Source organism: Periplaneta americana, chromosome 5 (assembly GCF_040183065.1).
Source record: "Periplaneta americana isolate PAMFEO1 chromosome 5, P.americana_PAMFEO1_priV1, whole genome shotgun sequence".
In the NCBI taxonomy this organism is placed as follows: Eukaryota; Metazoa; Arthropoda; class Insecta; order Blattodea; family Blattidae; genus Periplaneta; species Periplaneta americana.
In genome coordinates this window covers 154,454,263-154,598,441 of record NC_091121.1, presented here as the reverse complement: position 1 = coordinate 154,598,441, position 144,179 = coordinate 154,454,263, and the positions used below count along the sequence as shown (strand labels likewise).

Here is a 144,179-nt window from a genome sequence, read left to right as displayed (position 1 = left end):
ACACGAAATTGCTCTTACTGCTGGGAATGTAGGCCTACTGTCAATTGAAGTCTGATGCTCTCCTTGTTCATTTTGCTCGTTATTCCCGTTACTTTAGTGCAGTAGATGTATTCGTTGCATGCGATATCATAATACAGACCTGCCGCGGTATTCCTTGTGCTGTTTCATTTGTCGGAGTGCTTACTCATGGGTGGGAGTGGGAATGGTAGACTTTGTAAAGTGAGAGTCTTGAAAACGTAATGTGAATGGTCGGAAGTGCGATACCGGCCATAATGTAGGTCACTTGATTAAATTCTGTATTCTCTTACATGTTATATGTTACGTTCAAATGATTTAACCGCTTTGTCTCCGTCCAAGATTCAAGCTGTGAACAAAGATTCGCTCCGAATTCAATATCAGTGAAACTTTCGGAATTTTGAGATCTTAGGGATAGGCTTGTTCCTTTGTAGAGAACAGCAAGTGATACACAACCACAACTATACAAGATAAATAGTAGGTCTAAAGTAGTTGACCAAGTTTAGATGGAGTTTTCGCGAGGAAATTTAAAGTAAAAAGTGATAGGAGATCCACAGAATCCCGTTGATTGCGTGAATACGTATTTTATTTGTTATGTTTTATTCTTATTTTATCATTAGGGACAGGGTTCTTTAGTATTTCATATTTTATTGTATTTGATTTCTAATAATTAAATGTGTAATTGAGGTTTCCTTTCGTCGCTTATTTACCTGCAACTTGCGATATTGGGACAAGTCTATTTGTCAAGTTGTTAAAGGTGATGACGTGATGAGTACGGCCAGGAAATTCATACATTTGCATTTTTTTTCCGTTGGCTATAATTAATTACTGATTAATTATCTTCACAGATCATCAACATTTTAGCTTATCAAACAAAATTTCATGTTTCTTATATTTGCATATGTTGGCCTTCTTTTATAAATGCGTAATATTTCATGATATCTATATTATTGTGGTATATTTTCGCGTTTAACCTCATGAAAACTGATTTTATGTTGCATAAAATCCATAGTTTGGATTTAAATATGAAAACATAAACATCATATCCTACTTTTGAAAACTGGTATTAATACTTACTTAAGCCTACTTATGGCTTTAAGGAATCCGGAGTTTCATTGCCGCCATTACATAAGCCCGCCATCGGTCCCTATCCTGAGCAAGATTAATCCACTTCCTACAATCATATCCCACCTCCCTCAAATCCATTTTAATATTATCCTCCCATCTACGTCTCGGCCTCCCCAAAGATCTTATTCCCTCCGGCCTCCCAACTAACGCTCTATATGCATTTCTGGATTCACCCATACGTGCTACATGCCCTGCCCATCTCAAACGTCTGGATTTAATGTTCCTAATTATGTCAGGTGAAGAATACAATGCGTCCAGTTCTGTGTTGTGTAACTCTCCATTCTCCAGTAACTTCGTCTCTCTTAGCCCCAAATATTTTCCTAAGAACCTTATTCTCAAACACCCTTAACCTATGTTCCTCTCTCGAAGTGAGAGTCCAAGTTTCACAACCATACAGAACAACCGGTAATTTAACTGTTTTTATAAATTCTAACTTTCAGAATTTTTGTCAGCAGACTAGATGACAAAACTTCTCAACCGAATAATAACAGGCATTTCCCATATTTATTCTGAGTTTAATTTCCTCCCGAGTGTCACTTATATTTGTTACTGTTTCTCCAAGATATTGGAATTTTTCCACCTCTTCGAAGGATAAATCTCCAATTTTTATAATTCCATTTCGTACAATATTCTGACCACGAGAAATAATTATGTACTTTTTCTTTTCGGAATATACTTCCAAATCTAACTGATAATAATAATAATAATAATAATAATAATAATAATAATAATAATAATAATAATAATAATAATCTATTGCCAGAACGAAGATAATATTACTTTTTATATAAAAACACTCTAGCATCCCCAGAAAGAGTAAGTTACATAATCATGCTTAGGGGACAATCCACATAATGTGAAGAAATTTTATTAAATAACAGAGTAAAAAAAAAAAGGAAAAAGAAGAAAGAAAAACAGATCTATCAATAACTGAGCTTTAAAATTTTCTCTCTAAACAGCAATTTTATAATTCATTTTTTTAAATTAAGGAATATTGCGGTACTGAGTGAAATTATTACACAGTAATTATTTTTACCAGAAAAGTATTGAAAGTTTCGCGGCACACCTAGCGAATTGTGCGTGTCTGAAGGGTTGTTAAGTCCAAACTTATCGATTTTCTGTTTTAGATGTCATGTAATAGCTCGGTAGTGTATATCTGTGTAGTTTAACTGTACAAAATAACAACCATATTAGTCCAAAGAAATTTGAATAATGATAATTCAAAGACCGAACACATTTAAACCTATACTTACAGAGTTCTGAACTTCATTCGCTGGTATGAGCGATCGCCTGATCTAGAGTATCCGAAAGAATTTAGAAAGAATGAATTAATCAACCTTTATTATATTTGTATTCTATAATTTTGAAATTATATATATATATATATATATATATATATATATATATATATATAGTCCTACTTTTCACGTGCGATATTATTCTTCTCTAGTGTTAATATTATATTATTCCATTGCCGCTGTAATTTAAATTTTAGTTCCTATTTTATTTTACTTATTTATTATTATTATTATTATTATTATTATTATTATTATTATTATTATTATTTTATTTTTTATATTTCTTTTATATTAATATTATATTATATAATTTCTGTAACTGTAATTTTAATTTTATTTCCTATTTTATTTTATTTTATTTTATATTCTCTTATAGGCCTATTAATATTATATCTGAACTGCGCCCGAACAGGAGCGCTGCTCATTCGGTCTCAAATTTTGTTAATACTACTGTATCTCCTTTTTTTATATTGATTGTATTATTTTATTTCTAATTATCTTGTTTGTTTGTAATTATATTCTTTATTTTGTATATTTAAATAAATAAATAAATAAATAAATAAATAAATAAATAAATAAATAAATAAAATGTTCGACGGAATTCCACGTATCTAAGTAGTAAAACACTGCTAATATTACAGTTGATCATGCTGCCAGATATGACTGTCTACAGTATTTTACAGACCAATCTTGTTTTCAAGCTGGTTAGTTTCACCATATGCGTCATTTATAAAACGGTCTAAATGCGAAATTGTATTATTAGGCCATTACGAGTATACATGCGTTGTTGATAAAACATAAAGTAATGGCTGATGACAATAAATAGCCATGTGTGGGTATTGATTTGTGAAATATGTTAATTTAACATCTATTTTGGTTTTCAAATGACATTGTGTTGTGGTTGCCCTTTTGTATTGTAATTGAGGACACAAACCTGCACAGCTGACGTTTCATGAATCAGATGCTAGCATTCAGGATCACCACACCAAACGAATCGATTTCATATTATTAAATATTTTAAATTCGCTTCTTATGAAAGAGAAGATACTGTCATCTTCAATTCATGGAAACTTGAAAATCATGAAATCCTACAATTGAGGACCGTTTTTGCAAAAATTGCTAACTGAAAAAACTAAATTTTACAGGAGAGACAAAACACTATAGTAACAAGTTTTGCTGTATCTCTCACTTATAGCTGAAAGCAAGTTTTGAAAAAACGATCACACTTTGACACACTACAATGAAGAGAAATAATCCAATTTTACTAAGACGCTTTGAAAATCATGTAGAGGCCTGACTTATGTTAACGAATTCATCAAAATCTCAATTTTCCAAATTTTGCATTTAGCAAGTTTTGCAAAAACGGTCCTCAATTAGTGTGTGAAAAGTCTGGAATAATACTCATAACGAGAGAACGGATTTCTAGATTCGTATCTATTTTGTTTGCCACATTCTAGACGTACTATTCAGATATTTCTACGCTTCATGTATACAGGATCATCTTATTAAAATTCTATAGGATCTAAAACACTCAAATGAGTCATCAACTGTAAATACCTAAAAACTATGTTTCTGTCTGGAAATTGCTTTTTAGTATTTTTGCATTCTTTATTTAAAATGTACCGGTACTAAAAATGTAAAAATGTGAAATTATAAAAGTAAGTAAATAAGTAAGTAAATAAATAAATAAAAAATATAAGTAAATAAAAAATAAAAAAAAAAACATTAATAAAAACTAATAAAATCTATACTAATAATAAATCTGTAGCCGAAATTTTTCTGGTAATTTTCGATTTTCCAAAAATAATTGGTCCTAACATATATAATTAACCACCCTGAAACCGAAAATCGCTTTTTTGAAATTTTTGTTTGTATGTCTGTCTGTCTGTCTGTATGTTTGTTACCTTTTCACACGATAATGGCTGAACGGATTTCGATGAAAATTGGAATATAAATTACGTTCGTTGTAACGTAGATTATAGGCTATATGGCATTCAAAATACATTATTTAAAAGGGGGGTTATAAGGGGGCCTGAATTAAATAAATCGAAATATCTCGCTTATTATTGATTTTTATGAAAAATGTTACATAACAAAACTTTCTTTAACAATCATTTCCGATAAGTTTTATTCTTTGAAAAAGTTTGATAGGACTGATATTTAATGAGATAAATGAGTTTTAAAATTAAAATAACTGCCACCTAAGGCCGTGTAATGAAATAAACAAATGACTTCGTCTATAAGGGGCCTTGGTCAACAACAATCGAAAGCTATGAATCATAGCCTACAGAAAATGTTTCTGTGTTCGTATGAAGCAATATCGGAAGCTAAATTAACCGATTTGTATAATTAATTATTATTTCACCATTGGAAAGTGTAGTTTCTCTGTATGGACATAATGCTATAATGTTATTACAGTAACTTCTGAGTGAATTGAGGACAGGTAAGATTAAAATAGCTTCTTATGCACAGAAAACTTGATAGGTTATTCTGTATATTCATTTCCTGTATTTCTTATAATAATGTTTATGAACATACTGTATTCATTTTTATCTCTGAGAATTAACGAACAACGAGAGTGTATTGATTTAGTATGCAGTAATAGTACGTTAGCTTAGCAATCCATTATTTTATAATTCAAATTTTAACTATGCTCAATTGAATCGTGTTAAAATACATATGCAATAAATGCAATGCAAAAAAATTGGGTAATGAGCCAAGCAGATTATGTTGCGCTGTTGTAAAAGCTGTTCCTCCTGAGATTCAAGAGCTCCCACAACAAATTAAAAACTTTCTAATTCGAGTACATCCGTTATCAACACACTTTTTCATAATATAATATAATATAAACATAATAATAAATCTGTAGCCAAAATTTTTCTGTTAATTTTCGCTTTTCCAAAAATAATTGGTAATAACAATTAGGAAACATGTTAAAGGAATTGTCATTGCACCAAATGAGTGGTCTCTGGATTAAAATGATCGCATTTTAATATTTTAAGTACAATTTAAATTAAGTAACATATTAAACGATTTATCCTTCTATCAAACACGAATGTTCCCTGGATCAAATGTCCTATTTTAATTATGTAATTAATTTATATTTATTTCTAACGGGTGCAGCGGAGCGCACGGGTACGGCTAGTAGATAAATAAATAAATACATAAATAGATAGGTAGGTAGGTAAATAGGTAAATAGATAAGTAGGTAGGTGGACGGATGGATGGATGGATGGATGGATAGATAGATAAGTTAATAAATAAATAAGTAAATAAATAAATAAAATGCTACAGACACTGGTCTTGCAATTTCGTCTCATATTGGTTTTAGAACATACCTGCACAAACAGCGCTCAACGAGCGCGCGCTCTCCTTCGGAGCGGGAGAGCTGTGTTTACCGCTCGCCGAATCGGAGAGGAAGATACGCCAGAATGACATAGACTTGCTGTAGGTAGAGGAGAGGGAAACGACCATTCATCTATCTAGTGGAGTGCTGTACGTATTCTCAGTAACTGTTTCACGTTGCTTACCTACTGCTACAGTACGGTATGGAGGAATCTAAAAGACGGAAAAGAAGTGATCAGGCAAATTCTTTCAATGTTGCATGAGAAAATGCTTATTTTTTCATAGCTGCTGGATTAAATATTCAGTGATTTATCTGCCACAACATTTTGAAAGGTAGAAAGAAACGTAACATAATGCGTCATTACGAGTCCAGACATAAAGATACTGAAGATATTAATCTTCAACAATTTAAATATCTCTCTTCAGGGAAAAGGCCAGCTCAGTGTTGATATGTTGAGTAAATTACGGGATTTCAGTTGTAAACTTCACTTTTCGTAAGTCAGTTTCGGGAAGGTAATATGACTTACTTTCGAACGATAGAAACTGCTCGTGATGAAGCCACGTTAAACGATGTGCAAATATTAATTGAAATTCAAAATGAATTTAATTCTAGGTTCCAAGATCTTGTCTTAAGGTCCACACCTGTGGAGTAACGGTTAGCGCGTCTAGCCACGAAACCAGGTGGCCCGGGTTCGATTCCCGGTCGGGTCAAGTTACCTGGTTGAGGTTTCTCCGGAGTTTTCCCTCAACTCAGTATGAGCAAACGCTGAGTAACTTTCGGTGTTGGACCCCGGACTCATTTCACCGGCATTATCACCTTCTTCTCATTCAGACGCTAAATAAAATAAGCTGTTGATAAAGCGTCGTAAAATAACCTACTAAAAATCTTGTCTTAATTGGAAAGAAGTTTAAAGTTATCATAATAAATTCTTCAACACCATTTGAAACAATGTCATATAAGTTACAGGTGGGCCTGGTTTGCGCAGTTGGTATAGCGCTGGCCGTCTATGCCTGAGGTTGTGGCTTCGATTCCGGGCCAGGTCGATTGCATTTAAGTGTGCTCATATAATCTCATAAATATAACATAACATTTAACGATTTACAGCGCCGACTTATTGATCTTCAATGTGGCCTAAGGGCTAAAGATCGTTTGAATAATAGGCCTACTACTAGCCTGGTTGAGTTTTACATCGAACATCTGTAACTGATGTTTCATTACGATCAGTAGGCTACTGTTCCTTTCAGCTGCCAACAGCATAAAACTTCTTTTTCATGTACTGATAAATAAAAATATAACAAAATGATATTGTACATTTAAGTAGGTATAAAATTTCTATTATTTCTGTAAAATAAATATTTCTGTATCAATTAATAAGTCCAAGATAGTTCTGCAAACACTGAACGGGAATTCATTTCATAAACAGTCGTACTAGTACTTCCTTTTGTGTATATTTTGTACGAGATCACCCCTTCTTCCAGTCCACCCTATACTGAGCGCAGCTAATATCTACATTCCGCTCATGAGCTGTGAGCCGGCTCGGAGAGCGCAAACCTTGTGCAGGCCTGTTTTAGAAGGAGAGGAAAGAAGATTTTACCTAATTTCCTGGAGCCGAAGTTCGTTTGGAAAAGTTAATCTTAGCATAAAATGAATGGTAGGTTCTTCAGGTGAGGCGATTGTTTACAAATTAGTTTTCGCGTCAGTGCATCCCCGTTAAGGGAAATGAAACTAACCAATCAGCAATCAGGCTCTTTCACTGATAGAATTTGAGTCTTTAGTTCAGTAGCACTCATTGTTAGTTCTTTGTGCATAAATTCCATCTAAAATGAAATATTTACTGAAATTGTTAAAATTATTAATTGTTAATTTTATATAAACTCGTAAAAGCCCTAAATTGGGGTGTCATGTTACCGAAAACTGTCCTTATATTCTGATCTACGTTTGTATGGCTCCGTATTAAATATAAATATGTAGATGTACATAAACACGGATCAAGTATTTTTGTGAACTGAAAAATGAGATCTATATTCATACATGGATAAGAAAAAAGTTATTTGTATAATAAAAATTGCATTTACCTCTTTATTATAAACCGGCACCAAACCACTTTCCCATCTGTCGTAAAACACTGAAAATCTGAATCCATTGTCTTATTAATACACTTTTGGAAGTTTTTAATTTCGGCATTTTGTAGCACAAGCACAGAAGCACATTACCAAAATTATTAAGCACTTCTCTAGACTGTCTACCTACAATACTGTTTCGGAAGTGTGTGGAGAAAGAAGTCTTAAACTTTTCACAATGGATTTTGCGCGGATAAGTATTGTTGAAAGGTCTTTTGATCTGGCTGCCGCTACCGCCTTTAATAAACGGACCGACAGTTTTCTGCCTACAAAGACTGCCACGCCCGTTTACCCGACTACTGCAATATAATTTATTGTTAGGCTGTGGCAGTGTTGGTTACTCACCAATTCCTGCCTTCGAGGATTAATATTTTTAATATTTTGAATTCTTACTGGTTGTTTTGAGAGGGGGTATAAGATTTAAATATGATTTAAAGCGAAAAAGGACTGTTATAGGTGCAGAAAAGCGAAAATAGGTTCGTACAGGTACTATAAAAGTGCATTATTATAATAGCAGGCATATAATATTATACACTATCTACCAAAAAGTAATTGGGTACTGTTTTTGCCCCTTTAGAACTTCGTGGTACCATCTCTTGTTGCTATAACAGCAGCCACCCTGTCAGGCATGCTCTCCACTAGTTCGTGTAGGATATCCACTAGAATGCGTCGCCATTTCTCTTGCAACATGGCACTCAGTTGGACAATGGAAGTTGGTCGCATCTCGCGAAACCACAATGGCCAGTCCAATTCGGCCCAAAGGTGTTCAATGGGATTGAGATCAGGACTCTGTGCAGGCCACTCCAACCGGTGAACATTATTGTCTGGATACCACTGCATAGTAGCCGCCGAAACATGGGGCCAAATTCCATTGTCCAACTGAGTGCCATGTTGCAAGAGGAATGGCGACCCATTCCAGTGGATATCCTACACAAACTATAGTCGCGACGCTGTTATTCCCGGTGTGACTCCTCCTCCTTGCTTGCTTCTTAGGAAGTCAAGGCTCTATAAAGTCTAGGTAGGTAGTATCGTTCGCCATTTTTGTTCTTTCGTTGCCAAGTTACCAGACGAGGGATCTATTTGCCACACCGTTAAATATTATCATGTCGTAGTTCCTGTGATAATAAATCAAACGCACTGCAATCAGCAAATAATTGAGCAGCAATTAACGTCCTCGTGTGCTTTCTGCGAACGCCAACGAAAGAACGAAAATGGCGGGCGATTATATTAAGTATTTATCCAGCCTTAGGAAATGCATGACGTCTTCATCAGCGAATCACAAGACGCACACGTTTAAATGTAGCCGACCTGCAACGTGATTGGCTGCCGGAAATTAGAGTGACGGGACTATAGTGGAGAACATGCTGATAGGGTGGCTGTTATAGCAAGAAGAGGTGGTACCACGAGGTTCTAAAGGGGCAAAAACAGTGCCCAATTACTTTTTGGTAGATAGTGTAATAGTTACTGATAGGCTTGATAGGATAATAAGGAAAACAATAGGTAAAAACTTGAAGATCCGATGTACTTATCAGTAAAGTAGCAAGGTTTTTTTCTTCAGTCATGCATTTAAAGCAGTAGGATTAAGAAGTGTAACACTAATATACAGGGACATCACTTTATTTTTACCAACATTTTTAACATTAACCTGGCTATACTCGGAAATACTGTTGCCCCCTTCCATTACAGGAGTTTGATGTTACTAGTGCAATATGTAAACAAATCATTTTACTAGGTATAGGAGGAGAGAAAATTAGTGTATCCATTTATGTTGTAGGGAAATACGATATTACGATTTTCAGTTTGATGATCACTTTTACGGAATTTATCAAAATACAGTAGAGTAGTAACATTTTTTTTTTTCAAAAACTCAACTTTTCAGGCGGCTATGTTCGTTATATAATGTCTACTTTATTTAGCATATTAATTATCGGTGTTAACATACAATATAGAAAGTGCATGTAAATTGAGGGGGTCATAAGTAAAGGGCTGTAAGTGCACTTAAGTTACTTTTGAGAAAATGGGGTTTAAATATTTAAGCTTTCGTAAAATCGGTGAAATTTTTATTTAAATTTTAATGTGTGATGCGATTAAAATATCCCTTTGCCACTAAAATTTTAGATACTTTTGCTTACACTGGATGCACTTAACTCATGTTATTACAAATGTCACTAGCATTCCTTTGCTTCTAGCCACCTCAATTCAAAATAAGCTAATCTGAATTTTTAAACAAGTTGCTGAAAATGGTTGCCGTTCATTACAATGCAGGCTTCAATCCTTTACGCATATTATTAAAAACATTTTGAAGCATATTCTCTGAAATTGAATTTATCGTTTCTTGAACATAATTTTTTAGTACGATATTATTAATATAGGTTCTTTCTTCTATAGAAAACGCAACCATATTTCTGAAACACACTATACACTGCAGTGTTTACTTCACTGCTTGAAGACTTCGAATGCAACAGCGGCCGTAAGTTTGTGTGTCTGCCGGGAGCAAGGACATTAGTGAAGGGGTGAGAGTGAAGTACATTCAGAAATGCAGGTACAATAAAAATGAAAGTAAAAATAAAATGATGTCCCTGTAGAACTTAACACAATATCGTACTAAAATGCTCAAATGTAATTCTTAATACGAACACAAAACGAACATCCGTATGCTAACAAGAGCTTCAACTGCCGGCCTGAGTGGCACGGACTGTCTCTACCGCTTGCTCCGAAGGGCTGTGGGTTCGAGTCCCGCCTCGGGCATGGGTGTTGTGTTTGTATTAGTTTAAGTAAAAGGAAACAAATGAAAGAAAAACAAAGACAACTTCGGTAAACGGCCTCTGGCCGGTCAAAATTAAAAAAAAAAAAAAAAAAAACTGTATGAAGCATATAGGCTGTAACTCATATGACCTCAAAATTTGTTATTGCCCATCGTGCAGCTTCATCTTCTGTGCTGCGGTTGACTTTATAGCTGCACTAAATTATCGATAGAAAGGAAGCGCTAGAGGTACGTGCGAGGACAGAAGAAGCAAGCGTGCTTAATTGTTAGAATGAGAAAGAAGGGGAACAAGGGGAAGAAATAATCATACTTGTGAAACAATTTACAGCGTTCATGAAATTGTTTGCAGTATTTTGTCTATAGCTTTCTGCTTTAACATATTCCATTTTTTTTAACAATTTATTGATCGATCAGCGCATTTAGCGCTATACAGATCATTTCTAAAAATTATAAATACAATATATGACACTGAATTGAGGGCAGCCTAGATTGGGCTCCTCAATGAACAAAAATAATTGTTAATAAGTAATTGTTTACATAGGTTGGTGTGATGATAAATTTTGATTATAATATGAGGTCCATTGGAAGTTGGCTCTTGATTCTGGTGGGAAATGTGGACTTCTTTCCGAGAGAGTAATGGACGGCGCCTGGAACATTTTCTAGGTTGTCATAGAACTTCTTAGCTTGTGAATGAATAAACTGTTTGATTGTGTCAATACCAGTTTCTCTGTGTAGTTGGTTGTTACGGACAAATCAAGGAGAATTGAGTGAAATTCGTAGGACTTTATTTTGAAATGACTGGTTGTGTTTAATTTCACTTATTGCAGCTCCTCCCCAGACAGGACAGGCATAAAGCAGTAGAGGTCGTAATAGAGATGTGTAAAGTAGCATGCAATTTTGTAGCTTCAGAGATGATTTCTTGTTGAGGAGCGGATATAATTTAGCGAGTCTTGAGTAGGCCTATTTAAGTTTGTTGTTGATGTGATGTTTCCACGACAGACGGCGATCTAAGTGCACTCCAAGATATTTTAAAGCTTCATCCTTTGGTTTCCACGGTATCACGTTGGTTGAAAGATTTATGCGTATAGGATTAGCAGGACGACACAAAGTAAATATCATTGCTTCGCATTTATTGTAGTTCAGTGCGATGCGCCAATTTTCAATCCAAGGGCATATGATGTTTAAGGCTTCCTGAAGGTGATTTGAGGCTATGTTAATGTTGCGATGGGTTGCATAAATAGCTGTATCGTCTGCATACATAGCAATTTGTGCAGTTGGTGTTGCAGGAATGTCCGAGGTATATACATTGAATAATATCGGACCTAAGATAGAGCCTTGTGGAACGCCAGCACTAATGGGTCTAACAGAGGAGTGAGTACAACCCACTCTGACTGAGAATGTGCGATTTGACAAGAAACTAGTCATTATGTTGCATAGGTAGTCTGGAACGCCGGACTTGTGTAATTTGTACCGAAGACCTTTATGCCAAACTCGATCAAATGCTTGAGTGAAGTCAAGAAATGCGACTGCAGTCTGTTCTTTGTTTTCAAACATATTCCATTTATTAATACATATTATAAGTATCTCAAATCTCATTAGTGTAATGTGTAGCTAGTTGATGTATGCAATGGAGGGGAAAAGCAACTAACCATCTTACCCCATTACCTCCTGCCGCATAAGTGATGCCTTGTTGGTATCATTTATTAGGTTCAGACCTGTATTCAGACAGTTGACTAAAGAACAAACCATACATACTATTTAATTATACCTGCTATGGTTTATCTTGTTTCAGTAGCAATAAAACCAAGTCCCTTCAAATGAGGGTGGAGATTATAGAAGGGTTGTAAATTTTCAAGATTCCTTTCAAAATCTTGTTATTGTGCAGGCTACCGGAACTCAGTTTCTTGAAAGACAAGCTCAGTGACGGAACTACACAGTACGAAGAGAGATATTTTGTTATTTTATTTTGTGCTACAGAATGTATCAACTAGTCCCTTCCGCCACTGGATGGATGGACGGCATCGCTCCATCCCCCCCCCCATCGCTATAACATCACAGACAAAGTAAGACATATCTCCTTTCTCTCTTTTTTCACAGTGAGATAAGATTCATCATACAGGCTTTTTAACACTTCATTATTTATTTTATAAAAATAATATTCTCGTGCACAAAAAGTAAAAACTGATCTTTAAAACTTCAGGGGTGGGGGAATATTATATATTTTCATTAACTCCCATAGTGTAAATTAAATTAGGTAATAATGACACGCTCCAATCATTTTTAGAGTATTTTCACTGTTTAACCTCGAATATTCTGCAGTCTTGTAACGATTTATACTCACTTTGATGTCATACTTTTCTCTGCTTTTTCTTTAGAAGCTCTGTAAGACATTGAAAAATCAATAACTTTTATCAGATACAAGTTTATTCAGCACCTGAATGCAATAATTTGTTATAAATAAATGCTTTAAAATTACTTTCTCCACCTACATCACATATTTCAAGGATTTGATGTTACATCCTTTTTTCCGGAGAAGTCTTCAATTGTGTAGTAGAGGAATTCGCTTTCATTAAAGGCAGATTTTTCAACTTGTCACAACTTCCAGAAAGGCTTCAGTTTTAAATGAGTACCGTATTTTTTTCGGATCTGAAATGCAGTCAGAGCTTGGTGCTCATATCATCATTCATCATCATCTTATCGCTTTCAAGCAAGCATGGGAGTTCTATCGTCAATGCTCGACGGCGAGTAGGCGAACAGAATTACCTTTTGGTGTAATAATATAGTAAATCACCTCTCCTCAGTCATTGCATGCAATTTCCTATCTGTTTTTTGCACAAACTTTGGAATTGTTGGTGGAATCATAACGGAAACAGAGTTTTAATTGAATTACGAATTACTGCGTAATGAATTTTAATGACACATTTTCATGTTCAAATACGATCCGTGGTTAGTCTACTGTTTTCGCTCGCTTCACGGTCGCATTTTCGTCGGTTGTTACTGACACCTCCACAACCGATATGCTCAACAGTTTAGAAAACAAACTGGCATCAGACATCGATATGTGGGCATTTTCATGAAATGCTGTAGTAATCATGATGCGTAAGCGAGAGAGACAGATATATGAATTAAAATATCCCTCAACGTAGGAAGTTCTCTCTGCGACTGACACAATGGTATTGAACGCGCCCTACGAAGGAAAGCGAGTGAGCGAGCGAATGTGTACGTGTTTGTGAAAGTAATCGGCTTATATCAGCATTTTCGTTCACCGAGTGATTGACAGTCTGGTTTGGAAAACCATATCGGAATCCAATCAGTAGCTTATCCTAGATCGAAGTGCGAAACATGTTAGTAATATAAAATTTTTATGAATAAATTTACTTTTGATGACTAACTTCTGACAATTTAATTTTTAATTTGCCCATGTGATAATGTAATATAGGCCTATAGGCTTACTAAGTCGAAGGACTTTAAATCGTAACTCAGTAACGTACAATACATAAACAGTAATGCAGTTGTAATTTTAGAACAATTTTATTAGCAGTAATCTGTGATATTAAAATTTGCAGTATATTATTAACACAATACAGTTAAATAAAAATAAATTATGAATAAAAGTTTTCATGTTCGAGGAAAAGTTTGAAAAAGCGAAACGTAGTTGAGCTTTTTTAATTTCCGAGAAAAGAAAGAAAACATACCGCTCGTGTATCGTGCATTATTTTGTGCGAAGATCGTTTATTACATACCTGAAAGAGGAATTTCTAATTAGTTGCAATGAAATCTCCATCTTGGTTTCTGTTCAATGACGGCAAATTTGCAAAACAAAAATATCTATCTTCAACATTGTTGCTTTAAAATGTTTTCTGTGTTACTACACTCCAGCAGGCCGTGATATACGTCTGTCTTTTTTTCCCCCAGTCTATAAATGCGAACTTAAAACAAACGGTAAGGTTATGTAATAATTTTTTTTCATTCTAATATTTTAACAATATTATTTATATAACATATTGCAGTAATAACATCGGCATCTGGAATCTTGTTGATTTTTTCACGGCTTCCTTAATGTTACTTGCTTCACGAATGCAGTAACTTTAGTGGAGTTGTAGAGTTTACTTAATTTTTGCAAATATTTAAAAACAATAATTAACAGTGCAATTTAGGTGAAATTGCAGTGGTAAGTTTCCAATTTATAATTATTACTATATTGAACGTCTCTAAAAATAATATGTTAAAAGCTTACAGCAGTAAAATCAATATGTCACTTAAGCGGTAAGAAGAGGGAAATTGTTATGTGTGTTAGGTTGGGAATACTGAATGTGGAATTTTACACTTTCCGCGGATTGGTTTTGTGCGGAAACCAAGCAAATACGCACGATCTCCCACAAACGTCCATTTTTGGAATTATCAATTATTTTAAGGTTAGGTTGACTTCCTTCAGATTTAGTTTTACAACAGCAATACGACAATGTTACCAGAAAATATATACGCAACACACCTCTTAGGTATATGTATTTACTTTAAATTAAATAAGTAACAATTAACAAACACTCAGTTCTTCAATAACTTAACGCAGGCTTGCAGAACTGGGCGACAGTTGTGGCGTTACGTCACTTATCGGAATACGTCACTCACCTCTTCCTTCCACCTTCGCGTCATTGACTTGGTAAGGGAGGGGATTTGTATTCAGTGTCTGTCTTATGTGATTGCATACGGACCACAGATACGTCATTCAACGCCGGTGAACTGTGGACTGGGAACCAACGCTTTCCCCATGTTTTGCACCCCTCTCCCGCCAGTTCTGTATCCATGACTTAACGTATCTATGTATCTACTGATAATCGCGCTGGGAATAATTTAGTATTGATTGTCAAATTTTAAATAATGAAAATTTCTGTTGTCTGCAGACAATGCATTCTGAATGCCCAGTTAACAAAAGCTAACTACTAAGGAACTTTCGAGAAACCTGCATTTTAAAACTTTATGTTGCTTTAACAGATAAAAGGATCATTGAAATTACTCCAGATCCTGTTAAGGGTGTTTTATGTATACTATAAGTTTCAAGTTAGAGTGTGTTGATTGGATTTGTCACAGCAATATGAAGCTTTGAAATTCAGGTTTCTCAAAACTTTGAGTTTTGAGTTGTTTCCCTTTTCAACTAGACCGTCGATTTTATCTTACACAATAAATCTAAAGATTGACCCTAATGTTTAAATTCATTTCATAATGAATGATTTAAATTGCAAGTAGACTAAGCATTTTATTTGTGAATCGGAAAAATGATGTCTAAACACTACCGATATATGTTTTCCTTCGATATCATAAATAATTTAGTTCAAGAATTTAACATACTGATCTTGATGTACTTCATCATCATCGGTCACTTAAAATTTCTTCATATACGTCCATTTTAATTATCTGCGTTCATAGTGTTTATGAATTACTCTTTCAGAATCTCAATTGTTTAACGAGAAGTTAACCGATATAATTATGTCGGTAGAGTTGATCTTCACTTCAACCTCACGTCAACTTTTATAATCCGCAGAAATGTCGAAAACTAGAAGTTATAGTCGTGACGCTGTTATTCCCGGCGTGACTCCTCCTCTTTGCTTACGTCTTAGGAAGTCAAGGCTCTATAAAGTCTAGGTAGGTAGTATCGTTCGCCATTTTTGTTCTTTCGTTGCCGAGCTACCATATGAGGAATCTATTTGCCATACCGTTAAACATTATCATGTCGTAACTCCTATGATAATAAATCAAACGCATTGTAATTCAGCAAATAGGTTGAACGGCAAATAACGTCCTCGTGTGCTTTCTGCGAACGCCAACGAAAGAGCCAAAATGGCGGGCGATTATATGAAGTATTTACCCAGCCTTAGGAAATGCATAATTTCTTTATAAGCGAATCACAAGACGTACACGTTTAAATGTAGCCAACCTGCAACGTGATTGGCTGCCGGAAATTAGAGCGATGGGACTATAACTATTAGTGGCGTAGCATCAATGTAAGCTAAAAAGCTCAGCTTCCCCAGTTCATGATAATTTCATAATAAACCTGCAGTTTATGGACAAAATTATTTATTAATTTTAATAGAAGTTATATTTACGCGTTAAATATTGTGATGCGGCAGCTCAGGATGATTTGTGATGCAGTAGTAAACAAGAAGCCTGCACACACCAGCTTCCAAGCAGACTGGTTTCTTACACTCATTCTTCTGTGTAATCCACCCCGCAGATTTTCCATCCCTTTCTAACTAAACTACACTGGTCGCAAGGCTCGCAAGAAGCTAACTTTGACATTGAAAATAAGTAGTTTCCGAGTTATCCCTTTTCGTCAGTTGTGTTCAGTTGAAGTGTTAGTGTGCTTTGTGGCTGATATAATAAATAATGAGTGAAATAACAGTTCCTGACACCAATTTACTTGAATTTTTTAGGACAATTCTGTTATCAAGGCTGACTTACGAACAAAAGTGTGATCTAAAAAACAAATGACCGACTCCCTTGCTGTCAATGAAGGACATACTCAAAATACAGACGCATACTTACGTAATGATACTAATACTGTATCTATTGACCGTTAATATGGTGATTTATCTGAGTATGACAGGGAGTGAGCGAATGTTATACGTATTTGTTAGAGATATGTGTAAACCGTGAAATCATATTTTACTATGTACCATTTGAGGTCATGCTTTATTGGTGTTACGAGGTTCCAACCAATCTTCGACTGCTGACTTGACATTGACTACTATTTATTTTAAGATTATATTTTTGTAATACGTTTTCTCATATTGCATGAAAGACAACTTGAGTTAGCTTCCCCTGCTCAAAATTTCATGCTACGCCACGGATAGCTATTAGGGCCTGCTCGAGGTTTAAACTGCTTTATGGAAAAGAAACGATTAGCAAGGGGGGAATTGTAAATAGGGTGTTGTCTTATGCGCATTTTTCTTAAACATAAAAATATTTGCACATATACGCCTTACACCTGTATGTGACAAATTCTAATGCGCCTACGCATCGTATGCAAAAGAGAAGCATCTTCGTCAGTCAGTGAATCGACTAACCGAGGAGCCGACATACAGAACAATCAATTAGATAATCCGCTTTATAATTAATGAATTACCGGTATTTCGCCTTTTACCTTTTGTCTCTAAATACAATTGTTCATCACGTCACCTACTCGCCAACACACTAATCCAGTCGCCCGCACATCCGCTTATCCGCCCACCCAGCACTCGCCCGCCAACTCGCTCACTCGCCTGCCCACTCGCTCAGTCAATCGCCCACTCCCTCCATCCGCCTTCTTGGTCTTTGAATGTGACAATTCCATTATTTGTGAGATCATTATTTTACTTTTCATTATTCGGAGTATAAAGGATTGTGACGGTGCAATATCGATTTCGAAATTCCCACGGAAATACAAATCTTCAGCTTTTCTCGTAATGAATTGGTCAATTCGTGTACAACTATTTATCGTAAACTGTTGCATGGATTTTGTTCACATTCAGTATCTACGAGTGAATATTACACATAAGATATAGTTATACAAAACATTACGAAGTTTTATTAGTAAAATGACACTCGCGTAAATTGGGGAGGGGAGAGGGGACGGGAGGGGTGGAGGGAGGATTTATGTGTCCTGTAACAAGGGATACCGTTTGGTTACAGCCATGTAATTAGTTTCGTTGTATAGCCTATATACAAACAAAACTATATTTTTACATAGTTGAGTTTTTATTTTTTTTCTTTACTTTTTAGCAGTCATCTCTTTAACTGCATTATACAGGGATATCATTTTATTTTTACTAAAATTTCTAATATTAACCTGACTATACTTTTGGATTAACGGTTGAGAACCGGAAACACCGTTTGCTACCCCCCTTCCACGCCTGGAGTTCGATGATATTGACGGAAAATACAAAAAAAATCACTTTACTAGGTATAGGAGGGAAGAAAAGTAGTTCATCCATTTACATAAAATAGAAAATATCACGCTTTTGAGTTTGACAATTTTCATTAGGTTCTTGTTTAATGAAAATACAGTACTGTATTAACAATAAGGGTTTTTACTCACGAACTGAGCTATTCATTCGGACGTACCGTATTCATTATGGAGTGTATATTATACTGTCTACAGCACATTAGCGTACAATATAGAGAATGAAGTTAAATTGAAAAATAATCATAATATGGATATTTAAACACATTTTTGAAAATGGTGGCCGTTCATTTCGATACAGCCTTCAGTTCTTTTGTGCATATTATCGCACTATAGACTACTGTACCTAATTCCAATTGCCGGTTTCGTTCTTCGTACTAGTAACTCATGTTGGAATAATTCTGTACCTACTCTATAAAATAGTACCTTACATACTGTAAATTCAATCTTCACTTCTACCCGATCCGAAAAGATAAAATTACTCACATGCTATCTACTGTCCGTTCAAGTGGTTTTGTCGCAGGGTCGTAGAAAGGGGGGAAATCACGTGGTAGGTAATTAACGAGGCCCTTTTATTTAAGTTATTTTAAACAGTTATATAATATTAGGTAGACGTCCAATTCCTAACAGAAATTAATGTTTTCAGAAAATATCTAAGACAGCCCAGCCACTAGCTTTTACAGAGGGGCGAGCAGAAGTGGGAGGGGGAAACTGGGAAGCGACGTAGGCAAACGGACAACAGTACATGTGCGAAAATATGATTCAATATTGAAAGCTCTTTCGTCACTGGAAAACGCGAACATTATTTCTGGAACGTACTATACTCTCTAACTCAGTAATATTTACTATGACTTTAAAGCAACTTTGACTGGTTCTGTGTGGTGGACGATTGGAAGTTTACTAGTAGAGGGGGTGGGAGTGAAGTACATTCAAAAACTCAGGTACAATAAAAATTGAAGTAAAAATAAAATGATGTCCCTGTATATTTATTCATTTATAAAATTGTATAAATGGTGATTTACAATTCACAAAGAGAAATTTGAAATTTGTATAGATAGATCCTGGAAAATTGATATATTGATATGAAATAAAAACCACGTGCTCCAAACAATAACCCAGTGATCTCTTAGCGATTTTCAGGTATGCTGTATTTTTCTTCCAGATATTTGGAACAATATTCATAGTGCCTCTTCTTTTCACGATCTACTTCTTTGCTTTGTGCATCACTTTTTACAAAAGGTACTGTTGGGTCAATAACAAAGCCAATGTTCGTCCTCCTGTTGATTGCAATGATGTCTGCGCGTCTGTTGAAACCTTCACCTGAGCTACACGGTGCTTCTTCATAGATTTCAAAATTGTCAAATTTTCTAAGGCATTTAGCAATGTTACTTCTTACCATTTGGAGTCTGTTGTTTCTTAATACCTATAGTTCCCCTTTGGGACAGAAACCTAGAACTTGATGGAGAACATAAGTAGCAGAACAATTTTGGAAGTCAATACAATGTTTAAAAAGCTATTATATGTAAAAAACACTGTATATAAATTCAACTAGATTGGTATCTCTTTTATAGGCGTATGATATGAGCCTATCGTTTGAGTACAATACAAAAAGTAAAAGTTTGTTTATTTAATTTATGCATGTTCTTTCATTGAATGTATGGCCTACAAGAAAGACTGCAAGCAGGAATGTTATTGGTAACATGATAAAGTAATGAACTGTTGTGAAATATTAAACATATGTAACTAGGAAATGTGTGTCTTTTCTATGACGCCGAATTTCTTGAACTTACACTTTGGAAAGTTTTATCTAGGCTTTCCGTTTGAACATCCAAGATAGGGGACCTTAAGTTTGTTCTTGGAGTAAATCCTCTCTTAGTTCGTCCTCATCATGCTGCATGTCGCTCACTACTCAGGTTTCCTGTCAAGATTTACGCAGGCGGAACTTCCAAATTAGACGCCACAAATTTTATTCGTCGTCTTCAGCTGCTGACAATATTGATCAGGAGCCACTATGAGGACGTGAAGGTCGGATGACTCGACAGTTTCCTGCGGACAAGGATATTGAAGTATGCATTACAGACCCTGAGACCCTTCATCAGTCTTGACACAAACACTTCGTTATCATTAACGGTTGCAGAACAAATTGCAGGATGCTTAGATATGAAAACGACCATCTGAAAACTTTGCACATAGATAATAACCTGCAAACCCAAGCAACTCTGACTAATAAGTGCTTTCCTGCCGGCCAGGCAGTGATTTCTGACGTGGATACGTCTTTAAAATCAGACCGACACATGGGGACCCAGGACGATGTAACGTTTGCAGTGTGATCCATTCCAACACTACAACTTCGTGACTAACAGTACGATTGAAATAAATGTCTCATTCGTTCGGGTATATGACTACAATGTGAGCATAACCTTGAATTGCCGCCACGCATGCGCTAGACGCGGGTGGGAGCCTGCGGCGACTGGCGGCCATTTTGAGCATAGACAAAAAAATTCCGGGAAATATATCTCAAGACTCCAAAGTAATATCGTGCTGATTTTGGTGCCAAACGAAAAATCTTGTCTAGATCTATCTATTTAAGCCACACGTATTCACGTAAAACTCACGACCGTGTCCCAACACAGTCACATCTCGATTTTTTACTTGATACGTAGATTCCAGTAACAGTGTTGTCTGCTGTCAGTACTTGTAATCTGTGAGTCCTTTCCCCCCCCCCCCCCCTAGATATGTTGTTCAGTTGTCTGGTAACCTCCATATTATTTTATAACGGTCTTACTAATGAAAACTCTATATACAGACGTTTAACTGTCTTATACTTATACAATGAGTAGCTCGTTTATAAGTCGTGTGTAAATTCCTTACTAATAATCACTACATACGTCGTGTATAACAGTATAACTGTTACATAACTACGTCATAGTTTCGTCATTACTTCATTACGGAAGGTGATAGAATATCTGAGGTTAACTACTGCATCCGGTAGAGCGCTCTAGTGTGCCGTGTTAAGTATCGATAGTACAACTGGTTCTGATCGATTACCACACTATATTTTGGTCAAGGAGTACAAGCTACAGCTATATTATTCTAATTATTCTGTGCTCTTTGGTTTTTTCTGTGGTTACAAGGCTACCATCATCATAAAATGACAGTCGATACGAACAGCTGTTAGAGGGGCGGCCATTTTTTCTCTATATACAACACTTAAACAAGGGGTTTCGTGTATACTACTGCAAAGCAATTCCCATTGTATAGTTACAGACTGTTTATAAATCCATCTCTTACGCATGGTTTATTAGTAAAGATTTCTGTCTCAGCTCTGCATAAGTCTCATATAAAAACTATACACGGTTTATTAGTAAGACCGTAAGTTGATAAATTATTTTGCTATGCGAAGGATACCTCAAATTCAGGTGGCTTGATAATGTGTTTCGGACTGACGAAGCACATTCCTAACTCTGTGATGGTGCAAACATAATTGAAGCGTTGGGCCGAATAACGGTCTGTTACAATTTTTTTCAAAATCGAGTTCTTAATGGAATAATGCTCTGTATAGTCTTACACAGCTGTAACAAAAATTGTTTTTCTACACTTCCACACGAGTTACAAACATGAATTTCTTGGTTGCAACAACGGTCTATGTCACTAGTCACTTCTAGCGTATCCAGTTGTTTACATCGTATCGGGAGTTATTGCACGGGAGTTTGTTCTCTTTACGAATACTGGGTACTTGAACTGTGTATCAGGTTTCGGTTGATCTATTACGTAAAGTGGACGATTGCTAGACAGTGACGATTTCTACGGTAGATATTGATTGGCTAAATAAATCTAAAAAAAAAGATCCAGACAAATTAATATTAATAAGTGAAAGATGTATCACGAAAGTCGCTGAGAGATAGCGGTCTTGAGTATACAACAAGGAAGACGAAGTCGCAGGTTAGTGCGAAAGATCTCCCAAGTAATGCAAGTTCATGTCTGTTATTTTTGCAGTATTTTATTAGTAGTATTTAATTTACACTTTACCTAGTGTTAGTTGGTCTATGTTGTGTCTTGCCACTATAGTTTATCTTATAATTTTATCAAGGTATTTCGTTTCAGGGACAGACTTGTGGAAATTCTTGTAAGGATATGTCACAGCTTACTCTTGATGTCAGAAAGGAACTGTTTAAAGTGTATTACTGTCTTACAGTCAACATTTAAAAACTGTGATTGTTATTGTCTTCATTATTAATAAAATTTATACTTAACAAAGAAACCAACTGTTGGGATGAATACTGAATATTCGGGACAGGGGTTCAAATTTCATCCCTCAACAATTTCTCAACTGTAATATTTAATTTTCTTTATTCATTTGTTATTGTTACAACTGTCATTAATTTAATGGTGTCCCTACATCTCGATACCGCAGTTATTTTCTAATAACAGTGTTATTATTTGATAAATATTGTATGTTTATTCATAATATTGTGACAGCGACGTGAGATTCGAACTCACGACCAGCGTCCCACAAGAAAGCAGATCGCGCGGGCTTCACGGAGCACTGAGGGATGGCGCGCGGCGAGAGGGAAAAGGGCCTACCCGACGAGAGAGAGTGCGCGCGCGCAACTGCTGCGTACGGAAAAGGGGGGTCGGACCCTCCCGACTCTTCGAGAAGTGCGTCGAAGTGGAGATATCCAGATAATTCTCTGCACACCTGTAGAAATTTCTCGCAACTATGATTTCGCTATAAAAGAAGAAAAGCCAGCGAACTCGAGCAGTTTTTCAGTTGATTAGTCAGCCAGTCAGTGAGAAAGCCAGAGCAAGCAAGCCAGTCTTGTGTACCGGAGTTCGACTCGAGTGTGCGTCCGCAACTGTATCAGCATCCGAAGGCCTGAGTTCGAGTGCAGTGGACCGCAGTTGGAGGGACCTGAGTTCGAGTGCAGTGGACCGCAGTTGGAGGGACCTGAGTTCGAGTACAGTGAACTGTCTCTGAAGGTCTGTGGTTCGAGATACTGTGAACTCGAGTGACTGAGCTAGAAGAACTGTGAACGGAGAACTGATAGTTCTGATTTGTAAATAGTGCTTTGTAAATATTAGTTAAGATTAACAGTTCATTGTTGTTCGTACTAGTCCAAGTAAATTGTCATTGTCGTCGGTGGAGTGCTATAACGAATACTGTGTTGAGTGAAAATCCAATTGTTGACGAGAGCGTTTAAGGCGAATTGTAGAAAAGAATTATTGTTGTGACGAATAAATTACATTGTTGTTACTAATAAAACGTTACATTGGTGTCAGAATCGGGACATTATCGACAATGGAGAACCTACAGCAGATCCTGCAAGCCATCGCAGATATGAAAGCAGAAATGAACATGCACATTAGTGAAGTAAAAGATAACATGAACGACATGAACAGGCACATCAGTGAGGTTAAGAACGACATAAGTGATGTGAAAACGGAGATGAAAAGTGACATAAGTGAAGTGAAAACGGAGATGAAAAGTGACATAAGCGGAGTGAAAGATGACGTCACTACGCAAATTGAAAGCGTTTCGGCCCACGTAGATGGAATTGTCGCCATTGTGAAAGACGAACTTAAGGCTGATTTGGATAAACTAAACCAGAATTTTACAACTATAAACGAGACAGTAGCCTGGGATGGACCATACCGCGTGGTGACCCGGATCAACGACGTGGTGTACCGCATCCAGCGACAACCTCGAGGGAAGATGATGGTGGTGCATCTGGACCGATTAGCAGCCTACCAAGGGACTGCCCGAGACGAGCAGTCCTAAGGAGGGAGCAATGTGACAGCGACGTGACATTCGAACTCACGACCAGCGTCCCACAAGAAAGCAGATCGCGCGGGCTTCACGGAGCACTGAGGGACGGCGCGCGGCGAGAGGGGAAAGGGCCTACCCGACGAGGGAGAGTGCGCGCGCGCAACTGCTGCGACTCTTCGAGAAGTGCGTCGAAGTGGAGATATCCAGATAATTCTCTGCACACCTGTAGACATTTCTCGCAACTATGATTTCGCTATAAAAGAAGAAAAGCCAGCGAACTCGAGCAGTTTTTTAGTTGATTAGTCAGCCAGTCAGTGAGAAAGCCAGAGCAAGCAAGCCAGTCTTGTGTACCGGAGTTCGACTCGAGTGTGCGTCCGCAACTGTATCAGCATCCGAAGGCCTGAGTTCGAGTGCAGTGGACCGCAGTTGGAGGGACCTGAGTTCGAGTACAGTGAACTGTCTCTGAAGGTCTATGGTTCGAGATACTGTGAACTCGAGTGACTGAGCTAGAAGAACTGTGAACGGAGAACTGATAGTTCTGATTTGTAAATAGTGCTTTGTAAATATTAGTTAAGATTAACAGTTCATTGTTGTTCGTACTAGTCCAAGTAAATTGTCATTGTCGTCGGTGGAGTGCTATAACGAATACTGTGTTGAGTGAAAATCCAATTGTTGACGAGAGCGTTTAAGGCGAATTGTAGAAAAGAATTATTGTTGTGACGAATAAATTACATTGTTGTTACTAATAAAACGTTACAATATGATATTGAGTGTAGCTTTAATAAATTACATGGCGTCAATTCATATTAATAATAATGATTTATTTTAGCTGGCAGAGTTAAGGCCGTAAGGCCTTCTCTTCCACTCAACCAGCAAAAAGTATACATACATATGTATGAACTTACAAATAATTCAACAATTTGATTTAGATAAGAGCTAAATGTATGCAAGAGTTATTTCCGAATTAAACAACAGAATACTGTGAACTATTAATTAAACACTGAAATACAAACTATGTAGCATAATTAAGCTAAAATACATAGAATGTTAATATATTTCAAATAATGTTAGCTAATATAAAGAGATTATTATGAGACAATTTTGAAGATACAGCACTATCAGAATGCATGTCTAAAGGAAGAAGTAACAATGTAGACAATGATAGTTTAAGTCAGTATGATTGGAGTGAAATGCTAAGAAGGTTATCTTTTAAGCTATTTTAAAAGTGTTTATTGTCTTGCAGCCCCTAATACTTTGTGACAGGAAATTCCATTGTCGCGAGGTGGATACTGTAAAAGATGATAATATGTAGCATTTAAAAATAAATGTCAGAATCATTTTTTCATAATTTAACCTTTTTATTGATTTTCTGTATTTCATAATATTCTGATTGTATAAAACTGTTTATTGTCTGTATTCTCCAGTAGCATTTCTGTGGAGTTAAAATGTTACAAACATCTATTATGTGTAATATGACTTTCAATAACATACAATCGTATACTTCGCTTAGTGTACAAAACATATTGATGGAATAACGGTCTATGTTGCCCGTTCGATAGTAAATTTCTGCGCGGAATTACGATGTATAAAATTTTTGTTCCTCCTGCACAATTAGCAGATTGTAACATAGACCGTTATTCGGCCCAGTGCTTCAATTGTAGGATTTGGTGTCTGAATAATCCACATTCAATTATCCAACAAGGATTTTACGATTTAAATTTGGTATGGCTTCACAAGTGGTTTCGTAATAGAAGCATACATTTTTGAAGAGATTGAAGATAGAATAAAAAGATGACAGTGGTATTTGGAAATGCTTCGTGATTATGGTATACCGGCTTTACGTGATCAAAACATTGAAAATATATTCATGAACGATTGTGTGCCTCCCCATATCTTTAACTCGGAAAAAGAATTTTTACATACCCGGTAACATTTTTTTTTTATGATTCTGTTATCAGTAGGCAATTTACCGTTCGTACGTCAAGTTGTAGGTTTGAATTCGCCTAGTGCAAAGTTCTTTGTAAGTGCGATGTTCTGTATTTTGTTAGGTGACAGGCATCATGTCCAACCCACGTCAAAGTGTCTAAGGTTCAGAAAAAAACGCAGATGTAAGCTTAGGCCATAGCCCCTGAAGAGCTGTAAGCGCCTTGGAAAAATATCAGATTGCGATAGAAATGGATGTAATCTGCTATTTCAGCGTGCGTCTGGATATTGTAGAAGATGGAGACAGACTAGAGACTGCCGTGTCTCTTAGAATTCGGTTTGGAGGGCATCGCGGATCAATATCTGAAATATAGACGAACCGACCGTCTTCTACTTGTCTGCCAGTTTTATTGACTTGTGATAACCTACAACCAAATTCACACATACTGTATACTTAAAACGCAGCTGCAGTGAAATATTCAAAATATTTCACTGTTTATTCGATTAAAATAATTTTTCTAATATATTTTATGCACAAAATGTAAGGTCATGTTAGGAACGACTGTATGAAACAAGGAGGTAAAACACATGTTAATTCTTCTTTCCGATATTTTCTGCCTTGTTCTGTTCTATGTATGTATGTATGTATGTATGTATGTATGTATGTATGTATGTATGTATGTATGTATGTATGTATGTATGTATGTATGTATTTATTAACACTACAATTGGGTATACACCCGGTGGCAGTGATTATAATATACAATAATACCATTATAATTATACAATAATTACAGCAATAAAATAAAAATAAAATAAAATAAACCTAAATTTATTTCTACCTATAAATAAATAGATGCAATAAACCTAGGACTATAAATAAAATCCATTCTATAATAATAATAATAATAATAATAATAATAATAATAATAATAATAATTTATTTATTTATTTAATCTGGCAGAGCTAAGGCCAGTAGGCCTTCTCTTCCGCCCAGCCAGACTCTAATTCTAATCAAATACATTTACTTATGTAGTTATTACATTAATATCTAGATCATAAAACAACATGAAAGTAAATAATGAAAATTGGATAACTAATGGCAATGTGACAATAATAAACATTGGTAAGAAATAGTTATAATAATAATAATAATAATAATAATAATAATAGTAACAATAATAATAATAATGAGATAATTTGGGTATTTATCTGTGATATATATATAACCATTAAACACTGAGAAACCTAAAAGAACGCCTACAATAAGCAAAAGTAAACCTAACTTATAAGTACTTCTAATTCACCCAACTATTACCAATTTAAGTAATTATATATCACCTTAATTATCACCTACTTCACATGACTATTTACTTACTTATAGCTTTTAGAGAACCCCAAGGTTCATTGCCGTCTTCACATAAGCTCACCATCGGTCTCTATCCTGAGCAAGATTAATCCAGTCTCTACCATCATATCCCACCTCCCTCAAATCCATTTTAATATTATCCTCCCACCTGCGTCTCGGCCTCCCCAAAGGATTTTTTACCTCCGGCCTCCCAACTAACACTCTATATACATTTCTGGATTCGCTCATACGTGCTACAAGCCCTGCCCATCTCAAACGTCTGGGTTTAATGTTCCTAATTATGTCAGGTGAAGAATACAATGCGTGCAGTTCTGCGTTGTGTAACTTTCTCCATTCTGCTGTAACTCCATCCCCCTTTCATATGACTACGGCTTACAGGAAAGAAAGAATTAAGGATAGCTAACGTAATTTAAATTTTGAAATAGTAGCCTATACTTTCTTCCTTAGCACAGCATCTAGAATGTTTCCAACAGAGAACTTTATTGGAATATCAAGTTATCATTGCCTGGTTGATGGAAGGAAAATGCGTAAATCTTCTCTCCCAAATTCTCTAGCGAATGTACGACATGGCGCTTAGCTACAAGGACAAAGTTCTCTGAACTTAATTAACTGTAGTACTTGTACAGTATGAAGAGAGCGAGAGGTAAGTCACTAAAATCCCGTTTAGAACATTTACAAGGCCTACAATGAGTTCGTCGTGAGCTATCGATACTAGTGCCCCACGACTCTATTCGTTTAATTCATTTGATTCAATGCTTATGCAGAAAGTTAATATCCCACAGTGCGACCCCAATAATTCTTTCAAGTCAGTGTGACTACGGAGAGTTAGTGTCAAACATTGCCGTCCAGTCTAATTATACAGCTCTTTACTGTAATTTGGATTTGATTAAACGTGAGCTTTAAATTCTGTAGTAGGTGTTTATCGAGATCACAATAGTCTAATTATATTACCAGCCGTAAGTCATAAAATAGTATATATTAACAAACGTTAATTTGGATTATTTTATTATAAACAATGTAAGAATTTCTCTGTACAAGAATATCTATATGTGAAGTTTCTACAGGGACATCATTTTATCTTTACTTCAATTTTTATTGTACCTGAGTTTTTGAATGTACTTCACGCCCACCCCTTCTACTAATGAAGTTCCAATTGTCCTCCACACAGAACCAAGGCCTCATATAGTAAACAGTACTGAGTTAGTGAGTATAGTACGTTCCAGAAATATGTTCGCGTTTTCCAGTGACGAAATAGCTTTCAATATTGAATCATATTTTCGCACAGGTACTGTCGTCCGTTTCCCCCACCTGCTTCTGCTCGCCCCTCTGTAAAGGCTAGTGGCTGGGCTGTCCTAGATCTTTTCTGAAAACATTAATTTCTGTTAGGAATTGGACGTCTACGTAATATTATACAACTGTTTAAATTAACTTAAAAGGGCCTCGTTAAGTAATTAACTGTCACGTGATTTCACCCCTTTCTACGATTCTACGACATAACCACTTGGACAAACAGTAGATAGCATGTCTGAGTAATTTTATCTGTGCGGGTTGAGCAGAAGTCAAGATTGAATTTACAGTACGTAGGCCTAAGGTACTCTTTTATAGAGTAGGTACAGAATTATTTCAACATGAGTTACTAGTACGAAGGACGAAATTGGTAATTGAAATTAGATGCAATAGTGTATAGTGCGATAATATGTACAAAAGAACTGAAGCCTGTATCGAAATGAACGGCCACTATTTTAAAAAATGTGTTTAAATATCCATATTATGATTATTTTTCAATTTAACTTCATTCTCTATTTTGTACGCTAATGTACTATAGACAGTATAACATGCACCGCATAATGAATACGTTCGAATGGATAACTCAGTTCGTGAGTAAAAACACTTATTGTTAATACTGTACCATATTTTGATTAACAAAAGCCTAATGAAAATTATCAAATTTAAAATTGTGATATTTCCTACTTTACGTAAATGGATGAACTACTTTTCTTCCCTCCTATACCTAGTAAAGTGATTTGTTTGCATTTTACGCCAGTAGTCTATCATCGAACTCCAGTCGTGGAAGGGGGGTAGAAAACGGTGTTTCCGGTTCTCAACCGTTAATCCAAAGGTATAGCCACGTTAATATTAAAAATGTTAGTAAAAATAAAATTATGTCCCTGTATAAACATGGTTTCGATATAGAACAATTTTCGATATAGTGTTTTCGTGAAATATTAGTTTTAATTACTTAAGGAACTTTCGGCAATTCAACCCCTGTAATTTTGGCGAAAAATATTTTCATTATAATCTTTTGACATTAAAAGTAGTTGGCAACACATTTCCACATCTAGAATTACAGGGACATCATTTTATTTTTACTAACATTTTTAATATTAACTTGCTTATACCTCTGTATCAACGCCGTTTGCTACCCTCTTCCACGACTGGAGTTCGATGACACTGGCGTAATATACAAACAAATCACTTTACTAGATATAGGATGGAAGAAAAGTAGTTCATTCATTTACGTAAACTAGGAAACATATTGCGCTTTTGAGTTTGATAATTTTCATTATGTTTTTGTTTAATCAAAATACAGTATAGGCCTAGTATTAACAATGAGTGTTTTTACTCACGAACTGAGCTATCCATTCAGACGTATTCATTATGCCGTGTATATTTTGCTGTCTACAGCACATTAGCGTACAATATAGAGAATAAAGTTAAATTGAAAAATAATCATAATATGGATATTTAAACACATTTTTCAAATTGGTGGCCGTTCATTTCGATACAGGCTTCAGTTCTTTTGTGCATATTATCGCACTATAGAGTATTGTACCTAATTCCAATTACCAGTTTCGTCCTTCGTACTAGTAACTCATGTTGAAATAATTCTGCACCTATCCTATAAAAGAGTACCTTACGTACTGTAAATTCAATCTTCACTTCTGCTCGATCAGAAAATATAAAATTACTCAGACATACTAACTATTGTCCGTCCAAGTGGTTACGTCGCAGCGTCGTAGAAAGGGAGGAAATCACGTGACAGTTAATTACTTAACGAGGCCCTTTTATTTAAGTTATTGTAAACAGTTGTATAATATTACGTAGACGTCCGGTTTCTAACAGAAATTAATATTCTCAGAAAAGAGCTAAGACAGCCCAGCCACTAGCTGGCGAATAAAAGCTGGTGGGGGAAACCGGGATACGACGTAGGCAAATGGACGACAGTACCTGTGCGAAAATGATTCAATATTAAAAGCTCTTTCGTCACTGGAAAACGCGAACATATTTGTGGACTGTACTGTTTACTATGACCGTAAGGCTACTATGACTGTATATGAGGTCTTGGATCTGTGTGGAGGACGGTTGAACTTCATTAGTAGAAGGGGTGGGTGTGAAGTACATTAAAAAACTAAGGTACAATAAAAATTGAAGTAAAAATAAAATAATGTCCCTGTATATGTGGCTATACTTGGGTAAACAATCTCTCGGTTTCATTGTAGTTACTTTAAATTTTCTCATTTTATATACAAGTGAATTAAACCATTTTAAAATGATTTCTAGAATTGTTACGTGAAAAAAAAAAAAACAAAGTTTACTTCGTAACTGAATATAAACCGGTGAAATGTCGTCATTGCTATCTTCAACTAATGAACAATTAATTGTGGTATTTCAAGTGCAAAATTGGTATGAGCTATATTCTCCTACCTTAACTGTATTAATGACTAATTTCCAATAACTGTCGGCTGCTGTAAACATTGAAGCTTCAAAGCGAACGCTTATAATGTAAATAAACCGATAATTGGGAGAATGTTCGTCATTATGTAGCTACTGCAATGTTGAAATAATCTCTCGCCAGAGGCGGATCTGCTTAAAATAACAGTCCTTCTTATTCTTGGAGTTACTTCGAGATATTTAAAGAAAGTTAGTTATTATAATATTATCACTACTACAGCATGAAGTACCTTAATCGTGGGGGTTCTAAAGACTACACATATTGATTGTCTAGTTTAATAGAGAGCTTTACACTCGAAAATATTGCATTATACGCTGTGTTATTTTTGATTCCAAGTACTATAGTCCCGACGCTGTTATTTCCGGCGTGACTCCGCCTCTTTGCTTATGTCTTAGAAAGTGAAGGCTCTATAAAGTCTAGGTAGGAAATATCGTTCGCCATTTTTGTTCTTACGTTGCCGAGCTACCATACCAGGAATCTATTTGCCACGCCGTTAAACATTATCATGTCGTAGCTTCTATGATAATAATCAAAGGCAATGTAATTCAGCAAGTAATTGAGCGGCAAATAACGTCTTCGTGTGCTTTCTGCGAACGCCAACGAAAGAGCTAAAATGGCGGGCGATTATATTATTTATCGAGCCTTAAGAAATGAATCAGCGAATCACAAGACGCACACGTTTAAATGTAGCCGATCTGCAACGCGATTGGCTGCCGGAAATTAGAGCGACGGGACTATAGTACTTGATCTGTTATAGAAGATTTAATTAGTATTTTGCATTGGCGTTTTCTTTCGTTCGTATGATTTGTAGATTGGATGAATAACAGTAGTGGCAAAAAAAAAAAAACCGGACCAACCCTTGTAGCTGATTTCAGAGCCTTGTTCACTCCAGAGCACAATAGACTGGTAACTAAGACTTTCGGGGTTCGAATCCTGCCTGGGAAGGAAACTTTTTTTTTGTTCCTTATTCTAATTTATTCAAAATACTTTTCGATTGCAGCGATAATTTACTACTTAATTAACTTATTACTCCCAGTGCATGAATTTTACTAGCTATCGAAAAGTACTGGGAATAAATTTGAATAAGGAACAAAAAAAAGTTTCCTTCCCAGGCAGGATTCGAACCAAGAAAGTTTTAGTTACCAGTCCATCGTGCTCTGGAGTGATGAAGGCTCTGAAATCAGCTACAACGGTCGGTCCGGTTTCTTTTGCCACTACTGTATAATTTTTAAGGACGCGGATTTTCTCTGGCGGAAGCAAGATTTCTTTTTCTACCATACCTATCACTTGCAGAATGCTTTTTTAGGTCACGCATTCTCCTGGAAAGTGATTATCGGTGTCCTTTGTGTGGAGTGAAGCGAGTGGAGCGTGTGCAGGCCACCCATTTCTTCTATTAGAGGTTATTAAGGTATTGGAGACAAGACTACTTGTCTTTGGTGAGTTTTATCGACGAACATGCACCTTTTGCACGTGTGCCTGTGTTCGATTGCAGCGATATTTTACTACTTAATTAACTTATTATTCCCAGAACATGAATTTTACCAGCAATCGAAAAGTACTGGGAATAAATTTGAATACGGAACAAAAAAGTTTCCTTCTCAGGCAGGATTCGAACCACGAAAGTCTTAGTTACCAGTCTGTCGTGCTCTGGAGTGAACAAGGCTCTGAAATCAGCTGCAAGGGTCGGTCCGGTTTTTTTGCCACTACTGTATAATTTTTAAGGACGCGGATTTTCTCTGGCGGAAGCAAGATTTCTTTTTCTACCATACCTATCACTTACAGAATGCTTCTTTAGGTCACGCATTCTCCTGGAAAGTGATTATCGGTGTCCTTTGTGTGGAGTGAAGCGAGTGGAGCGTGTGCAGGCCACCCATTTATTCTATTAGAGGTTATTAAGGCATTGGAGACAAGACTACTTGTCTTTGGTGAGTTTTATCGACGAACATGCAACTTTTGCACGTGTGCCTGTGTTCGATTGCAGCGATATTTTACTACTTAATTAACTTATTATTCCCAGAACATGAATTTTACCAGCAATCGAAAAGTACTGGGAATACATTTGAATAAGGAACAAAAAAAAGTTTCCTTCCCAGGCAGGATTCGAACCACGAAAGTCTTATTACCAGTCTATCGTGCTCTGGAGTGAACAAGACTCTGAAATCAGCTAAACGGGTCGGTCCGGTTTTTTGCCACTACTGTACAAGAAAAAACATAAGCTAGTCTAGAGATTCTACGTTAAGAAAAAAGCATTGGTTTTATGGGCCTCTCATAGTACATTGTAGAATCTTTGTGGTCTGGAATAGCCTCATATGCTCGATGCTTTTTTCTTAACGTGGAATACGCAGAAAGACCTGCAGAGAAAATATTAAAATTGAAATTCTTTCATGGTTAAGAATAAGATTACAAACTACTAGGTACAGTGGAATGTCGAAACTTTACAAGAGAACAATACCGGTACCGTAATTATTATTTAGTAAAACATTGTTAGCCGCGAAACTTCGTTATGGTTAATAATAATAATAATAATAATAATAATAATAATAATCATAGATTATCGTCGTCATCAGTTATTCACTGACGTTAGAATTTATAAAATTTGGGTCTCCAAACTTGTCTCGGTTTTAGGCCCTGTCGTTAAATTATTATTATTATTATTATTATTATTATTATTATTATTATTATTATTATTATTATTAGTCTTCCATACTTCTGCCGCTTTAGTGCCTCACATTTATGCTCCTTTAGGCTATTGCCTAGGATATCATGATAGTAATTCCTCCCTTGTTCACGCATTCAGATCAAATTTCGACAAAATAAATTAATGTCGTGATAGTCTGCTTTCCATTCTCGGCCGTAAATCCAGAATTTATGAAATTGAAATGTAGGCCTACGTCTTTAAAAACTCGTATCTATCAGATCACGCTTGTAGTTAATTTTGTTGATAATAGATGTGATTTCTAGTTCAATTTATTTTGTGATTTGCAAAAGGTTATTAATTGCTGCATTGAGGAATTTGACCTCTGCTGTGTTCAGTCTTAATGAACATTCAATATTTTCCTCATTTTGCGGAAATGGATATGGCTCCATCTACTATCCACATATAAACCGATTGTTCAATCAAATACTACTACTGCTACTACTAATACTACTACTACTACTGCTTTCTGCTACTACTGCTACTACTACTACTGCTGCTGCTACTGCTGCTGCTACTACTACTACTACTGCTGCTGCTACTGCTGCTACTACTACTACTGCTGCTACTACTACTACTACTACTATTGCTGCTGCTACTGCTGCTACTACTACTACTACTACTGCTGCTACTACTACTACTACTATTGCTGCTGCTACTACTACTGCTGCTACTACTACTGCTGCTACTACTACTACTGCTACTACTGCTGCTGCTACTGCTGCTACTACTACTACTACTACTGCTGCTACTACTACTACTACTACTATTGCTGCTGCTACTGCTGCTACTACTACTACTACTACTGCTGCTACTACTACTACTACTACTATTGCTGCTGCTACTACTACTGCTGCTACTACTACTGCTGCTACTACTACTACTGCTACTACTGCCGCTGCTGTTACTACTACTGCTGCTGCTACTACTACTACTGCTGCTGCTACAACTACTGCTGCTGCTGCTACTACTGCTGCTGCTACTACTATTGCTGCTACTACTACTACTGTTGCTGCTGCTACTACTACTGCTGCTGCTGCTTCTACTACTGCTGCTGCTGCTACTACTGCTGTTGCTGCTACTACTACTGCTGCTGCTACTACTACTGCTACTACTGCCGCTGCTGTTACTACTACTGCTGCTGCTACAACTACTGCTGCTGCTACTACTGCTGCTGCTACTACTATTGCTGCTACTACTACTACTACTGTTGCTGCTGCTGCTACTACTACTGCTGCTGCTGCTTCTACTACTGCTGCTGCTGCTACTACTGCTGTTGCTGCTACTACTGCTGCTGCTGCTACTACTATTGCTGCTACTACTACTACTGTTGCTGCTGCTACTACTACTGTTGCTGCTGCTACTACTACTGCTGCTGCTGCTTCTACTACTGCTGCTGCTGCTACTACTGCTGTTGCTGCTACTACTACTGCTGCTGCTACTACTACTGCTACTACTGCCGCTGCTGTTACTACTACTGCTGCTGCTACAACTACTGCTGCTGCTACTACTGCTGCTGCTACTACTATTGCTGCTACTACTACTACTACTGTTGCTGCTGCTGCTACTACTACTGCTGCTGCTTCTACTACTGCTGCTGCTACTGCTGTTGCTGCTACTACTACTGCTGCTGCTACTACTACTACTGCTGCTGTTACTACTACTACTGCTGCTGCTACTGCTACTACTGTTGCTACTACTACTGCTACTGCTACTACTGCTGCTGCTACTACTACTACTACTGCTGCTGCTGCTGCTACTACTACTACTACTACTACTGCTGCTGCTGCTGCTGCTGCTACTACTACTACTACTGCTACTGCTACTACTACTGTTGCTGCTGCTACTACTACTACTACTACCTGCTACTACTACTACTATTACTACTACCACCACCTGCTGCTGCTACTGCTACTTCTTATCAATGGCCTATATTTAGTTCACACTTGCCATATTACAAAGAACTTTTAGAGCAGTGAAAGTAAAGTAGCTTCACATTATTATTATTATTATTATTATTATTATTATTATTATTATTATTATTATTATTAATTTTATAAGCTTATGGAAACTTTCTGATGACTGCTTAATGTTAGATTAATAATTTAAAAAGTGATTTTTCCGGTTACGCATTTTATGAACTTAGAGATCTTTTTCCAAATTGTAGCTGAACGAACTAATGTTGTTCAAGAAATAGTTGTTAAAAATACGATTTGTTCGTGTTGTAATATTATTCTTCTTAAACACACAATAATTTGAAACAGGTGGTTAACACTCACTGATTGTTTAAATTACATTTAACGTATGTTACTAAATAATCGAAAACCAGGATTTTGGTATTCGACATTCACAAAAACGTAGCTACAGGTACAGCACTCACATCGATAAAACTTTTTCATAACATCGCATCATGTAGTCCTTTGAAACAATTCGGTTGAGTTAGGAATCGCTCCATAGAAGAGCTACGACACAGCTGGTAGCATTAGAAGCCCTGGCGAAAGGTGTCATCCACTTAGAGCGAATTGGGATACACACGCGTTTGAAATTCGCTCATTTGTAGCTTTGCTCTCTCTACCTTGTGCTATTATGACGTAACTCTGGGAGAGGAGAGGGTGAAAGGTCAGGATCAATATTCCAATGTAGAGAGGAGAACGAGGAACGAGGTTATTCCTCGCTCTCCCACCCACACTACTCTCTCAGCTGAGAGCTCGGTCTTGCGAAGGATCGATTATCCCCCTCGCACAGTTGTGTTTCGGGAACTGGGTCAAGCTTTAGGCTGCGCACGACTGTACTCCCGCCACCGCATGTGCAAGCCAGGTGTGCCAACTCATTCACCTTCACACTCGTACATGAATGTTTGACGTCCCGTTACATCTGTGCGGCCTACACATGCAATACAGTCTAAGCGGCGATCTCGAAACAGACAGTCATTCATTTAGTTCATTTAGTGTTCTGCCCAAGAGCAGGTCTTTCACTGCAAATCCAGCTTTCTCCAGTCTTCCCTATTTTCTGCCTTCCTCATATGATCCATATATCTCAATGTCGTCTATCATCTGATATCTTCTTCTACCCCGAACTCTTCTCCCGTTCACCATTCAATTACATTTAATTCAATTTATTTGGCCATTAGACATACAGTTTTAGGCTTCGTCAGAATACATTGAAAAAACATATCAATACATTTTAAAAAACACTAATAAAATAAACAGTAAAATTTAAGTAATACAATGAAAACATGAAATAATTGAAACTTTTAAATTGAAGAAAAAATAACTAAATTGCAATTAAACTTATTTATTAAAATACAATTTCATACAAATTTGTGTTGAAAAACTCAGCAACAGAATAAAAAGGATTATTTAATAACCAATTGTAAAATCTAGTTTTGAAACTATTGATTGGTAATTTATAATATTGACTTGGGAGCTTATTATATAATTTCATCCCCATAATTAAAAAGTTTGTGTTGCTCTATTGTAATCTACTATATGGAATATTAATTTGTTCACTATTTCTAATTTCATGATCATGTATATTGGCCACTAATGAGTAATTGTCGATATTTTGTCGAGTGTAAAGTACTAGATCATATATATATATATATATATATATATATATATATATATATATATATATATATATATACACACTTATGATTGTTAAAATCCGTGATTGTCTGAAAAGTGCCGATAATGTTCCAGATAGTTTGATTTACATAAAATTCTAATGGCTTTCTTTTGTAAAATCAAGACGCTTCCAATTTTGGTTCCATTTCCCCAGAAAATTAGGGCATATCGAATTATCGATTGAAAGAAAGAAAAGTAGGCAGATCTTAAAATAATTTTGAGAAACGCAAGTAGTTAATTTCTTTAGCAAATATAAAACTCTTGATAGCTTTGTGCATATGTATTCGATGTGCTTATCCCATGTTCAACTGGAGTCTATAAAAGTCCCAGAAATGTTGTGTAATTGAGTCTGTTGTCCTTCCAGTGCATCCTTCTCGGCCAGTGATCCAACCAATTCCTTTTCTTCTTCCTGATCAGTTTCAGCATCATTCTTTCTTCACCCACTCTTTCCAACACAGCTTCATTTCTTATTCTGTCTGTCCACTTCACATGCTCCATTCTTCTCCACACTCACATTTCAAATACTCCTATTCGCTTCTCTTCACTTCGCCATAATGTCCATGTTTCTGCCTCATGCAATGTCACACTCCATACAAAGCACTTTACTGGTCTCTTTCTTAGTTCCTTTTTCTATTAAAATCTCCCTTTGCCATTGCTATCCTCCTTTTGACTTCCTGGCTGCAGCTTATATTACACCCCAAGTATTTCAAGCTGTCCACTTGCTCTACTGCCTCATTTAAAATTCGCAAGTTTATCTCCTGTATTTTTCTTCCTATGACCATGGTCTTAATATTATTTGCATTTATCTTCGTCCCATACTGCTCACAGTTGTCATTTAGCTTCAGTAGCATATCCTTCAGTATCATCTCCTCTTCTAACAACGCCATATCATCTGCAAATCTTATGTATTTTATTCTTCTTCCTCCTACTATCACTCCTCCCATATTCTGAAAACAGTTCTTTACTAAATCCTCCAAGTAGATGTTGAACAGAGTAGGTGATAAAGGACATCCTTGACGTACTCCTTTCCCAATTTCACTTCCTTCTGACATTTCTTCTCCTATCCTGACTTTCACTCGTTGTTTCATATAAAGATTACTGTATAGTCTTCTTTCTTTCCAATCCACATCAATTTTTTTTTTTTTTTTAAGGATCCTCATCAGTTTACTCCAATCCACTCTGTCAAAAGCCTTTTCTAGGTCCACAAATACTACATACACTTCTTTATTTTTTTATAGGTATCTTTCGCCGATTGTCCGTAGCAGACCAATTGTATCTCTCGTATCTTTTCCTTCCTGAAGCCAAACTGCTCTTCTTCCAACTGTTCTTCCTTCTTAGAATATAAACGTCGATGCAGTATTCGCAAGAGAATATTCTCCGAGTGCGATATTAGATTAATAGTCCTGAACTCATTACATTTCTTGGCATTATTTTCCTTCGGTATTGGAATCAACACTGTCTCGGTAAAATCTTCAGGCTATTCGCCTTTCTCGTATATTTCGTTGCATAATGATATAATTTCCTTCTTGTCTGAACACTACAATATAAGATCGGAAGACTGTAATTTTACGTGTCAGTGAGATCAGTGAATTCTGCTTTATCGAAAAATAAACACAATACTTTCATTGTATTCTTATATTTATGTCAGAAGTGAAGGTAAATGTGTTCTTAGGTAATCTATAGCCAATCCTTTAGATAAAATGATTGTGACTATCTAAATTTATCATAACTGTCGTCATAAATGGCAATCAGTTTTATCGAAAAGTAAACATAATATTTTCATTGTATTCTCATATTGTGTTTGTATATAATAATGTTAGTGTATGAGTTTGTATACGGTATGCGTCTGTTGTATGCGTATGTGTACTGTATGCGTTCATGTGTATGCATCTGAGTTTAATATTTGTGTCTGTGTATGCTCTTGTGTACGGTGTATGTCTGTGTATGTATTTGTGTTTAGTATGTGCCTGTGCATATATTTGTTTTTGGTATGTGCCTGTTTATCATTTAATTTAGTGCAAGTCTGCGTTTGCTATTGTGTTAGATATGTGCCTGCGTATGCTTTAGTTTTTGGTATGTGTCATTGTATGCATCTGTGTTTGATGTATGCCTGTGTATGCATTTGTTTGGTATGTGCATGTGTATGCATGTTTTTCGTATGTGTCCGTTTATGAGTTTATGTTCGGTATGTACCTGTGTATCCATTTGTGTTTGGTGTCTGTATGCACTTATGTTTGGTATATGCCTGTTATATATTTGTGTTTGGTATGTGCCAGTGTGTGCGTTTGTGTTTGATATGTGTCTGTGTATGCCTTTGTTTGATGTGTGTCATTGTATGCATTTGTTCGGTATGTGCCTGTGTATGCATTTGTGTTTGGTGTCTGTATTCACTTATGTTTGGTATATGCCTGTTATACATTTGTGTTTGGTATGTGCCAGTGTATGCATTTGTGTTTGGTGTCTGTATTCACTTATGTTTGGTATATGCCTGTTATACATTTGTGTTTGGTATGTGCCTGTGTATGCTTTTGTGTTTGGTGTCTCTATTCACTTATGTTTGGTATATGCCTATTATACATTTGTGTTTGATATGTGCCAGTGTATGCCTTTGTTTGATATGTGTCATTGTATGCATTTGTTCGGTATGTGCCTGTGTATGCATTTGTGTTTGGTGTTTGTATTCACTTATGTTTGGTATATGCCTGTTATACATTTGTGTTTGGTATGTGCCAGTGTATGCATTTGTGTTTGGTGTCTGTATTCACTTATGTTTGGTAATATGCCTGTTATACATTTGTGTTTGGTATGTGCCAGTGTATGCATTTGTGTTTGATATGTGTCAGTGTATGCCTTTGTTTGATATGTGTCATTGTATGCATTTGTTCGGTATGTGCCTGTGTATGCATTTGTGTTTGGTGTCTGTATTCACTTATGTTTGGTATATGCCTGTTATACATTTGTATTTGGTATGTGCCAGTGTATGAATTTGTGTTTGATATGTGCCAGTGTATGCCTTTGTTTGATATGTGTCATTGTATGCATTTGTTCGGTATGTGCCTGTGTATGCATTTGTGTTTGGTGTCTGTATTCACTTATGTTTGGTATATGCCTGTTATATATTTGTGTTTGGTATGTGCCAGTGTGTGCGTTTGTGTTTGATATGTGTCGGTGTATGCCTTTGTTTGATATGTGTCATTGTATGCATTTGTTTGGTATGTGCCTGTGTATGCATTTGTGTTTGGTGTCTGTATTCACTTATGTGTGGTATATGCCTGTTATACATTTGTGTTTGGTATGTGCCAGTGTATGCATTTGTGTTTGGTGTCTGTATTCACTTATGTTTGGTATATGCCTGTTATACATTTGTGTTTGGTATGTGCCTGTGTATGCATTTGTGTTTGGTGTCTGTATTCACTTATGTTTGGTATATGCCTGTTATACATTTGTGTTTGGTATGTGCCTGTGTATGCATTTGTGTTTGGTGTCTGTATTCACTTATGTTTGGTATATGCCTGTTATACATTTGTGTATGGTATGTGCCAGTGTATGCCTTTGTTTGATATGTGTCATTGTATGCATTTGTTCGGTATGTGCCTGTGTATGCATTTGTGTTTGGTGTCTGTATTCACTTATGTTTGGTATATGCCTGTTATACATTTGTGTTTGATATGTGCCAGTGTATGCCTTTGTTTGATATGTGTCATTGTATGTATTTGTTCGGTATGTGCCTGTGTATGCATTTGTGTTTGGTGTCTGTATTCACTTATGTTTGGTATATGCCTGTTATACATTTGTGTTTGATATGTGCCAGTGTATGCCTTTGTTTGATATGTGTCATTGTATGTATTTGTTCGGTATGTGCCTGTGTATGCATTTGTGTTTGGTGTCTGTATTCACTTATGTTTGGTATATGCCTGTTATACATTTGTGTTTGATATGTGCCAGTGTATGCCTTTGTTTGATATGTGTCATTGTATGTATTTGTTCGGTATGTGCCTGTGTATGCATTTGTGTTTGGTGTCTTTATTCACTTATGTTTGGTATATGCCTGTTATACATTTGTGTTTGGTATGTGCCAGTGTATGCATTTGTGTTTGATATGTGCCAGTGTATGCCTTTGTTTGATATGTGTCATTGTATGCATTTGTTCGGTATGTGCCTGTGTATGCATTTGTGTTTGGTGTTTGTATTCACTTATGTTTGATATGTGCCTGTATACTGTATACATTAGTATTTGTGTATAGTGCGTCTGTAAATGCATTTTATTTTGTATGTGCTTATGTATGTATTGTGTATACTGTATAGTGTGTCAGTGTATGCTTTTGTAATGTTTATGTTTGCATTTTTCATGCGTGCATTCATTAAACTCTAATTATCATTAGAGAGTTCGTTGAACGCTACTGAATTACCGATAGGTTACGTAAATACTGTAGTTTGATTACTGCGGGCCAGGCAAATCAGTTGTTGAAGTTCTGAAATTATTATTTGTGTGGACTGAGTTAGTGATGCATTATCTTTATTAAATCTCTCAGAAACTGACAACACAACGACATTACCTGCTCTTACGTCGTTTATGACCGAAGTGTGCAGGTCGATTTATGTAATTGGAAGGCGACAATATGATTAATCCTTCGTCCAGATCCTGCCACTTCAATCCATTTGCAAAGACGGTACTGTCGTATATTTTGTTCGCGAAATACGAGTAATAATTTCCTGCTTTTCCCCACCTCCTGGAGTTTACGGTAATGAAGTAAGTCCAATCAGTGCCATGTCGGTTTTTCTGACATGAAAAGATATTTCAGATCCATAATATCTCGCCTACGTACGAAATGCATTAAAACCTGTCTCTCACACAGTCAGTTTTAATGAAGTGTCTAGAGCTAAAGTTGTCACAGTGTTGGCAGCACTGTTCGAGTGTCCTCAAGCGGCTGTCAGTACAACTAAGTTGTACAGTAGACCTGGTTGCAACCAGTATCAGCTGGAAGGCAGTCCACTACGTCAATAGAGAAGCTGTGTGAACGGTGAAGAGGAGGGAATCTTGTGATTGCGGGAAGTACAAAGTGAGCTTCAGATCTGATCTCAAATTCAAATTATTGTAGTGATTTATAAAAAATGTCAGTTGTGAATTATGTTATGTCAGTGTTGTGGTGTCTCTTATGTTTATTTCGTATGTGGAATCACACAGGTAGAAGAAACAGCTGAGCTAGGGTTACGATATACGCAAAGCGCATCATTTTGGTTATTGACAAAAAGTTGCGGTAATGTCTTGCTTGACGCTGCAGTGCAGGACCTGACTGTCATGGCTCAAATATGTGATACTTTGCTTCTTATTCTTGCTATCGATCACGTTGTCACGACTGATAAATTATTGCGGTGGCCGAGTTTGATTAATTCACAGCGCTATTTTTGTATACAGAATATAAGGCGTTTTTGCATCTTTAAATGGTTTTTCGGTTAGCTACATAATTTTCCGTAGAATTATTTAAAATACTCCAAATAATCGGTGGGATTCTGAAGGAATTAATAGTGTGCATAACTTGATTTTTTATGTTAACGTAGGCCTAACTTAAATTTAACATAATCGGGTTTAGCGAAAGCGGTTTTCTGGACAACAAACCAAAATAGATTTGGCTTTCTATTTTATCTTTTGTGACCATGTTAAAATTTATATGTAGCGATGGGTTACGATTGATTATATTCACCAATAAAGTGAGCTAGTGGCCTCACATGTAGTATCTACATTATATATAAGAAAATATGTAGATTTTTTTTTTGTCTTTTTTAGCAGTTAAGTTCATGTGTTTGTCAAAGTGTTTATGTACGTAAAAATAATCCTCCTACGTTACAAGAAGTGACAGATGAAATTTAAATTATGGAATTTGAGACATAGGCCTAGTGAGGAAATTCTATAGATTATCTTCAACATTATCGCCACAAATTAGTATTTTTACGGAATTCCGAAGTTCATAACTAGGATATCCACTAATGACTTCGTCCAGTTTGCCTTTACCTGACGTATCCATATCCACACTGACAGATTCTAGATTTTTTAACGTTTTCAATAATTTCAAAGGAATCGACAAGTGGTAGGCCCAGAATCTCTAACTTAGTTATTGCTATAGACAATTTTTTACGTTTGTCCGCTGTGCCACAAGATCTATAATAATAATAATAATAATAATAATAATAATAATAATAATAATAATAATAATAATACTAATAATAATGATAATAATAATGATAATGATAATAATGATAATGATAATGATAATAATAATAATAATAATAATACTTTATTGCCAGAAAAAAGATACATATTGTTTTTTTTTATATAAGAACTCTCTAGCATCCCCAGAAAGAGTAAGTTACATACTCGTGCTCAGGGGGCATTCCACATAAGTTAATGTTAAGACATTTTATTGAATAACAGAGTAAAAAGTAAAAAAGAGGAAGAAAAAACATATCACAATAATTGAACTTTAAATTTTCTCTGTTAACAGCAATTTTTTAATATATTTTTTTGAAATAAGGAGCATTAGCAAATTGTATGTTTGGGAATTTATCTCTTATCATGTTATAAAGCCTTGGACCGAAGTTGCTACTGTGATTATATGCTACAGTTGTAGTACATTTAGGAACTGTCAAGCATATGTTGTCTGATCTTTTGGTTTTATATTTATGTGAATATAAATTAAATATGTTTCGGCTTTTATGTACGAAATTCAGTAATACATTGTTATAAATTTAATGGAAGTCAAAGACTTTAAATTCTGAATACAGAGCTCTGAAGGATAATCAAGAGGTTTATCAAGGCATATTTTTATTATTCTTTTCTGTAGCAGTGTTATTGGCATGAGGGAGGTACTATAAGCACTACCCCATCCTATAATGCCGTATTGCAATATACAGTAGCTTGCAGGCCTACTAATGCGAGATAAATCAGTCGTAAAGTATGGACAGTCAAGTAATTTCATAGGATGACAAAATAGTGAATAATTTTTCTTAATCCATTGCACAGAAAAAGAACGTGTTTATCCCAACGTAAATGTTGTTCGATTATTATTCCGAGATATTTAACTTGAGATTCATTTAGAATAGGACAGTTAAACTATTAGAAGAACAAATGGTCACCAATTATTTATTCCTTTTTGGTTTACCTTACATATTACACTATGTGTGGTTTCTCTATTTTTTAAACAGTGTTAATGTTTTGACGTCAGAGTAGGCTTACATCATAAAAGTAAAGCTATTGGATGATCGTTTAATTTACGAAGTTGATTTACTTGTTACAAATAATGAGATGTTTTTATTTCTTGCCATTGACACTGACTACAATTCGAAACTGAAATTGACACCACCATTCACAGGAATGATCCGTAAGGTCATTTCCATTCTCATTGGAATTTGAAGTTTAAAAAATCGGTCGGGCTCGTTCTGCCAGTATTTCCCCTTCCGGCTCTCTGTATTTGGTTATTATTTCCAGAACACTGGCTTCAGTCATTATTTAAACGTGTTATTTCAATTTTTTCTACAGTGTTAGTTTTTACACCAAAAACAGTTAAATTTACATATCGTACATTTTTTATCGAATATCTGTAAATTAATTATTCTGATCATTGTTTTAGAACTGTTTGACGTACGCATTGTATACTTTATTTGGTCCTTTATATTGTATTGTATTTATTAACATTCCATGGTATTCATACATGCTTACAGCTAGAATATGGAACAAGTCAAAAAACTTAATACTATTATAAAAAATTAATTTATAGTCACAGTCTAGATGAAATATACACAGTACAGACGAGATTTACAATATAGTCTACTAGTACAACACATAGTTTTAGTATCAATTTCATGAAGTGTTATTGAATGTCATGAATTCACCTACAGAATAGAAGGCGTGAGAAATTAGGTACTTCTTTAATTTGGCCTTAAATAATTTTATGTTTTGAGTTTCATTTTTTATATCGATAGGGAGGCTATTAAAAATTTTTACTGCCATATAACGCACTCCTTTTTGATAGCACGATAGACTTGCCGATGGAGTATGATAGTCATTTTTTGACGTGTATTTATGCTATGAACTGTTGAATTAGTTAGAAAGTTTTCATGATTACATACGAGGAAGATTATTAATGAAAAGATATACTGACAAGCCATGGGCATTATTTGTAGTTTTTTGAAAATAGTCCTACACGATTCCCTAGATTTGGCACCTACTATTATTCTAATTACTCTTTTTTGTAATAGAAATATATTGTTATTATCTGTGGAATTTCTCCAGAATATTATTCCAAAACTCATTACCGAGTGGAAGTATGCAAAGTGTATTGTTTTTAAGGTATTAATATTTACTATCTTTTGCATAGATCTAATAGGAAAACAAGCTGAATTTAGTTTGGGGGTAATTTATTTAATATGATTTTTCCAATTTAACACATTATCGATTTTTAAGCCAAGAAATTTGGTTGTTGTTGTTTCTAATAGGGATCTATTATTAATTATTGCGCTAGAAATTTGCGACGTTGGATTTCGAAGCGATGGATGTTTGACGTGTATTACGTTCAAACTGTACCGCTTTCTGTGTGCTTATTACCGCTGTTCGTTCACGATTTTATTAATGTCGAATATGTTCACTTCCCAAGTGAGCTCGACCCTTTCACAAAGTAACTAATCTTCGAAATAATCAAAATATTTGCAGGCACCTCACTGTTAGCGGCGAGTGGTCTAGATGTGAGATAAGCCCGCATGCTTGTAGCGGGTCTCGCAGTTGAATCGATTCCATAGACACTGCAAGGGCATCCCTGACCTGCTGACTCATGGTTAAGGAAGCAGTAAGGACATCCCTGACCTCCGGACTCGAATGAACCACGCGATTAGCTAAAAGTCGATTCGTGCTGTTCTCTTTGAACAGTGAAGCTATTAACGGAGGTGATGAAGCGTGTACACCCGTGAGCTTCAGTTCATTTTGCACGGTGACCGCACTCTGCTCGTGTGGCTTTCGCAGGAGAACTCATAAAAAACCAGTCGTTACTCCTGGGTATCTTAGCGAAGTAAGCGGTGGACTCCGATGACAGCAGCAGGTGGAAATTCAATACCTCAATGCAAAAACCGATCAAGTCCAGAAATGAAAATTTTACAGAAGATAAAAAAAAAAAAAAACATTCCACAAAAATTGAAAGTGCATTAATTTCAAAACCATTTTTTAGACGATAATTTAAGAAATTAGTAATTTCTTTTTATTCTTGTTAGTTATCTTTCGTTCATAGATTTTTAAAATGGACTTGATTGTTTTTGTCCCGAAAAGAGAACAGATTTCTTTGTCATGTTAGAACTTCATTTATTTCTTGTTTGAAAACAAATCTACGAAACTTCAGTCTCAGATGAGTTTCCGTTGAGGGGTTAATCAATGTATATATACAGGGCTTTCATTTCAAAACTTCCCAATCTAAATAACTAATTATTTAAATTGAATTCAATTTAAACAAAAAACACGTCAATTTAGATATTCAGGGGGAAGTCTGAAACCAGACTTAATTGCATTTTAGATTTCACCCCCACCCCCAACCACCCCCACTTTGAAATTTCAAATAGCATCCCTATATACTTAAATATGAAACAGCATTAAATTGTTTTAGTATCTTTTGTTTTCTATCGTCGCCTGGCAACCTGTATTTTTGTTATTATCGGTTGATTGTAGGATGAAAACAGCTTATTTTGTGTGATTTCCTAAATTTAATCAATGAGGATGATTTGTGTTCTCTCTTGAAGATTATACACCATTTCAATTTAATTTAATACACAAACACAACTATGTATGTATGTATGTATGTATGTATGTATGTATGTATGTATGTATGTATGTATGTATGTATGTATGTATGTGTGTGTGTGTGTGTGTGTGTGTATGTATTCACACTGCAATGGGTATTTATCCGGTGGCAGTGGTAACTAATTACACTCAATAATGACAATAATAAACTTATTAATTAAAAATACAGTTAATAATACCAATAATTAATACTAACAATAATAATAATAATAATAATAATAATAATAATAATAATAATAATCCTAAATTAAATGAAGCACGATCACTTAAAATAATATATAAAATAAATCTAATTTGTATCTTAAATCTAAGTTCGAACTAAAACCCACGAGTATGATATGTTCATATCTGCACAAGTACCTTTCCACATTACAGTCATTTCGCTGTCAACTCAATCACTGCACTGGAACTACGACACATTTCACTGATTCTATCCTGATTTCACTAACACTTCAAAAACATTTCACTGCCACTATAAACTATAAAGCTTCCCTGACAGGAACACGTTTCACTGACACAACACACTTCACTGACACAACATAATTCTTCACTGATACAACACTTCAATAACAAAATATCATTTACATCCTTTACATACTGTGTATAATTACCGTCTATTAGTAAAGTCCTTAAGCCTATTTTTAAATACTTTTTGGTTGTTGGTAAAGCCTTTAGTAAGTCTGCAGGTAAAGCATTCCAGTCCCTGATAGTACGATTGAGAAAAGAAAACTTTCCAGTGTCCGTCCTCTGTCTTCTTTCCCTCAATTTATATGAGTGGTCGTTCCTTGAAGAGTAATTTGGCGGTTGCAACGTATTTTTTATTACATTAAATGCTCAGTAAGTTTTGTAGCTTTATTCTCTTCAGCTCTAATCAACAATAACAACAATCCAGGTTGCCGGGCGACAATAGAAAACCAAAGATGGGAAAACGAATGAGGTTTATAAACAGTTGAATGCTCTTTCATACAGTATTTAGGTATAAAAATATAAGAGTGCCATTAGAAATTTCAAAGTGGAGGTGGCTTGGGGTGGGAGGAGGGGTGAAATCTAAAATGCAATTAAGCCTGGTTTCAGACTTCCCCCTCTATCTAAATTGACATGTTTTTGTTTAAATTGAATTCACTTTAAATAATTAGTCATTTATACTGAGAAGTTTTGAAATGAAATTCCTGTATATTACGCATATTATATTATATTTTCTAACATTTATTGTTGTACTATGTTTTAAAGCTTAAAGTGTTCAGCGCAGCCAATAAGAGTAGAAATATTGTAAAAGTTTTTTTTTTTAACTTGGTTGACGCCGTATGTCCTACTGGATTATTTAGCGTCGATGAAATTGGTGATAGCGAGATGGTATTTGGCGAGATGAGGCCGAGGATTCATTACAGATTATCTGACATTTAACTTACGGTTGCGGAAAACCTCGGAAAACACCAAGCGGATCACCAGTTAAACACGCTACTAGTATCTGTCTTGGGGGACCAAAGCTGTAGTTAAAATTGGTATTGAAATGTAGGACTGTAGGGAAATAATATTGGCCTACCTTCTATTTAGCGCGAAGATTGTCTGTTTTTTGACGCAAATCAGTGAAACAGTCAAGTTATTTTCAACTGTAGAGACGTTACTAAAAGTCAGACTTGACAGATTTTTGTACAAAAGTGTGCAGCATATATTTATCTATGCAGTGGATATTAAATGTCGATTTTTTAAAAAATTGGACTTTACCGGTTTTTGCACTGAGGTCTTAAATTCCGCATTTGGAACTTCCAGAGTTTGAGAAGTTAACTGGACTTGCGATATGACAGTTATAATGAAATATAGTTTAACCTTCCGACTCCCTGTAAAAATATAGAAGCCTTTCTCAAAATGATGGGACTTCACTTCTTCCCAAATCCTAGTACGTTATCATTTTGTTTCCCATTTAAAAATGTGTAACATAATGGTAAACAATTGTTCAGTTAGCTGAGAACCTAGTGTGTCTGTTTTTGACTCTGGAGACCCGATACCTATTTGTCTTTTATTTAGCGACACTGTATCAACTACTAGGTTATTTAGCATCGATGGGATTGATGATAGGGAGATGGTTATCTGGCGAGATGAGGACGAGAATTAGCCATACATACGCCTTACGGTTTGGAAAAACATCGTAAAAAACCCAACCAAGTAACCAGCCCAAGCGGGAATCGATCCCACGCACCAGCACAACTTCAGATCAACAGGTAAACGCCTCAGTCGAGCTACGCCGGTGGTCGATCCGATATCGAAACTTGACAAGATCAAGTGAAAATTACGGTAGGCCTACGTAAAGATAATGTTGGTCCTCGGTCTCCTTATTGTTAGTCTATTATTTACAGTAATTCGTCATTGTGTCATAATAATCATCAGATATAGCGCTAGTGCTGTAGGAGTTCGAGTTTCGCTGGAAATAGGAATTCGTACCTGCAAAATATCCGAATTGCACTCATAATTAAATTATAAGTGAGCCCGAGTTGCTTTTCTAATACAGTGAAATCTCTCATTTACGGACAACGAAGGGACGGGAGGTATCCTTTATTGGGAGGGAGGCTCCCCAATTTAGCAGTAAATTTATAATATGCATTACGTATCCTTTCACGCTTTAAATGAAATGTACTACTGTAGTTTAATTCTAAATACAGTCTACTGTACTACAGTAAATTCTTTGCAACTTTGAACTATACAGTAATAAGACCGAAAAAGGAAAATACAGTTCTGTGCCTTGTAATTTTATTCTAGGTCTACAATTATGCAGTACTGTAATTTACAGTTTTCAAATTAACCTTTACGTTCAAGTGCCATGTCTCTCGAAACAGTACAACTGAGTCAAGTGAAGAGAATAATCCCATTAACCCTATCATGTGTCGAATACAATTTCACGATCACGGAAACTTTGGACCCATCAGACAGGTTAGATTTTATGATTTTCTTTATTCACCCGCTTCCAGCTAACAAGGGGTAGCCGGGTGGGCTAGTGGTAGTCTACAAGACCTTTATTGTCTTCTTTCATGTTTAAAGAATGTCCGTACAGTTCTCAAAACTAAATTTTCCATTTTTGTAACACATTAGTTCTTGAAATCCAAGTTCTGTCCGCAGTCAGGAGATAAAGCAAGCTTTAGGACTGTGAAACAGCTGTCCGTGACCGTGCCTGAGTGTGTCCGTAAACGAGAGTTAAATTTATCATTATTATATATTATTTCAGTTGGGACATAAAATCTGTCCGTATGTGAAGAGTGTCCGTATCTTGGGGGTGTCCGAAGGAGAGACTTCACTGTACTTCAGAAGTGGGAGGAGGTGGATAGAGGAGAAGGCTGGTTTTACACACAAAGTTTTCCTTCCCCACTTTTACAGACTTACGATTGTCTAAGACATAGCATCAAAGGTGTGGTTAAAACTTTGTGTCATATAGGTGTAGTTAAAATTTTGTAAATCAGTTATCCTTCATCGATGCATGTCACTTCTAATGTTTTTTTATATAATAATAAGCCATACTTTTAACATGTTCTAATCTGGAAATCTCATTTCTTGTGCAGTTATTTAGAATGGATTTCCTGCCTTGTCACATATTTGCCGCTTCTTGATAATGCTGACAAATCATTCAGAAACACCGTAGTATCCAGCTGCACATTTTTCAATGTAGTCTTAAAAAACGAATATACAGAATGACCCATATTTATGTCCAGTTTTTTTATTACACTGTAGTAGCGAAACCAAGTGACACTTTCCACCGCTAAAGTGTACCGTGTTCCATACCATTAAAAGCACAAAAAAAGCTCTCATTTTATTTTACTTTGTGCTCTCAGTACGGTTCGAAACATAAATGTAGTGTAAATCTTAAAACATTAACCATGGCCACAAGATTGTGTACGATGGAACACGAATTGCTGCACGAATGGAGGTGTGGCAGTCCCCAGTTATGGTGTAGAGATGGTGGAGAATGGTGAAAGGAAGAAATGCGACGCTGGACTACAAGACCATCAAGAGACTTCACGCCAACTTGATTCTCTCTGGCTCAGTTACGCAACAGAAGGGTGCTGGCCGACCAAAAACAGTGATCAAAGAAGAGGCCAAAGCGGCCACTACTGAGGTCTTCCAGAGAAGTCCTAAGAAATCCATTCGGCAGTACCAACGGGAATCTGGTGTATCTTATGGGTCTGTGCAGCGGTTGCTAAAGGAAATGAATTGGTGGCCATGGAAGCCACACTTTGTGCAAGCTCTGTCATGTGAGGACTGTGATATCAGAATGGAATTTGCGGAGTCTCTACTAGCATGGATTCAAGAGGAACCCAACCTTTTGCGACACATTCTATGGTCATACGAGAGGAGTGTGGCCGGGTGCCAAATGAAATGCTTGTGAGAGCAGTACAGAACGTTCAGCCACGTCTGGAAAAATGTGCAGCAAATGCTGGTGTTGACATCGAATTTTAATATTGGTGGAATTTTAAGCAATCCTAATGACTGGACTATTAGTTCATGCTACTTTGATTTTGTCATGTTAGTTCATTTACTTGTGATAAACAAATAAAACGTTGGACATAAATATCGGTCGCCTTGTGTTGGAGCTAGATGAATTAAATTTCCTGACTAATTCTACGTAAAAGGCTTTTCATGCGTTGATTGTTCTGTCTGAAGTGAGTGAAATTGCGGCCCAAATTTTGTGATGGCAATTTTGATTCTTCATGAATAATTTTCGGCCAGGTAATCAGAGTACTGTCGAACTATATACAGTAACAGTGGAATTAAGTAAAAAACAAAGCAATCGCATACTTCGTTAGTGGCTTGTTTCTAGAAATTACGAAGCGGAAATATGCGTCATATGCTCCTCTAACTTTTCAGCGGTAAATTTAAATTTGCGCCTGCGTAGATATCATTCTTTCCTAGCCATCCAATCTGGAGCAGGAGGACATTCTTAAGCGCAATTTGGATGATTACAAACCCAAACTTTTTTCACGGTTAATTAAAGAAGCGCTAACTCGATGCAGAAAGCAATAAAATATTAAGTCATATTAATATGTATTAGCAACGGAAACACTTAAGGAGGAATGCATTGTTCAGGACATAAAGCCATTCTAACTTCGGGTCATCACCTAACTTAGGTACAATACTTGACAGGATAGAACTGTCAAACGTGTTGCCTATTTAATATTGAAACCAAATGACAGAGTTTCATAGTTTTTTTCTTTATGAAAGTGATAGGGATTTGAGAACTCCTTGTAAGTGCGTACAGTATCTATACGGAAATTAGAGCAATGGATTTAGGATAAGTTAATATAATTTGCTGTAAGATGTAGGCCTAAGCGTGGCTAATGAACGGAATGAAACAATGATTATTAGAGGAGAAAAATTCGTTCCGGCGCCGGGGATCGAACCTGGGTCCTTAGTTCTACGTACCAACAACTGAGCTACGCCGAAGTTCAATCCACAGCACCGGATCGAATCCCTCTCCTCTAGTGTTTTTCCCTTTGTGGCCTGACTCCAAGTTCGACATATAATCATTGTTACCATAACAAATATATTCTGTAGGACCAAAAATTAATCTTTACGTAGATTCTCCGCCCATGTGGAATCCCGGCCACCATGTCACTCAATTGAGTGCGCTCCTTGTATAATGGCAGTTGACTTAATATATGTAAACATATATGTTGAACTTGGAGTCAGGCCACAGAGGGAAAAACACTAGAGGAGAGGGATTCGATCCTGAACTGTGTATTGAACTGTGTATTGCTCTGTGGTTAGAGCACTTGGTACGTAGAACAAAGGACCCGGGTTCGATCCCCGGTGCCGGAACGAATTTTTCTCTGCTAATGATCATTGTTACCATACCAGATATATTATGTAGGACCAAAAATTAATCTTTACGTGGAATGAAATAAGCTATGAATAAAAGTCAATCCTCCCATAACGATGATGGTGATGGTGGTGGTGGTGGTAATATGGTGATGGTGATGAATTGTTGGAATGTCATAGAGGAATCTTTACGTGGAATGAAATAAGCTATGAGTAAAAGTCAGTCCTTTCATGATGATGATGATGATGATGATGATGATAGTGGTGGTAATATGGTGATGGTGATGAATTGTTGGGATGTCATAGAGAAATCTTTACGTGGAATGAAATAAGCTATGAATAAAAGCCAGTCCTCCGATGATGATGATGATGATGATGATGATGATGGTGATGGTGATGAATTGTTGGGATGTCATAGAGAAATCTTTACGTGGAATGAAATAAGCTATGAATAAAAGTCAGTCCTCCTCCTCCGATGATGATGATGATGATGATGATGATGATGATGACGACATGGTGATGGTGATATTGTTGGGATGTCATAGATAAATCTGACTATCCAGAGAAAACCTTCTGTTGCCTGGACCATAGGCTTACCCAACACGTCATAAATTCAGGATGGATCGATCGGATTTTGAACCCGAGTCCCTAGCTTATAACTCCAGCGCGCTAGTCACCATGAGGGTTAGAACGAATATAAATGATATTCGCTACATTTCATCAGATATTAAGTCAATATCAAAGTGAACATCATGTGACTATATTTCACAGAGTTGTCAGAACTTCATACTGGTATATAACTGTTAGTTTTCGTGTTTGTTTTGAAATTAAGGATTGAACTTTACGTGCACATGTCACATTGTTCTGTTTCTGATTTTACAAAGTGTTATTGTTTGGGAAGATAATATTAAAATGGATTTGAGGGAGGTGGGATATGATGATAGAGAATGGGTTAATCTTGCTCAGGATAGGGACCAATGGCGGGCTTATGTGAGGGCGGCAATGAACCTCCGGGTTCCTTAAAAGCCAGTAAGTAAGTAAGTAAGTTATTGTTTGAATATTGACGATAAAAAATGTTTGTTTTATATATCTATTTATTATTAAGCAAACCTTTTTTTTCCGCATTAGACTACTTCAGTGCGACGGTTTTGAATTGTTTATAGTATAATAACTGTTCATAGTAATGCACATTGCATGATTGTGATGTAGATTGTCTTCATCACTTCATAATCCGTAGTGCCTATGGGTGCTATTCATAGACATTTCGCTAGCCCGCGCTACGAGCGTGCTAAACTAGCCCCGGCTATCAACTGGTTACTTGTACAAGATTCATATCATATCATATCGCTAACACTGGTTTATGAATACAAAAAACGTTAGTTCGCTGATCATCCACCGGAAACCCGCGCTAAGAATGTCTATGAATATGGCCCTTAGTCTTTAACGTCGGATAAATTCTGCTCAATTTTTAAAAGATCTTCGTCACAACGGTTCTAATAGCCTGTTCTATTCGATCATTGAAGATTATCGCAGATCTCACAGGATCAGACGTCTCGTCTTCAGTCGAAGTAGAAAACTGGAGTAAGAAAATGACTGGCAATTTTGTTTTAAGGTGCGTCGTTTAAATCTGGACAAGGAATTATACATTTTATTCCTTCTTGAAGAAAGTCACACTGAGGATTTCTATCGCTGTTATCAGTGTTCGAACCCACGAATGTTGGTTCAAGTGGCAAGAACAGTAACCATTAGACCACGGCGCACAGAATTGTCGTCCACAGCTTTAAAAATTAAACGTAATTTTTTGTAGGATATTAAACAAAATCTTAAGTTAAATTTTAAATTGCATGAGTTGTTGATTCTGAAAATCTTTGGGGCTTTCTATAGCACGCGACGCTGAAACTTCCAACTTGAATTTTTCTAAGTTCTTCTGTGCGAGAATCTGTCACAGGTTAAATTAGGTTATGTTGGGTTAGTTTAGACGTTTCGTATGTCTTGTATAAAAGAATCTATGACAGGCTAGGTTAGGGTTTTGGTATGTCTTGCATATACGAATTTGGGACAGGTTAGATTAGGTTAGTTTAGGATTTTTGTATGCCTTACATGTACTAAGTGAAGTGAACTGTGCGTTTCGCGTTATATTTTGAAGTGTTCTACCTCTTTATTTCACGTGTTAAATAATCACTTTAATCACACCGATCAATTCTTTCCAATTTTTACCTATTTTCTAATATGTTTTTAAGTCAAATGACGTCCTATACGAATTATTCACATTCCAAATCACCTTCCTTCTGAAAATTACACAATTTTTCCACTTTTTTTTTCTTAAAAAAACCTTCAGTGTCGTGTGCTATAGAAAACTCATCTTTGGTATCGGCATAAATTCTGTTTTCTTAACACTCATTAAGAATGAATTACTTATCACCTAATGAGCATGTTATGTTTGTAACGCTGTCAAAGTTTCGCCATCATTCTATTTCATTACTTTACTTAGAGCTGGAACTAGAGCGCGCGAATATATACACTATCTACCAAAAAGTAATTGGGCACTGTTTTTGCGTCTTTAGAACCTCGTGGTACCACCTCTTGTTGCTATAACAGCAGCCACCCTGTCAGGCATGCTATCCACTAGTTTTTGTTGGATATCCACTGGAATGCGTCGCCATTCCTCTTATAACATGGCACTCAGTTGAACAGTGGAAGTTGGCCGCATCTCCCGAGACCTCAATCGCCGGTCCAATTCGTCCCAAAGGTGCTCAATGGGATTGAGATCAGGACTCTGTGCAGGCCAGTCCAACCGGTGAACATTATTGTCTGCATACCACTGCATAGTAGCCGCCGAAACATGGGGCCAGCTTCCATTGTCCAACTGAGTGCCATGTTGCAAGAGGAATGGCGACGCATTCCAGTGGATATCCTACACAAACTAGTGGAGAGCATGCCTGACAGGGTGGCTGCTGTTATAGCAACAAGAGATGGTACCATGAGGTTCTAAGGAGGCAAAAACAATGCCCAATTACTTTTTGGTAGATGGTGTATAATGTAGCAATTTTGAGAGTAAATACACAGAACATACATATTTATATCCTGCACTTTTGAAAGGAAAAATTACCACGTGAGAAGGGCATCAGACACTAATCTTCACTGTAAGATTCTCGGAGGGACTTTAGTGGATTTTCAAAAGGATAGTATTGGAGTTTATTGTTTGTGTTGCTCTGCCGCCGTTGTGATAGCGGATCTTGACAAAGCCCTCTATTATTTCCTGCTTGCGGGTCTAATCAATCACATCTCGTGTTAGCAGAGAAATACGTAGGCCTACATAGATTCCTAGACAAGTTGTTCGCTGAACTGTTAACGAAATCGAACAGTAGTTGAATCTATCGATCATTGCTGTGTATTTATAGCCATCTAAACGTAAAAAAACGCTACGTATTATTCATTGGTTTATACATTATGGAATGCAACTTTATGACGGTTATAAAGATCAATAAAATCGTATGATTCTAAAAGTAATTTTCTGCATGAATGCAAGATGATAAATTTTACAAGTAATTTTCTGCATGAATGTAGGATGATCGCCTGCAGTTCGCTACGTATTATTCTTTGGTTTATACGGAATATAACTTTATGGCGGTTGTATAAAGATAAATAGAATCATATGATAAATTTTACAAGTAATTTTATACATGAATGCAGGATGATCGCCTGCAATTCCTCTATTTGAAATAAACTGGATCTCGGCCTCATATATCCAAATACTATCTTACTATCAACAATTATATCGGTACTAAATAACCTAGCAATTGATACAGCGTCGTTAAGTTATCAAATAAAAAAATCAATGTATAAGTTAATCACAAAACTTCGTGACTTTTTTTAAGTGTTGACAATCGAAACATTTTCAAATAACCTAAGACCTGTTATTTTATTATGGGCAATGAATGATTCACGAAGAAATGTCATAACATAACTTTAGAATATGATATTCGAGATCTCTTTGAGTTTAACACTTGATATGAACATAGGTCCAATTCCGAATAGTTACGCAACTATGCCTGCTTGAGTCTTAGAAAAAATAGCTACGCGTCCATTGCGCTAAATTTAGAGACTGATGGTCAGAAACTTCACATTTTATGTTTACAACGTTCTATCTAGTGTTTCTGAAGTCGAAGCCGTTGGTTACTGTCGTTTTTTCAAATTATCACTGTTTGTTTCAATACACTTTTGCGCTCACGTGTGAATCGCGCTTGTTGTGATTCTTCGTGACTGTTTCATGCGTGCAGCGGCGTCCGAATTGCTTCTCATATTTCCATTCGTGTGTGGTAGACCGGGATCATGGTCATGGTCTTGACACAGGAAATTATATGGTGACGCTCGATCCATAGAGATGCGTTTATCTATACCAAATGGCTCCTTTCGGAATTGGACCTATAGTACAGTATATGGTTATGAACTTCATTAGGCTATGTACACTATACAGTATAACGATTTTAAAAGTCATATTCAAAATTTGTGATCTTTCATAGTGAATAACTCTGTTCTTTATCCTCGAATACAGCATTTAATGTTTATATAAAATACCTTTACGTTTAATGACAACAGCTTGTCAATTTTATTAATGAATGGGGAGGAAGAACAAAAACATTTTTATTAGATTATTGTATATGAGTGTCATGTCAGTTGATGCCCATAGGTGCAAGTGCGCGTTTTAGAGCTCAGGAGAGCCTGAGCGCTTTACAGCGGAAAGGAAAGAGACAATCGAAAGAGGTATTATATACCGCTTGGTCGAGCTAGGCCTATATACAGGGATGGGCAGCACTGAATCAATAGATAAAGGGAAGAGAACTTATTAAAACTGTACCCATGTTAATTTTTAGATTTGTCTGGGAAGTATAAGTCCATTATAGCAATGTAAGTTTTAATTTTAATGCTCATTTTTCACAAGTTTGTTTTTTATTCAAAAGGAATATTTTCTCAACTTCTTTTTTATAGAAAAGTGACATTTTCAGATATGTTTATTTAGTAGCCTTACAGGTACTGAAGCGATGTTTTCGTAAATGTAATATAAGTATCGTAAATACGTATTACTGAAGATAGTGTATTGAAAATTTTGAAAATATTCGCATGGAAAATGTTTGCAAGAAAATGAATAAAACAAAGCAACTACTGTTACATCATAAACAAAAGATATGTGCCCATGTGTTATAAAAACGTCAGCTCTATAGCGTCAGAAGATTTCGAGAAAATAATTTAATATTCTGATGATAGGAAGTTGCGCACCAATATCATCTTAAAAGCATACTGCGATAAGAGTTTTGTTATGTAATATTAGTTACAGTTAAAACATATACCTAGTTAACTTTGCTTTGTATTATAGCATCGTTTTGATTAGTTTATTGATTACTTTTATAAAGCTAAATATATCATCAATATAAATTCCAGCTTATCATGTCATACTCAATCTCATTTTTTTGGGATATAGGCTAACTTTCTTTATAAATGATGTTTCATTCACTTAGTACAGTATAGTTTTACTATTACGGAATGTATGCGAATATTCCTTCTTAACTCTTTATTATGTTATTAACGTTTAAAACACAACTGCAGTAGGCCTATTAAGAAATTGGTGTTAGTATTTTTTTTCAGACAATATACGTAGCCTAATATCAAACAGAAAGAAGCTGTATAAAAATGACATAAAATTTCACGTTCCGTTTGAAGTTTGTGCACCACTGTTTTTTAAATCCAACTGGCTGCTTATTCATATACATAATCGTTCCTCATTCCATACCTAGCGCTTGATGCCTGCGCACGACGTCAAGGTCAGAAAAATGCGCTTGCTTTGACATCACTGCATTACTGCATCTTACTTGAAATCGTTACAACGGGTTTTTACTAATAACAATCAGTTACTTCTAGATATAACGTTATTATATTAGTCAAAACTATAATTTCCTAAAGAACTATAGTTATTTCTAGATGTAACTGAATTACGTAAGTGAAAACTAGAATTTCCTAAAGAGCTTTGTCTTGAAATCGAATCCGGATCTTGAGAGTGAAAGCAAACATTTGCCTTAAACTAAGGTCATATTTGACGTTTGACCTTTCAGTAAAAGTGTCAACTGCTAAATATTATGCGATCTGCGTTTCCGCATAAATATCGCTGACGGCGCATGAATTGCTTGTAACTAACATAGCGTCTTTCCAAGGACGAGATGAGGCACATGTGTCCCACAACATGTTGGCCTACTTCTGAACGAAATTTGTGTTCCATGCAATGTTTAAATCTGTTTAACGGTTTTCGTCAATTTTGTTTTTTCTTGAATTAGGCCTAAGTATAAAAAATAACATGGTACGTCAGTGTTTTCCAAAAGACACCTTTGCGAAGTAGTCTTCAGTAAGCAAATTTCGGAAGACGGCAACGGTAATCCTTTTCCTACAGAGTTCGTGAAAGATTTCAGTTCATCTTTATTATCATCCCTCCCCCCTCCCCAGTTTAAACCCTAGTGCGGCTCACCCTGAGTTCATATTTGGGCTTTCATCGACCTGACACTACAGTGGAATTAAAACAACAACCGACTTGTGACATTTGAATACGCCCAAAGGTTTCCATGGCAACATCCTTACCTCTCTTTTTGTGACCAATAAGACGCTAACGCTCCTCTTTCCTTCACCATTGTAGGACAGTCTATAGAAGACGAAGGTGAAGGGATGAGGGAGCGGTAGCATCTTATTGGTCACAAAGAAAGGAGAAGAGATGTCGCCGTGGAAATAATTCTTGACGCTTTCAAATATCACAAGTCGGTGTTGTAATTATTCCACTGTAGACAAGTACAAAGACAGGATTCTATGAGAGTTCCCACTCAATGTAATAATAATAATAATAATAATAATAATAATAATAATAATGGTTTATTTTAACTGGCAGAGTTAAGGCCATTCGGTCTTCTCTTCCACTCAACCAGTATGACAGAAAATTAGTACAATGCTGTGAATATAACATAATTAATACAATACAATACAATTCAAAGCAATACAATACTACAATACAAGTCAATATAATACATAATTAATATAATACAATGACAATTCTTTTCACCTTCACAACACCAATAAAATAATTATGTAATAATAATAATAATAATAATAATAATAGTAATAATAGTCATACCTAAATTAAATTAAATTATTAAACTCGATCACAATTATAACTTCAATTTGACTACGCCCGTAAGAAATCGTTTAGCCTTTTCTTGAAAGTGGTTATTGTCTGGCAGCCTCTAACCTCCTGAGGTAGAGAATTCCATTCACGGAGGACTGAGACAGTAAAAGAGGATGAATAGTGGGATGTTCTATGGGAAGGAATTGCTAGGATTTGGGTCTCCTGTGACCTGGTGTTTAGATTGTGATTGGAAGATAAGTAGTTAAACCGGGAACGAAGATAATTTGGAGTAGAATACAAGTAATCACACTGATAACGTAAAAATCGGTATCTATAGTAAGGGTCACATAAGAACAGTTCCTAAACAGCAAATATTGCCATCTTGTCAGTGTTGCCAACTGTTAGCAGATATCACACGATCCTTGTACTAAATGACTTTTTACTTACCGTACTTTATGTTGGAAGGTTATTCTAAATAATTCAATCATTTGTAACATATTTTTGTAGGCAAACTGTACGAGAAAGGGATACATAGCTGACTGTTGGGAAGATTGTTCATTCCTGACATATGTAGTATTTTAACATCACCGATCTATGATCGGCCACCTCTGACAGTGTAGCAGCTCGCCGATTATGTAAAGGGGAAAGATAATGAATAAAATCCATTCACTTTGTTTCATTAAGAACAGTGAAAACTTTAGACAGTACCTTACACTGCTCGCAAATGGATAACAGGACTATTTCTTACAGGTGCACTCTTTAAATTGTATGTTACTATTGTATTAAGGCTGATTGAATGGAAGAGAAGGTCTTATGGCCTTAACTCTGCCAGCGAAAATAAAACATTCTATTCTATTTCTATTCTATTCTATTATTTTTAAACATTCGAAGTAAGATCTAATTAATTGTGCATGAAAATAAATCACGGTAACTTCTGGAATAAATGCTAAACTTATTGCGAAATACCTTCTTCATAAATACATACGTGTTCTGCTCATGGGCAGGTCTTTCACTGCAAATCCAGCATTCTCCAATCTTTCCTATTTTCTGCCTTCCTCTTAGTTTCCGCGTATGATTCACATATCTTGATGCCGTCCATCATCTGATATCTTTTTCTGCCCCGAACTCTTCTCTCGTTCACCATTTCTTCCAGTGCATCTTTCAGTAGGCAGTTTATTCTCAGCCATTGATCCATCCAATTCCTTTTCCTCTTCCTGATCAGTTTCAGCATCATTCTTTCTTCACCCACTCTTTCCAACACAATTTCATTTTTTATTGTCTGCCCACTTCATACGCTCCGTTCTTCTCCATATCCACATTTCAAATGCTTCTATTCATTTCTCTTCATTTTGTCGTAATGTCCATGCTTCTGTCCCATATAATGCTACACTCCACATTAAGCACTTCACTAGTCTCTTCCTTCTTTTTGCAGAGGTCCGCAGAAAATACTCTTTTTTCTATTAAAATATTCCTTTGCTATTGCTGTCCTCCTTTTGACTTCCTGGCTTCAGCTCATGTTAACAGTTTATAGTACATTCAAAGTATTTGAAACTGTTAACTTGCTCTACTGCCTCATTTAGAATTCGCAAGTTTACCTTCTTTATTTTTCTTCCTATGACCCTGGTCTTCGTCTTGTTTGCATTTACCTTCATTCCATACTGCTCACAGCTGTCATTTAGCTCCAGTAGCATATCCCTTAGTATCGTCTCCTCTCCTGCTAACAACGCCATATCATCAGCATATCTTATTCAAAGGTAGATAATCATCTTTAATGTTACGTCTACACGGAGTTTTTATGTGATAAATAAATGTTCCTTTGTAAATATAGATCATGAATTTTCTGGCACTCTCCGGTTTACGATATCTTTTACATGCTTCATAGGTTGCTGTTTAGATTACAAATCTCTTCAATATCGTTGTACTGCAGATAAGTAATTTTTGCGCTCTCATCAGCATAGTATGATTCGCAGCATTTGCGGAACATGAATGGTTCAGATTTGAATGCTTTCTTGGTTCAAGTAAATATTTAGGCGGCGCCAGCCCGATTCTATTCCCTCGTTAACGATATAAAGAAAAGCACTTTAAATAAATGAAACAAATTTTAGTGAGACAAAGATCAGTCTTTTTCTTAACAGTATTATTTCGCAGTGATATCCAGCAGGTTGTTGGCAAAAGACTAGAAATAGAAACTTCAGTGGCTTCAAAACTCCGAGCAAAGTTTCTGGGTGAGTTTGCCCTCTCCGTCCACAGACTGTACTCGAAACATTGCTCTTGCACTCCTCCCAGCTGCCTTCTCTGGAAATGAGAGTTTTATTGTTTTATGCAAACTGGGAAGCCAGTGAAGTTTGCTGAACGATGGAGTGAAGTCATTTAAATTAAGTCAATAGGAAGACCGGTTACAATGAAGGAAACGATTAATAGAATTGCGAGAGATGAGCACCAACACAGACGATTAAAACAAGCCGACTGGTAGGTTTGATTGAGCTCTTGTAGCTCTGCTTATCGCGAATGTTCAGCTGTCAGAGGTGGGAGTACGCACGGGATAGATATTTTTTCCGCTTTCAATGCCAGATGATGATAATACATCTTGCTATCTTCCACAGATTTCAAGTAGGTATACTAGTAATCCTACGTTATAGCTTAGATTGTAACTCATCTGACTGTAAACGCAGCAGACTTGGGTTTGATTCCCGGCAGGAAAGTAGAGATTTATCTCCATAGACAGGTTGTCCCATTTATCTTGTGCACCTATTATAACGTTTTTGTTTGGATAGATATTGGAATTTTTGTTTTTGAGCGTTATATTAGAACGAGGGGCTAACAGGAATGTGGAGATTTGGTGCATGTAACAATATTATTGTACAAGATTTTTCAAATAGCACTACATAGTTTAATCATGTTACATTGATTACACACATTAAGACGAGTTCAAAAATGTATCACAATGTCGTCCACACCTGTGGAGTAACGGTCAGCGCGTCTGGCCGCGAAACCAGGTAGCATCACAATTACTACTTTGTCATCGCCGAGATTTGAACTCGGTACCACGGTCGTCGTAAGCCAGCGTTCTGCTACGTAAGCTACCAAAGCGGCTGTTTATGAACTTAGGGAAGATAATGATGATAGTAATTTTATTCCTAATTGTATACTTTTTGAAAGTACTGGTGGAGTAACGTTCGTTGTCACTAGACAGCGGATAAAAAAAGTCATTCGGATGTGAAGGTAACTACAACGCGACCAATTTGTCTCGTCAGAGGGTTGTTGTTTACGTAAGCACAATAGGTACACTAGAGGCCGGTGGAAATGTAAATTGACACACGGAATAATCACTGAATATTGGTTGTACGTTGATATAACTATTGTAATGGCATATTTTGTGTACTTTTCTATAAACCCTTTAAAGTGAGGATTGTTCAACGTTTTGAATGGAATATTACAACTTAACATTCGACACAAATCCTGGCAAAAGTCATATTTCATATTTGAGGCGGAATTTGAACTTGAACCCTTATTTTCTTCTAACATACGAGCAACATTTTTCAAGTGTTTGTGTATATTTATCTTTTTTTTTAATGCACACATACATAACCGACACTTAATTGTTTCACCAGTATCACTACTAAAAATTTGGACACCATATTGTTGTATTAAAGAATACACCCTATGTTTTTTAACACCTGTCTTCGGCATTATGATCACTTCACTGAACACAAATGAAGAATATGTTTACGTATCTCATTGTTCTCTGTTCACGTACAGACGAGGACTGACTGAGAACGCAGAGTGGCAGTTGTTTTTAGTGTTCGCGTGGTGCTCTCTGCGGACGGTACCGTGTTGTACCTACTGTCCATTACTCAGGAGAAGATGAGCGGAAAGAATGTGACCTTCTTGACTATCGCTGTAGATTATTATAAACATCGCTCAGATAAGCATCCCAGTAGCCAGGTTATTACTCGTGCAGGAAACATGAGTAACAATGCGTATGGAAATTAAAGCTAAGTTGAACAGAAGGAGACCTAATGTTTCCGTTTACTGCAGTACAAATATTGCACTTGTTGTCGTACGTTATCTGTTCACATCCCTTCCTCCTCAGTCCGCTCTCGTCTTCTCCTGAGTCACCGACAGTACTTGGGATGCGTGCACACCTCATGCCATAGTCTATGCGTACAATACTTGTAAACCGTAAACATGACTTTTATTTGACTTTTTCCCGCTGTCTAGTTATCACCATTTTTTCATAAGACCACACATGTATCATATCATCGCAAAGCAATAGGACTAAGAAAGTATTCAAGTTTCCATTCTTTCTCACAAATCGTGGCCATCTCCGTTTGAAATAATTATATTGTATACATAATATAGCAGTTATACTGATATAATTAATACGTTGTTTAAGTATGTATTGATGCAACGACTTTACGTCATGATATCCAAAGTCTAAGACTAGGCAGTTCCATTAATTGGTTGGTTCAGAATATCAGGAAAGAAGGAGAAGGAATTAAATATGCAGATATGATAATACTATTCGTCTACTGCTGTTTTCGTCGTCGTCGTCCATCAGTCTACTGGGATGCCATTAACTGATTTGAGAAGGTTATATTTTAGTCTTTTTAAGCAAAATACCAACGCACGCTTTCAAGACCGGTTCCTTCACCGACCGAGAGTGAAAGGAGCTTTTCGTATCTGTGTAATTTCCTGTAACACAATTGCGTGGGCTTATAAAATAATAGAAATGTGACAAAGATCCAATCTGCAGTTCGTTATATACTTCATACAACACAGAAGGTTTTTTCTGTGTGTATAATGATATTGATATGACAATTTTAAACTATACAAAAAACTTTGATTTCTGTCAAAAATTGATAAGAAAATATCTGATTGGTTGCAAATTTTTACCGGTGTCACACAAGGATGTCCTCTCTCACCTCTCTTATTCAATATTTATATGAACGCAATAGTACGGGAATTTAGAAACTCAAGACATGGTCATATAACTAGCCTATAAATCGAAATTTGTGTCTGGACATATTGACTTTTGCAGATGATTTGGTTTTGCTAGCCACTTCAAAAGATTATTTACAACGATTAGTCTATAGTTTAAAATTAATAGCTGATAAATATCGCTTGAAAATATCCACGGGGGAAAAAAAACAAAAATAATGGCATTCTGCGACGAAGAACCTGTACGAAGAAAAATTTATATAAATGGTAACATTTTAGAAAGGGTTAATGAATTCAATTATCTTGGTTTCAAGCTTTCCTTTATATGTCATCTAGATATCTCACAAAAAAATTTAAATTCAATAAATCTGCAGACATCAACAGTATGATGAAACCTTCTTTAGTCCAGAAACATACCCGCACTCGTCTGTACAAGACCTTAGCAAGATAGAAAATAGTATATTCATCAATATCAAGACAACTGGCTTCACCATGTCATGCGTGTGCCTAGAACAAGGATTCCTCGTGAGATATTGAACTACAGACCAACAGGGAAAAGAGTCCACACCTGTGGAGTAACGGTCAGCGCGTCTGACCGCGAAACCAGGTGGCCCGGGTTCGATTCCCGGTCGGGGCAAATTACCTGGTTGAGGTTTTCTCCGGGGTTTTCCCTCAACCCAATATGAGCAAATGCTGGCTAACTTTCGGTGCTGGACCCCGGACTCATTTCACCGGCGTTATCACCTTCATCACATTCATCTTACATGTTGACAAAGCGTCGTAAAATAAACTACTAAAAAAAACAGGGAAAAGATCATTGAGTCGCCCTGTGAAGAGATGGCGGGAAAACTTTTGTTGACCGGAACAGACCTAGGATGGGACTATTACCTGTTGGGAAGATTATGATGATGATATAAGCTATTTACAGATGTCATTATCATAATGACGGACACCGACGTAGAGCAGGAGGTAGCGCGTTTGCCTGCTGACTCGGGGCTGCGCTTGGGCGTGGGTTCTATCCCCGCTTGGATTCATTACCTGGTAGGGATTTTTCCGAGGTTTTCCCAACTATAAGGCGAGTGTCGGGTAATTCATGGCGAATCCTCGGCCTCATCTCGCTAAATACCATCTCGCTATCATCAATTTCATTATGCTAAGCAACGTATTAGTTGATACAGCGTCGTTAAATAACCGAATAATAATCGTCATGCCTTAAAACTTTCTTACTTTACAATCACACTGAAGCTTCTTTAGTTCACATTAGTTCAAAAGCTAGGGAAAAAATGTCTAGATATTTCAAGAGGAAGTCTATATCGGAAATCGGATTCACTAAAGTTTTAGCCACATACTACGCTTCAGTTTGAACCACAGAGAATGGCCATAATAAGAGCCAAGGATCTTGAGTGACCGACTTATTAGTTATTGAAAGTTATTGCTGACATTAAATTTGACACACAGAGATAAGTACAAGATAAAGTTCTTAAGTTTTTTCTGCCTTGCTGAACCAGATAAACTTGTACATATCCAGCTATCTCATCCGCCTGCGTATTACCAGTTTAAGCATGATTCACACGGGGATAGTTTACAGGAGTCAAGTGCTTGAAGCCTCTAAACTTGACGCTATATTTGTTATCACACGAAGACACTAAACTTCAAACCATGTTCCACACTTAAAAAACGCGCGCTGAATGTTGTATGCTTAAAGGTACACTGTTTTAAGTTTTTTTTTTTACCTTTTTGCGCACCACTTCTACATTAATGTTTTGGACACCTTGTTCCTTAAGTTTCGTAGCAAGTTTCTGAAATAATAGGCTCTTGTTTAATTTTAATTTTTATTATTATTGAAGTTTTCTCGTGCCGTATCTTCCACGGAAGTTCGTACATCTCATGTACTTCTAAAAATAGGGTCTACATATTTATTATGACTTATGGGAAAGTAGGTACACAGACTAGATGCCCATCAAAGCACCTTCTTCACATGAATTTAATTTATAATTATTGATAATGGTTAACATGTACAGAAATTATAAAATAGGTACTAATATATGCAACTCATTAGCAATAGAAATAAAAGAAATGAAAACATGAAAGGGATGTTGCTTATTATGATTAAAAAATCATAAATTTAATAAATCGATAATAAATTGCAAGCCCAAAACAAGGGAAAAGTTTTGATACCGGTACCTATTTGTCTCGATCTAGAGATATTAAATACCAAATTGTTTCTATATGTATTTTGAGGGATGTAAAATGAAATTAGTTTGAGTATTTCAAAGGAATCGTATTATTTTTGTCCATATTTTTCTGAGAAATATCATCGAGTCGTTCTTGTGTCATTGATCATATGGAAACTAAAAATTCATCTCAATAATCAAGTTGGAAACTGCAATGGACAAGGTATTTTGAATATCTTATAATCAGGCTTCAGCCTAGGGACACAGAGTAACCAGTATGAGGTTTAGAGTACACGGAATATGAATGACGTCATGACCCGTGTGCAGTCACCCACTGCAACAGCACAGGTGGTCCGTAATGTGCATTACCGTTGTGTGTATTGCTGCTTGGCTGCGGTACGTGTAACAGGCTTCGGCGTAGGGACACCTGATTGAAGGTTACAACTCACGTTAATACTTTAATGGTAGACATTTATTGTCTACACTAGGAATGTACTGTATATACTGCGTCTGTACAGGGTGAAATATATTTTGTGACGTACTGTGACGGACTGTTTACACGTTGAGACACGAAGTAACTGCGCGCTGCATCTCCCACTCCACTCGACCAACACAACACTAAACGTCTGTGCGTTCTGAACTTCATGCGTTTCTGTGCCCAGGACCGAAGCCTGCTTATAATATAGGAATCTAAGAAATTTATTCTGTATCAACTCGATAGAATGAACGTTGTTTTTGCAACGAGGATTTCAAATAATTATATTAGGATATTCCACTTGCATTTAACCTAAAAACAAGTAGTTACTTAAGTAATTTCGAATTAAAAATCCAAGTGATTTGTAAGCAGAATTAGTAATTTATTAAAATGTGAGGTGTAAAAGTTAAAATTCGATACCTAAATTAATTAGCTATTAATTTAAACAAACCATACACGCACACTATCCACAATATCTGCTTGCAAGTTGCTACAAGTTAGCATTCACACGAGGAAAGTGGTGGAGTCAAGTTGATCACGTGACGCGAAAGTGGACACAAAAGTTGACGAGTCGTCAACTCAAATTCTGCTTGACCGCCAACTGCAGTGTTGCCAACAATTGATCGTATAATCCCGCTAGATGACTTTCGAAAACCCGCGATTTTCTAGCAAATATTTGTAAGATTTTAATGTAAACTTATTATTCAATAATAATAATAATAATAATAATGGTCAAGATAGAGCATCCACCCACCAATGTAACGACATCCGCCCTCCAATGTAACGAATATTGCACACTTTTTTCATTGCCAATGTGGCGCTATAAAGCAATTTTGAACACTTTTATCACAGACACAACATATTTAAATTCTTATTGCACTATATATGTTACCCTTAAAACCCAAAATCCAACAAAACTAGTTTCAACCAGCAAAAAGTAATTTTAAAATATAGATAGATAGATAGAAAGCGAATTTTCGTAAGATCTAGAATCAATGACAAGTTAGGTTTGGTTTGTATAGGTTTTTTTAGGCTTTTACCAAACAAAAACCTAAACAAACCAAACCTAACCTGACATTGATTTTAGGTTATACGAAAACTCACGTTCTATCTTCATTTGCTTAAACTAGTTTTTACTAGGTGAAACTGGTTTTGACGGATTTCGGGTTTTAACGGTAACATATATAATATGGAATTATCACAACATTAACACATCCATAATTTCACAGAACACACACTGAACGAATTAAACGTAATTATGAAAGCCGCTTGTATTGCTAATATGAATTGAGGGGCTGGGTGCAAGAAGGGCATTTTAGAGGATGTGCCCTTTTTGAGTAAAACGCTTTATTCTGTTATCTTATCTGCTATGCATATGATCACCAAGTTGTAGTTCAATACTGTGATTATAGAGGTCAGGAGTAACCAAAATGTAAAGGCGTCCATAGGTAACATCATTACGGTTTGAATTTTCAACATCAATTTTCTCAAAACTTGCATTTGAGAGAAGTGCCTTTCTTGCACCCAACCCCTCAATTTCATTTCAGAAAATTTAAAGATTAAAAACCGCTAATATTTCCGCTAAGCGGGATAATATAATTTTACCCGCGAGATGGTTATCCAAAAAAGCTAGATTTAGCGGGAAAACAGCTGAATTGGCAACACTGCCGCCAAGTCACAACTTGACTGTCTCGACCATATCACACGGGGAAAGTCGGGGGAAAGTCGAGTTGCTTCAAGCACTTGACTTCTGTAAACTATCCCCGTGTGAATTGGCCTTTACGTAGCGAGAGCTGACATTATTTTTATTCAGTAGTCCCGGTTATTTGCAGCAATTGATGAGCTAATAGATTATGCTGCACAGGGCCGCTCCTTTACAATTGTTTCCAATTTATATTCATTTCAGCTTACTTCGCAATAGTGTGGGACGAAGCACAGTGGAACAGATGATTCTAATTCGGTTCACATTGTTTTTACGGTACTCGGCTCTTCTGCTGCATGGCGATGTGCAGAACTCGTAGTTTGTTCTATATTTGGACTCTTTATGGGCGGATACAAAATTAAGACACTTTTCGATCATCAATATTCTTGACGTGACGTAACTTATTGCCTGCTGGCTGCAGGGAGTGTAAAGGTGAAGGATGCAAACACCACTCATGTCTATTTTATTTGCTTTCGATGGTGACGTCTATAAGAGACAAAGAAGAATATCCAGGGGCGCAGGTTCGTAGTTCAAAGCACAGGAACCTCCGCTGTCATAGCGAAGTTCTTGGAGAGTGCTCTGGAAACAGCAATAAAAAAATAATAAAGCGATTGCCTTGTCGGAAGGTTATGTTTGTCCAGCTATAACCAGAAGAATTGTTCTACTAGTCGTTCACAACTTTAAGTGGTTCATTCATTGCCTTCATAATGTAAATGAAAGTATGTACATTTGAATTGCGTAATAACCCTTGATAGACCTATAAGCTGCATAAAATTTCGAAATGTCGTAAAAATTTAAATGTGAAATGTTAATTAATGAGAATATTCAAACGATACTTTCTCTTTTGCTTCAGAGAATTGCGAAGGAGATAGAAATTCCCATAATTAAACCTCAAGTTACTGTGTCCAAGTATTCGTTCTTACTATTTGGGTCAAAAATATTATTTGTAATTTACACCAACATAATTGGATATCCTACTTTGGCTTCATTGTAACTTTTATAGGCCTAGTCTTCTCCTTGAGAGATAGGTTTGGAAGTAAATCTCGAAAAGACAAAGTATATGATTATGTCTCGTGACGAGAATATTGCACGAAATGGAAATATAAAAATTGGAAATTTATCCTTTGAAGAGGTGGAAAAATTCAAATACCTGGGAGCAACAGTAACAAATATAAATGACACTCGGGAGGAAGTTAAACACAGAATAAATATGAGAAATGCCTGTTATTATTCGGTTGAGAAGCTTTTATCATCTAGTCTGCTGTCAAAAAATCTGAAAGTTAGAATTAATAAAATAGTTATATTACCGGTTGTTCTGTATGGTTGTGAAACTTGGACTCTCACTTTGAGAGGAACATAGGTTAAAGGTGTTTGAGAATAAGGTGCTTAGGAAAATATTTGGGGCTAAGAGGGATAAAGTTACAGGAGAATGGAGAAAGTTACAGAACACAGAAATGCACGCATTGTATTCTTCACCTGACATAATTAGGAACATTAAATCCAGACGTTTGAGATGGGCAGGGCATGTAACACGTATGGGCGAATCTAGAAATGCATATAGAGTATTAGTTGGGTGGCCGGAGGGAAAAAGACCTTTGGAGAGGCCGAGACGTAGATGGGAAGATAATATTAAAATTGATTTGAGGGAGGTGGGATATGATGATAGAGACTGGATTGATCTTGCTCAGGGACCTATGGCGGGCTTATGTGAGGGCGGCAATGAACCTTCGGGTTCCTTAAAAGACAGTAAGTAAGTAAGTAATTAAGTAAGTAAGTATTCTCCTTGAAGCTCGTTCTAATTTTTATTAATAATCCTTTAAAATATTCTTCTCATTGTTATGTGTGTTAATGGACGTCACTATTTCTCTCTTTGTGTGCTATCTTAAGCTTTCATGAATTTCCAACGTTGTGTACTTTTAGCTCCACCTATGCTAGCATTTAAATAGCTACATTTTCTTTTCAAGGTTTGTTTTTTCCGCGCTATTGCCTTACAGAATTTTGCTTGTGCTTCCTTTTAAATAAATGATCTTACCTGAATTATGCTAAGTGGTTAGATACTTGCTACATTTTTTCCCTTTTGTATGCGATTTCTTTTTCTATTTCTAGATTCCACCAATATAGTTTGCTGTTCTTTTTTACTCCGTGTTTCACAAAGCTCAAAGACTGTTGTATCCTGTATCCCTTTGGGTATATACTTAAAGTACTTCTGTGTTATAAATATTTGCTGATTATCAAGTCCTTTATCTAATCTTTCTAGGTAGAGTATTCGTACGTTTTCTTGTTCTACACTGTCGAGATTATATGTGTGTATGACACGAGCATTTCCTTCTCAGTGTTTTTCTCATCTTCTTTTTCTAGTTTCATTATGGGAAATAATATAATCCTTAATAGATAATGGTAACTATCACACAATCATTCTCTGCATGCTTTCACATCTTGCATTTTCTTTCTCGTCTTTTTTTAATCATTATATAATCAGTCTATTGATTTCTAATTGCGTTTAGCAGCCCTGGGCACTAACAGCTCAATTGAGGCACTACGGATTTCTCCTTAACTCTCCACTTCACCTTCTCTGGCTGAGATGTATACACAAGAAGATAAGCATTACTCAGTGACGGATTGTATAAGGCTTTTACGAATTTTCGGCTGTCGCTGATCTTCTGAAATCCATCATTGATGCACAGTGCTTACTGTGTGTTTGTTTATAAGGCAGTGTAAGCGAAAAGCTCATTGGGGGGGGGGTTCAGAGTTCCTTTCCACTTCCCCGTTGTGCCCAGGGCTGGCGTATAGGTTGTGTTCATGCGTATTTGTGTATACTTCGATTTGAAAAAGTCTATTCATAATAATTATTAAACTTCTCTGTTCAGAGTGAATAACCTACATCAGGCTTGCAGAACTGGGCGACAATTGTGGCGTTGCGTCACTCATCGGATACGTCACTCGCCCCTTCCTTCCATCCACGCGTCATTGACTTGGTAGGGGAGGGGATTTGTATTCAGTGTCTGCCTCATGTGATTGCGTACGGGCCAGAGATGTCATTCAACGCCGGTGGACTGTGGACGGGGAAACAACGCTTTCCCCATGCTTTTCACCCCTCTCTCGCCAGTTCTGTATTCCTGACCTACATCCATTGCCATTGACTTTGTCTTTATCCTTAACGAACTAATCACAATTTACAACATACTCGCCTAATATTCTTGTTTTGAAGCAATGGATATATACGTATATTCACTTTTATCGGCCTTTTACTAATCGCTTTCCAAAATATTTTGTATTTTTTAAGATTCCTTTTTTTTTCTAGTTGTTTATTTAACGACGCTGTATTGGTTATTTAGCTTCGATTGGATTGGTGACAGCGAGATTATATTTGGCGAGATGAGGCCGAGGATTCTTCATTGATTACCTGATATTCGTCTTACGGTTGGAAAAAATCTTTGAAGAAATCCAACCAGATATTCAGCCCAAGCGGGAATCGAATGCACGGTCGAGTGCAACTTTCTAAGATTCCTCCTGACGAATAATGATATTCCTTGTTGACACTAGTATCTTTTGGGGCGCCACTAAAATAATTATGTTATAATTGTACTCAACCCTTGCCCTTCCTTTTTGGTCTCTGTCAATATAACTATGTATAGTTTCATGTTCTTTCTAGTTCTGAAGTTGTTTGATTTATTTCATGGGAGAGATCTTTACGTACTCATACATTCTAAGTTTCTAGAGCTATAAACCTTTTCCGTAGCGTGAGTCATTTTAATCGATCCAATTTATTCCGAGGCTGACTGCGTTTTTTTTTTTTTTTTTTTTTTTTTTTTTTTTTCGAGTACGGGAATTTGGCCTGATTCTTCAACTTCCGACAAGGAGAACTAGAGTTTTGGGTTCCTTCTCCAGGCTGTGGTGCTTTCTCCACAGCTTAGGAGTCTTATTCACCCTACCTGTTGGTCTGCGGTTGATATTTTATTTCTCACCTACCCTCCGGTTTCGCAGATAGAGTATTTTCCTATTCGTTGCTTGGGGACTCGCCCTCTATAGATTATATATTCCATTGTTTCATTTTGATGATTATTTCATGTCATAGACTAGGACGAGATTTGGTGGTTAGGAGTTATTAATAATAATAATAATAATAATAATAATCATAATCATAATAATAATACTTCTTGAAAGCTGTCGTATTATGAGATTTTCAGGCTGCAATACCCGATTACACCAACTTCTCGAGTACACCTAATTGTAAGACTAGGCTTGTAATGTTGGGGAGCGATATGGTGCGCTACGGTAGTTTCAAGTTGACTAACCGTTAACCAGTCAGTACTCTAGCATGCGTAAACAGTGTACCTGCTGAATACTCCGTTCGCCAGTGACTACTGTAGCATCCGTAAACAGTGTGCCTAGTGAATAATAATGCCGAAGGTTAAAGGTTCTCAGGCGCATATTTTTGCAGCCGAATTTGGTGAGCGTTTTGAAGTGAATGACGGGAACATTATGTAAATTACGTAATACAAACGTACGAGGTGACGAACGTTATTATATTATACAGACACATTGTAGCACAAGAAAAGAAAGGAGGAAACTCAAACTGACGAATAATTCCATGACCATTCTTCTGCACATAACGAAAGCACGTAAAAATATATCTTCGTAATGCTATGTAGTTTCATATTTACTTTGAGAGCTGTTCAGATTTGCTTATGTGCATCTTGTTATTTCCGTAATCGATCCCAGAACCAAGTCAATGTCCTCGTGCTAGCTCACGTCCTCGGCCTATGTACCATACTGCAATCAACATTTGTAATCGGTCCCCAACATTACAAGCCTAGTAATGACATAACAGACTGCAGGAAATTGGTTAAAAACCTCATTCCGCTGAACAAGACAACAGTCCTTCAATTGATTCAATCTCAGTGCGGCATTGCCGGCAATGAGACTGCTGATATTCTTGCAAAAAAGGGAACTCAGATCCCAACCTATCACAATGAAATTTCATACGTTCGAGAGGCAGCTCTCATACATCAGAAAACAGAAAAGTCCCATCAAAAACCATAGAAGATAGAAGAAGTAACTGTCAATGGAAAGATCAAATAAATACAATCCTTACCAAATTGGCCAACACGAGAAGCAGTTGCAAATTTCGGCTAGCTGCAGAACACGACTGCTTGGCTAAACACTTACACCGCATTGGTATTCTACAAAGCCCCAACTGTATACTCTGCAACCAAGATTCAATTATGGACTCCACAACCTTAACAGTTGCCCCTCTCTTGTCTAGTACCACGCTCTCGGATAAATATTGGGAGGCAAGAGGGGAGATGATTCTACTTCCACAGTGAAATTTAATTATTTGTTTTGTATTTGTATTGTATTGTTGTCATAGTCATGGTTAGTGATAAGCTCAAACGTCCTGTATTAAAGTTAATGATGATGATGATGATGAGGATAATGATATTATATATTATTATTATTATTATTATTATTATTATTATGATAAGTTGGGAGGCCGTAGGGAAAAAGATCTTTGGGGAGGCCGAGACGTAGATGGAAGAATAATATTAAAATGGATTTGAAGAAGGTGGGATATGATGATAGAGACTGGATTAATCTTGCAGAGGATAGGGACCGATGGCGGGCTTATGTGAGAACGGCAATGAACTCTGGGTTCCTTAAAAGCCATTTGTAATTTTCATTATTATTATTATTATTATTATTATTATTATTATTATTATTATTATTAATGTAAGTTGGGTACGGTTGTGAAACTTGGACTCTCACTCTGAGAGAGGAACATAGGTTCAGGGTGTTTGAGAATAAGGTGCTTAGGAAAATATTTGGGGCTAAGCGGGATGAAGTTACAGGAGAATGGAGAAAGTTACACAACACAGAACTGCACGCATTGTATTCTTCACCTGACATAATTAGGAACATTAAATCCAGACGTTTGAGATGGGCAGGGCATGTAGCACGTATGGGCGAATCCAGAAATGCATATAGAGTGTTAGTTGGAAGACCGGAGGGAAAAAGACCTTTGAGGAGGCCGAGACGTAGATGGGAGGATAATATTAAAATGGATTTGAGGGAGGTGGGATATGATGATAGAGACTGGATTAATCTTGCACAGGATAGGGACCGCTGGCGGGCTTATGTGAGGGCGGCAATGAACCTTCGGGTTCCTTAAAAGCCATTTGTAAGTAAGTAAGTAATGTAAGTTGGGAGGCCGGAGGGAAAACGATCTTTGGGGAGGCCGAGACGTAGATGGGGGAATAATATTAAAATGGACTTGAGGAAGGTGGGATATGATGATAGAGACTGGATTAATCTTGCACAGGATAGGGACCGATGGCGGGCTTATGTGAGAACGGCAATGAACCTCTGGGTTCCTTAAAAGCCATTTGTAAGTGAGTTTTATTATTATTATTATTATTATTATTATTATTATTATTATTCATTAATGATATCAAGAAGTATAGAATTGTATCATTCCATCTTTATTGGCATATTTTAAGGTTCTTGAAGACATACTTGTATGCATATTTAATAGGTTCCTGGGCCTAGTTATGACTACAGATAGGACATAGTGGTGCATAAAACCTCGTGACTGCTGTACGCAAAATTACGTATACATTATGTATCTAAGTTCTTATTTTTTAGTGTACTGATAAGTGGTGTAATTTTATTTAGAAAGGCACATTTACGAACCAGATCATGTTAGAATGCCATGGTGCTGTCTGTGTGGCTGTTTATGATGATGACAGGGACAGTAACGGATATACTTCTGCCTCATGTCTTTGAGAAAGGGTGCTGGCGTTTTGTTTCCAACTTCAGGTTACAGTTCCGTGCAGGGATTTCACAATATAAATGGATGAGATACCACGTATCCAAACGCAACAAGTAGAACAAAGCGTTTGATTGATGTAGCAATTTCTCTGAACCGAAGACACAGCACGGAAATGTGCTGATACGGCTTACTTTGACATGTAGCAGGAAATGATACTTGTGTCAAGTATTATCTCCTTCAGTATTGAAATGTTATGGCAGCTACAAAGCAGCTATATGTATTTGCATCACACCTGCGTCCTGGCAGATGTTTCACAGTTGTGGATTTAGAGCTTATTTGAATGCATAGTTCTGAGAATCTTGGAGACTTCAGGTTGAGTTTAATACTCGATATTTTGGTCTGAAATTTGTACTTCATGTGGACTTACAATAATTCAGAATTTAATATGTGTGTATCTAATGCCTACCCACTTCACTTGCATGATTCGGGTTCCACATACTGCTGATAGATGGCAGGTCTGATCCATTTTCAAGTTGGACACCACTTCGGCGGGCCACTTTGTGCATGATGTGTATCTGTGAAGAGTTATGTTGTGTACAGGATGAGTGTATGTGTAAGTGTTCGTGTAAGTGTAAGTGTAGTGTAGGGAATGAGCAGACCGGGTATTTATGGAGATTGCGAAAATCATGACAAAATAGATATACAATAGATTTTTACTAATCCTTACGAATTAAGTGATTCTGATTAATAATATGTGAATAAAACAATCGCGACAAATCGCGAAATAGAGTTATAATAGTGAAATATGAACACATTCGCGAATTATTACTAGAACCTAAAACAACTCCTACTTTGTAGGTGTCACTCTCCTCACCTATGATTACCGTATTTGCTCGCGTAATTTGCGCCCCCGCGTATTTTGCGCACCCTACTTTTTAAGGGATTACTTTGAACTTTATTTTTGCTCCGTGTATTTTGCGCACACATTTTACGTACATATTTTTTTCAGTGTAGTAGGGATTTTCCTTCCCAACAGTCCATCGTAGGTCATTCACCAGCAACTGAAGTACCTGCTTCAGAAAGAAACCCCAAAGTCCCGCTACTTTAACAATGCTTTTCCTTGGTAGAGACAAGTTACTGGTATAGAAAAATAGCCCTACCGTAAGTACTTACCTATACATATACTAATTGAGATAAACTCATGACAGGACCTCTTATTTGAAAAATCCGCATATTTTACGCACCCCAATTTTTCAGTGGCCAAAGTTAATTAAAAAGTGCTCAAATTACGCGAGCAAATACGGTATATCCAACCACTCTCTAAAAGAACATACATAGTAAAATGAAAATGACACAACAAAACACATTATATAATATATCCTAACCTAAAACAGACATAAAAGTGTATAATTGGGTAGCTACCATTATCCCTTCGTCAGTTCGTATCACAAACTTCCACAGCTGCACTTCTAATCTTTCTCGCCTTCAAGAGAAACAATCCGTCTTTTGTTCGTATTCTCTATTCCCCATGAGGTCAAGACATGCAAGCGAACTCCTATTCTGACTTAGCATCGAGGGTGGTAGATATTTTCTCCGTACTTGTTCCAATTCGACACACTGTAATAAAATATATCTGTAGGAGTCCTTTTCTCTGCAAAGGGGACAAAGACGCTCTCCTTCTTCGGTGACAATTTTATTACCCTTCCATGCCACAATCTTAGCTACGCTAAACCTGCTCTACTGTCTTTGTTACAAGAATTTATGTAGTCACACCTCACATCTGATTGTAAATGTAATGAGGACTTTTCCGAACATTGGAACTCTATCTCTTGCCTCTTGATATCAATTAATCGCATCTTCACATTACGCCATATATTTCTCCTGTTAAGTAGGCTACATTACATGGTATTCCAGATGTTCTGATTACATTAGTGAACTCAAAAGACGGAGAATTCAACATTTCACTAATAATTTGAAAATTTTAATTTGAGGGCTGCAAATTTTTTTCTTTTTTTCGTTTTTAATCCAACAAATATTATCTATTGGCCATACCGCACCTTTACCAGAATCCAACGAACTTTTAATGTTAATTATTTGGAAAGTAATATTCATACTGAGTTAATACTTTAATACCAAAATAATTGTATTTTCCAAAATTTTCATTAATCTCCGCCAGGAGTACAAATCAATTTCCAACAATCTCCGCTGACACCAATTTTAAAAAACACACATGATAAAATTAATCTCTATAAATACCTGCCTCTGGGAATGTGTGAGGATGAAGAATGGAGAAGAGGAAACCCGATGCCGGCACGTAGCTTACTCCTGTCGAACAGCACCAAGGGCGTCGCCAGGCTTAACGTCCCTGTCCGACTGACGATTCACTATCAACAGTGACATATGCCTTCTATTCATATGCACTGCGGAGAGATTTAAGATTTAACTCAGACATATTAGTACACAATTTAGTGATGGGAAGTTGTGCACCGCCGTCTGTCTTAGTCCCGAGGTAGAAATTTTACATGAACATTTCTGACCCCGCCGGGAATTGAGGCAGACGGGCTACCACAGAGCTAACTCGGCTTTGAGAAAAAAATTCTGAACTTGATAGTATCCATTTCTTAGCACGGACTCTTATAACCAGTGTTTTCTCAGCCGGAATGTGGTTTCGGAATTTTCTGTCTAAAATATAGAAATCTCGTTCTAGTTATACAAATGTACTGAAGAATGCCGAGGAGAAATAGAGAAAGATGCGTTTGATAAGATGCTTCATTAGAAATAATATATTTACAAGTAGCGGGCTTTCATTTCTAAGTTATATGTTATTCATGTCATATCGCAAGAGAACGCTTTAAGGCATGCATACAGAGGAAAGACGAATCTCTGCTTACCTTGTAGAGAATCTAAGTCAAAAGTATATGGTGTTGGCAGGTAAGCTTAAATCGCGTCACAGCAGAGAATCCGAACGTACGAGTAATAAGCTTATATATATATATATATATATATATATATATATATATATATATATATATATATATATATATATATATATATATTCTTATTTGTTTCTCAATCTCATCTGGGCCGCTGATTTCCCTGGGATTTGGCATTGTTCCGAGTATTATACTGTAGCTCGACAGTGTGACGAAAACTCCTGCATGACAGTCATATACGTAATACGACCAGGATGAAAGTTAGGTGGTGTGTCATTACAATTTTGTAACAAAGTACCATTATATGATGGATGGGTGGAACGGAGAAAAATTCTCTCCGGCACCGGGACTCGAACCCGGGTTTTCAGGTCTACGCGCTGACGCTTTATCCACTAAGCCACACCGGATTCCAGTTCCGATGCCGGATTGAATCCTCTCATTTTATGTTCCACCTCTTAGTTTCCCTTCAGTGGACAACCCTCGTGCACTGTGTCACAGATGTGTGACAATGGCACAATGTCCAACACACTATGTGCAGAGGTGCACTCATTACGAGTGGCCGGGATCCAATGGAATAAGCGCCGTCTTAAATCACTAAGCACAAAGTACGTATCCTATAGGATACAACAGGTTAGGCTATATGCTATAATTTTAATAGTACAATAGAAAAAAATTGGTAGGAAAATTAAAATTTCACAATACTATAATATTGTACGACATAATATAAAATATGGACATTGCGAAAGTTGTTTTCTTTACAGTCCGACACGGTTTAATAAACTGGTGTGAGAATTGAAGTTTTTCTAATTTAAGGGTTAAAATTATGTTAATATTACCTATTGTATTCTAACCTATCTGATGATTTTTTCCCCCTTTCTTAACTGTAAATGAGCACAAACGCTACTTAGGTGTAAATTTTTCTGACATTTTGTATATTCGATTCCCTCATCGTTTCAAATGCATATCATTTTACCTTTTAAGGTCTGTTTCCAAATTATATGTAATACGCTTTGTCAAATCTAGCAACCTTTTCATAAGGGAAGCTAACTTTCTTTTTTCTTCTTCTGTGATAAAACTTAATAATAATGCTTTTAATTTAATTTATTGATCTGACCCAATATTTTGGATTTGCCCTGCGACACAGAATAGCTCACAATAAAATTTAAAATGAAAAATTATATAAACAGGTTTTAAACAAAAGAGATTAAGACATAAGAAAAAAAAATAGAACCAAGTATAATTTAAATTGAATGTACGCCATAAAGATGCTAACGAAGTATCGCTACAGAAAATGTTATAATGGTGGTGACGATGACATCTTGAAGATCTCTCGTCAGCTTGTATTTCTCCCTCCACTTTACAATGGTGCCTCTCGCTCCGAAGAAGAGACCGGTAACTGTGATTTTTTCAATGTTGTATTTCGCTGATAGGTACTGAATCGTGGGCTCGTAGATTTTTTTGAACAAAATAATCTGCCCTCAAAGAGGGTGACCATAAAGATCCAGAATGAAGCACTACAGAATAATTTAGAAAGACAGGAATTGTTTGATAAAAAATTCAGAGAAATGTAAACCCAATAAAATCATCAATGGCCAAAATACAAATGATAATGTAATATTTGGATTGAATCCTTAAAAATATTCAACAAAATTTTTTGAATTTAAAAAAATCGGAGACAGAGTGCTTTTAAAATATTTACATTTGAATTTAGGAAGTGTGCCATGTGCACCAAACAAAAGACCAGAAACACTCCATTGACTAGTGGGAAAGTTATTTCTCACTTAAAGCGTTCTCTCACATTACATTTCTTACATATGAAAGTCAAGGGAACTATAATTATCAAAATACATAAAAAGACCGCACAAAATGTGAATTTAATATTACTTTGTATGCAGAGATAGTTATGATCGTTGGCAAAGAGTATATTGTGTCGATGCTGCTGCCACCTACAGGAAAATTACTTGAAAAAGGCGTCAACTCAGATAATTTCAAAATATCAGATATAAAAGTTACGAAAAGGAGGACATTTTTATATTTTTTTAAAAATCCGCCCGGACTCCAGACAAAGGCCTAAAAAGGAGGACATGTCCGGACAAAAAAGTTAACCAGGTACGGTGAAATTTAACACGAGAAAGACATATAATACATATTCCGAAGTGATATATGTGTTGAAAGTTGTGTAAACAAAGTGTAAAAACATTTTTATTTTCACTTTTCCTTTAAAAATCAGAATTCTGGTTTACATACAAATGTAAATGAAAACATCATAGATTAGGGCACTGTTTTATTACATGCACATGCTCATGCTTTTCTATAGGTAAGTGTAGATCAGGAAATGGTCATTTTGGAGTTATCATGTTCTGACCAAACATCACATATTATATAGGCTAAATGTTCTTCTTGCCTTGCTTTTCACTGCTTTGGCTTCCCTGATAATGAATTCGATTCACAGCTCCTTAAGGTTTGAACTTTCTACGTCTGAATACGGTGCAGAACCCCACGTCGTAATATTATTCAGGCGATATAAGCTAGTAAGCTCAAAATCCTATAAGTTACGAATACTTATGCTGGGTTGCAAGAAAACAGACCTATAAATAATATATTCCTCCATTAGTTAGTGGACCTTTAAAGTTAGTGGATTGTCGGGTTGCAGAAGAGGAATTTAACGGGCCACTAGTTATTGATCGTTAATCAAGCATCTTTGGATTTCACGTGACTCTGATTCGTGCCGAAGCCTGTCTTTCTCGTTAGCTACGGGATTTCACAAGTGACGCAATAGTACGTGAATGAATAAAAAGTGAACATCGGCTGCTTGACTGATGTGAGAAATTACTTTTATTGTTGTCAAAATTTGCAGTAAATTTAGACTAATACTGACCAGAAAGAAATCAGGAATAGAAGTTTCAGTGATAAAGATAAATATGCCTAGTTGTTATTAGAAATAGCGCACGAGTGCATTAATTTTATAGAAAATAAAAAGACAGACTACAGTGCATATAACCTCGTCGTCAGACGATGAACTAGAGTCTTTAATAAAGAAATAAACAAACAATAACTTCGCTATTCGAAGAATAAATAAATAAATAAATAAATAAATAAATAAATAAATAAATTACCGCATATCGATGGCTAAGAAGAGATACCTCGTATCTACAAAATTGGTATTTTAGTTTAACTATATTATTATTATTATTATTATTATTATTATTATTATTATTATTATTATTATTATTATAATTATAATTATTATTATTATTTAGATTAACTAGGCCTGCATTATTATTATGTTCACAAAATTGGACTGTGTACTAATATTTTGTTCTCGAATAGAAGATCTTGCGGCATCCAGCAAAACAGAAATATATATATATATATATATATATATATATATATATATATATATACACATACACATACACATACAGAGTTAGTTAAAAGCCCTGCACCACCTAAACCACTTTTGAAGCATGTGGTTCAGTGACATAAAACTTGGTATGTGGGGATAACCATATACTGAGAACTCAGTAATGGTATTACAGAGTTTTTTCTACTTTCGGTTTAACCGGAAGTAACTACAACTCTCTTATTTTAAGTGGAACACCCAATACATATTTTTATTTTTGAATGAAGCTCATTAAGAGCTTTGTATATTTTGAGAAACTAATTTTTAAAACTTTTTTTTATTTACCTGTAAATGCACAGATACGAGGTATCACTTTTTAGCCATCGACATGCAATATTATTTTAATATCGTGTATATAGGCCTATTATACTAAATATCGCATGCCTGAATCTCATGCAGGTAACATTATGATGAATCAAAATATATAAACTACTCGCCAATACACAAAATGTACGTAAGGTCTAACGGAGGAATAAATATTATTATAGGAGGAAAATCAGATGTCTAAAGTTAGTGAATCCTTTAACGGACCAATAACACTAAAGATGTTTCTTGCAACGCGTCTTTCGAACTTATTGGTCCGTTAACAGTTAACGAAGGAATAAATGCGTTTTTGCAATCCACCATTAAAGTTGTAGTTTTACCTGAAATAGCAGTCATAGTACAACATATTTTTTAGCTTAAATTCCATACCTATTATTATTCTTCAGCATTATTATTCAACCTAAACTAGCTTTCCAATGAATGTAAGTGATTAGAATATCTGAAGCCCAAGCCCCACTCCACCGTATTAGAATTTGTGTCGCACCGAACATAGGTGTAGTAATTTGTCTTTGTCTTGAGAATAGGTCACTTTCAGTTGATTAATATTTCAATAAGTTATTGGTTACAAACTGCCGAGTATCTAGGTTAATTGATTTATTATTTGAAGAGTGAAATCTTAGGGAACAATGCAGAGGTCAAACAGGCACATCATTGATACGTCGCCGAATTTGATTATCGAGTTTGGTAGGTGTGTATTCAGGCTTAATTGACGCTAATTTTACCCAACACTTAACAAACAATGCATGCAATATATATTTCAACTTTCGAATGTGTATTTCTGATAGCTCAGGGAGTGGTAGAAAAATGAGCCGTTGCAGAGAATTTTTCTCTGTGTGCTCCCATTTTCATCTTCCATTCCATCAACATTCTCCACCTCTCCCTCATTTCATTTATCATAGTTTAACAGAGGCTGGGGTGACGTCTAGGGGTTTGTATGGGTTTCCTATGCTTAGGAAGAACTTGAAGCTCCGGGTCTTGATGCTTATCACATGGTCAGTAATTGAGACTCGTTCAGACATGGTTTCTTGTAAATAGTTCTCTTAATATATCACAAAATATTTCAATATCCGGTAATTTCATCACTGTAGAATTTTGTTATTCTAGGTTTAATTTGTAATTCAGTAAATACAAAAATATTCTTTGTTCTTAACTTCTATGATAAAATGTCTAGTTTTCATTAATCAGGTAATCTTGTCGTACTTCAATTTTTATTGTAATTGTAATTGTAAATTTAATATTAATTGTTCAGGATAACAGGCAGGGTTTGGAATTGAACGGGTTACATCAGCTTCTTGTCTATGCGGATGACGTGAATATGTTAGGAGAAAATCCACAAACGATTAGGGAAAACACGAAAATTTTACTTGAAGCAAGTAAAGCGATCGGTTTGGAAGTAAATCCCGAGAAGACAAAGGATATGATTATGTCTCGTGACCAGAATATTGTACGAAATGGAAATATAAAAATTGGAGATTTATCCTTCGAAGTGGTGGAAAAATTCAAATATCTTGGAGCAACAGTAACAAATATAAATTACACTCGGGAGGAAATTAAACGCAGAATAAATATGGGAAATGCATGTTATTATTCGGTTGAGAAGCTTTTATCATCTAGTCTGCTGTCAAAAAATCTGAAAGTTAGAATTTATAAAACAGTTATATTACCGGTTGTTCTGTATGGTTGTGAAACTTGGACTCTCACTCTGAGAGAGGAACATAGGTTAAGGGTGTTTGAGAATAAGGTGCTTAGGAAAATATTTGGTGCTAAGAGGGATGAAGTTACAGGAGAATGGAGAAAGTTACACAACGCAGAACTGCACGCATTGTATTCTTCACCTGACATAATTAGGAACATTAAATCCAGACGTTTGAGATGGGCAGGGCATGTAACACGTATGGGCGAATCAAGAAATGCATATAGAGTGTTAGTTGGAAGACCGGAGGGAAAAATACCTTTAGGGAGGCCGAGACGTAGATGGGAGGATAATATTAAAATGGATGTGAGGGAGGTGGGATATGATGATAGAGACTGGATTAATCTTGCACAGGATAGGGACCGATGGCGGGCTTATGTGCGGGCGGCAATGAACCTTCGGGTTCCTTAAAAGCCATTTGTAAGTAAGTAATATTAATTGTAATTTTATTCTTCATATTATAGTTGTAATCCCCTGGTAGAGGGGCAGAGAAGGCCTGACAGCCTTATCTATACCAGGTTAAATAAATAAATACTACTACTAAATACTAATGCTCGTCTGAGGATAGGCCCTGGCTTTGTCAGGGCTGAGACATGGTTGCCCACCTGTCAGCTTCGGGTTCACGAATGTTTCTCAGACCATCTGTCGGACTTGGACAATCATCGCATACATAGGGCGCATAATGGGCCATATCGTCGCTTGAATGCAAGAACTAGGTAACTCGAAATTTGTGTTTTTAGTTACCTCTTTTATAGCATAGCAAAATGTAATCCAGGATCTAGGTAACTGATCGAATGATACTAGCAACATCTATTTTCCAATATAACAAATAGATAAAAGAAAGCGAGACATATTCCTTAGTGCAATAAATAAGTAAATAGGCAATGTCACAAAATATGAAAAATCAAGTTACCTAGTTCTTGCATTCAGGCGACGATATGTAAGCGTAAATGCAAGGATCCGTTCTGGGTCCTGTCCTTGATCAGCCAAGCCAAGCGCATGGAGTTTTCTGCGTTCTTCAGTCCGGTCAAGATTTACTATAACAGGGGTCGTCAGCACAGAGCACGCTGGGGCTAGTCTACCTTACCCGCGGAAAACGCAGTGCACTAGGGTGCACTCCGTAGCTGCTAGCGGGTATGCTCTCCATCTCTCCCTGTTGCACGACACGTGACAGCACCGCGTACCCTTTGCACATTTCAGCGAGTGCTGACGACCACTGTCCTATAACATGTATTCAATAATTATTTTTATATCGTTGTTACACAGGTCAAATGTATTGCTCGTATCATATCCAAGCGTAGAATGTTGAGTAGGTTCCGAATATGGTCCGTAAGCTATTAATATAGTTCAAGATATTCTATTTTGATACCCTGCTTTCTATTTAAAACTATAGTCGGTAGACTAATAGTTTTATGATGAGCATAGTATTCAGTCTCTATATAATTAGACTATAGCTTCAAAAAGAAAAGCAGGGCATAAAAATGGGTAGGTACTTAGTGGAAACTTTAAAACCATATATTACATTTTTGTAATAATTATAACCATAAAAATTGTCTGAAGTCCAATCGTGTTATGTGGATGAAAGAATAAAACTGTGTGAAATCAGAATGCATTTTGGCATAGCGAAGAAATTGTATTAAAATCTGTTTCGAAGAATAACTAACAAAATTTGATTTAATGATTTCGCGAGATTATCGATGAATTTACTGTATTAATGTACTCAAATGCATAAGTAGTTGCATCGTCTCGCGCCGTAGCATCGTGGTTCAAGGCAGGGGTACAGAACTGGCGAGAGAGGGGTGGAAAGCATGGGGAAAGCGTTGGTTTTCCGTCCACAGTCAACCGGCGTTGAATGACGTATCTGTGGCCCGTACGCAATCACATAAGACAGACACTGAATACAAATCCCCGCCCCTACCAAGTCAATGACGCGGGGTTGAAAGGAAGGGATGAGTGACGTATCCGATAAGTGATGTAACGCCACAATTGTCGCCCAGTTCTGCAAGCCTGGTATAAGCTATCATGCCTCGACTTGCGTTACGGAATGCCTAAATTTATTTTTTTGTCCCTTTTCTTTAAAAGTTTTAATTCACAGCTATAATAATTAGCCTGTCATATACAATAGAATCCAGCTAGTTCGAGCTAATTGGGATCAGGGTCTATTCGGATTATCGAAATTTCGAATTAAGAGGGCCCAAGAATGCAAGCACGGAAACCACACGTTATCCCTTTCCCACCGTTCACTGTTCACCGCTTTGTACAGTTTCGAGGTTTATGAAGAGTTGGCGGGACAGCGACGCTTTGTTAAGAGTATATGCTCTTCTTCGTCAGAAGAAGCTGACAGGTTATCTTCTATAATACAACGAGTGCTGATAGCTTTTCCATAATTTAATTGAGCTTAACGAATGTATGTTGTCATGATATTTTTTTCGAGACCGAAACATGAGTTTAGAAGCTCAATTAAATTATCGCAAACAAAATATCAAGCACGAATTGTATTCAGTGAGATAATTCCGAAGCGAGAAAGATGCCATTTTGATGGAATTTTTATAATATAGCCTAATTATGATGTCCATGTTCATGGCAGTGACTTCTTTCATTTTCGCAAAACATACAAATTTTATTACCTCTATTGCAAGGAGAACAACGCGAATATCTGAAATTTAATTTATTTGAAAACAACTTAATATTTCAGGTTATAGCAACATAATGAACCGCCATTAATCAATAGCAGAATGCATGTTTTCTCTACCGTAATTGAATGAACCAGAGATGATAGAAATAAAAAAAATGAATTATAGAAGAAGACTAAACATTTGAGGTTATACACATATGCATGAGTATAAGTTTTTAACATTAAACTTAAGGTTATAGGCCTAATAATTTTATTAACTTCTTTTCCATCAACTCTTATTTGTAATAATTAATGGTACAATAATTGTTACAATTAATAACTGTTCTATGTTGAGAATTAGACGTTAGCGTTTGATTGCTGATATTTTCTTGGAGGGAATATGCATGAGGATAGGCTTACCTACTATCGAATCAGAGATGATGGTAAAAAAATGAACGTAGTACAAACAAATGAACGCAAGAGAAAAGATGATTGGTTATTATAGAGCACCATGCTATGTACTATCAGTGTAATCAGATTTTCATAGGTCAATCGAGTGTCAATGAGCTGTTTGATTGACAATATGGCGCTCGCTTGGAATTATCGTAATAGCACAGTCTAATATCATGCAGTCACGAAGCTTGAGATTATTTTTTGCATTTCTCGCGATACAGCGTTCCAAGCGGTTAGCAACTGACAGTACTAGGAACAATAGACTGTGCCGGTACTATTTCGCATTATCTGTAATGAGGCGATAGTAGCGATCCTAATGGCTAGCAACTAAAGTTAAACTTTCATTGGATGCATATTCTCTACGTATTGAGCTTCGTGACTGTATGTACTAGAGTGTGGTAATAGTATGGAAAACAAGGACTGATTCATTCACTAGTGATAAAGTAAGTTGTACTCTATGTTGTGTATTTTGCATTTCTAATACTGTAGTATTACATTGTGTTTCAATTGAAGCAGGCCCACTCGTTTTTTCATTCATCTTCTCTCTCTCTCTCTCTATCTTTTTTTTGGCATGTTCGGATTATCCAGAATTTCGGATTGTCGGTGTTCGGACTAGTGGGGTTCTAGGCCTACTGTATTGACAGAATATGTAATATTTATATTTGTGTAATAGATAACATCCTAATTTTTTATTAATTCAATACACGTCTTATTTAGTATGTAGTTTACACCTCACCGGCAAGGATCATCTGTCTGATATTACTTTTATTATTATACTAGCCGTACCCGTGCGCTCCGCTGCACCTGTTAGAAATAAATATAAAGTAATTATATAATTCAAATAGGACGTTTGATCCAGAGAACAACTTTTACAACAGCGCAAGATAACCTGCTTCGTTCATTACCCAATTTTTTTTTGCATTGCATTTATTGCATATATATTGTATGTATTTTAACACGATTCAATTGAGCATAGTTAAAATTTGAATTATAAAATAATGGATTGCTAAGCTAACATACTATTACTGCATACTAAATCAATTTACACTCTCGTTGTTCGTTAATTCTCTGAGATTAAAATGAGTGTACATAAATATTATTTTAAGAAATACAGAAAACGAATATACAAAATAGCCTATCAAATTTTCTGTGCATAAGAAGCTATTTTAATCTTACCTGTCCTCGATTTACTCAGACGTTACTGTAATAACATTATAGCATTATGTCCATCTAGAGAAACTACACTTTCCAATGGTGAAATAATAATTAATTATACAAATCGGTTAATTTAGCTTCTGATATTACTTCATACAAACACAGAAATATTCTCTGTAGGCTATGTTTAATAGCTTTCGATTGTTGATGTCCAAGGCCCCTGTTTCGATTGTTGTTGTCCAAGGTCCCTTATAGACGAAGTCAATTGTTCTTAATTCATTGCACCGTCTTAGATGGCGTTATTTTAATTTCAAACTCATTTATCTCATTAAATATCAGTCCTATCAAAATTTTGTAAAGAATAAAACTTATCGAAAATCAATTTTAAAGAAACTTTTGTTATGTAACATTTTTCATGAAAATCAATAATAAGCGAGATATTTCGATTTATTTAATTCAGGTCCCCTTATAACACCGCTTTTAAATAAAGTATTTTGAATGCCATATAGCTTAAAATCTAAGTTACAACGAACGTAATTTATATTCCAATTTTCATATAAATCGGTTCAGCCATTATCGCGTGAAAAGGTAACAAACATACAGACAGACATACAAACAAAAATTTCAAAAAAGCGATTTTCGGTTTCAGGGTAGTTAATTATATATGTTAGGACCAATTATTTTTGGAAAGTCGAAAATTACCAGAAAAATTTCGGCTACAGATTTATTATTAGTATTGATTAGTTAATATGACAATGCAACTTGTTTCCTTGGCGTGCTATATTTATGTGCATGAATGTAAGCAGATGGCCTAGATTGCGATGTTTTATTCTAATATTAATTATTTGATGTGGCATGTCACTAGTTGGAGATGAAAGAAGACTGGTGAATTTCAGAAAATACCTTGAGGAAGGAGATGGTTGAAATTTCTAACTCCTGTAGTTTTTGAGCTAGTTGGTTCATTTTTGGTACACACATTCCGCGTATGATACAAATTTTCATACGTGTCACGCAGATTTTTATGAGTTATGCCCTTTTTCTAAAGAAATTGGGGCATATTTTCAAAATCTATCTCCTAGTACAAATTTTAAGTATATGATGTAAACACAAAAATTACAGTAGGCCTATATTTGGTGTACCTAGGAAAGCACTAAGTATCCATATTTTAGAAATATATCCTTAGAATAGAGAAAAAAAAATTATTTTCTCAAAGCTTACTTTATTAAGTTTCTAGTACATACTGTTATACATATTATTTTTAATTTAAAAAGTAATTAACATATAAAAAATCTGATAATCTAATTTGTTAACCATTGTGTATAGAACATGCAGTAAAAATTTCACATTCCTAGCATCAAAATTGTAAGAGCCTTTACACTTCGAACCTAACGAAATGTGCTGAAAAACGTGTGCATGGAATTGAAGTTCAAGGGTGCAGTCATTTAGATATTGCGTCATTTTTATGCTTTTGAGTACCGCAGAACATTGAAACTGGCTCAGCATATAAATAAGAGATTGCCGATTCAATTTTTACGAGAAAACAAAACTGAGATTTTTTACTGAAAATGACCAAAATTTCATTCGTCACTCCCCCTAAATAGGCTACCTTCCTTCTCTCACAACTTCGGATCCTAGAATTTGTAATTAAATCAGTGACTGCATACTAGTGACAAGAGGAATTATTTGAGTGACAAAAAAGTGTGTGTGAGAGAGACAGACATACAAGAAGAGACATACAAGAATAGAAAGACCTGAGCGACACCGATAACCATTCATGTGAAAAATACGTTAGGCTACATGTTAAATTGCGCTCTATTATGTCCATTGAGGACATTCATGTCCTACTTGTGGTTTACTGAGTCTCCCATATTGTATTTTATCGATCTGACAAGTAGAACCACTTGGAGACTCCTTTGACGTGGGATCGGCAAAACACTGAGCTTTCGTCTACGGAAATAGAGAATTTAACATTGAAGAACGATATGCAAATACTTACTACTTACAAATGGCTTTTACAGAACCCGGAGGTTCATTGCCGCCCTCACATAAGCCCGCCATCGGTCTCTATCCTGAACAAGATTAATCCAGTCCCTGCTATTATATATCATACTATACCACTTCTCTCAAATCCATTTTAATATTTTCCTCCCATCTGCGTTTCGGTCTCCCCAAAGGTCGTTTTCCCTCAGGTCTTCCAACCAAGACTCTATACACATTTCTGGCTTCACCCATATGTGCTACATGCTCTGTCGATCTCAAACGTCTGGATGAAAATTCTTGACAAAATTGAATTATGTGGTAAATTGTTTGTAAATATGCGTAGTAGACTTATACAAACGAATATGAAGTACAAGCAATGAATAACTGGATATTTTGACGAAGAGAAAAAATAAATGCATATGCTAATCAGTAGACAGTGGATGCGGGATGACTTAAGGAAAAGTGAAGTTGTTTCGTATCAGAATGGCATGTGCCGCGCCGTTCGTCTTTTGTGTACCTGGCGAGTACAGCAGCGTACAAAACGAAGGAACCCCGATCTGTTTATAGTAACATTGCAACGCAATGTGTGCAGATGTGTTATCCTGCTCAAGTATTTAGTACGCGTTGAATATGTTGTGCTAATCCATTCATAATGGCAAAACGTTAAATTCGCTCAGAGATACGAAATGCAATTAAGAAGTATGAGAGTGACATTTTATGTATTAACGAAGACAATATCGTGTGTAATGTATGTAAAATTGAAATAAAAACCAGAAAAACTCAGGATATAGAGAAACATTGCAACAGTACATCGCACAGGAAATGCGTTGAAATGAAATCTGAGGAACCATAATCATCATCATCATCATCATCATCATCATCATCATCATCATTTAGTTGTGTCGGTCTAAACGAAATGTTTTGCAAAGACATGTGCGACATGATGCTCAGTGCAAATATTCTTCTAAAGAAAATTTAGTGATCCCCATTTTGGAAGTTTTCTTCAGAAATTCTCTCGATACAAAAACTGTTTAAGCGATAGGCGAAGACGATTCAGCTTCGACAACTTACGAGAATATATCGTCGTTTACTGCAACGCTAGTAATTGCATCAATGATGACGAGATATGTGCTTTTCCTTCTGACTGTACGGAGATACAGTAGCATTTTGACGTCGTCTGTTTACGTTTAAAACCTGTTGAGCCAATAGTCTGAATGAAAAAATGTAACATATAGTAAATGTGCACTTTCATTCAACGATCATCCCGCATCTACCATCTACTAATCACACACAGAAAAAAGGGGGAGCTGGACTATAAAAAAAAAGAGACCGAGATACGTTTCAGCCTGACCACAAAGAAAAGCTAAAATTAAAACTGAGACTTGGGTACGGTCTTAAAGGCGCACCTATACGGTTCGACTTTACTTTCAACTTCAAGCATTCAAGCAACACAAGCAAGAGTGAACGAATTATGCATGCTTTTCCACTCAAAATAACAGCGCATGCAGCAATTGAAAGCTACCCACCGCCAGTGGCTATTTTGTGCGTATTTCGTTCAACAGTAGCATGTAGCGAACGACAGATTATTTTAAATGGCCGTGAATAAACTGAAAATCCTTTTGTTTGATGATAGTGGACCTTTTTAGCTGAAAATGGCGGCAAATACGATTAGCTTTATAGAAGATTATCATAATACGAGTGCCTATGAAGTGTTCAACCACACGGCGCACCGTGTAGACACAAACTCTGCATGCAACTTAATTGAACGTTCGTACCAAAACAGTAGATTTCACTTGAGTACAACGAGGCGTGTAGATGTCACCCGCGCCTCGCCCTGCTCCCGCTCGCTACAGACGATAGCTATTCTGTTATTATTGTATTATTTAATATTATGCATGATTTCAAAAAAGTAAATCCATCTGTTATTAGATAATTATACGAACAGGATTGTATAACACGTTTATTTTTCCCTGGATTATATTTCGTTAAATGTTGACGTCTCGTGCTGCTATGCATTCGGTTGCGTTACAGTCCAAGTTCAACATCGGAATTACAATACGAACTTCCTAGCTGTCATTACAATAGAAACGAAAAATTTTCTTGAAAACACGGATTTAATATTATGTCCCACATACGAGATACAATATTAGATTCACAAAGTAGTTGTTCACCTGATGATAATAAGATATACTGTATCATATTTCAGATTTGCTCCAGTAACGTATTGTGACGTAAAACGAATATTTTCAGAGTACAAATATTGTTTTTTTTTATGAATATAAAAGGCGTATTTCTTTCGATAAAATGGAAATGTTCATTGTTATTTCTTATAATGAGGATCGAATCATACTTGTAGTCGGCCTCAGTAGCGCAGTAGGTATAGCGTTGGCTTTCTATGCTCGAGGTTGCGGGTTCGATCCCGCCCCAGGTCGATGGCAGTACTTAAATGCGACAGGCGCTTGTCAGTAGATTTACTGGCATGTGAAAGAACTACTGCGGGACAAAATTCCGGCACACCGGCAACGCTGATATAACCTAGGCAGTTGCGAGCGTCGTTAAATAAACCTTAATTTAATTCTTTTTCATAACTAGGCCTATATACTTTGTATGTTTTTTTATATGTATGGGTAAATTTGGGGTTCGAGAATCTGAACTTTCAATCGCAGATTTTGTTCTGTATGGTTGTGAAACTTTGACTCTCACTTTGGGAGGGGAAAGAGGTTGAGGATGTTTGAGAATAAAATGCTTAGGAAAATATTTGGGGCTAAGAGGGATGAAATTAGAGGAGAATGGAGAAAGTTACACAACGCAGAACTGGACGTATTGCATTCTTCACCTGACATAATTAGGAACATTAAATCCGACGTTTGAGATGGGCAGGGCATGTAGCACGTATGGGCGAATCCGGAAATGCATATGGAGTGTTAGTTGAAAGGCCGGAGGGAAAAATATTTTTGCGGAGGCCGAGACGTGGGTGGGAGGATAATATTAGAATGGATTTGAGGGAGGTGGGATATGATTGTAGAGACTGGATTAATCTTGCTCAGGATAGGGACCAATGGCGGGCTTATGGAGGACTCCGAGTTCCTTGAAAGCCATAAGTAGGCCTAAGTATATAGGTAAATTATTTTAGTTTGGGAGTTACGTTGTTTATAATTAATTATTCTTTTTATATTATTCGTTTATTATTTTCTTGTTCTAAGGCTGTGAACGATTGGAGCACATGTTTAGTTACCACCTGGTTATACATGTTTGTCATCCTGGTTCACTGACATTGAAAGATGCGCTATTACTTTTTAGTCGGTAGAGATATAGTCCAAGCTCACACAACTTAACAGTTTTGGTACAAATTTCCTAGCTCTGGTTATAACCTCAGCGTGGAGCTGCAGAAGACTTGATAATCAGAGCTAATGGATGATTATAACTCGAAGATGGCAGCAAGCATTATCAATTGCATAATTTTATTTAATTCGCTTTATTTATGTGCGAATGTATAATGTTAAAAGTTTACATGTCTGTCTTCACCTGCCAATCTACTTAATTTCTTATTGGACTTACTAGAGACCTATGCACGTAGTTGTAGTTTCTTATCAAGTTTTAAAAATTCCGAGACTCGTAATTAATTTCTGATCTACACTTGCGTGTTAAGTAGGCTATAGACTTTTCAAACGCACACTACGAAGAAAGCAACAAGCAGAACTGCTTTATTTATAGCTCGTTGCTTCATCCGGTAAGAAACGACTTGAGATTAATCTTTTCCTCCAGAGCCCAGACGTCTCATTCACTGCCTTCTGACCTCACAGGTAACAACAGCAACACACAGTTGCAGCTTATAAATAAACGTGCCCATCTTCGCTTCCTAGCGGCTGTGCTAAAAAGGCTTACCTGTAAATTTATGTTAGTATTCTTACATTTAATGCTATCATTTTCTTGTTTATAAACATCCCCATTCTCTTACTTTCTAACGTTTTCTAAAATTTTAAATAGACTGCAGGATATGAATCATTTGGTCTCCTAGCACTCTCTGCTTCTTGCAGAAATTATATAAAACTGTGTCTTACGCAGTAGGCTAAGTTCATTCATTCATTCATTCATTCATTCATTCATTCATTTTGTTCCATAGATCTTACGTGAGCAATGAAGCTTTAAGATGTGGAACAAGTCAAAATTTTTCAATATTACAATTACAATTTTTACAAATTTTTACAGTTTTACAATTGAGTAATTTTCTACAATTTTTACAATTTTGTGCAATTTTTTAAATTATTTTGGCGTGATGTAGTGAGATGAGGTGAGGTCCGAGGATTCGCCAAAAGATTACCCGGCATTTGTCTTTAGGTTGGGGAAAACCTCGGGAAAACTCAACCAGGTAATCAAATCAAAGGGGTGAAATGAAGTGATGCCAAGGACTCGCCGGTGAGGAAAAGAAAAAATTTGTGAAAGCAAAGAGGCAAAACAGCTTTGCTACATTTTTTGTGATATAGTAATTCATTCATTGTGTTCTGCCCAAAGGCAGATCTTTCACTGCAAACCCAGCATTCTCCAGTCTTTCCTATTTTCTGCCTTCCTCTTAGTCTCCCCATGTGATCCATATATCTCAATGTCGTCTATCATCTGAGGAGATTAACCGTTCTCCAACCAGGAGATTAACCGTGAAAGGAATGTGCTTACTACTGCGTCATCTATTGGAGCGATTTAGATAGATAATATTACCGTTTTATCGTCAGTTTAAAAAACATGCGCTCTCCTGCATATGTTATTTCCTGTATGGAGGGATTAAGAGACAAGGAAATTAACCGTGATCTAATTTTGTAACTAGGATATTATAAATATGTATCAGTGTTATCGTTTGTGCTTTGAGAGTTAGCCAATGGAGATGCGTGTACCTACGTGTGTGATCTTATGACATCAACATTCATTCATACATCACCCCGCTGCGTCTCATTCCCCTGAGACTTTCTCCTGGTTGGAGTACAGTATCTTCTTCTGCCACGAACTCTTCTCTCGTTCACCATTCCTTCCAGTGTATACTTCAGAAGGCAGTTTCTTCTCAGCCAGTGACCCAACCAATTTCTTTTCCTCTTCCTGAGCAGTTTCAGCATCATTCTTTCTTCACCCACTCTTTCCAACACAGCTTCGTTTCTTATTCTGTCTGTCCATTTCACACGCTCCATTCTTCTCCATATCCACATTTCAAATGCTTCTAGTCGCATCTCTTCACTTCAACGTAATGTCGATGTTTCTGCTCCCATACAATGCCACACTCCACACAAAGCACTTCACTAGTCTTCCTTAGTAGTTATGATACGTTGCTGCGGAATATAGGCTACATTTCTTATATATGACGTCGAATTCTTTATTTACTCGCAATATTCGATTTAAAAAAGTAGAAAGCTCACTTCCGTGCTTGAACAGAACTTTATTAAAATTACAAGCAAGATTTTGGTGTTATTATACAGTGGATACATATTCGGGTACTGAATTCAGTAGATAACACTTGATGACAATTAGGAAATATATTGTGTCTGTATTGAAACGTCTGAATTCTATCGTGTTCTCAGGAAGTAATACCTGAAAATGTTTGGCACCTATCAGTTTTGCAACATATCAGATCAATTAATAATAAAAGTCAGTAGATTAGTCGCTTGGTGAGGTGCACAATATTGAGTTTGTATAATTTTCGTATAGGTTTTCCATAACATATCCTAAATATGTATATTTTACAGTCCCGTTCTGCATTTTAGTGGCGTAAACTTTGTCCTTCATTTTGTCCCACTGAAATAAATGAGCATATCAGGAGAACAAGGAGACCAAGCATGTTATTGCCAAAAGACGATACATATGCAGTCGTAATTGTTTTTAGATATAAATCTTAATTATCTATTACTCTAGGTTGAGTTCTCACTTATTTTATTATAGGTATGTAGGTATGTAGGCCTGGATGATTGCTCTTGCTATACTAACATGCTATACAGACGTGGACAAATTATTAGACTAAATTAATTATATGTGCAACGAAGTTGTATTTATCGGTAGAAATAATGAACAAAAATGTATTTTGCACAGATATAATGAATAGAAAATTGAGTCTTGAGGTTACTAATATTTTGTGAACATTCCCTTGTTCTTTATTAACACGTTGATTTTTGTCAGGGATGCTGGAAACCAAAGTTTGACGCTTTCTTTGATCAGCATCATTTAGCCAGATATCAGACAGTGCTTAAATGAGTCCATGTTTTGTTGTAAGCCTCTTTTTCTTCACTTTCTTTTTCAGTATAGATCACAGATTTTCAATTTCGTTTATGTCCGGTCTTCTTGCAGGCCATGGGAGAATATCTTCTACAGTATATAGTTAAAACACCAGTAGTACCACCATAGCCAGAAAAAATATACTTAACCATTTGAAAAATACACCAGAAGAAGTAAACAATCATATTTACATCAACAGAGACTCTGTGAATTATACTGGTAGTTGATATGACGAATTATATTATGTTTACAAGAAAAACTTCTAGTCTAATAATTTATCCACATCTGTAGGTTAACAATTGGGAAAACTCGGTTGTAGGAGGTTACTAAACTAATTGAGACATGAGATCGACAGAGAGATGCAGACGGCTGTCACACACTGGTTCCGATTCCAGGCGGCAGACTTCTACGACACAGAGATACAAAAGTTGATCACACAGTTTGACTAATGTCTCAATTCCGGTGAAGAATATGATGAACTATAGCTCAACAATTGTATCTTTTCCAATAAATCACACATGGGCACAATTTTCGGTTACGTGAGGCACTCTATTTGAAATAGTTTGTTTACTAGGAGAGGAGACTGCAGAGTAGGATGGGAAATATAAACTGCTGTGACCTGCGTCACCTTATCGTAATCCCTAAGGCGGTCAGTGGCGAATTATTAGGAAAGCGGTTGGTTAACGTGAGAGACTCGAAAACTTTTATTCAATTTGGCAAATTAATTCAGCAACTTTAATCATAAACCTCTTTACTGTTTCTCAGTAGCTGAATTGATTTACAGTAAATCACAGGCGAGAAATTGCGTAACTAGCCAATAATATTCCATCACGTTGTCTACGTTTATTTTCTTGAATATTCTGGCGTTTCTCAAGATTACTTAATAAATTTGCACGTTCTCGACCTAAAATAATTTCACAAAATCATATTTCGTTTTCTACGCACATTTGATATTTTTTTAATAAATTTCTTTTGGAAATAATACGTACAAACAACATTTAATTCCTCGTACCTTTTAATGCAGCGTGTTTAAGGTATAATGTCGTATTAAGTTACTATGCAAATGTTAAGATCATAAGTTTTCTTCGGAATAGTACGATAAGTAACATTTAATTTGTCTTACCTTCTAATTCAGCATGTTCTTTATGACATAAGGAGTAATGTCGTTGTATATTAAATCTATTAATGCCTAATAGGATTTTCGAGCATAACATACATCGTATGTTCTCCCCTTCTAAACAGCAAAAAAAAAAAAAAAATTCTTCCTCCCGTTTTTCATGAAATAATCGTTTTCTAACACACTGCTTTGATAATGCCATAATGCCACCACTGATATTGCTTATGAAACTGATATAGAACCTGCCCACGCCTAGGAGCTACGTGAGGGAGGAATGGGGACTGTGAAGATGATGTCACTCAGAGCGATAAGCTCTATGAAGGTCAGTGAGGCACAAATTCTCAAGTGAGGCACGATGCCCATCTCTGCAATAAATCTTTCCATGAAATTGTGTTTTCTTTCTGTAAACGCCCCCAGGGAAATTTATTTTTTACGGCCCTCGTAATTGCGCTCGAGTGGCCAAAATTTGTATAAGCATTTGTTTTGACAATATTAACATGGTGTACAAAAAAATAGCTTTTTTATCTGCCCCGTTGAGAATGTTTGCTTATGAGCGCTTAGAGAACAAATCAAACACTTGTTGAGGACTCTAGGCGGCAGTCAACCCTGACACGGCAGCTTGTGTGATACTTATATAGAACTTTACTACGCCCACTCATGAGGCAACTCCCTTCCAGACCATATTAGCAGCGCGTCCTAGTTTCACATATCTAGCCTATGTATATAAACAATAGCTAATATTTCGCTGTGACGTATAGCGCACGCGTCGAGTACAACTCAACATTAAAGCGGACCGTTACCCTTTGACTGGTGCATTTTGCACAATTTTTTCTCTCTGTTATGATGAATAACAGTCATTTCGATTTGCACGTGGCGCAGCGTGTTACGAAAGACCATCAGCAGGCGCCAGATGGCAGAGGTGGGCGTGTGTTGGGTGCGTCTCACATCAAAGCGTCTCTCACATGTGGCAGTGAGCAGAGCTGGCAAAATAAACCCGCAGATCCGGGAGATCGTTTAATCAAAACAACGTTCGTCTCTCATGATGCACTTCGCGACGTTCCAACAAAGTGCTCTGTATGTGTTAACAAAGGGAGATTTAAAAGTTGAAATGGTTACTTGCCGATTCTGAATTGGCGTGCCTATTGTGAGCAGTTGAATCACGAATGTTGTGACACAGTATTCCAAGTTCAGGATGTGCTGGGACAAAGTGAGTCAGGGCCACACATAAAGAGGTTTTGTTTATAGCAAAAAGTGTTGTGCAGTACATTCACAGATAGTTCGTTCAGTTCAGATCAAATGGAGCTTCTAGCTACAGAATGACAGAGTCGGGTTTCATTTCGTGCGTAACTACGAATAATAATAATAATAATAATAATAATAATAATAATAATAATTGCGATAGAAATTCTGAAAAAGTACAAGTCTCCAGGTATTGATCAAATTCCAGCAGAATTAATACCGGGACATCATTTTATTTTTACTTCAATTATTATTGTACCTGAGTTTTTGAATGTACTTCACTCCCACCCCTTCTACTAAGGAAGTTCCAACTCCACACAGAACCAAGACCGCAGATAGTAAGCAGTACTGAGTTACTGAGTATAGTACGTTCCAGAAATATGTTCGCGTTTTCCAGTGACGAAAGAGCTTTCAATATTGAATCATATTTTCGCACAGGTACTGTCCGTTTGCCTACGTCGCATCCCGATTTCCCCCACCTGCTTCTGCTCGCCCCTCTGTAATAGCTGGGCTGTCTTAGCTATTTTCTGAAAACATTAATTTCTCTTAGGAATTGGAAGTTTACGTAATATTATACACCTGTTTAATTTAACTTAAATAAAAGGGCCTCGTTAAGTAATTAACTGTCACGTGATTTCCTCCCTTTCTACAATCCTGCGGCATAACCACTTGGACGGACAGTAGATAAGCATATCTCAGTAATTTTATATTTTCGGGTCGGGTAGAAGTGAAGATTGAATTTACAGTACGTAGAGTAGGTACAGAATTATTTCAACATGAGTTACTAGTACGAAGGACGAAACTGGCAATTGGAATTAGATGCAATAGTCTATAATGCGATAATATGCACAAAAGAACTGAAGCCTGTATCGAAATGAACGGCCACCATTTTCAAAATTGTGTTTAAATATTCATATTATGATTATTTTTCAATTTAACTTCTTTCTCTATATTGTACGCTAATGTGCTGTAGACAGTATAATATACACTGCATAATGAATACGTTCGCATGGATAACTCACTTCGTGAGTAAAAGCACTTATTCTTAATACAGTACTGTACTTTGATTAAAGAAAAACCTAATGAAAATTATCAAACTCAAAATCGCGATATTTCCTAGTTTACGTATATGGATGAACTACTTTTCTTCCTTCCTATACCTAGTAGAGTGATTTGTGTTTTACGCCAGTATCATCGAACTCCAGTCTTGGAGGGGGGAGCAAGCGGTGTTTCCGGTTCTCTAAAGGTATAGACAGGTTAATATTAAAAATGTTAGTAAAAATAAAATGATGTCCCTGTACAAGAGGGTGGAAGCGTATTATCTAGCGATATTTATAAACTTGTACTTGCAATTTGGGAAAAGGAAATTATACCAGAACAATGGAAGGAGTCCATAATCGTACCTATTTTTAAGAAGGGGGGCAAGACGAACTGTAGTAACTTTCGAGGAATATCACTTTTGTTGACGTCGTACTAAATTTTGTCGAATATCCTTTTGAGAAGATTAACTCCATATGTAGATGAAATTATTGGGGATCATCAGTGTGGTTTTAGGCGTAATAGATCGACTATTCATCAGATTTTTTGTATTCGACAGATATTGGAGAAAAAATGAGAGTACAAGGGTACAGGACATCAGTTATTCATAGATTTCAAAAAAGGCGCATGACTCGGTCAAGAGAGAAGTTTTATATAATATTCTTATTGAATTTGGTATTCCCAAGAAACTAGTTCGATTAATTAAAATGTGTCTTAGTGAAACTTACAGCAGAGTCCGTATAGGCCAGTATCTATCTGATGCTTTTCCAATTCACTGCGGGCTAAAGCAAGGAGATGCACTATCACCTTTACTTTTTAACTTCGCTCTAGAATTTGCCATTAGGAAAGTTCAGGATAACACAGAGGGTTTGGAATTAAACGGGTTACATCAGCTTATTGTCTATGTTAGGAGAAAATCCACAAACGATTAGGGACAACGCGGAAATTCTACTTGAAGCAAGTAAAGAGATAGGGTTGGAAGTAAATCCCGAAAAGACTAAGTATATGATTATGTCACGTGATCAGAATATTGTATGAAATGGAACTATAAAAGTTGGAGATTTATCCTTCGAAGAGGTGGAAAAATTCAAATATCTTGGAGCAACAGTAACAAATATAAATGACACTCGGGAGGAAATTAAACGCAGAATAAATATGGGAAATGCGTGTTATTATTCGGTTGAGAAGCTTTTGTCATCTAGTCTGCTGTCAAAAAATCTGAAAGTCAGAATTTATAAAACAGTTATATTACCGGTTGTTCTTTATGGTTGTGATACTTGGACTCTCACTTTGAGAGAGGAACATAGGTTAAGGGTGTTTTAGAATAAGGTGCTTAGGAAAATATTTGGGGCTAAGAGGGATGAAATTACAGGAGAATGGAGAAGTTACACAACACAGAACTGCAGGATTGTATTCTTCACCTGACATAATTAGGAACATTAAATCCAGACGTTTGAGATATGCAGGGCATGTAGCACGTATAGGCGAATCCAGAAATGCATACAGAGTGTTAGTTGGAAGGCCGGAGGGAAAAAGACCTTTGAGGAGGCCGAGACGTAGATGGGAAGATAATATTAAAATGGATTTGTGGGAGGTGGGATATGATGATAGAGACTGGATTAATCTTGCTCAGGATAGAGACCAATGGCGGGCATATGTGAGGGCGGCAATGAACCTCCGGGTTCCTTAAACGCCAGTAAGTAAGTAAGTAAGTAAGTAAGGTAAGTAAGTAGTAAGTAATAATAATAATGATAATATAATAATAATAATAATAATAATGATAATAATAATAATAATAATAATAATAATAATAATAATTCATTCATTTCATTTCGTGTTCTGCCCAAGAGAAGGTCTCTCACTGCAAACCCAGGTTTCTCCAGTCTTTCCTATTTTCTGCCTTCCTCTTTGTTTCCTCATATGATCCATATATCTTAATGTCGTCTATCATCTGATATTTTCTGCTACCCCGAACTCTTCTCCCGTTCACCATTCCTTCCAATGCATCTCTCAGTAGGCAGTTTCTTCTCAGCCAGTGACCCAGCCAAATTCCTTCTCCTCTTCCTGATCAGTTTCAGCATTATTCTTTCTTCACCCACTCTTTCCAACACAACTTCATTTCTTATTCTGTCTATCCACGTCACACGTTCCATTCTTCTCCACATCCACATTTGAAATGCTTCTATTCGCTTCTCCTTCACTTCGTCACTTCTCCCCCATACATTGCCACACTCCTTACAAAGCACCTCATTTGTCTCGTCCTTAGTTTTTTTTTTTTCCAGAGGTCCGCCGAAGATGCTCCTTTTTATATTAAAAGCTTCCTCGGCCATTGCTATCCTCCTTTTGACTTTTTGGCAATAGCTCATGTTACTGCTTATAGTACACCCCAAGTATCTGAAGCTGTTCACTTGCTCTACTGCCTCATTTAGAATTCACAAGTTTACCTTCTTTGAATAATACACAACACCGTCACAATTTTTCCTTTTATATCCACACAACTCAATGGGTGACAAGACGCTAGAATCCAACTTTGAGTGCACACAAGTTCTGTGTGACTTAAATTGTGGCTTCCTGTAACGAAATATATTAGTTCCTGGTATAGTTCCTGAGTTAGCTCAGTTGGCAGAGCTTTCGTGCGTTAAGCGAAGGGTCCCGGAATCGATACCCGGCCCCGGAACAAATTTTCCTTGAAATTATTCAAACCTTTTTTACAGGGAGCTACCGCCTGAAAGCAAGATTTGCATTTACCTTCTTTCTTTTTTTTTCCTATGACCATGGTCTTCGTCTTATTTGCATGTATCTTCATCCCATACTACTCACAGCTGTAATTTAATTCCAGTAGCATAATAATAATAATAATAATAATAATAATAATAATAATAATAATAATAATAATAATAGTAATAATAGTAATAACTTAATAATAATATAATATGATAAGAATATAATAATAATAAGGTAATAATAATATAATAATATGCCTATGTGTATATATATTTATTGCAGTAAAATTATCTGGAAGCTACTTCTCGCCGTCTTAATTTTGCCATTTTCGCTATTCTTGAACATCTCTCTTTTGAACTGTTTAAATGTTATTTACTGCAATTGAATGGTAACCATACGTTTTGAGAGTTGCACAGTTAGCTAAATGATTCCTCGACTGATGAATAATCGTAATTTTAATAATCTCATTGGCTATGTAATATTTTTAGTAGAGCCACCGGGTGATCTATGGCGAGTCCTCGGCCTCACTTCACTTCATCCCCGTTTGGTCTTATTAGGCCTACCTGGTTGGGTTTTTTCCGAGGTTTTCCCAACCATAAGGCAAATACCAGGTAATGTGTTGGCGAATTCTCGGCCTCATCTCACTACATCTCGTCAAAAAATGGTAAACAATTGAAAATGAAGTTGTAAAAAATTGTAAAAATTGTAATTGTAATCTTGTAAAAATTTGACTTGTTCCGCATCTTAAAGCTTCATTGCTAATGCAAGATTTATGGCATACAATAAATGAAATGAAATTAAGAAATGAAAAATAATAAAACTATTTAGAAACCAGTCCCTAAAGACACAATAATTTATTTTTCCAAATTTCGTGAAAGTAATAAACCGTCTGAAACTAAGTGTATTCACTATTTTTGAAAGTCCTGGCAGACATCTTTTAGTAAAAATCCATGGCGCTATAGCCCATGAAGGGCCAAGATCGACCAGCCGGTTGCTGGCCTCACGTGCACATGCCGAAGCAGAGGTGGACGATCATCCAACCAGAATGGAGGTATCGTGTGGTTAGCACGATGATCCCCCCCAACCGTTATAGCTGGTTTGCGAAACCGAATTTCCGCTACCTATCGTAGCTCCCCAAGTGCAACACGATGCTGGGTGGGCACTGGTCCCATACACTGGCCGAAATTTCATGAGAAAATTTCTTCCCCCATGAGGACCCGAACCAGCGCGCATTCCGTAATACGAGTCCTAGGCAGGATGCCTTAGACCACGACGCCACGGCGCGGGACAGACATATTTTAGTATGTGATTTTATTTACCGAAGTCTCGTATGCTGATGAATTATATACTGTAGAGACATTTTAACTGTAGAGGAACAATGTCAATCATCTCTATGAAGAATTCGTGATCGTAGTTTCTAGCTGTATACCTGAAATCTAATTTTTTCAACGACCTTAAAATTAAGGCTTTGTATGAAATTTTTTCCTCGTCTCGGAACATACCTTTCACATAGTGATATAGTGCACTACAGACTTTAGAAATTTCTTGATATTTTTTCTTGGACTTCTTAAAATATATTGCTTGTATACACGAGTGACTGTTTTAAACAGGTTTCTTTTTCCTATTAGGCGAACTCCCACACTTGTTAATGATTTACTTAATAACATTATTCACTTTCATAAATTGACTGTAATGTGACAACAGGAGAGAAAAAGATAATATTATTGTTACGTTTACGGAACCGAGACACGCCAATAACTGTGCAGTGCTATGTTGAAAAGGAACAGGTTATGAATGTATCTATAAAATAACATGGACAATCTTAAACGTATTGTACTTTCTCTTATTACGGCATAGACCTACAAATAATTTATAAAAATGCGAGAAGCTTAATTAATTAAAATTTTAAAGCTTTCACACGCGTCACCGTTAGCATACTACGAGAAGTTACAGCCACAAATACATAATCGCATTCACGCACAATATGTGTTTCATTTAATATAATTAATCTAAAAGAGACACATTTTGTTATAAGAGCGTTACGAATAAAATCCTCGAAAATATTCGACATCATCTCAATAAAAATCACAAACTCGAATATGCTCTTTTCAGTATTATTCTTAAATTTATCATCTTAGTGACTAAATAGTGTTTGGTATCAAAATGCATTATCTTGTCCAAGCGTGTGAAGAATTATTCCTGGCGTCTTATAGCGACAACGCTGCGCGGAACTATAGCATTCTGACCGGCTAACGCAATAAGGCTTCCGAGGGCAAAACATTTTATATTTAGAACAAGAAATATTACTACACCGTAGTATATTGTCGCTATGATTAGACAGTTACTAACTTACTATTACTACTATGATATATCGATATCACTACTATGCTATAGGTACCATCTATAATATTGTGCCATGTCATCTTTACTATTTCACTACATCATCCTTACCAATGTAGTATGCCGTCACTTAACTACTATTCTCCCTTACTATCACTACTATTCTTCCTTACCATCACTACAACAATACTATTCCATTACTAGTACCAATCCCTACCATCATTCCTACCGTACTATTACAACATTGCTACCAATCTGTACCACTACCACTACCATTCTATCCATCAGCACTACAATATTATTCCATCACCACACTCTTCCATATTCAGTGAATACTATCTCCTCCATCCCGTTACCATTACCTTCTCTATTGCGTCACTACTACCTTCCCTTTTCCATCACTACTATCTTCCCTATTCCGTCATCACTCTCTTCCATATTCAATGAATACTACCTCCTCGATTCCGTTACCATTATCTTCTCTATTTCTTCAACACTGCCTTCCCTACTCCGTCATCGCCACCTTCCCTATTTCGACACCACCAACTTCCCTATTCCGTCACCGCTACCTTCACTATTCCGTCACCACTACTTTCCCTATTTTGTCACCACTATTTTCCCTATTCCGTCACCACGATCTTCCCTATTCCGTCACTACTACCTTTCCCATTCCGTCATCACTACAATGTCATCACTATCTTTCCTGTTCCGATCTACTTTCTTTCCTGTTCCGACTCCACTATCTTTCCGTCCACACTTGTGGAGTAACGGTTAACGCGTCTGGCCAAGAAACCAGGTGGCCCGGGTTCGATTCCCGGTCGGATTAAGTTACCTGGTTGAGGTTTTTCCGGGGATTTCCCTCAACCCAATATGAGCAAATGCTGGATAACTTTCGGTGCTGGACCCCGGAATCGTTTCACCGGCATTATCACCTTTATCTCATTCAGACGCTAAATAACCTAAGATGTCGATAAAGCGTCGTAAAATAACCCACTAAAAAATATCTTTCCTGTTCCGACTCCACTATCTTTCCTGTTTCGACTCCACTATCTTTCCTGTTTCGACTCCACTATCTTTCCTGTTTCGACTCCACTATATTTCCTGCTTCGACTCCACTTTCCTGTTCCGACTCGACTATCTTTCCTGTTTCGACTCTACTATATTTCCTGTTTCGACTCCACTATCTTTCCTGTTTCGACTCCACTATCTTTCCTGTTCCGACTCCACTATCTTTCCTGTTCCGACTCCACTATCTTTCCTGTTTCGACTCCACTATCTTTCCTGTTTCGACTCCACTATCTTTCCTGTTTCGACTCCACTATCTTTCCTGTTTCGACCCCACTATCTTTCCTGTTCCGACTCCACTATCTTTCCTGTTTCGACTCCACTATCTTTCCTGTTTCGACTCCACTATATTTCCTGTTTCGAATCCACTATCTTTCCTGTTCCGACTCCACTATCTTTCCTGTTTCGACTCCACTATCTTTCCTGTTTCGACTCCACTATCTTTCCTGTTTCGACTCCACTATCTTTCCTGTTTCGACTCCACTATCTTTCCTGTTTCGACTCCACTATCTTTCCTGTTTCGACTCCACTATCTTTCCTGTTTCGACTCCACTATATTTCCTGTTTCGACTCCACTATATTTCCTGTTTCGACTCCACTATCTTTCCTGTTCCGACTCCACTATCTTTCCTGTTTCGACTCCACTATCTTTCCTATTTCGACACCACCAACTTCCCTATTCCGTCACCGCTACCTTCACTATTCCGTCACCACTATCTTCCCTATTCCATCACCACTACTTTCCCTATTTTGTCACCGCTATTTTCCCTATTCCGTCACCATGATCTTCCCTATTCCGTCACTACTACCTTTCCCATTCCGTCATCACTACAATGCCATCACTATCTTTCCTGTTCCGATCTACTTTCTTTCCTGTTCCGACTCCACTATCTTTCCGTCCACACTTGTGGAGTAACGGTTAACGCGTCTGGCCAAGAAACCAGGTGGCCCGGGTTCGATTCCCGGTCGGATTAAGTTACCTGGTTGAGGTTTTTCCGGGGTTTTCCCTCAAGCCAATATGAGCAAATGCTGGATAACTTTCGGTGCTGGACCCCGGACTCGTTTCACCGGCATTATCACCTTCATCTCATTCAGACGCTAAATAACCTAAGATGTCAATAAAGCGTCGTAAAATAACCCACTAAAAAAACTATCTTTCCTGTTCCGACTCCACTATCTTTCCTGTTTCGACTCCACTATCTTTCCTGTTCCGACTCCACTATCTTTCCTGTTCCGACTCCACTATCTTTCCTGTTTCGACTCCACTATCTTTCCTGTTCCGACTCCACTATCTTTCCTGTTCCGACTCCACTATCTTTCCTGTTTCGACTCCACTATCTTTCCTGTTTCGACTCCACTATATTTCCTGTTTCGACTCCACTATCTTTCCTGTTCCGACTCCACTATCTTTCCTGTTTCGACTCCACTATCTTTCCTGTTTCGACTCCACTATATTTCCTGTTTCGACTCCACTATCTTTCCTGTTTCGACTCCACTATCTTTCCTGTTTCGACTCCACTATCTTTCCTGTTTCGACTCCACTATCTTTCCTGTTTCGACTCCACTATATTTCCTGCTTCGACTCCACTTTCCTGTTCCGACTCGACTATCTTTCCTGTTTCGACTCTACTATATTTCCTGTTTCGACTCCACTATCTTTCCTGTTTCGACTCCACTATCTTTCCTGTTCCGACTCCACTATCTTTCCTGTTCCGACTCCACTATCTTTCCTGTTTCGACTCCACTATCTTTCCTGTTTCGACTCCACTATCTTTCCTGTTCCGACTCCGCTATCTTTCCTGTTTCGACTCCACTATCTTTCCTGTTTCGACTCCACTATCTTTCCTGTTCCGACTCCACTATCTTTCCTGTTTCGACTCCACTATATTTCCTGTTCGACTCCACTATATTTCCTGTTTCGACTCCACTATCTTTCCTGTTTCGACTCCACTATCTTTCCTGTTCCGACTCCACTATCTTTCCTGTTCCGACTCCACTATCTTTCCTGTTCCGACTCCACTATATTTCATGTTTCGACTCCACTATCTTTCCTGTTCCGACTCCACTATCTTTCCTGTTTCGACTCCACTATCTTTCCTGTTTCGACTCCACTATCTTTCCTGTTTCGACTCCACTATCTTTCCTGTTCCGACTCCACTATCTTTCCTGTTTCGACTCCACTATCTTTCCTGTTCCGACTCCACTATCTTTCCTGTTCCGACTCCACTATCTTTCTTGTTTCGACTCCACTATCCTTCCTGTTTCGACTCCACTATCTTTCCTGTTTCGACTCCACTATCTTTCCTGTTTCGACTCCACTATCTTTCCTGTTTCGACTCCACTGTCTTTCCTGTTTCGACTCCACTATCTTTCCTGCTTCGACTCCACTATCTTTCCTGTTTCGACTCCACTATCTTTCCTGTTTCGACTCCACTATCTTTCCTGTTTCGACTCCACTATCTTTCCTGTTTCGACTCCACTATATTTCCTGCTTCGACTCCACTATCTTTCCTGTTTCGACTCCACTATATTTCCTGTTCGACTCCACTGTCTTCCCTATTGTCTCCATTTGTCTTTTCTATTCCGTCACCACTATCTTCCCTAGTTCCTTCACCACTGTGTTCCCTATTCCGTCAGTACTACTGTACTATTCCATTTTATTAAAATGAGTTTATTGTATGTGCATAATTATTTCTAAATTAACCGACTCGTGAATATCCCCTAATTGTACGCATAATTCAAGATGACCAATGATATGCCAAAATCAAATTTCTGTGTTGCTGAGAAGATCTAGAAATATGTATTTAAATATCAGAAATCTTTCTCTATATATTGGTTATAATCAAAAGACGAAAGTGAAAAAATTAAGTATTATTTGTAGATTTAGATTATACTGACAGAGTTTTCTGTGGAATCCATGTAGTAGAGAGTGCCTATAAATTACTAAATACAAACATATGTAACATTATAGTATGCACTCCAATTTTCCCGTGGTGTAAATACATTACTCTACAAGTGTCTAAAACTCCAAAGTTTAGTAAGCTGCGTCACTGGAACATATCCAGAACCAAACGGAGTTGTAATTTAATCTTTGTGAACAATATTTTACTCCTCATTTGTTGAATTAGCTGGTCTACGACCGTTACGTGTAACAGGCAGCTAATAAACTTCGGTGAAGGAGGATAATGAAATAAATTAGCCATGAATGAAAGTTTCTTTCAAGGACGTGAATACGCGTATGGTCTGTGGGATGAGTGGGAAAGGCGGCAAAATGTTAGAAATTACATTAAGTGCGCGATTATATTAAAACCGATTATACTTCGGAAACGCAAACTGTAATTCAGTTTCGCCTGCTGTTTTAAGAAGATAACGAATGAAAATTGTGTTAAATGCGTGGCGCTGTTTGCAAACACTCTGGGAGGAAGGATCTAAATTGAACTATTTGAAGAACCGTGTGGTAGTAAGTTGCGAAGACGGGGAATTGATTGGATCTCTTGGAAAAGACTCTGAAACTGAACTTTGTCGCAAGTCTTCTGGATGATGTAATATAAATTAATTCTAAGTCCTGTATTTGAGAGACAGTTGGACTGTAAATAATATTGAAGGTATAATTTAAGTTATAGGAGTCATTTCAGTTAATACGAAGAAGCCATTGTTTTTTTTTTTCATTTTATTTTATTTTTGTTTAGTCTAATGTTAGTTTAATAATAGTTATTTATGGTACTTGTGAGGTAAGTGCATCTTTATTGCACGAGTGGAAAGATCACGCTCACAAGTACCATACGTAATTTTATCCATGACCATAACGAAAAATTATGTTTTATAAAAGAAAATATGTTGAAAATAAGTCCTCGTGTAATCACATAACATGGCATGGATTTTAGATTCAATACGTGTACTATAGGTAGGTCATGCTGTAGGAGGCCATGATTAGTGAAGAATGGTATCTAAGGCGTTGGATAAATAACAAATTATAATTAATTATATAATTTTAATATATATTTTTTCACTTTAAACGTGTATTTTCGTCTTTTTCAAGTTTCAGGGATTATTTAGAAGTGTTCACGGGACTATTGTGATTAAAATAATTTCACATTTTACTTCTGTAAACTTAAGAGGAATATTAAAACTTAATTAATCATCGTGTCTTTTTACCTCAGTTGGCTAACGCGTGTTGTTTTAAAATCCTATAAACCCAACTTCGCAGGTTCAAATCTCCTCGCATCCCAAAAGGTAAATTTTTACAAAATTTAAAAAAGATGCATATTAGATATGGATGTAATGAACAAATTACGACGTAGCAGATAGAGAAAAGAGAAGGAGATTGAGTGTATGCATATTTAAGAAATGGTAATAAAAAAGTAGAGGTAATGACATCTAGTAACTAATATATTAACTTCTTGAGTAATAGTTCAATGGAAAGGTATACGTGTGTACCCGGGTACTACGAAAATACTAATGAACTGTGAGATAAAGTTCAAACTGTGAGGTAAAGTCTTTATCTCACTAGTGAAATAAAGTAACGTTGAATAAAAGCCTACTTTACAAACGCAAAAGTATTTAGTAAAGGCATGCTTTTCGTTATGGTCATGGATAAAGAAACTTATAAGATGTTGACATATCGATGGCTCAGAACCAGACTGTTCCAAGTCCATTTTACTATTTTTTTTTCAGGAGAACTATTTTAAGCTTCTGACATTCAAAGCTTCATGAAACAATTTGGAATAGCTTCATAGCTACCTAATGGAAAAGAATATTAACAATTTTGCAAATCTAGTCTTTCAGGTAAGGCTCCCTGTAAAGCAGATTTGAATAATTTCAAGGGAAAAATTGTTCCGGGGCCAGGTATCGATCCCGGGACCTCTGGTTGAACGTACCAGCGCTCTTTCCAACTGAGCTATCCGGGAAGTCCACCCGACACCGTCCCAACCTTTCCCTTTTATATCCACACAACTCGCGTGGGCTGACGAAACGCCAGAGACCCACATCGAGTGCACACAATCTCTATGTAACTTGGAATTGTGGTTGGTTTTCTGTTAATGTACACAGTAACGTATATATTGAAAAAATCTGAAAGTTAGAATTTATAAAACAGTTATATTACCGGTTGTTCTTTATGGTTACAATTGTGTTCGTTTCATATATACTTACTTACTGGCTTTTAAGGAACCCAGAGGTTCATTGCCGCCCTTACATAAGCCCGCCATTGGTCCCTATCCTGAGCAAGATTAATCCATTCTCTATCATCATATCCCACCTCCCCCAAAACCATTTTAATATTATCTTCCCATCTACGTCTCGGCCTCCCTAAAGGTATTTTTCCCTCCGGCCTCCCAACTAACACTCTATATGCATATCTGGATTCGCCCATACGTGCTACATGCCCTGCCCATCTCAAACGTTTGGATTTAATGTTCCTAATTATGTCAGGTGAACAACACAATGCGTGCAGTTCTGTGTTGTGTAACTTTCTCCATTCTCCTGTAACTTCATCCCGCTTAGCCCCAAATATTTTCCTAAGCATCTTATTCTCAAATACCCTTAACCTATGATCCTCTCTCAAAGTGAGAGTCCAAGTTTCACAACCATAAAGAACATCCGGTAATATAACTGTTTTATAAATTCTAACTTTCAGATTTTTTGACAACAGACTGGATGATAAAAGCTTCTCAACCGAATAATAACAGGCATTTCCCATATTTATTCTGTGTTTAACTTCCTCCCGAGTATCATTTATATTTGTTACTGTTGCTCCAAGATATTTGAACTTCTCCAACTCTTCAAAAGATAAATTTCCAATTTTTATATTTCCATTTCGTACAATATTCTCGTCACGAGACATAATCATATACTTTGTCTTTTCGGGATTTACTTCCAAACCTATCTCTTTACTTGCTTCCAGTAAAATTCCCATGTTTTCCCTAATCGTTTGTGGATTTTCTCCTAACATATTCACGTCATCCGCATAGACAAGCAGCTGATGTAACCCGTTCATTTCCAAACCCTCATTGTTATCCTGGACTTTCCTAATGGCATACTCTAGAGCAAAGTTAAAAAGTAAAGGTGATAGTGCATCTCTTTGCTTTAGCCCACAGTGAATTGGAAACGCATCTGACAGAAACTGACCTATACGAACTCTGCTATACGTTTCACTGAGACACATTTTAATTAATCTAACTAGTTTCTTGGAAATACCAAATTCAATAAGAATATCATATAAAACTTCTATGTTCGTTTCATATATGCAGACAAGAACTGAAACACAGATTTCTTTCTTATAAAAAGTTGGACTTAGAACAGTCTGGCTCTCAGCCATCGATATGGTGTATGCATACGATGATTAAAAAAGTTTGGTCAAAACTTCGGAAGAGTACACAATATTTCATGTAAAATATCTTTTAAATAAAAATCTCTGTTCGTCGGATCATTTGCTTGCTATTGGCTCTTAGTCATTGCTACACAACGTTTGATCGACTCTTTAATGATCGTGCAGCGTTGAAGTAATTATGAAGTGCTGCCTGAACTTACATATTATTATTATTATTATTATTATTATTATTATTATTATTATATTATTATATTATTATTATTATTATTATTATTATTATTATTATTATTATTTTTACACACTTTTTAGTACATATCCATTCTCTATGTATTAAATAACATCTAAATATGGTGGATGTGCTTTAAAACAAAATATTAGTAACCTCATCTCAGCCTACGTTTCGATACTCAAGCTCCACTTTTCAGGATTACAGAATTGGGACGCGAACAGTAATTTTATGGTAGTGTAACCTGATATCGCACTTCAACCGAAATCCACACCTGAACGTATCTAAAAGCTTGTACATTCTGTTAATTAAGTAATGTAAGAATAATACGATGCTGATCATCCATGTAACAACTAATTAAAAGATCAAACATCACAGGATTTCATATAGCTAACAGTAGTTTCCACACAGCTTTACAAATTAGTCTTAGCCGATGCATACAGTTTGACATCATCATACAATACTCGAGCACTACCAATGCAGAACACGTTAATAATTATATTCTGATCTTATATTCAATACTTACTTCAAAATGGCTTTCAAAGAACCCGGAGGTCCATTGCCGCACTCATACAAGCTCGCCATTGGTCCCTATCCTGAGCAGGATTAATCCAGTCCCTATCACCTCCCTCAAATCCATGTTAATATTATCCTTCCATCCACGTCTCGGTCTTCCCAAAGGTCTTTTTCCCGCAGGTCTCCCATCTAAAACTCTATACGCATTTCTGGATTTACCCATGCGTGCTACATGCCCTGCCCATCTCAAAGGTCTGGATTTAATGTTCCTAATTGTGTTGCTTGAAGAATAAAATGCATGCAGTTCTGCGTTGTGTAACTTTCTCCATTCTCCTGTAACTTCATCCCTCTTAGCACCAAATATTTTCCTAAACACTTTATTCTCGAACATCCTTAACCTCCGTTCCTCTCTCAAAATGAGACTCCAAGTTTCATAACCATACAGAACAACTGGTAATATAACTGTTTTATAAATTCTAAGTTTCAGTTTTTTTGAAAGCAGACTAAATGACAAAAGCTTCTTAACCGAATAATAACAGGCATTTCCCATATTAGTCTGCGTTTAGTTTTCTCTCGAGTGTCATTTATATTTGTTACTGTTGTTCTAAGATATTTGAATTTTTTCATCTCTTCAAAGGATAAATTTCCAATTTTTATATTTCTATTTCGTATTATGTTCTGTTCACGAGACCTAATCATATACTTTATCTTTTCGGGATTTACTTCCAAACCTATCTTCTTACTGATTCAAGTGCAATTCCCATATTGTCCCTAACAGTTTGTGGATTTTCTCCTATTCACGTCATCCGCATAGACAAGCAGCTGATGTAACCCTTTCAATTCCAAACCATCTCTGTTATCCTGGACTTTCCTAATAGCATATTCTAGAGTAAAGTTAAAAAGTAAAGGTGATAGTGCATCTCCTTGCTTTAGCCCGCAGTGAATTGGAAAAGCGTTAGACAGAAACTGGCCTATACGGACTCTGCTGTATGTTTCACTGAGAATGATGTCCAATAGATACATGTTAGATAAAAAGAAAATTATAACTAATTTTTCATGTGATCTCAATAATCTCGTTCGATGCATATTGTTAAAACCAGACCAAAAAAATGAAAATAATTAACGAATATATATGGCCAGGTCTTGTTTATCCCTTGCAATGCGCTCAGCTCAGACCACTTCCTGAAAATTTTTTGAAAAATATTGATAAAATTATCAGAAGTGTAAGCAAGGAAATATCGTCCCTCCTAGATGACACTCCGAATGCCATGCTGTATGCATCGAAGAACGTAAGAGGTCTTGGAATTCTGAGAGCTGAATGGGAAGCCAGTATTCAACACTATAACATCTGTAGCCGACTGGAAGACGTGAATGATGCACATCTACATCACATGAGAAATCTAGAAGAGGAGAAGAAAACATCTCTCACGCGCCTAAAGATTGCTCCAAACAGCGTCACTCCTCAAACTAAAGGAAAACATCTCAGAGAAGTTCTCAGAAAACAATCATTCCAGTCATGGTGCCAGCTCCCACATAAAGGCAAAGGTGTTTGCACATATGAAGAATACCCGAAAGTCAACTCCTGGACACTCCTCTAAAAAGTGTCTTTCGTCCTCGGAATACATCAATGCCATCAAGATGTATTGCAACGTCACCGCAGTGAGATCTGTCCCTGGCAGAACCTTCACTACTACCCGTTGTCGCCATCCCGGCTGCAGCGAGACTGAAACACTTGGCCACGTACTGGGATTCTGTAAGAAGGGGGAGTTACTGCGTAACAACAGACACCATCGTGCCCGTACAGAAATTGCCAACCTGCTAAGAAACAGAGGATGGGAAGTACATGATGGATTCATTATGAGTCTGAAGATGATTCTCATAGAAGAATAGATATAATTGCCATCGATAGAAGAACCCAGAAAGCGATGGTCTTAGACCCTACGATTTGCTTTGAACGAGACACGAATCAGGCACTGCAGATAAATGATAAGCGAGCTAAATATGTACCTTGTCTTCCATACCTCAGTGAAAAATATGGCATTTCGTTTCACAACTGGGACGTTACAGGCTTACTATTTGGAGCGAGAGGTTGTTTACCAAAATTTACATCTAATATCCTTAAATCCTTTAAAATTCCCTTTTATGAGGTTCAGAAGATTGTGATGGAAATTCTGAAGGCCTCTCTTCAAATTCTACACTATCATTTATATGTTAACACATACATTTTTGTTTTAATGTACAAATCGAATAATTATATTTTACTCTTTTCATTTCCCTTTATCTTTTATGTTTGTTAATTCCGGATCCCAGTGGTCAACCTCACTTGAGGACGGATGATTTTAAATAAATCTTAGAGTAGGGTTTAAATTCGTTTTTCCTCTCGTCTTCAAGAGAGTAGACTTCAAAGTGTTCACGACTCGCCACTGTAGCATGCAAAACTCTGCAAGTTTCTTACCTTCCCATGGCGTATGAATATAAAAATAATTGGCTACTTTCTTTCTATTACTAATAGGCGTCGCATGCAGAGCACGCTATGCAGATCTGTCCTTTCACTTTTCTAAGCTGGTGCAGGAACCGTAACGAAGGAAAGTACTTGCTGTGTGTATGCCTGCATTTAATAAGGCTTAAGAAAAACAGTGTCGTTAAATCTAATGGATAATAAAAATAGAATGTTTCATATGGCTTCACTCTTCAGAGAATATCATAATTGATTTACGTTGCGGAAGATCAGCTGTAATGAGGAATTTAAGCATAAGCACATAACATATTTTAGAGATGGAATTGCTTGATCTGTAACTTTCATTACTTTCTACCGTTTACGAAGGAATCAATGAAAAGGAGATATTTCTAGCTACTGAAGAGGAGAAATTCTTAGTTTGCATGTCACATTATATTGGGGAATTCCAGCGATCGATCCCCTGCGGTAGCTTTCCAGTGTCTGGAATTCCCGTGAAAGCTGCAATATACGTACAGTACATACGCTGTATATAACGGTGAGTTCAGTTGAAGATATAGTTTATTTTGTATTATTTCAATTCTATTAGTTTTTTAGCAGGCTTTATATTAAATAAAGGTTTCTTCACCTCAGAATAATAATAATAATAATAATAATAATAATAATAATAATAATAATAATAATAATAATAAAAATAATAAAAATAAATAATAATAATAATAGTAATAGTAATAATAATAATAATAATAATAATAATATTTTTTACTTATATCGTCCGCTGTGGTTTAAACGATAAGACTTTTGGCAGGACTGGTTCTGATTTTCATCACAGAAATAAGGATTTGTTTCCCTCCTGTAATGAATGGGAATTTATATATTATTGTTTTTCGTAAGATGTCTTAATCGATTAAATAGCCTCGCGCCTTGCTGACCACGTCACCTTTAAGTCTCTCTTGCCGATAGATGCAAACTGGTAGAGGTGGTTCGAACTTGATGAAAAATAGTAGAGAATGGAGAAGTGGATTATTATTGTTCTTGTTATTATTATTATTATTATTATTATTATTTTTTTTTTATTTAACGACGCTGTATCAACTACGAGGTTATTTAGCGTCGATGGGATTGGTGATAACGAGATGATATTTGGCGAGATGAGACCGAGGATTTGCCATAGATTACCTGACATTTGCCTTATGGTTGGGCAAAAAAATCGGAAAAAACCCAACCAGGTAATCAACCCAAGTGGAAATCGAACCAGCGCCCGAAAGCAATTCCGGATCGGCAGGCAAGCGTCTTAGCCGACTGAGCTACGCCGGTGGCTTGTATTGTTATTATTATTATTGTTATTATTATTATTATTATTATTATTATTATTATTATTATTATTATTATTATTATTATTCATACATGACCAATGGGTTCGCGGAATACACATAGGTGCGACCGGGACATAAGCAAATCTACATCGAAGGACAAAGTATGATATTTACATCTTCTATGTTTAATGTGAAATGATGTCCAATACTTCGTCTCACTGTTTTTACGCATGATATAATATGTATTTTTTTAGGCATTTACATATAACGCATTGCTATAACTTGCACAGTTGTAAAACACTCCAAGAAAATGACGAAAATTATTTGAACTATGACAAACAATTGATAGGCCTAAATAGATATTCATGAAATTTTGGTCGCAGGAAAAGTGTCATAAAGTTTTTAGTGTAAATTAACGCCTTCCTGAATTTCAGTAGCCTATCAATGTGCGTGTCAGATGTTCCCGAATGAATCAATCAGCAAGAGATGAATCAGGTCCTCACAAATGTGTTAGATGATAAAATGTGTATTAATTTTATTCATTTAATGTGTTAAAACACACGTTTGAAACGGGATCCAGTAATATCGTATCATGTTAGGTTATATGATTGATTAAGATTTATACAGCGTGTAAGGGATATAAGTGCCGTCCTTTTCACAATCGTCGGGGATGGTCTACTGTATCAAATAACGTCCATACAACACAGGGTCAAAACTTCATAGTTTTCCCAGAAAAAAATTTCTTTCCTTATTTTATTTGCGTTATAATGCTTATATCGTGAGTAAAATTACGAAAACAATTTTATTACATCAGTAGGTACAGGGACATCATTTTATTTTTACTTCAATTTTTATTGTACCTGAGTTTTTGAATGTACTTCACTCCCACCCCTTCTACTAAGGAAGTTCCAACTCCACACAGAACCAAGACCGCAGATAGTAAGCAGTACTGAGTTACTGAGTATAGTACGTTCCAGAAATATGTTCGCGTTTTCCAGTCACGAAAGAGCTTTCAATATTGAATCATATTTTCGCACAGGTACTGTCCGTTTGCCTACGTCGCATCCCGATTTCCCCCACCTGCTTCTGCTCGCCCCTCTGTAAAAGCTGGGCTGTCTTAGCTCTTTTCTGAAAACATTAATTTCTCTTAGGAATTGGACGTTTACGTAATATTATACAGCTGTTTAATTTAACTTAAATAAAAGGGCCTCGTTAAGTAATTAACAGTCACGTGATTTCCTCCCTTTCTACAATCCTGCGGCATAACCACTTGAATGGACAGTAGATAGCATGTCTGAGTAATTTTATATTTTCGGGTCGGGCAGAAGTGAAGATTGAATTCACAGTACGTAGAATAGGTACAGAATTATTTCAACATGAGTTACTAGTACGAAGGACGAAACTGGCAATTGGAATTAGATGCAATAGTCTATAGTGCGATAATATGCACAAAAGAACTGAAGCCTGTATCGAAATGAACGGCCACCATTTTCAAAATTGTGTTTAAATATTCATATTATGATTATTTTTCAATTTAACTTCTTTCTCTATATTGTACGCTAATGTGCTGTAGACAGTATAATATACACTGCATAATGAATACGTTCGCATGGATAACTCACTTCGTGAGTAAAAACACTTATTCTTAATACAGTACTGTACTTTGATTAAAGAAAAACCTAATGAAAATTATCAAACTCAAAATCGCGATATTTCCTAGTTTACGTAAATGGATGAACTACTTTTCTTCCATCCTATACCTAGTAGAGTGATTTGTGTTTTACGCCAGTATCATCGAACTCCAGTCTTGGAGGGGGGGAGCAAGCGGTGTTTTCGGTTCTCTAAAGGTATAGACAGGTTAATATTAAAAATGTTAGTAAAAATAAAATGATGTCCCTGTATATATAGCACAGAGTTAATATTAGTTGAAATAAATATTACGTTTTCGTGAAATTAAATAATAATGCATGCTTAAATTTTGTCAATATTCTGGCTTGAGAGACGTGGCAACATGTTTAGCAGGATTCATGCTGCTGACAGCAGTTAGCTGAGTTCAATCTCCCTTGTCCGTAGGTCTCCTGCCGAGCGGATAGCAGTTCAGTTCAGTTCAGTACAGGTAGATCTATTCGATAAACAACTTAATGTCATTCACAATTCAGGAATATCATGTTATTAATTTATGGAGAAAGTTTTCGTAATTCAAGTGCGGCAAGAACGATGTACCGTCAATGTTTTCCGCAAAGAAGATTACCTAATCGGCGAACTTTTGTAGTAGTTTCTCAACTATTGTTAGAAACTGGTAGTCTCCTAACCCGTTTCAAAAATCACATAACGAGAAATTTCTTTAAAAATGATACTGCTTTACGGAAACGGGAGAGATTAAAATTTTGCATTAGAAAAAAGTTCGTGTGATTTTGTGCAATAAACCATTATTGTTTATTTTTTAGACGTAAAATAAAAAATGGAGCAATATTGTTAAATAAAATGTAAATTTAACATAATGTTCTATTAATAAGATTGAAGGTTTGTATTTGCTGCTCGTTTTATGTAAACAACAATTGCCCTGTCCGCCCCTGCATTAGAACAGACGATCTGTTTTGTACCGGTATGTCTGTGCCCGCTTGAGCTGTACTGTGTATTTGCAAACTCCCTCCTTTCCATCCAGCAGCGTTGGAAAACGTCTAATATTGTAAACTTTAATAATTAGTTAAATATTGCAATTAGAAAAAAATTGTGAGGACATTTTTTCTTATGACATGAATAATTATCAGTTAAAATAAAGGCACTTACACCCCTTACATTCTGTATATTATGTCCTAGCACAGTCTACTATATACAGTCGCGAAGCTTGAGGTGATTTTTTGCAAATCTCGTGATAAAGCGCTCCAAGCGGTTAGCAACTAGAAACAATAGTCTGTCCACGGTCGACTTTGGACTGTGTCGTATTTCCATCGAGTGCTAGCTCGTTGCGTATTTCACATTGATGCTTGTGAAGTGTTCGTTATTAGTTGTAATGAAAATGTTAATGGCTAAAATACAATAATTGGAATAATAATATTTTACTAGAGACGTAGAAAAATTAAGTTTGTTTTAATGAAATTTATTGATCACGTTTTATTTTCAATTCTGGTGGGATTATTATTGCTTAGGCCTACTTTTTTTCAAAGGATATGTTTTTAATTATAGCTGTTAATTTTGTTGTTATTTTTATTTGTTACTTTACTAGAGACGTAGAAAAAGTCTGTTACAATAAAATGTATTGATCACGTTTTATTTCCAATTCTGGTGTGATTATTATTGCTTAACCTCATCCCACTTTGTTAACTACGTAAGCCTACACTACAAGTACCGGTACACGTAAGTTACTCCATTAATTCATATTTACATTATTATTGTTGTAAAGGGAAATGAAAATTAATATTTATTGGTTTCATAGTCAATTATCGCTATAATCTTGAATGAGTGAAGCGATTATAGTAAATTTCAGTTCGTTTTGCACAAACAAAAATAATATTAACCTATTTCTTGCAAGTATCTTCGAGTTTATGGTGGAATTTAATATACTTCATTAAAATAATAAATTAACTATATGCATTTAATATTTCAATAATGGAAGGAAGGTGTTAATTTTTCCAAAAGAACACGACAACGAAAGTGTAACATATTTTGTCGTCTGCTAGGAGAGAGATCTGCGATGATGAGGCGATAGTAGCGATCCTAGTGGTGGGCAACTACCCATGTTTGCATTTTTACTACATATTGAGCTTCGCGACTGTATATAGTAGGCTGTGGTCCTAGAGCGAATCCACCGCACAAGGGAAAGATTTATGTTGTACAAAAACTTGGCTTTAATTTTATGTCAAGCCTCTTTTAAAGAAAAAAGGGGATATAAATATTTCTACTGCATTGAAATCGATGAGCGTATCTGGATGTAAACTCGCATCTATACACTGGCTTATATGTGTGGCAGCAGAAGATTCTTTAAAAACGGATTTGCTTGGAGAGACTTGTTGTGAAGCCTTGCGGAGCGGTATCAGGGAAAATGCGGTGGGATTTAGACCGCGCTTCTATAAATCCCCTTTCCGTGGACGGTATTTACGCAGGCATGGCATAATGGTACGAGTATCTGCCCTAAATTAGTTTCTTCCATTTGGAATCTGCTGTAAATGGTCGTAATTGCAATTTAGATGAGTGTGCAGAGGCGAATAGGTCTAAATATTTCAATAAACATACACAAAAATGAATTAAAATATGTAGGCCTTCTAGAAACGTACAAAATTATAACACGATCTGCATATCTTATTCTCTCTCTTTGTAATAAAAATAATAAAATGTAAAAGTTGTCTTAAAATCATGTGGAACTTCTGTGTCTGTAGTTGAATAATTTTCTATGTCGTGATATTATTCTTTGCAAGTGATAGAATTGAAAGTATTACCCTACCATCGCTCTCATTACATTTTCACTTGAGTTGAAAGGAAGATCGCTATGTCACAATAAGGTGAGGTGAGGACACGTGACTATTTTCGTTAGTCATTCTTTCCGAAAACGGCCACCTTAGCTCACCCTTACGCAATAAGTACATTAGTTACAGTAAATGACGGATATTGACGGCTAGCCATTAAAGGCGGGTCCAAAATAAACCAGAACGAGAACAGGAAGCGAAGGACGTGAACAGAAACAAAGGCTTCTATACACTCAATAGATTCTCATTTTTCATTAGCCAATCAAATGGCTAATTGGCTGATGACGCGCGAAGAGTCCATTCTCATTGGTCTTTTATTTTAAAATTGATAGCGACATCAGCGTACATTATAAACATAACCGCCTGCAATAAAAACATTACAGTGGGTATAAAGTGCACGTATCATGGCATAATATAAATACGTTGAAAGTGTTTATACCGTGTATATAAAAAGTGTCTTACACTTGTTACTGCATTATTTTTCTGCATTTCTTAACAATTCGTCTGATCTCAGTGTTTGCCGTCCGTTTTCGTCTGCTAGTTTCCAGTCTTGTGTTTTATAAAAATTCTAACATTTTAAAGTTTGAGAAAAGGAGCATGTATCTATAATGAAACGTCAGCCACACGTTCATATAATCATTATAATCATTATAACTCAACAATGAATAAATTGTCACTGGAGGCTTTTATGATTAACCCACTGAATACGCCATAAGGACAAAATGCCATAAATCGTTAATATAAAATCAATATAATGAGAATTATATTGAAAAAACATTACTGGTATCAGTCGCTAACCATCCACCCCTTTGGTATGCGACTATTATAGTCGCGACGCTGTTATTCCCGGCGCGACTCCTCCTCTTTGCTTACGTCTTAGGAAGTGAAGGCTCTATAAAGTCTAGGTAGGTAGTATCGTTCTTCATTTTTGTTCTTTCGTTGCCGAGCTACCATACGAGGAATCTATTTGCCACACCGTTAAACATTATCATGTCGTAGTTCTTATGATAATAAATCAAACGCACTGTAATTCAGCAAATAATTGAGCGGCAAATAACGTCTTCGTGTGCTTTCTGCGAACGCCAACGAAAGAGACAAAATGGCGGGCGATTATATTAAGTATTTATCGAGCCTTAAGAAATGAATAACGTCTTCATAAGCGAATCACAAGAGCACACGTTTAAATGTAGCCAACCTGCAACGCGATTGGCTGCCGGAAATTACAGCGATGGGACTATAGTATAAATAACATGATTATTTTGTTAATTGTAAGTTATGTACGATCCAGCAGACATTACAGAAGAAAGAAAATAATTTGAAGGTTTAGTGTGGTTGCTATGTTCTACAAACATAATTTTCAGATAAATGTTGCATCACGCAGCCAGCTGTGCTTCATCACAGATTTCCTTCAAGCGAGGTGCATACGCTTTGCATTTGTAAGTAATTTGTTTGAATTTCGATTAATGTCTGCCGACTATTAGGCCTAATTTAATGGGAGGCTGCTTCATGCTTAACTCGTTATTTACATACATATTAGAGAGTTTTCGAACCCTTCTGGTACGCTAAACGTTAACGCTATGTTGACGTCATTGATGAAAGAACCAATCAGTCATTCACCTCACGTTATTTCAAAAGCGGACCCGCTGTCTCTAGGTGGACAACATGAAAGTGAACGAAATTTAATGAGGCCTAATTCGGTGTTAAACATGACATCTCGTTTGAGATTTACCACTGTGGATGATATTCATCTACATCAAGATGGATACATTTTTCAGGCCGAAGTACAAGAAGACTCAGGAAAGAATTTTCGTTGAGATTTCAACATACAAAATATTGAATCGCAACTATTAAGCCAAGCGAAAACGCTCCTTTGTTTAACTCGAAAATCAGTAAAGATTTAGAGTAGCGAACAATTTTAAAAGTAATTTCCATTCTTTCTCAACATTTCTCTCGCTTTGAACCCCCGTCTAAATTGAAAAATAAAAAAGTTTGCCGCTTACCAACTTTTGAAGGTGTAAATGTTCCTGAACAGCTTACATTGTAGTTACTATCTTTTTTCTCACTTTTCAAAAAAGATTTTCATTTCGAATTTTTTCTATGCTTTCCTTAGACATTGAGTTACCAATTTAAAAAAATTACAACGTGATTAATTGCCTATCATAGAAGCTACGACATAATAAATGTTTAACGGACCAGGAAAAATCGTATAATAGAACCTTACGTTAAAGGAATACGTACACCGGTCTCTTACGATTTTTCCGAAGTTTTACGAACATGAACATACGTCATCAAATGCATCACTGCTGAGGTCAACATGGAGTTAATCGTGTAGCAGGCGATGAGGGTGCGGAAACTCTCTACAACAGATTAATCGTAAAAGTTGCCAGCATTCTCTTATTTTCGTTAACCCACTTTATACGAATATTTCTAATTTTCGTATAGGTCTATAAATGGTAGTTGATGTTACGGGAAGTTACTTTTAGAGGAAATTTATATGTTAAATTACACTTAATGGTAATATCGAAATAGGAGTATACATTAGACCTATATTTCAAGTTCCAAATGTAAATATTCACTTATGGAATTCTCTGACAAGCGAGTAGTTCAAATATGAATTGAATACGAAGTAATATAATAATTTTATTTTGTTTACCTGGTTGAGAAATTAGATAGTATTACTAACATAAATCATACCGATGAAAAATTAAATTATTAATATAACAGTCTAGCAGTCGAACATAATTTTAGGGTTAGGTTAGGATTAAATGGGTCCGTCTAATGCTTATCTATTAATATTGTATTGATATGTTACAATTTATTGATCATGAACGTTTTCGGCACATGTATGTGCCATCTTCAGATGTTAAAGGATAGTCTTAATACATACTTGATAATGCCATAACGGTGAAACATAAGTAACAGCGACACAACCGTTATATACTATTCAAATGACCTTATGATTACAATGTTCACGCCGTTATTAATTACACACTATCCTTTCATAATGAATTAAGCACACATACTAAATAAAATAAAACAATTAAAACAGAGATATAAAAAAACATTAGCTTTGGCAATAGCAGATAATGCTTGATAGATTCAAAATGAATGTCATTAATGTCAATCACTTAATTGCACTATAAATACCACGTTAAGATAATTAAATCTGATCAGAATAACTAAAACAGAATGTAAACCATGAGCTTTGACATACTGGCAAGTGATGCTCGATAAAATTGACAAATAAATGTCACAATATCACTCACTTATTTACAGTTTAATAAAACACGTTGAAACAATTAATCCCAGCGTATGTAGTGCTTACGTAGTGTGGTTTCAGTCGTTAACAGTTTGAGTGCAGTGATGTTATTATCCGGTATCAGCTTACCATGTTGAGTTTTAACAATTTCATGATGTCACTTCTCGAGTTTCAGAATAGCCAGGCATACTGTGAACACGTAAAATATTGGGACGTTGTAAGTTAATGGTTTTTGTAATTTCTATATTTGAAACGAAAATTATGGAAGTAACTTACGTGCAGAAGCTTATTGAATGATGTGTTCATGTCGGTATTTTCGAGAAGTGCTCACATTGAACAACCTTAGACATGAACACATCATTCAATAAGCTTCTGCACGTAACTTACTTCCATAATTTTCGTTTCAAATATAGAAATTACAAAAACCATTAACTTACAACGTCCCAATATTTTACGTGTTCACAGTATGCCTGGCTATTCTGAAACTCGAGAAGTGACATCATGAAATTGTTAAAACTCAACATGGTAAGCTGATACCGGATAATAACATCACTGCACTCAAACTGTTAACGACTGAAACCACACTACGTAAGCACTACATACGCTGGGATTAATTGTTTCAACGTGTTTTATTAAAATGTAAATAAGTGAGTGATATTGTGACATTTATTTGTCAATTTTATCGAGCATCACTTGCCAGTATGTCAAAGCTCGTGGTTTACATTCTGTTTTAGTTATTCTGATCAGATTTAATTATCTTAGCGTGGTATTTATAGTGCAATTAAGTGATTGACATAAATGACATTCATTTTGAATCTATCAAGCATTATCTGCTATTGCCAAAGCTAATGTTTTTTTATACCTCTGTTTTAATTGTTTTATTTTATTTAGTATGTGTGCTTAATTCATTATGAGAGGATAGTGTGTAATTAATAACGGAGTGAACATTGTAATCATAAGGTCATTTGAATAGTATATAACAGTTGTGTCGCTGTTACTTATGTTTCACCATTATGACATTATCAAGTATGTATTAAGACTGAAGATGGCACATACATGTGCCGAAAACGTTCATGATCAATAAATTGTAACATATCAATACAATATTAATAGATAAGCATTAAGACGGACCCATTTAATCCTAACCTATTGTACTTCGCTTATCGGTCAAAACTTCAACAAAATGAAATAATTTAGGGGATAAAAAGTCAAAGTTAGGAATACACAGTACCATTTAGAAAGCAATGTTGATGTATCGTAGAAAAATTATAAGTTCGTATAAAAAAAACAGAGCTGAAAAGTTACATGTTACACACATAAGACATGTTCTTTGACATGACACACAGACTTGGGTCATCAAACAAATCATGATGTATCATTTCAATTATTAGGTTTATGCATAAGTTCGTTATGTTTTTGTTCGTTATCACAACAGTGAGTTGTTAGGTGATTGTATATCGTTTGTCATTTGTTATTTCTAGCGTTGTGCTTGTAAATACGCCTTGAATTTTGTGGATTGAAAAAAAAAATGCTATTTTTGGCTAACGAAGATGGAGCAATAAAGTGAAGAAAAAAAAAACGGAAAACTTACGACATACAGTATTCTTCTGTTCGAGTTTAATATTAGCAGCAAAGGCAGCGGAGGCGGCTCGAAACATTTACGCCGTGTACTGTACTAGAATTTATAAGTGGTTATTATTTATTAAACAACCCTTTTTACTCTGTTGCTGAGTTTTTTTAACACAAATTGCATGAAATTGTTTGTTTTTTAAATAAATAAATTTAATTAGATTTAGTTACAATTAATACATTAAGTATGACGTGTTTTCATTATTTTTTATAGTTTCAAATTATTTTTTTATTGTTTAAATTAAATTTTACTGTTTCTATTTTATTTGTGTTTTTTTTTTCAAATATATTAGGGTCTATATGTTTTTCTAATGTATTATATGCTTTTCATTGTATCTGTGACGAAGCTGATTACTGTATGTCTAATGGCCTAATAAATTGAATTGAATGCCATCGGAGAAAGCACTGCAAGAAAATGATTCTGTCGTTTCAACACACAACAAAAGTTAGTGTCCATCCACAGAAGATAATATTATGCATCTGGTAGGATAAAGAAGGCGTCGTGTACTACGAATTTCTTCACAGAAATGTAACCATAACTGCTGACATTTATTGCTAACAATTTAGATGCCTTGCGGCCGCAATTGAAGAGAAACGACCGGGAATACTGCATCAAGTGCTGCTGCAACACGATAATGCACGTCCGCACTCCGCTAACATGACGAAAGCAACTATCCAGAAGCTTGGTTGGGAGGTGATTCCACATCCCTGTATTCTCCCGATCTTGCGCCCTCAGATTTCCACCTTTTCCGTTCTCTATCCAACAATCTTCAGGGGAACTCCTTTGATAACGAACCTGTTTTACAAATTTGACTTGACGATTTCTTTAACGAATCCTGGACGTTCCGGACACATGTTGTCTATACCTGCTGTAGGCTTAAGAAATATTGAGACCGAATCGTTACTTTGGTTATACTTACGTCGGGAATATTTTTTTTTTTTTTAAATTTGGAGGCTTTAAGTAAATTCTAGGATATCATTTTTCGCTGTCATTGTGAATGTTAGATGTTGATATACTGTATACTCTGAACGTTTTATTTGACTTGCATAAATTGTAGGCCTACATGATAAGTTGCAAACTTACATTTAAGAAACTCTATCGCAAAGGAAGATTTTAACAGAAAAAGGAGCATCTTCTGCGGACCACTGGGAAAAGAAGTAAGGAAGAGGCTAGTGAAGTGCTTTGTGTGGAGTGTGTCATTGTATGAGTCAGAAACATGGAAATTACGACGAAGTGAACAGAAGCGACTAGAAGCATTTGAAATTTGGATTTGGAGAAGAATGGCGCGTGCGAAATGGACAGACAGAATAAGGAATGAAACTGTGTTGGAAAAGTGGGCGAAGAAAGAATGATGCTAAAACTGATCAGGAAGAGGAAAAGGAATTGGTTTGGTCACTGGCTGAGAAGAAACTGCGTATTGAAGGATGCACTGGAAAGAATGGTGAATGGGAGAAGAGTTCGGGACAGAAGAAGATATCAGATGATAAATATTAAGATATATGTAATCATATGCGGAGACTAAGAGGAAGACATAGAATAGGAAAGATTGGAGAATGTTGGGTTTGCAGTGAAAGACCTGCCCTTGCGCTGAACACTATATATGTATCACCAAATTATGCCTTCAGTAAGCTTTGTAAATCTTGCAAGAAAACTCATGAATGTAAGAAATTAGAGCAGAAAGATTTATTGAGGGAGATATAATTATTATGAAATTGGCCTTTGTAAAATACCACGTTTTTAAAACCATTGCAAAAATTACTGGTCTGTTTCTTCATTGAATGTTAGTGACGTCAGAAATTATCAAGATTAGTTGATAAAGATACATTTATTTCTAGCATAAAACAGAAACATAAAGGCCTAAAGAATAATCCTTCTTCTGGCTCATCCCTGAAATTCGTGCTAAGAGGATAATCAGACTTGTAAAAAAAAAAAAAAAAAAAAAAAAAAAAAAAAAAAAAAAAAAAAAAAAAAAAAAAAAAAAAAGAGGGTTAATGCTGAACTCAGAAATGAATTAAATGGAGGGACGTTTGCACAAAAGTTGCGGAATGTAAACAAAACTGAAAAGAACCGTGCCTCATGGAGTCTGATTGAAGTAAACCCCATACTCCACGAGAAATTAATTACTTATACAAAGGTAATTGTCGATTTTAAATTTCATTAATGTTACCAACTTTAAATGAAACTTTTGAGGGACTGAAATTTCACGTCAACGTGTAGTAATACAACATTGATATTTTTAATATTGAGTTTCTTTTTAATCATTAAATGAAAATAAGTCGTCGCCGCTTTCAGTGTTAACTGCTGATTCCGGTGAAGAGTTTATTAATATTTTCGTCAGACCATTATCAATACCATCTCGTTTGAAAGTACGATGAACACGTCACAGCCGTCTCTACTCACATACCTCACATCTTTAATCATGAGAACTATCTGCCTTAGAATTCGATGAAATTCATTCACGATTCCGATGCGCTCAGATGAATTTTCTGACATCTTAACATCTCGATGAGAATGTGATTACAACGGTCAACTAATCGATTATACTTAATGTGAGTTAAGCAGTTTCCACGCTGCTCGAACTTAGAAATAAGTTGGCAGATTAGCCGCCTTAGAAGCTCAGTCTGCAGAGCACTAGTAGACTATACGACGACAACGGACTCAGTTCAAATCTAGGCGAAAGTGTATTACCACAGTCTAGTATATACAGTCACGAAGTTCAATACGTAGGGAATATGCATCCATAGATAGTTGCTAACCACTAGGATCGCTACTATCGCCTCATCATAGATAATGCGAAATAGTACCGGCGCAATCTATTGTTCCTAATACCCTCACAACTCGGGCTTTGTGACTGTATATACAGGGACATCATTTTATTTTTAATAACATTTTTAATATTAACCTGTCTATACCTTTAGAGAACCGGAAACACCGCTTGCTCCCCCCTCCAAGACTGGAGTTCGATGATACTGGCGTAAAACACAAATCACTCTACTAGGTATAGGAAGGAAGAAAAGTAGTTCATCCATATACGTAAACTAGGAAATATCGCGATTTTGAGTTTGATAATTTTCATTAGGTTTTTCTTTAATCAAAGTACAGTACTGTATTAAGAATAAGTGCTTTTACTCACGAAGTGAGTTATCCATGCGAACGTATTCATTATGCAGTGTATATTATACTGTCTACAGCACATTAGCGTACAATATAGAGAAAGAAGTTAAATTGAAAAATAATCATAATATGAATATTTAAACACAATTTTGAAAATGGTGGCCGTTCATTTCGATACAGGCTTCAGTTCTTTTGTGCATATTATCGCACTATAGACTATTGCATCTAATTCCAATTGCCAGTTTCGTCCTTCATACTAGTAACTCATGTTGAAATAATTCTGTACCTACTCTACGTACTGTAAATTCAATCTTCACTTCTGCCCGACCCGAAAATATAAAATTACTCAGACATGCTATCTACTGTCCGTCCAAGTGGTTATGCCGCAGGATTGTAGAAAGCGAAGAAATCACGTGACAGTTAATTACTTAACGAGGCCCTTTTATTTAAGTCAAATTAAACAGCTGTATAATATTACGTAAACTTCCAATTCCTAAGAGAAATTAATGTTTTCAGAAAAGAGCTAAGACAGCCCAGCTATTACAGAGGGGCGAGCAGAAGCAGGTGGGGGAAATCGGGATGCGACGTAGGTAAACGGACAGTACCTGTGCGAAAATGTGATTCAATATTGAAAGCTCTTTCGTCACTGGAAAACGCGAACATATTTCTGGAACGTACTATACTCAGTAACTCAGTACTGCTTACTATCTGCGGTCTTGGTTCTGTGTGGAGTTGAAACTTCCTTAGTAGAAGGGGTGGGAGTGAAGTACATTCAAAAACTCAGGTACAATAAAAATTGAAGTAAAAATAAAATGATGTCCCTGTACTAGACTGTGGTATTACTGTAGTTATATTTGTGGTGGACAAGGCCAGGATTGTGAGATTTTTTGCCGGAGTTCTCCCTTTTTTTCCTCGTCATTCCACGAATACATTTATTTTTATATTTTTCCCCATTTATTTTTCCACTTCTCTATGTCTTCCTTTCTTTCTTCTCTTTCTCTTCTTTCATTACATTTCATCTATGATTCGCCCATTGTGGGTCAAGCTTGGACACGAACCTGGCCGTAGCGTGCAGCGGTGTGACGATAAGATACGTAAGTTATTTATTTAATACGATATTAGTATCCTAACATTTCATATTACAACACGAGATTAGAAAGTTGTCAAACAAGGCCACAGGCTGAGTTTGATAACCAGTCTAGTATTGTAATATAATGTTACGATAAGTATATCATACAACGTTTTATCAACTTTGATAGAAAAATTCATTTTTAATAAAAGTAATTGCATTATTTTTATTACTTTTGAACATGTCTTTTGTGGAGAGATGATTGTATTATTATTATTATTGTTACTATTATTATTATTATTATTATTATTATTATTTCTTCCTGCGAGAGGTGATTCGTTTATGTTTATTTTATTAGTTTTGAACACGATAGATTTTTGTTTATAACAGAAGAATAGCAGTACTAGGAGAAATAAACATTGTTAAAATGAGTTCAAACGAGGATTCAGATAATAAAAATATTGCAAATTCTGCAACTGAATGTTTAGTACCATCGAAATCCCGCGTAAGATATGAAGTGGAATATAAACAATTTGGAGATTGGTGTTCCAAACGAAAAGGTGAAGACTACTAGGCTAAGAAATCTAGTATCTTTCCAAAAGAGGACATTCAGAAATTCCTACTGAAAGTAGATGATAAATGTTATTTGATGATTATTACCTTACTAGTTGCATAATAGAAGTATCATTACCTAACTAGTTGCGTAATGAACATTTTTATTAGTGATTTACACATTACATAACCACAGTGGATAAATACATAAACGTGTAAAAGCTTATATCATTGTAGCGTCGCCACCAGCGTAATTCAGGCGGTAACGCGTTTCCCTTCTCATTTGCAGCTACGCTAACACATGGATTAAATTCCCCCTTGGACTGAACATCTGGCTGGCTCCCCCCCCCCCCGCCGCCGGGGTTTTCCCAATTGTAAGGCGAATGTCAGGTAATCCCATGGCGAATCCTTGGCCTCATTTCGCCAAATACCATCTCAATATCAATCCATCAATGCTAAATATCTTAGTAGTTGATACAGCGTCGTTAAGTAACATAATAAAACCTGTAGCGTATTAATCACTTGTAAGCTGAAGTCAACACGAAATTTTATTTATATACAGTATCACACTCCCAGTAAAATAATGGTTGGAGATATGAAATTCTAATAATAAAATAGTGAATTTTCAAAGATTTTGGCACCTACTTATTAAACTATTTTTACATGAAATAGCATATCTTTACAAATCACAATTTTCGAGTTACGAGGCTATTTTACTTGGAGTGCGATATAACTAGGGCCGTGACATCGGTATATTTGTATTAGTTTGAGGTGAACATACGACGCCGGACAGAATGTAGTCGACGCGTTTCAAGTACAGACAGCGGAAGCGAATTTGACACACGCCTAAGCGAGCATGTTCCGTGTTTTGTATACGATTATTACGTATTATAACATTAAGACAATACAATCATTATAGACCTATATAAGGATTAACATCGGAAAGATCTAAAATGTTGAGGTTGAGAATAGTTGTTGGAAATCATACTAAAATTGTCACAAATGTGGTAAAACGTAAGTCTGAAAAGATGTTTTTTTTTTGTTTTTGTTTATTATTATTATTTTTTTATTTTTATTATTATTTTTTTATATTTAGAGTTTTGCATTACAGTTTTGGAATGCGTCGATATAAGCAAAAAGGTGTGTGCGGAAATGAACACAGTAATACAAAAAAAAAACTGTGGTTTCTATACATTATGCGAAATTGCAAGAGTTTTGTCAGATGACATGTGCGATTGTTATTAACTTGATGTAGAAATGGATGATGTGAAATATTTTACGTATGCGCCCTTGGTTTCAGCCGATGCTGAACGCAGTTTTTCCACATACAAGGTTATACTATCCGACACTCGGCGGTCATTTTCATTTGAAACATTGAAAATGAATGTTGTTGTTTATTGCAGCAGGAACCGAAACCAGGCGAAGAACTTGCAAGAAAAGTAAGGCACAGAATAGATGTGATAAATAAATTAATGTAACAGTTAAATATAAGGAAAGCAAAATTGTACGCCATATACGTTTTCGGCATTCTAAAACTGTAATGCAAAACTCTAAATATTAAAAAGAAATCTTTTCAGACTTACGTTTTACCACATTTGTGACAATTTAAGTATGATTTCTCAACCTCACCAGCGTTTTAGACTTTTCCGATATTAGCCCTTATTATACAATAATTGTTTTGTCTTAATTTTATAATACGTAATAACCGTAGACAAAACACGGAACGTGCTTGCTTAGGCGTGTGTCAAATTCGCTTCCGCTGCCTGTACTTGAAACGCCGACTACATTCTGTCCGGCGTCGTATGTTCACCTCAGACTAATACAAATATAGCGATGTCATGGTTCTAGATATAACGAATGTGGAAGCAGCTAGTATCACTATAGTATGCCAGTTAATTTTACGTTAAATATGATAGATAGGGCATGCGGATACAAATGTGTATGAAGCTCGTATCACTGTAGCGTTGTCAATGAATTACATAGGCCTACTGGTACTGAAGATGGTACGATACTCGGACATGTAACAATATTGTGTCTGTGCAGTCTTGGAAATTTTTGAGCAGACTAATTCGGTAACTCGCGAATAATGAATGTACTAACTACGCCCTTGAGGTACGTAGGTATGATGTTTTTGTCGTGAATTGAGTTAATATGATAGACTTTAATCTATGATTATAAAAGGCGAGGCAGTTAATATTTGAAGAGTCCACTGCAAGAATGATGGATGTCATTTGGAATACATTTTACAGGAGAAGCAATTGAAAGTTTGAAATGCTTAGCGCTCAAAGCTTAACTGTGATTTTCCGATCATTACTGGACAATGACTATCAGTGTTAATGCCATATAACTCTCTATGTACAAACTATATGTCTTAAGCTATGCATTGACAGTCTTGGTTCATTTTCGACAAGAAAGTGACATCCATCATTCTTGCAATGAACTCTTCATTTAAAATACGGCCACAAAAATTCCATTAACTTGCACTGTTTTTCTGGCACTTCAGCTTCAAGTTACCTCTTGCCTTACATTAGGAAGTTGTAAGAACATGAATCTAATTATCACTAATTGATGCAGCGTAATAAGTTATTCTTAACGAAGTGCTCACTTAATAGATTTAATAATGCGAATGAATGATAGTGGGTCTAATAAGCATTAAGTTGATTAGCACACAAGAACTGGCGGCATTAATATATAGACAGACCTACTTACCGTTCATGGCATTGCGGTACTGAAATATCAACAGGGAACTTGTTCCACTTAGAGGAGGCTTTATTACTGCTGTAAATAAGGGAGCAGATACTACAAGACCAGCATTTATAAGATAAGCAGCACGAATCTACTTCCTTGGAACCCATTATACAGCCTTATACACAAAAAAATGACCGGAGTAATGTGAATTTGTCTAAGTCACTTTGGGAAGCGCCTGGTTCACACGACTAGGGAAAGGATGTTTATGTTGCACTTAATTTACTCCTTGAATATATCTTATTGTTAGTTATAGATTATTAATAACATTTGACCTATAAAGAGACAGAAAAAGCAACAAACAAACCAAATAAAGTAATATAGGCTGAGGTACTAACAATGTAATATGTATGTATGTATGTATGTATGTATGTATGTATGTATGTATGTATGTATGTATGTATGTATGTATGTATGTATGTATGTATGTATGTATGTATGTATGTATGTATGTATGTATGTATGTATGTATGTATGTATGTATGTATGTATGTATGGATGCATGCATGCATGCATGCATGCATTTTATTTATTTATTTATTTATTTATTTATTTATTTATTCTGGTGTAGTTAATGCCATCAGGCCTTCTCTTCCACAACACCAGGAATACAAATACAATAATAGAAATAAACAGAAAAAAGTACACTTACAAAATAAAGCTACACAAAATAAAATAGAGAGAGAAAAAAACACTATAAACAAAGTAAAGCCACACAAAAATATACACAGGTTGCAGTCACACAAACTTTAAATGAGTGATTAAGTATCATTTTATTTTTATTTTATTAGGTTATTTTACGACGCTGTATCAAGATCTAGGTTATTTAGCGTCTGAATGAAATGAAGGTGATAATGCCGGTGAAATGAGTCCGGGGTCCAGCATCGAAAGTTACCCAGCATTTGCTCGGATTGGGTTGAGGGAAAACCCCGGAAAGAACCTCAACCAGGTAACTTTCCCCGACCGGGATTCGAACCCGAGCCACTTCGTTTCGCGGCCAGACGCTCTGACCGTTACTCCACAGGTGCGGACGATTAAGTATCATAATTAATTGTATCCTAACTAATTAACTAACATAAACAAGAAACTTGCAATTTTAATCTAGATTAAAAAAAGAAAAAGAAAAAAACACAAATCAATACTTCTAGCAATACCTAAAAAAAATTAACTAATACAAAATTTTCCAATTTAATTTTGAAGTGTGATAAAGTCCGGCAGTCCCTGACGTCATTAGGTAACGAATTCCAGAGGCGAATATGTATGTGTATAGAACTTTCTTCAAAACATCCCAATACTATTAATGGAAGCAGTATAGCATCATAAACAATTGATTTTAAAGTTGAAATGAAAACACTATTGGATAATCTATTACTCTAGTTTCATGTGACTGGAAGCCAACTTAATACTTGGAAGGTTCGATGACCGCAACTACGACCAGAATGTTAAATTCCTAGTATTAATTTAATATATCATAATATGAAAAAATTACATGTGGTTACTTATTAGTGTGGAGTAAATCTATACATCAATTTGTTTTTTATCTGTTTTCTAAATGTAATACTTGCAAAAATATATATTTTCACTTAACTTACGAATGTGAAAAATATGGAGTTTCAATATTTAATTTTTTAAGTGCCCCAAGGGCTTTGAAGTTTCTTAAAATTATAATTTTTTTGCCTCTTTGTATATTTGTTCTATTATTTTGTTTTTCATTACATAGCTAATGAATTGCTGTAAAATCATATATTTTAATTTTATTTGGAAGACTCTAAATTGGGGTTGCAGTGTACAGTATTTTTGAAGGGATCCAAAGGGGAAAAATGTATAGTATTTTAGATAAAATATGACAAAAAATCTATTTCAACCCATTTATTTTTTGGTTAGAATTTATTCTTGTTTTCTTTTTCATTTCTTTCTGAGTGGTAACTAAATCAACAGGTCTAATTATCATCTTTCTTTCTGTTCTTTGCTGTAGTACAACATTCTTTCTTGTTTTGGAACACGGCGGTTTTTATCACAATTAGGCCTAGATTATTATTATTATTATTATTTTTTTTTGCATTTCCAACTGCATATATCAACTAGTTTGTTTGTTTCTTCTTTGAATTTTGCAATGTTGATATTTTAGTTGTCACTATGTCGTTTCTTACAATGCTTCATTAAGTTTGTGTATTGATCATGAATCAGTTGTAATATTCTTGTGTGACTGACTTTCGGAATTTATGCCTTTACCTGGATTTCCTTACTTTTGATAGCAACTCTTTCTGAAATCTCTCCAACAGTAGATTCTTTTGATTTGAAGTCAGATTTTCATTCATTTTTGACCCATAGATATTTCATTACGTCATGATAGGTAGGTAATTGTGATGGGTTCAGCCCCTCTGGCATTGCGAATACAAGGTAGAAGGCAGATTTCTTGTATTAATTAGAGATATTCTGATTTAAATTCCCTGCAACATAAGAAGAATGAATTTCCATTAATTATATTATATTAATTATATCATACGTAAGAGTTTTGTGATTATTCTCAATTTTCTTATAAATTGAGGTTTTTGTGACACTTCAAGATGAAACAACAGGGGACAAAAAATATGTCGAGTCTTTTAACATGTATTTTTTAACGTGTTTCTGGTATCCTGTTCAAATTAAATAACAGGAGAATGTTCTCTCGCTAAAAAATCTGAACCTCAAACTTTTGTGAAAATTTGAACATATGATGGTCTTGGGACACCTCTAAATATTAATCTAGAGAAAATATATTTTGGATTGTTCTTTATGATGTCACCCAACAACTTTTCCCTGGTATTACATTTTGATTCTATAAACTTCATATTTTCACTGCACCCTATTACTTATTTTTGAATTAAATATTTATGATCAGTTGCTATTTAAAATACAGACGTCACTTCAGCTAACATTATACATATTATGCCGGTAAAAATGCGTGGTAATTAAAAGTATCAAGAAGACGGCGACGTAGTTCTGTAAGCCAGTGATGTAAAAGCAAGCGCATTTTTCTGACCTTGACGTCGTGCGCGGGCAGCAAGCGTTAAGTATGGAAAGAGGAAGGGTTGTGTATATGAATAAGCAACCTGTTGGATTAAGAAAACAGTGGTGCACAAACTTCAAACGGAACGTGAAATTTTATGTCGTTATTTTTATATGGCTTCTTTCTGTTTAATATTATCTATATTGTCTGTAAAACAAAAGTAATAATATCAATGTCTTAATATTGCAGTTGTGTTTTAAATCTTAATAACAAATAGAGAGTTAAGAAGGAATATTCACTTAAATTCCATAGTAGTATAATATTATACTGTATTAAGTTGATGAAACACACATTCATAAAGAAAGTGATATTCCAAAGAAAGAGACTGAGTATGACATGATAAGTTGGAATTTATATTGATGGATCTTGAGCCTTACAAAAGTAATCAATAAACTAATCAAAACAATATTACAGTACAAACCAAAGTTACCTAGGTACTGTATCTGTTTTAAGTGTAACTAATATTACATAACAAAGCTCTTATCGCATTATGCTTTTAAGGTGATATTTGTGAGCAACTTCCTATCATCAGAATATTAAATTATTTTCTCGAAATATGCTGAAGCTATAGAGCTGACATTTTACAACACTTGGGCACGTATCTTTTGCTTATGATGTAACAGTAGTTGTTTTGATAATTCATTTTCTTACAAACAATTTCCATGCGAATATTTTAAAAAATTTCAATACACTATTTTCAGTAATATATATATACGGTATATTAGATTTACGAAAACATTCTGTAAGGCTACTAAATAAATAGGCCTATACCTGAAAATTTCACTTTTGTATACGAAAAGTTGCGAAAATATTTCTTTTGAATAAAACAATCAAACTTGTGAAAAATGAGCAATAAAATTAAAACTTACATTCTTATAATGCACTTATACTTCTCAGGAAATCTAAAAATTAACATGGATACAGTTTTAACAAGTTCTCTTCCCTTTATCTATTGAATCAGTGCTGGCCATCCCTGAATATAGCTCGACCAAGCGGCATATATAACCTCTTTCGTCTATCTCTTTCCTTTCCGCTGTAAAGCGCTCAGACTCTCCTGGGCTCTAAAGCGCGCGCTTGCTCCTGTGGGCATCAATTGACATGCCTGCTGTAAGCTATGCAACGAAGTTTGACAGGCACGCGTCAAACGAATGTACTGGCATGTTCACGTAAAATGTTATGTAACCAACACGAAACGGAAGAGTTGAAAAGATGTTCAGATCATGTAACAGCTTGATGTTAGAGAAAAGGTTAAGATGTTTATGCATGTTTTCACATTCTGTGTGCCACATATTTTAAGAAGTGTGTCTGAGTGTAAGTGAATTTTCTCTTCTAACGTCAAGTAGTGATCAGTGCCGGATGGAAAGTATTTAAGAATTTTATTAGTAGGGAAGGAAGAGTTGCCTTGAATTCTGTCAGTGTTCATCAAGTATTGTTACACTTAGACTATGGTTATACCAATCGTTGCTCGACTTACATTGAACCCTTATGTTATATTTTAAACAATTTTGCTTGCTTAGTATACGAAGTATAATAGTACATTATGCAACGAGCCTATAATGGTAGTAATTAAGATCCGAGGATGTTTATGAAACGAGCGCAAGCGAGTTTCATAATTTTCATACGAGCGTCTTAATTACCATTATAGGCAAGTTTCATACAACTTTTTATGCTCGGCCATGCTTCTAACTTGAAATTATTCATAAGTATTCATGTTATTGTTATGTGAGTGAGTGCAATAGCCTACGTCATGATTTGTGAGATGTGCGCAGACGCGAAAGTATTGATTTTTTCCGGGAAACGAATGTCGACGACCTTGATATAATCTAGAGAGTAAGATAAACATGTCTTGATATAACCTTAAAATTGAATTCGACATTGAAAAACGAGATGACAAATTGAATTTATTTGAATATTATTTACAATTAACGCTAATTATTATAGTAACAGAACATAACCTTCTGCGACAGTATTGGATTTCCAGCCTCCGTGACCTTTCGATAGTTGTCTTTCGATTGCATATCCGAGAATAATCGAAAACCTGAACTTCAATGAATAGGTGTACTTCAATGACATGCATTAAAGCACTGCTACCAGGTGTATAATTACGACATTTCGGCATAAACAAATTTTGTGATAATGCAGAAAGTTGATTTCGAGAATTCTGCGAAAATTGATTTTCAGCGTCCCTTGATTGAGAAAGGGCTTTTGTCATGCTGTCTAAGTACGCGATTTGTATTAAGTCATTGATAGGATTTTGTTTATACAGAGTGTCCCAAATTGATGTAGCCTATACACATTTTGAAACACTATATCTCAGCAACGAGATGAGACAGAAATACGATTTTTGCGGTTTTGTATTCCTTAAGCCCGTACATGTTCAAAATGGGCCCCTTCCACCACATTACACTTCCAACAACGACGTGCAACAGAGCTACATAGGTTCCAACTGGATTGTAGCTAATGGAATATCATTACAGGCATGTTGAATCTGAACTCTCAACTCCTCCAGTGTTTGTGATTTTGTGGCGTACACTGTGTCCTTTAGAGCTCCCCATAGGTAGAAGTCTCAGGGGTTAAATAAGCAGCACTGCCTCTTCGTCCTATCCATCTCTGGATCATCTTCATTTTGTGCGTTGACAAGTCTTGGAATGTAAGGTTTCCATTTTTGAGCTCACAAATTCGATGAACACTGGATTTGCCGATACCAATCTCACGAGAACATTGCCTCATTGAGCTCTTTGGGGATTGTGCAAAAGCCTGCATGACTGCATCAACACTCTCGTTATCGGTGAAACTTCTCTTTCTTCCGCACGTCCTTTCAACACGTCTTGCACCGTTCCGTTGACTTAAAACTTGTCCCTGTGATATACTTCTCAGGTGAAAGTATTTTCTCAAGTGAAGATTGATTATGTTGTATCAAGTTATGAAATTGCACACGGTTCTTATTAAAAAAAACACTTTAACAGTTCGCATCGCTTTCACAGTTTCTACAGATAGACCTAACATATTCTTTGTTTTGTCCTTATGGGGTTCATCCGGGAAAACAGTTTTTCAATATTATCATAGTTATTACCACGTCCTCTAGTGACACTTTTCTCGTGACATGACAGTATTGTCAATTGACAAGACATTTTTATGAACAGAGCTTTCAATTTCTTGGCAATTACATGTTTTAAGTTTAAGACTAAGGATGTTAAACGCAAATCCACAAAATATGGAACAATTCTGTATCCCGAAGAAGTTTATCCGGACTCCGGAACACAACCTTATGATAAGGGACGATCCCGTAAAATACAGGACATACACGAACCCTACATATAATGTAGACCTAATTACTAAAGATAAATGTCATTCATTATGTCTTCACATCTATTTAAATTACTGAACTCGAGTCTCGACTTCATAAGGGATGGGAACAGAATCAATAAAATTAATGAATAAGACCTTATATGTCATTTGTAAGTGGTTATAACTAGTGTTGTGTGATTTAATCGATCAATTTCTGTTGTAAGATTAATCTATCAAAAATATTTATCGAATAATCGAGTCGATTAAAATTAATCGGTTGTAGTTTATATTAATTATTATTTTGTTATACAAACTCATACTAAAAATTCCGACAATATTTCTCTCTCGGAAATTAGTTAAAAGCACAATAGTACTGTTATTTTCTAACTGTAAATCAGGTAGCGTAGGGAAAATCTTTGCACAAACACTTCAGAAAGAGATGGAGATATGAGGACAGTGACCTAGTCTACCTCTATTGAAAATTGAAAGACAATACGAAACTCTTATTAAGTTTTATGGTTTTCCAAGAAAATTTTCACCTTGTTGTCAGCTCATATTCCTAGCATATGAAATACGCACTTTTCTGGGATACACTGTGTGCAAGTGAGAGCGTAACTATCTTCTTTTCTAAAATCTGGTAATTCGGATTACAATAGGAGCCAGTCTTTTGTTTCGAGCACTGTACACTTGCAGGTGCTTGCAGTTTCTGTACTGAATTTGTATATGACGGTTATGTGTTCAGTTTGATAAAGTAAAAAAAAAAAAAAGTTTTCTATGGTCTGTGAAAAGTGTAGGCCTAAACTCCATTAGGCCTATGTCATATGAGAATTTGAGAGGTAAACTCGGTGAAACGTTTGGATTTAAATTGAACGAACGTGGAGAAGTACTTGACAGAAAAAATGGTTTTTCGTGTTTAGTGATGCAGGAAACATTGTTACTGAACGTAGAGCGGCACTTAATTCGGAGCATGTGAATGCACTCACATGTTTAAAATCATGGATGAAGCAGTATTAACTCCATACTTTTTGTTATTTATGTGTGTCTAAAAAATTCCCGGAGAAATTGGCACAATAGATTATAAGCCTCATAATAAATATGTTAGTAAGTAATTAAAATAGTTGTTTTGTATTATAACGATACAATATATACAGATATACATTTAATACTTATGCTTATCACCCAACACAAGTTAAATTTAACAATAACAATTATTGTTTATTACAGTATATTAAAACATTTTTCAACTCGATCAAAACTCGATTAATCTATCGATTAATCGATTAAATTCAAATAGTTAATCGATTAAATATTTTGATCGATCGACAGCACTAGTTATAACGTTCCTTGCTGACGGGAAGGCTGCACATTCCGAATTCACAGTAACAGGCCCTGTGAAAACTTGTGCGTTGTGAAAGGAGCAGGAATGGTGTCGACCGCCACGCCGCGCCGTGTCCGTGGGTGTAGCACGTTTGTTTGGAAATGCAAAGCTTTGCGTCAGCTTATGTAACACCGCTCAGCTGTTTCGTTACCTGTAAACCTGCTGACATAATCTGTACGCTAACTAGTTTCCACTGGTTCAGTGTTAGAGGTACATCATTATTTTCTCAGTTTTGTTCCACAGCCACCATCATGCAACTGGGAGTACAGCAGCAGCTGAAACCCCGGAAGTGGCAATTTCCCAAGTTCCGGTCCTCGACGCCACCACCGTCTTTGGATGTAACTTCGGCAAGGACATCCTCTTCAACTGTTTCTAGTTCGGATTTCTTCGGATGGTGTCGTGTCTGGAGAATGGCGCATCTTCTTCTCCAGACAGGATGTTGAATAATGTTACCATGGCAACCAGTCTTAAATTGCGTCCGCCAAAGTTAATAGAAAATCATTATTTCGAATACTTACTACTGCTGTATAGGTAATATTCAGCATATAGTTTTGAGAAGGAATTGCACATAAATATTAATTTATGTGTAGCCATTGTGTTTTCCTTTGCATTATCAAAGAAAGTTTCGTTTAATTACCTACTGTATACAGTTACTTAGCACACCCGCTTTAATTTAAGTTATGATATTGGCAGAGGAAATTAACTGCCCATTTATTTTAATTGATATTTGCATTCCTTTTCTTCCATGGAACCCACTTTGGAAAGTGTGAGATCCATGGCATAGTTAATTATTAATAGCTTTGACATATCTAATTACCTTTAGAAATATAATATTCTAACGAGTAATATTTGTAAACCTGATTAACTTTTAATGACGGTTAACTTTTAACTTGTCATTTTTTGTTAAAGGTACAATAAGTTCTACAACAATAATTCATACGTGTACATTGTCTAATCAATGCAGGTACATATGCAGGAAATGTATCATAAACAATGTGATAGAATAATTGTAAATTAGTTCATACATATAGGTTTGTGTTTACTAGAATGATCGTTTTATCATAAACTCCAATGTGAAGTTTGTGTGATTTGTTATATAAAATAAAGAATGTTCACTATGTACGTATGTTATTATAAATACAAATGATATTCTTATGTTACACTTATGATTTCGTACCTGGAGATATATGATTGATCGTTCTAAGCAAGAGACTAACGTTACATTTAGGTATTAACATCTTCCTCAGCTTAAAAACTGTGATTCATTTGTAGTAAAACTTTTCATATAATATGATGTGGATAAATACTAATTCATTTATGAGGTTTTCTTTTGAAAGCCGTTTTGGTCTCTCAGTCGAGAATTTCTGAAATATAATATCAAATTATGAAAAGCAGTATATTGTCTTCTACTCATATTTGTCCTAGTTTATATAATTTGATAATAAACAAGTAAAATTTTTACAGAAGTAATATAATAATAATAATGATGAATAATAATGATAATATCAATTATATTAAAGAAAAATTACATTGCAACTATATCTGTCAACAAAAATAAACTTCTATATTTATTTTTTGGGGAATCTTCCATTAACATTGTGAACAATTCATGATTCCTGGATGTGACTTGTTTATTACATCTCAATAATACAGTCTTGCAAAGTAATGAATCTGTAAATTATGGAATTATCATTATTATTTCTATTATTATTATCATTAGTATATATATTTATTGCTATTATTCAGGATTCTTTGTTTCCTATCATAACTCCAATTCTTTTGTTCCATAACCGCGTACGAACTTCCCGCCCTTACCAACAAGCACAACTCGTCATCAGTTTGCTGCAGTTGATAGGAGAGTATTTATTATTATTATTATTATTATTA

At 36.0% G+C, this 144,179-nt stretch overlaps 1 long non-coding RNA gene across 1 annotated transcript; it reads left to right on the top strand.

Moving 5' to 3' along the window:
* The first annotated feature begins 42,499 nt into the window (after nucleotides 1-42,499).
* On the top strand, nucleotides 42,500-143,751 carry LOC138700222 (uncharacterized). The gene is made up of 2 exons (XR_011332307.1): nucleotides 42,500-42,780; nucleotides 142,536-143,751. It is a non-coding gene; the product is annotated as an uncharacterized lncRNA (long non-coding RNA).
* Nucleotides 143,752-144,179: the final 428 nt, after the last annotated feature.